General features: G+C 53.8%; 2 protein-coding genes across 4 annotated transcripts; one reads left to right on the top strand and one right to left on the bottom strand.

Annotated features, from left to right (window-relative positions):
• The first annotated feature begins 22,112 nt into the window (after positions 1–22,112).
• SPDEF (SAM pointed domain containing ETS transcription factor) lies at positions 22,113–43,976 on the top strand. The gene is made up of 6 exons (XM_003923170.3): positions 22,113–23,141; positions 35,360–35,824; positions 38,506–38,703; positions 40,410–40,457; positions 40,585–40,731; positions 43,306–43,976. The coding sequence occupies exons 2-6, from the start codon at positions 35,389–35,391 to the stop codon at positions 43,482–43,484; spliced, it is 1,008 nt and encodes a 335-aa protein (XP_003923219.1). The 5' UTR covers positions 22,113–23,141; positions 35,360–35,388; the 3' UTR covers positions 43,485–43,976.
• A 3,267-nt stretch (positions 43,977–47,243) lies between these two features.
• On the bottom strand, positions 47,244–119,938 carry PACSIN1 (protein kinase C and casein kinase substrate in neurons 1). 3 transcript variants are annotated; one of them, XM_003923169.4, is made up of 10 exons: positions 119,653–119,938; positions 56,315–56,440; positions 54,883–55,039; positions 53,531–53,766; positions 52,901–53,056; positions 52,616–52,791; positions 52,097–52,217; positions 51,872–51,999; positions 50,691–50,878; positions 47,244–49,993 (listed from the first exon to the last, which is right to left on the bottom strand). In XM_003923169.4, the coding sequence occupies exons 2-10, from the start codon at positions 56,375–56,377 to the stop codon at positions 49,884–49,886; spliced, it is 1,335 nt and encodes a 444-aa protein (XP_003923218.1). In that variant the 5' UTR covers positions 56,378–56,440; positions 119,653–119,938; the 3' UTR covers positions 47,244–49,883. The 3 variants fall into 3 exon arrangements, with proteins under 3 accessions (XP_003923218.1, XP_010332348.1, XP_010332347.1); XM_010334046.3 differs by lacking the exon at positions 119,653–119,938 and adding an exon at positions 113,841–113,864; XM_010334045.3 differs by lacking the exon at positions 119,653–119,938 and adding an exon at positions 68,072–68,283.
• Between the last annotated feature and the right edge of the window lie 5,745 nt (positions 119,939–125,683).

Genomic DNA, 125,683 nt, shown 5'->3' with positions numbered 1-125,683 from the left:
TGAGTTCATACGCATCATGCCCGTGACACATCATGCCCACAGGGTCACGTAATCTCACACCAACCACACAGAAGCTCACGCATTCACACATATTCACACATGCACACATTCACACTTTATAGTCCTTTTGAAACTGTTTTTCAAAATGACTATAACTGAATGTGTGCATAGTTTAGGCATAGTTTGTATTCTATTTTAGTTACCTTCTATTTAGTTACATAGTTACCGTCTTTCTGGTTTTCAGGCATAGTTTACATTCTTTCTATTCCATCTTCACAACCTCCAGAAATACGAACTAATTTTTCCTTGTTTTTGAGGTGTGATTTCGATACAGTAAAGAACACAGAACTTACAGGTTCAGCTTGATGACTTCTCTCCTATGCACACCTGCATAACCATTGCCCAGGTCAAGATCTAGAGCATGCTCAAAGCCCCAGCAGCTCCCAGGTGTGCCTTCCTGACCAACAGCTCACGTAAGAGGAGCTGTTATTCTGATAAGGTAAGTGCCACCGTTATTCCCATTTATTAGGCTAGAAAAACTGATGCTCAGCCCCGTGGTCACCCACTAAGTGGCCAGATTGAAGCTCTCTGACCTCAGACCACTACATAACATAAATATCCAGGAACATACATGTGCATACCTCACAATAATAGAGGGCCACGATCACAAAGGCTTGGAATAGCCGACTTTGTTTCTTCTACAAAGAAAAATACCAGGCGTGGTGGCTCACGCCTGTGATCCCAGCACTTTGGAAGGCTGAGGCGGGTGGATCATGAGGTCAGGAGTTCAAGACCAGCCTGGCCAATAAAGAAGTAGAAATTTAAGCTTTGTAGAGTGTTTCAAACCTTCGAATCAAAACAGAGGTTCCATTCTGTGATATGAAACAGCGCATCACAAAGCATTTTCACGCTTCTTTCTAGTTCTTAGAGCAGGATATTTGATTTTTCCTTATAGGCCTCACTCCTGAGCAGAGGTTTCTTGCTCGTTCCTCTCTAAGCAGGTTTTCTTTTAGAACTCATAGCTGCTTTTGAGTATTTGACAGTGAATAGACGCCTAACAGCAGCACCTATTTTTGAAGCACCTATTCTGTCAACCGTCCCCTTCTGAGGGTGCGTATTGGTTGATAAAGGATCCGCTCAGTCTGTGAGCTCAGGGGCTGCAGCTGCTGTCCTAGGGCAAGGGGTACAGGACACGACAGGCACACAGAGCACAGTGTGTCCACGGGGGTGGGTTCTGCGTTGAGAGACACTTCTGCACTACGAAAAGCCACTGAAGCATTTTCGTTGTGCCTCCATCTGTGGTAACACTGTTGGCGAAGGTTGATATTCATGTATTTGTTCTGATAATAAACATATATTAGCACTTAACCTACCTGGTGCCCAGCAGTGCCCTAGGTGCTGGGGATGCAGCAGTGAAACAGACAAGTACCCCCGCAGCATGGAGCTGACGTTCAGTAAAACATACAGTGAATCAGGTGATGGAAGGTGTTAGGGAGAAGCAATAGGAGGTAAGAAAAGGGGGTTGGGAGTGCAACTTTAATAATTTACCTTCTTAAAAAAATAGAGTCAGGCTGGTGGCAGCGGCTCATGCCTGTAATCTCAGCACTTTGGGAGGCTGAGGTGGGCAGATTCGTGAAAGAGCTGGCCAGCATGGTGAAACCCTGTCTCTACTAAAAATACAAAAACTAGCCCAGCATGACGGCAAGCACCTATAGTCCCAGCTACTCGGAAGGCAAGAGAATCGCTTGAACCCAGGAGGCGGAGGTTGCAGTGAGCCGATATCGTGCCACTGCACTCCAGCCTGGGCATTAGAGTGAGACTCCTTCTCAAAAAAATAATAAAATTTTTAAAATAAAAATAGAGTTGGGGGTCTCACCATGTTGGCCAGGTTGGTCTTGAACTCTTAGCCTCAAGCAGTCCTCCCACCTGGGCCTCCCAAAGTGCTGGGATTACAGGAGTGAGCCACCACATCGGGCTGGGAGTGCAACTTTAATTGAGAGGTCAGGGAGGTCCTCACTGAGAAGGTGAGGTGTAAGGTGGTGTGTGAAGCAGCGGAGGGGAGCCAGTCATTGTGGATATCTGGGAGAAGAGCATTTCAGGAAGAACAGCCAAAACAAAAAAGCAGGTGTCCATTGTATTCAGATGCCAACTGGATTTTGTACAGATTCTGGGCACCTGTCCTGCCCTTAGTGCTGTGTGACTTTGAAGGAGCCACTTACCCTCTCTGGGCTGTCTCTTCGCCCACATGATGTGGGGTTTAGATAAAGAGCTGCCCTGTCCACCTGAGTTCTCTCTGTCCTCCCAGGCCTGTCCTTACCAGCAGGGGAGCCTCTGTGGCCGTCCCTCCCCAGAGGTGGGGAGCCACAGACCACCTTTGTGGTGGGGTCACAGGGCCTGACTGTTCCACAGCAATACTTCTAACCTGGCCACCCTCCCTCCAGGGCCACCACAGCCTCAGTCCAGGACTCTAACCCCTCTCTCTGGTCAAGAGTGGCACTAGGGGCCAGGCACGGTGGCTCATGCCTGTAATCCTAGCACTTTGAGAGGCCAAGGCAGGTGAATCACCTGAGGTCAGGAGTTCAAGACCAGCCCAGCCAACATGTCTTAAAAAAAAAAAAAAAGTGGCGCTAGGGGAGGCTGTGGCATGGTTTATGGACATCTGAGCATTTTCTGTCTTTTTTTTTTTTTTTTTTTTTTTGTGACCCAGAGTCTTGCTCTGTAGCAGTGCAATGGCATGATCTTAGCTCACTGCAACCTCCAGGTTCAAGCAATTCTCCTGCCTCAGCCTCCCGAGTAGCTGGGATTACAGGCGTGCACCACCATGCCCAGCTACTTTTTGTATTTTTAGTAGAGATGGGATTTCACCATGTTGACCAAGATGGTCTCAAACTCCTGACCTCAAGTGATCCGCCCTTACCGACTTCCCAAACAGATACTGGGGAGGCAACTAGCACTCTCTTCCCAGCACATGCCCTGTACTCTCACCTCTGGCCTTAAAAACCTTACCCCAGCCGGGCGCGGTGGCTCAAGCCTGTAATCCCAGCACTTTGGGAGGCCGAGGCGAGTGGATCACAAGGTCAAGAGATCGAGACCATCCTGGTCAACATGGTGAAACCCCGTCTCTACTAAAAATACAAAAAAAATAGCTGGGCATGGTGGCGCGTGCCTGTAATCCCAGCTACTCAGGAGGCTGAGGCAGGAGAATTGCCTGAGCCCAGGAGGCGGAGGTTGCGGTGAGCCGAGATCGCGCCATTGCACTCCAGCCTGGGTAACAAGAGAGAAACTCCGTCTCAAAAAAAAAAAAAAAAAAAACCTTACCCCAGAGCTAAAAACCTACAGCTGTTTTCTCCACCTCTAGGGCCCTTTACCCTCAAGCCACCCCAGCTAGGTAAGGAGCCTGCAGCCCATTATCTAACCTGCTGGGGTTGCCAGTAACAGAAACTCCCCAGGATTGCTCAAGTGAAAGGAGGAGGGTGGCGAACACTGAACGCCAACCTATGGCATCCATCAGAGGGGGGGGGGTGGGGCTTGTCTCCGCCCCCACCCTCCTGCTCAGCAGGGACCTGGAGCAGGTGTGGATTCTCTAGGAAGCCGATTTGAGGGGCAGCACTGCCCACAGTGGAGACAACAGTGAACAAGCCAGGCCCAGTCCCTGCCCCCAAGGTGCTGACATTGACACAGACCAAACCCGAAGATCATTTCAGGCCCTTCTAAGTGCCAACAAGATGAACAGCGTCGCGTGGGAGAGATGAGGCAGGTGGCTAGGGACACCAGGCGCACAGTCAGCACTCGGGATGTGTGCCCTGAAGGTAGCCCTGAGGAAAGCGGCCCAGAAGCCCAGGGCTGTGGACCCTCAAGGAGCAGGGGAGGACCCCTCAGATCACAGTGCAGATGGATCACTCCAGATGTCAGGGGTGAGGTCCTCAGCCTGGGGCCCATCCCAGGCCTGGAGAAGGGAGGAGAGATCCCAGGGTGTCGGGGAGCCCTGCCCTACTACCAGGATTGCTCAGAAGACCTGCTGGGTCCAGGACTGGGGTCCCCTTCACGGTTTCCCTAGTGGCCTGGGCCACAGGCGTACAGATAAGTGGCAAACTCCAAGGTCTATGGGGGAGGCAGGCAGGGCCCCCCCGCCATGCAATTCCCGGGACAGGCCCTCCTGGCAGCTGTCTGGGCTTGGAGGAAAACCAGCCCTAAACCCAAACTGGCGATGTGGGAGGAGCAGACCTTTCACCCCTGGGGCACAGCCACTACGCTCTGAGCAGCCTTCTTGGTGGAGAAAGCCGCCCAGGGTGCTGAGAAAGGAATGACATGGGCTGGCTCCCCGAATTCTCTCCTTCTGCAAGTTCTGCTGCTCCTGACCTTGTCTCTGGACACAGTATCCCTGAGGGCTTTAGGAGGATGGAATGAACTCACTGAGGTGTCGGTGCTGTTATCACGTAATAATGCCTCACTTGCACATGGCATGTGTGTTCTAAGGAGGGGCTCCCCGGAGCTTCACACGGACAGTCTAGAGAGAATGCTCAACCCCACCTGCCCCTTGAGAAGACTGAGGCTCAGAGACGGGAGGTAACTTGCTCAAATCCCCAACCCCGCCCCGGAAGTTGGCTGTGGGGGTGGGGGGGGTGGGGTTAGATCTTGCAGCCACAGGTCGTGGATGTTGGGTGAGGACTTCACGGCAGCAGTGAGCACTGTGGGGATATCATGTACATCCCCAGGATAAAAAGCACCAGCCCCCCTCACACCCTGGGACTACTGTCTATCCCTCTGAGAGTGTGCACAAATATAATCTCAACTTTTCTCTCATCTGTCCAGAAGGTGTAATGGATTGTCCCCATTGTACAGTATAGGAAACTGAGTGCCAAGGAGGTTGAGACCCTGCTCCAGGTTTCAGGGTGTCTGGGCTAGGTCCTCTGCCCCAGACCCGCCCTTTGCCCCCAGCACCCGTGCTTGGCAGTGCTGAGAGGTAGGTAGGACCTAGGCTCTAATGTCACCTATTCCTAGCCTGAGTCGCAGTTTCACTGCTGGCCAGCTATGAACTTGGGTAGTTTACTGATCTGCTGGGCCTCAGTGTTTTCATCCATGAAATGGAGCTACTTCCTGCTTCACAGAGTCTTTGTCAGACTATGCTGGACTCAGGCTCACCTGAGACCCCCGTCCTCCACTGGGGGCCAAACAATAGTTGGGGGGACAGCTCCCCACTGTGCCCGGTGCCCCCTTCCCTGCCCTGACCCTGTGCCAGCGAGGCCCGCCCAGGCCTCATCTTCCAGATGGCACCATAAAGCCATCCCTGAACCTGGCCCCCCCCGGAACAAACAGCTCCTCCTCAGCCCCTCCCAGGAGGCCACACCCCACTGGAGACCACAGCAGCATGCTCCCCTTGAAGGACGCCTCGTGCCGGGGACAGGTGTGAGGGGCAGCAGTTGAGAGCGGGCTCCTCCTTTCTGGGAAGGGGGAGGAAAGCCAGTCTGGGCAGGGAGCTGGGAGGTGCTGAGACCTGGGCCACCCTCTTGCCTTTCTCTTCCTCATCCCCCTTCCTCTCTTCTTTCAGTTCTCTGGTCCTCCTCTTCTGGAAAGGCAAACTGACCCACTTTCAATCAGCTGTGTGACCTTGGCCAAGTCAGTCTCTCTGAGCTTGTTTTTTCCCTCTGAAATGGGGATTGAACGCGGCAGCCCCTTGCTGGGCTGTCTGTGAGGGCTGAAAGGATGCTTTGGGAGGCCCCAGCTGAAGGGCAGCCTTCTGTCCTCTCACCGCCTCCCACTACTGTGTGAGGGAGGAGGGCTGGTCCTTCCTGGGGTGGGCAGGGGCAGGAAGCCTGGGGGGCTGAGGTCCCAGGCCAGCAGGGCTGGTGTCCTCTCCTCTTGGCTCTCCAGGAACTCACTTGTCCCCTCAGCCAGATGCCTCTCACCCTTCTTTTCTGAGGACCCTGCAGGATGGAGTTTGGGCCTCAGTTTTCCCATCTGTGCAATGGGAACAACAGGGCTGGTGAGGGGGTTGGAGGTAGGCTGGGTACAGTGCCTGCCCCCTGTGCAGTGGGGACCCAGAGCAGATCAAAGCCTGTTCCAGGAGACCTGTGCCTCAGCCCTGACCACCCCTGCCCACACCTCAGTCACAGGGACTCGGGCTTTCTTCTCCCCTTGTGTTCTGCTTTTCTCCATCTGTCCTGTACATTTCACTCCTGTCTGCTGTTGTTTCCCTTTGTTCCGTGTGGGTTGGGAGAGAGTCAAGCACATGGTTCTCTACTCTGCTTTTGTGCTGTGCCACCCAAGAGGTAACAAAAACCTCCCCCTGCCTCAGTTTCCTCACCTGTAAAGTAGGGGAGCACCCACCACGTGGGATCAATGCGAGGTTGACGTTCACCTAGAGAGAACGGGGCCTCCCGGGCCTCCCAGAAGGCAGGGCTCATGTTCCCTGGAGGAGAGCAGGAAAGCTCACTCATGGACCAGTGCAGAGGAGACAGCAGCTGCAACTCAGGATACGCTAGCACAGCCCGTCGTGAGAAAAGGCTGACCCAGGGAGAGACGGCACGAGAGGCCCCAGACCTCAGCCAGGCGGAGCAGCTCTGGTGAGTGTGTGGGCAACTGGCAGGGTGAGAGGCGCCCCCTTCTGAAACCTCCCTCCCTCTGTGGGGGCTGAAAGACAAGCCAGCCATGGCCTCCACTAGGCCAGGGGACCGCCCACCCTGGGAGCCGGGGCATGGAGACTTTGGCTTCTCATTCTGGCCACTCACCTGCTCTCCGGGCGCCTTGGCTGTCCATTTGCCTTCTCTGGGTCTCAGTTTCCTCATCGGTAAGTGAGAAAGGGCATGTGCAAATGAAATGAGACAGTGTATGTGCAGAGCTGTCACGCCTGCCTGACGTGCCAGTGCACTGGGGACAGCGGTGGAGAGGAGACTGTGGGGGCCAGCGGGGCATTCCCACAGTGGGGTCGCCTGTGTGCATGTTGCAGGGGACGCCGACCAGGGACCTAGTGACAGACTGCCTAACACGACCTCTTGACCTTTAGAAGACCAGGCTGACCCCCAAGAGGAAAAGGAGCTTGAGGCTACACGGCAAGTTGCTAGAGCCGGGTTTTGACCCCTCTGGTGCAGGCTCTTGGGCCGCCTGCCATGAGGCTTGCCAAGGGAGGCCTCCAGCTTCTCCATCTCTGATCCCCAGGCTTCCCACCCACCCTGGTCCCAAATGCTCTAGGACACCTGGTGAAGCAGGCCAGTCAGTTCTGCTACTGCGTAGCCCCTGCCCTGCCTTCATTTTTCTATCTCTAAAATGGGTCCTTGTGAGGAGTCAACAGGCAATACAAGGCCTCCCCAGCCCTCTCGGCACTCACCATGTGTTCGCTGCTGTCCATGTGTTCCTGCAAAGGTTGGTCTTCCACCCAGAAGTCAGTACTGTTGTTGTCTCTGTGCCTGAGGAAACCAGGGCCCGGGGAGACGGCGGGTCTCACCTGAGGTCACAGTTGTCTGTCCACCCCGCCTCATTCATGTATGTGCCTCACAGGTGAGAAACGCTCAGCACGTGCCTGTTTCCTTCCCCGTCCTCACACCTCTCCAAGGCTTGGCTCCCAGCCTGCCTCTCTTCCCAGCCTCTCAGACCCCCACTATGGCCCCTCTTCCCGTTCCTGGAGTTCTTCCTGTCTGTCCCTATTTCCCTGACACTTGCCCATTGCCAGATGCTGTTCTCAGCTCCTTAGACCGTGACCTTCCGAGATCATCGTGGCTCACACCTGCTGTCCCAGCTACTTGGGAGCCTGATGCAGGAGTTAAAGACCAGCCTGGGCAACATAGCAAGACCCCATCTGCATGCACACGCACACACACACACACACACACACACACACACACACACAATATTATTTTTTTAACTAGCCAGGTGTGGCTGTGCATACCTATGGTCCTAGCTACTTGGGAGGCTGAGGTGGGATTGTGTGGTCACTTGAGTTGGAGGCCGCAGTGAGCTATGATTGCAACCCTGTGGTCCAGCCTGGGTGGCTGAATGAGACCCAGCTCAAAAAAAAAAAAAAAAAAGGAATAATGAATGACTGTGTGAGTGAGGGAGCGAGGGGGTGAGCGAGGAGGGCGGTGTGGTGTGTGAGGTTTCCTCACCTGCCGGGTAGTGACACCTGGGAGGTTTGTGAGTGACACCCGAGAAGCTGGGCGGGTCCTGCTTCCTGCAGCTGCTGCCAACTGCGTCCCAGACTGGGCGCGGGGATCCTAGCTTCTCTGACATGACGCAAAAGCCGTGTCAGGCGGGCAGAAGAGTTCAAGGGTCACCAGCCAGGGGTGGGGCCAGTAGCTTCTGGGGTCACGCAGGGCTCCTGGGTGCAGTGAAGGGCACAGATGGGGAGGGTTTCCAAAAGCGGAGAAAGGGGCTGCACAGAGCAACCTCCTGGGACCGACTGACCCTGGGACCCCTCATCCAAGTTGGCCCCTGTACGGGCAGGACAGAGTCATGGCCTGGCTGGCCTCAAGTCCTGGCTGTTTCTTACTAGCTGTGTGTCCCTAAGCAAGTTCGTGAACCTTTCTGGGCCTGTTTACTCATCTGCAGATGGAGGTGTGATACCTACCCTAGAGGGTTATTATGAGAATTAAGTAATCTGTAGAAAAGCGTGAGTCCACAGTGCCTGTACCACAGAAAGGGCTTGATAAATTCAAATAGTGATATTATTATACTTCTTATTAATAAAGACACAGGGATCATGAAGGACCAGATTGCAGGCACTCAGCAGGCAGAAGCCACGGTGAGACCAAGCCCTACCTGGTGCCTCCCGCTAGAGGCAACAAAGCCTGGGATTGTGCCCGGCGCTCTGGAGCCAGGCTGCCTGGTCTCCCAGACAGCTCTGCCCCACTCACAAGCTGTGTTACCTCAGGGAACCTCCTTAACCTCTCTGTGCCTCAGTATCCCCATCTGTAGAACAGGGATTATAGTCGTGCACCTACCTCATAGGGTTGCGGGGAGGATTCTGTGTAAATCACGTGGAAGACTGCCTTGTACACAGAAAACACTCCATAGGCTCAACAGACACAGTGCTGTGTGACTTTGAGCAAGCCTCTCTCCTCTCTGGGCCTCCACCACATCCCTATGAAATGAAGCATTACGCAGGTTCAGCCTGAGGCTCCTCTGGGCTCTGAGGTCTACAGTTCTGGGGAGGGGAGTCGCGCCTCTCCTACCGTCATGGTTCCCATGTGCCTGAGGACAGGGTCCCCCTGAACTCTCCGTCCTCCCTCTCCCTGCCCCCTTTCCCCTCCTTAAGGATGGCAGCTGAAGGAGTGAGGCGTCCCTGGTGGTGAAGTTGCTGGGGAAGCAGGGGTGTCGGTCGTAGGGCTGGGGCAGTGCGGGTAGGAGAGCTGATGGGTTCCCTCCCACCAGCCTTCTGTCCTGTTCCTGCTATACTAGTAACCCTCTGTCCTCACGCTGGGCAGCTGGGCTAGGCCCCTGCTCCTCTCCAACCGGGGTGGTGCCCTCACAGGCAGGCTTGGCTTGCCCCTTCCCTCAGAGAAGCCCTCCCCGTCCCTGGCCATGTAGAGCTGGGCAGGTGCTGCCCGGGAGTGAAAATATCAGTCTCTGAGTCAAGCCCTGCCCCTGCTGTGTGACTTCCGGCAGACCCCTGACTCTCTGAGCCTGTCTTGGCGTCTGCACAGGACGGGTCGTGTCTCAGCCCCTCCTGTGGAGCTAGTGATAGGAGTCACTACCCAGGGAGGTAAGGGCCTGACTGGGTGGTCTGCATTGCCCTCCTCCCCTTCACCCCTCCCACCCCACAAGGCTTGAGTCACTTCAGGGGAGTGGTGCCCCTGACTGGAACCCCAGGGTGGGGTGGAAGCAGTTAGAAACCCCGCACCAGGAAGCAAATCGTATTCTCCGTCACCGCTCCCCGATCCTCCTCCTTCCCACAAGCCTGTGGCCATTGTTGCCCAAGGCAATCAGATCTCACATGGGAACCGGGAGGAGAACCTAGCCCCCACCCTGTACCCTCCTTGGGGACATCTTCAGACCCACCGCAGCCCAGCCCCACTCACCTCCTGCTTCCCCATGGGTACCCCAGCCCCAGCAAAGTCCATCCATCCTGGTCATTCCTTCAGTCCATTCCAGCTATCTGCCAGGCACTGCACTGGGGTCCAAGGATGCCAGTCACATGAGACAGAACCCTCTCCCTGAGGGCTCCCAGACCAGGAGGCCATCAGACAAGAAGGACTGCTTAATAATGCCAGATATGGCCGGTGCGGAGGCTCACGCCTGTAACCCCAGCACTTTGGGAGGCTGAGGCGGGTGGATCACCTGAGGTCAGCAGTTTGAGACCAGCCTGACGAACATGGTGAAACCCCGTCTCAACTAAAAATACAGAATTAGGCGGGCATGGTAGCACATGCCAGTAATCCCAGCTACTTGGGGGGCTGAGGCAGGAGAATCACTTGAACTCGGGAAGCAGAGGTTGCGGTGAGCCGAGATTGCACCACTGCACTCCAGCCTGGGCGACAGAGTGAGACTCCGTCTCAAAAAAAAAAAAAAATGCCAGATATGTGCTGTGACCCCAGGGTCCCAAGTATGGCAGGATCAGGAAAGCCTTCTCAGAGATGATGCCCATGCTGGATTCTGAAGACGAGTACAAGGACGCGCAGAAAAGTCTGGAAGCAAGAGCCACTGTCAGCCTGTGACGGCAGAGTCTGTTTTGTTGATGGTTGTATCCCCAGTGCCTAGAACATCTCAGTCAATGTTAGAATAAGTCAATGTTTGGCAAGAGCTGCTGGCAGCCTCTAGGGCTGAACCAATGCACATGGCTGTAAAGTGAAGCAAATGGGTGACGGGGCAGGATCACACGGGCCTTCCGACCCCACAGACTCCTCATGCTTTCTAACGGGGCAGTGGGAGCCATGGGAGGTGGTGAGCAGAGGGGCAGCCCCCACCTCACCCTCCATTCCCTTCCCCTGACTCTGACTTGATCCAGTGCATGTTCCTCCCAGCTGTCCTTTCCTTCGTCCAACAAGTCGCTATCTGTTGATCTGTTGAAATAGGCACACAGTGAACACCTCCTGTGTGCCATTGTGCCGTGAGCTGGAGGAGTCCAGCAGTCCTGCCCATATGTCATCCACTGTCCAGAATGGGGACTGAAAGGGCTTCGACTGGGGGACAGTCTGTGAGCCCCTGGGAGTGTGTGTGTGTGTGTGTGTGAAATTCCATAACTTTTTTTTTTCTTTTTTCGAGACAGAGTCTGGCCCTTCTTGCCCAGGCTGGAGTGCAGTGGCACAATCTCGGCTCACTGCAACCTCTGCCTCCCAGGTCCAAGCAATTCTCCTGCCTCAGCCTCCTGAGTAGCTGGGATTACAGGCTCCCACCACCATGCCCAGCTAATTTTTTGTATTTTTAGTAGAGACAGTTTCACCATGTTGGCCAGGCTGGTCTCGAACTCCTAACCTCAGGTAATCCACCCGCCTCGGCCTCCCAAAGTGCTGGGATGACAGGTGTGAGCCACTGCGTCCAGCCCAGTTTTTAAGCAGATTCTGAAGTGACCAGCACCCACTCATGCAGGTCAAAACCCATATGTGGGGAAGAAGTTGCTTTCCCTGGCATGGCATGTGGACCCAAACCTGCCCCGTTCCCGGCAGCAGGCGAGGGCACCAAGCACTTCCTCATAGTGTGGTGCTGCTGCCCCACAGGAGTGTCCTGCCCAGCCCGGGCCCTGTGGGGCAGCTTGAGCTGTATCGGCTTAGGATGGTTCCAAGGAACTCTGGCTGTCGCTGTCTGAGAAGTTGCCATGGTGGTGTGGCAAGTCTCAGGCCAGGGACAGGGCAAGGGCGGTAGGATTAGCGGGTCAGGTCAACGCAGCCAAAGGGGCAGAGGCTCCCTGAGTCTGGCGGCTGACAGAGGGGCGTCTTTCAACACCGAATTCCACCTTCCTTCCCCGCCTCAGTGCTCAGAGCCACGTAGTGATTTTTTTTTTCTTTTTTCTTTTCTTTTTTTTTTTTGAGACGGAGTTTCACTCTTGTTACCCAGGCTGGAGTGCAATGGCGCGATCTCGGCTCACCGCAACCTCCACCTCCTGGGTTCAGGCAATTCTGCCTCAGCCTCCCGAGTAGCGGGGATTACAGGCACGCGCCACCATGCCCAGCTAACTTTTTGTATTTTTAGTAGAGACGGAGTTTCACCTTGTTGACCAGGATGGTCTTGATCTATTGACCTCGTGATCCACCCGCCTCGGCCTCCCAAAGTGCTGAGATTACAGGCGTGAGCCACCGCGCCCGGCCTTTTTTTTTCTTTTAATGTCCCTTTCCCACTTTCACCATCCTCATTCATTTGTTTGTTTATTTATTATTTGAGACAGGGTCTCATTCTGTCACCCAGGCTGGAGTGCAGTGGCACGATCTCGGCTCACTGCAGCCTCCGCCTCCCGGGTTCAAGCAATTTTCATGCCTCAGCCTCCCGAGTAGCTGAGATTACAGACGTGCACCACCATACCCGGCTAATTTTTGTATTTTTAGTAGAGACGGGGTTTCGCCACGTTGGCCAGGCTGGTCTGAAACTCCTGACCTCAAGTGACCCATCCGCCTCGGCCTCCCAAAGTGCTGGGATTACAGGTATAAGCCACTGTGCCTGGCTCATTTGTTCATTAATTTGATTTGTTTTGTTTCCCTCTCTCCCTCCCTCCCTCCCTTCTTTCCTTTCATTTTGTCTTTCTTTCTTTTTTGAGACAAGGGCTTGCTCTGTAGTGATCATAGCTCACTACAGCCTCAACCTCCTGGGCTCAAGTAATCCTCCCACCTCAGCCTCCAGAGTAGCTGGGACCCATGCCACCACATCTGGCTAATTTATTTTTTAATTTTATATAACGACGAGAGTCTCACAATGTTGCCCAAGCTGGTATCAAACTCTTGACCTCAAGCTGTCCCTCTGCCTCACCCTCCCAAAGTGCTGGGATTACAGGCGGGAGCCACCACACCTGGCCCTCATTTATTACTTTCATTTATTCTTGGACACCACCTAGAAGGAAGACATGAGAGTGTTAGGAGCACCAAGCTCTTGTGTCACTGAGCAGGGTTGGGAGGTCACTGGGGGGCCGAGAGGGGCCAGGGGAGGCCCAGGTGGGCTCCTCCCTGGGGCCCCCCACCCTACAGGTCAGGGCTGTGGAAGGTGGGGTCCTGCAGGGGGGAGGGGCTGGCTGGGATTTAAAGGGGCTTCAGAACATGGCAGGATGCAGTGGAGGTCATGTGATGACATCGTCCCTCAGGGTTCGGTCTGCCTGGAGCCCAGAGCAGGAGGAGTTGGAAAGAGTATGCCCAGCGCATCTCAGCATCGTCCAGCAGAGAAGACGCCCTGACCTCTCAATTTCCTCTTCTGTAAAATGGGAACAGTGTAGACCCAAAACTATAAGACCGTGGAGAAAAATAAGTCAGTTGTGATACACGTGACATTTCTGGTAATAAGCCTGATCTTGGGTTGCCAGTGGGTTCCCAGTATTCATTATATTATTAAAAATTAAGAGGTGGCCACTTGTGGACCCTGGGGAGTGTGTGTCATAAACCAAGGGTTATGGTTAATCTAGTTCATACCCGAGGTCGTGAAAAAAAGCCTCTGAGGCCAAGCGAGGTGGCTCAAGCCTGTAATCGCGAGGAAGATCATGAGGTCAGGAGTTCGAGACCAGCCTGACCAACATGGTGAAACCCCATCTCTACTAAAAATACAAAAATTAGTTGGCATGGTGGCGGGTGCCTGTAATCCCAGCTACTTGGGAGGCTGAGGCAAGAGAATTGCTTGAACCTAAGAGGTGAAGGTTGCAGCAAGCTAAGATTGCGCCACTGCACTCCAGCCTGGGTGAGACGTCGTCTCAACAACGACAAAAAAGCCTCTGAAGTGCTTGGCCCCTGCTGAGTGCCAGTCTGCATGGCCCTAAACTCTGGCAGTAATTGGGTGAGGGTGAGACGGAGGTCCCTGAGAGGAGGGAGCGCACTGTTGACAGAGTCCCGGCTGCACGTCAGGCGCTTTCCTCATCCCCTCCTCACAGGATCCCTTGGAAGGAGATCCTGGATCCTCTTTCACCAAGAAAGGAAACTAAGGCTCAGAGAAGAAGTGACTTGCCCGAGGACACTCAGCAGGAACACAGCAGAACTGGGATTCGAACTCAGCCTCCAGACTCAGAGCTCTTTCCCCAATCGCTTAACTACATTGGGCTTCCCCAACTCAACAGGAACATTGTCCTGAGGGTCTCTGGACAGGCCGCCTCCCCAGGGCCCAGAGGTGACAACACACACAGCAGCCCCCTTTAGCATCCACTTCTCATCCTTCTCCTTAAAGCTCATCCAGCAGGAGCCAGGCCCCCCGGGGAGTGTCCATGCATCCTGGCCCGTGACCCTACCCCCCCACCATGTCCAGGGCTGTTCCCTTTTCCCCTCCAGGCCACTCCCCGCTTCACAGGAGGCTGGCGGAATGCTAGGAGTGACAGGGTGGGAGACAGGAGGAAGGGGCCATACAAAGGGGCTTCTGGAAGAACGCACCCTCGAAGTCAGGCCACTGGTGGAGCGGAAGTGAGGGACACAGAGCACTGGCACCAGGCAGGGGCTGCTGAGACTCTGGGGGAGCTGGGTGGCTGAAGGCAGGCCTTCCGGCGTCGTGAAGCCATGCATGTGCACTCTGCAGCTCCAAACAAGGCCTGGCCACCCCGGTAGGCTGCAAAAGGCAGTCAAATAGCTGTGGACGTTTGCACCCCCAGGCTCAGTTCTCCCACCTCTCATCCCAAGGTAACCAGAACTGTCTTGCCCAGGGCCCTGGCACTGCCCCAGCCTGGGGGTAGCAGGAATAGGGGGAAGAGTCCTGGCTGTGGGCCACCCAGGTCCAGGGCTCTAACTCCGGCTCGGCTCTGCTGCCGTCATGCCATCTGGCCTCGGGCAGCTCACTGCACTCTCTGAACCTCAGTTAAAAAAAAAAAAGGAAGCTTGTTGGACTGGTGGATCTCTGTCTCTTGGCTCTTCCTGCCTGTGTGTGTGATTCTAACTCCAGAGTGGGAGAGGGCTAGACTCCTTTGGGTCTGGATTCAAATGTCACCGGAAGGCTGGGCACAGTGGCTTACGTCTATAATCCCAGCACTCTGGGAGGCAAGTGGATCACTTGAGGTCAGGAGTTTGAGACCAGCCTGGCTAACATGGTAAAACCCCATCTCTACTAAAAATACAAAAAAAAATTAGCTGGTTGTGGTGGGCACCTGTAATCCCAGCTACTTGGGATCCCGAGGCAGGAGAATCGCTTGAACCCGGGAGGCAGAGGCCGAGGTGAACCAAGATTGAGATGGCGCCACTCTACTCCAGCCTGGGCGACAGGGCAAGACTCTGTCTCAAAAAACCAAACCAAACAAAACAAACGTCACTCGCACGCCCCATGAAACACACTTAAAATTGCCCCAACACTTCCCATGCTCCTTTCCTGCTTCGTTCTGGCCCCATCACGGCAGTTCCCACCTCCCAACACTTGCTTGTGTTTATTTATCCTGGTTCCAGCAGTAGCACGTCAGCTCCACGGGAGAGCGAGATTGGTCTGTCCTGTTCACTGCCGTGCCTCTCATGCCTGGAGTGTAGTAGGTGCTCAATAAACATTTGCTGAGGGTGTGACAGGGGTCGGGGGGTGGGGGGGTGCCAGGATCAGGCCTGAGTTTCTGAGGAAACTTGGACAGGGGTGTGAGGAGGGGGAGGAAGCTGTGCTCACCGCTTGGCTAAGAGAAGGAGAGTTGGGGGTGCTGTAGGCTTAGGGTAAGTGTGCCAGTGTTCAGGAAAAGGAGGGACGGAGTGCCTGGGAAGTGCCCACCTGGCAGTGATGGGGCTGTCCAGGTCCATGTGTGTGAGTACAGGGGCTCCCCACCCCATCCACCCCACTGCCCTCCCTGCCTCCTCCTGTAGTTTCCTTGGTATCCTCTGGGCTGAGGCGGAAGGCAGCGGCTGGGCACAAAGGCATAACAGCCCTCCCTCCGAAAGCTGGAAAGCTCGCACCCTGATAAGGTGAGTAAATTTCAAAGGGGCTAATGGAGTAGCGGGGGCAGGCTACTGATAGCGGGGCCAGGGTGCTGCCAGCAGCCTCCCCGCCAACTTCCCACCACCCAGAGGGCCCAGCCACCGAGCTGGCCTGTGAGCGAAACAGGTTCCAATTGTGCTCTTATCTGGGCCTGTGGTTTTGTAAGGCCCAGCTGGCTCTGCATTAATGGGGGAAAGGCAGCGGTCAGCTCTAGGGTGTGAGCAGTGATGTGGGGCCCCTCCACCTCCCACGACGGGCCTGCTGGGCTGGGGGTGCCCCTGGTTCTCTGGGGTGGGGGCAGCTCAGGGAGGGCCAGCAGACACACACCAACCAGATCATAAGCAGTGGCGGCTGAGAGTGGAGCTCCGCGCCAGATCTTGGCTCTGACCTTCACTGTGCCAAGTGCTAAGCCCCCTGTGCCTCAGTTTCCTCCCTGGGGTTAAAATAGGGATGCTAATGATGGGTGCCACCTCAAAGGACCGTTAAGATAATGAAATGAGCTAACTGCTCTCAAGCAACCAGCGTGGTACCTCTCGGTGAGCGCGGAGAGCTGAGATGCTTGGTCAGAGGACCCTGGAAATGAGCCACCAGGGCTTCAAGGCCCCCTCAGTCTAACTCCACAGTGCCTGCTGACCTCCCCTCCCGCCACCCGGATGCACACAGAGGCCACCAGAGCTCACGCCCCGCCTCCTTCGTGCCTTGCTCAGATCCCACCTCCCCAAAGGGATCTGCCCTGACCACCAGCCAGCGCTGCTCTCACACCCCGCCCAGCGCTCCAGGCGGCCTGGCCCCTTCCTGTCAGGCACACACCACCTGCCACTGTACTGTGTAATCTACTCATTGCACCTTTCCTGTTGACGGCCCTTCTCTAGCATGTAATCCTGGCGAGGCTCTCTGCTGTATGCAATGCCCTGTGCCTGGCCCCCAGCAGGCCTCCGGTACGTGCCTGTGGAGGGAGGGCATGCCTGCGGGCAGGCCGCCCTGCTCCCATCACGGGGTGGAGGTGGTCAGGAGGATGCTGGCTGTGTGTCCTGTCTGTCCCCCAAGCTGGGGCTGCAGGGTTCTCAGGCTTGGCACCTAACTCTGGCAGGAGTCCTGCCTGGCTGGGTCCACACGGGAACTCTGAGGACCCCGAGGGCTGGACCCCTGGGATGGGATGGGGCCTCTTCAGATGACCTCCCAGATGTGAACCTGGCTACAGGGAGAAATGGTGCATTTGCTCAGGCCCCTGCAGGAGTTCGAGATCACGCTCTGAGGAGTGAGTCTGTGAAGGGGCAGGAGATGGCAGTGATGGAACCAGGCCTGAAGCCCGTCTACCTTTCGTTTCTCCCTAGAATGGAGAGGGTAACTCACGGTCACAGCATATAGTAGGTGTTCATGAAACTAGCAGGCCCGCAGATGGCTGCTCTTGGGAGTCATCACTGCCCTCTGAGGCAAGAAGACCCTGAGTGATTGTGGCCACCAGGCCTTGAACTATCCTCAAGGGCAGGCTGTGTCCAGCCACTGTGCCCGGCCACCCTGGTCCCAGGACCTGTATAGGGCCTGGCGGCACAGAGGAAGTGCAGGTCTGGGCAAAGCAACGTGTCATGGCCCAGGTGTGCCTGGGGGTGCCCTGGCCTGCTGCAGTTGCTGGAAGTGCCTAGCTGTATGGCCCTGAGAACACAGCCACCACCCACTGGGCTGCTTCCCAGCCCCACGCTCACCATCCAGCTGCAACATGGCGTCCTAGAAAGACGATTCCAACAGAGGCAGCCCGAATCCTTCCTCTGCCGTTATCTAGCCTTAACTTTGGGAATGTTAATGAGCCTCTTTCCCTGTCTTGTGAGTATGGGAGGCAGTGAACCCCTCTGGTGATGGACTTGCTAGGCTTAAATGAGGTAAAACATGCCATTTGGGAGCACAGACTGGGGTCTGCATTCAGATCCCAGCCCGCTGTGTGTCCTTAGGCCTGGTCCCTAGCCTCTCTGGTCCCACGGTCTTTGTGCCACGAGACGGCTGGGGGGTCTCTGGGATCCCACCAACCAAGTTTCCTGCCCATCCTGTCCCCTTTGGTCCTGTCTGGGTGACCAGCCCCAGGCTCTTCCCACCTCAACAGGGGGCACCCTCCCCCCAGCTGTCCAGCCTGGGTCTGGGGGTGGGGCCCTGTGTCAGTCAGGATCTGATAGGCAGCTGCATGTCCCCGTGGCTGGCTTGGGTCCCAGCCTTGTCTCTGCCTCCATCTCCAGTCTTAGCTGATCAGAGAGCAGGACACGGCAAGGATGGGGGTGCAGGGAGATGGAGGCAGAAAGAAGGCTAGGAAGGCAGGAATCCGACTGGCAGACTGATTTAGACGGACTACGCTTTCCAGAGCGCACCCACTTCCGTTGCCCGTGGACAGTCGTTCATCACAGCGCTCCACCCGCAGGGTCGGCAGGGCAAGTGTTGTTATCCCTATTCCCAGAGGAGGCGAGGGAGACCCAGGGTGCTTGAGACTCACTCGTGATCCCACTGCTTGTCGATGGTGGCACTGCACAGAAACTGAGCCCTGGGCCCTGAGCCCCACCCGGTGCTCTCCATACTCACCTCTGATGAGCCAGGGGCCAGAGAGGACCAGTGTAGGGAGGAAGCTCAGGCCAGTGGCTCCAGAAACTGGTGTGTTGGGTCTGATGCTGCCAGCTGCTCTAGATTCTCTCCACCAAAACAGGAGGAACTCAAGTCCATTTGAACGACAGGAAAAAGAAATCGGGGGTGCATCCAGGTGTCCCCTAGCGATGTCGGGAGCGGGGCTGGCTCCCGCTGGCTCCTCCTCCTCTGGGCTGTCCAAATTCTCCCTGGGGGTAGCAGCTCCTGACTTGACACGTCAAAGCTTGGAAACTCTAGTTGCAAGGGAGAATTTGTTATCTCAGTAGGTTGGAGAAAAGTTCCAGGACAGAGTCACAGTGGGCCAACTGGGGTTGTGTACTGGACCCCAGATCTGGAAGGAGAGGTTACGGAGCAGACATCGCCCCCAGCTGGTGAGTGGGGGGTCTGGATGGAGGGCAGGCAGGAGGGGCCCGTCTAACCTGATGAGAGCTGGCCAGAGGAGGATGAGACAGGAGTCCAGCCCAGGGAGCTGGAGGCAGGAAGTCTAGTGGACCCAGCGACCTACTCCAGGGACCTGAGACTTGACCCTGAGAGGGCGTGAGAGCAGCAACAGGGTCTTACTGGGCATGGGGCAGTCATGGAAATTAGGGATTTGAGTTTGAATCTGCTTCCCAGCTCTGACCTTGGGCATGACATTTTAAATGTACAAGCCTCAATTTCTTCCCTTGAAAAATGGGCATATGCCTGGCCCAGTGGCTCATACTTGTAATCCCAGCATTCTGGCAGCTGAGGCAGGCAGATAGCTTGAGGTCAGGAGTTCAAGACCAACCTGGTAAACATGGTGAAAGCCTGTCTCTACTAAAAATACAAAAATTAGCCAGGCGTTGGGGGAGTGCCTGTAGTCCCAGGTACTGGGGAGGCTGAGGCAGGAGAATTGCTTGAACCCGGGAGGCAGAGGTGACAGTGAGCCAAGAACCCGTCACTGCACTCCAGCCTGGGTGACAGAGTGAGACTGTCTTAAAAAAAAAGAAAAGAAAAATGAGCATAGCAACACCTACCTGGAAGTGTTGCTGTGAAGAGTAAGATGGCCTTTGTCAAACACGTGGCTGCAGCTGGTGGTCAGCGAGGCACTGGAACGGGGCAACCAGGTAGCTCTCAGGTAGCTCTCAGGGTTCCCTGGATATGGGAGGTGACTGTTCAGCAGGTTTCAGACACTTGCCCAAAGTCACAAAGCTGGAAAATGGCAGAACCAGGACATGTACTTGATCAAATCCCAAGCTGGTGCCAAGACACCATCCCAGTGGATCAGGGTATCAGGAGGACGTGCCTCACCCAGAAGTCCCTCATTGGAAGAGTTAGCCTTTTCTTCCCTGGAGTCCACCAGCATTGCCTTAGATGGGCACCTGGCCCCCCCGGGCACATCACTGATGTCCACCACAAGCAGCCTCTTGGAGGCGGGGCCTGTGTGAGCCCCACTGAGCAGATGGAGGAGCCGCCCTTTGCTCCCTCCTGGTGGACCTTTTCCATCTTCCAGAAGCAATATTTGTTTCCCTCCTACAAGTTTGAATGGGTAAAGACCCTGCCCACACCCGGTACAGCTTAGCTGGGCCCATCCATTCAGGAGACCTCTGTGAAGTGCTCCCTTGAGCCTTGAGTGAGGCCACACCCAGCGTTCAAGGGGCAGCCTTCCCAAGGTCAGGGTTTTCCATGGTATGACCATCCCCCTTCCCAATGCCACCTAGCAGTGAGGTATCTTCTCTGGCTGCAAGAATGCTGTGTCTTCATAGGTCTGTCCATATTCTTATCTATTTAAGGTAGGATTCGGATTGGCTTTGAATAATAAGAATTCCCACTTGACAGAAGTGAAACGTCCATTTCTCTCATAAAAGTCCTGAGGCAGGCAGTCTACAGCTGGTATGGAGGTTTTATACAATCCTGAGAGACCCGGGCTCCTTCTTTCGCTTCTACAGCAAGAGTAGAGCTCACTGCTCTACTCTCTTGTCCTCATGGCCTAAGATGGCAGCCAGAATGCCAGCTATCACAGCTGCATTCCACATAGCAAGATGGAGGAAGGATAAAGAAGAAGGGAGTTAATAGTACATGCCAGCTTTTAAGTAAGATTCCTAGAATCTTGGCACATGACACTTCTCCTTGGTCATAGAGTCACATCTAGCTGCAAGGGAAGCTGGAATCGTCTTAATTCTAGGTTGCCATATGCCCAGCTAAAAACCAGGCATTGACCAGGTACAGTGGCTCATGCTTATAATTCCAGCACTTTAGGAGGCACAGGTACAAGGATTGCTTGAGGCCAGGAGTTCAAGACCAGCCGCCGCAACGTAGGGAGACCCTGTCTCTACAAAAATAAATAAAATAAAAAATAAAAATCAAGCCTTGTTTACTGAGGAAAAGGGGAGAATGGACAGCTATCTCTGACACCTCACCCACTCAATAAACATTTTTTTTTTTTTGAGCTTCACTTTGTCACCCAGGCTGGAGTGCAGTGGCATGATCTCGGCTCACTGCAACCTCCACCTCCTGGGTTCAAGTGAGTCTCCTGCTTCAGCCTCCCAAGTAGCTGGAATTACAGGTGTCCGCCACCACGCCCAGGTAGTTTTTTTTTTTTTTGTACTTTAAGTAGAGATGGCGTTTCACCACGTTGGCCAAGCTGGTTTTGAACTCCTGACCTCAAGTGATCCGCCCGTCTTGGTCTCCCAAAGTGCTAGAATTACAGGCGTGAGCCACAGCACCCGGCCTCAATCAACATTCATTAGGTATTCCTTGTACTTACCCACATTACAGTACTTATAGTATGATTAATAGCTTAGCATCTCTCGAGCACTGGACAGTGCCTGGCATACAGGAGGTGCCTGTTAAGCAGTGGCCATTATTATTAATGCATCAGAATGCTGTGATATGAGTCAGGCTTCTGTGAGAGTGGGGAGCGGGGCCGGGCCGGCAGAGAAGCAGGCACAGAAACGCACTCTCGGGGAAGGAGGTCCACCTGGAAAAGTAGGGTGTCTTTCTTTACTGACCCTGGAGGGCTGGGCCACTGGCTTAGGAGTGGTCGGCTGGGTGTACCTTTTCAGGACCTTACCTCCCCTTCCTCCGCCCCTCCTACCTCTACCTTCTCTGGAGGATGACTGATAACTGATCCTCACCAACGCGCCAGTGACGAGAACAGCCAAGTGCAGGGCTCCCTGGGGTGCAGAGTGCAGCCTTACGTTGGAGCACGTGGGTATTGGTGAAGGTGAGGGGCGAGTTCTAAAGGCCTCGGGAGCCTCCTGCAGCTCCAGGATGCTTACACAATGACTTCTAAAACGAGGAGAATCAGCGTTATCTAGAACTTTCTCCCCTGATGGAACGGAGGTAGCAGGTACGTGAAGCCCTTCTGAGATGTTTTGGAGAAAGGAAGGCCCAGCCTCCAGGGACCACCCTCAGCCCACCTGGCAGGACAAAGAGGAAGCCAAAAGCTGGACTCTGTGGCCCCCGTGGGCTCATGGAGAGGCTGGGGCGGTGGGCGCTTGGTGATGGGTACCCTTGTTCTGTGTGATGTCCCTGCCGTCACCCTTTGGGGCTGTGGGAGGGCAAGTTGCTGCTGGCTGGTCCCCACTGCAGGCCTGGGAAAGCGAGTCCTTCCTCACCGCCACTGTGTGACAAGCCCGCACGAGGCCCCTGTGGGACACGAAGAACACTGTTCCCACCAGGTGGGGGTTGGCCCACAGGCCTCAGGACCTCTCCCCAGGATTCTCTGATGCACTCTCTATCCCTGGCCTGGGTATCCAGACAGCACCTCCTCCAGGAAGCCCTCACTGATTTCCCTGGCTGATGCCCACCCTCAGTGCCCCCACAGCCCTCCATCAGGGAATGGGTGGCTCTGGATCTCCACTGCTGCTCACTTGTCTGTCCCTGGCCTTCAGCTGATCCATCTTAGAACCCCAGCCCTGCTCCCACTGGATACATCTCCTCCGCCTTGCACGTAATGTGAGCTCAGTAGCTGTGCAGCAAGCAATGAATGAGTGAATGAGTGAGTGAATGAATGAGTCCCCTGGCTGTCAGGGCATGGATCCCCAAGCAAGTGGGGGAGGCCTGCAAGGGTTAACCGGGAGCCTGCCTGTGGTCTGAGGTAAGCAAGGAGTGTATTTGTTCAGGTAAATAAGGAAGGATTACTTATAATGGGAAATCGGGCCTTGGCCAGCTCTTCATCTCGTGGCTGTCTGACTTCCTCCCAGCACATTCCTGCACTCTGCCGCGTCCACACTGCCCCGCAGACCCAGTCCCCCAAGCCTGCTGCCACCCCCCTGCAAGCCCCTCAGGTTGGGCCTTGTCACGGTGCCAGCAGGTAGCCCTGGGCTGGGGGTAGGGGACTCCCTACAGGCACACAGCCCTGAGAACTCAGAGAGCCACCCCTTGAGGGTGGCCAGGCCCCCAGTAGCCAACGCGAGTGCTGCCTTTGCCACCAGGCCTGCTGGCCTCTGGTTCCGCTGGCCCCCCAGATGCCTGGCTGAGACAGGCCAGTGGCCCCAGCTGCCCACACCTCTTCCTGGACTCCGAAGTTGGTACTGCAGCAGACAGCTCCCTGGGCACCAGGCAGCTAACAGGTGAGTCTGATGGGAGGTGCAGGTACCCTGGCATGGGGACTTTCCCTGCCAGCAGTGGGGTGGGTGACTGCAGGCAGGACTTGGAGGGGGGCGCACTTTGCCAGCTCAGAGCTCACCTCCCAGTCATCAGTGACCCTGTCACCTGGGTCCCTTCACCCTCAGAATTCCCTGCCCCCCTCCTCATGCTGCCCAGACTGCCTCCCTGGGGCCAACTCCAGCTGCTGGCTGAGCCCCCTTGCCTGGCAAGGCCTGGGGTACCCCACACCGAGCCCAGCCTACCCAGCCTGAGGGAGGGGAGGCTGCTGTGCAGGTGCAGAGCCCCTGGCCCTGAGACCCGGCCAGTTCTGCTTGGCTAGCAAAACACAAGTGGCTGCAGCTGCTGCCAGCCCAGCTGCTCTGCCAGGGGACGGGTCTCCCTGGTGTCGGGTCACCAGAGGGCAGGGGCTCGCTGGAACCTCGTGGGTCAGGGCTGGAGCCAAGGCCAGGTCCAGGTCAGGGTAGGGGAGACAGGTCCAGAGCCCAGGAGCTGGGCTGGGCAGGGGTGGCCACAGGAGCCAGGGGTCTGTGGTCACCACCAAGCACACCCGCTGAGCCCCTGGACTCCGGGAGAAGCTAAGGGCCTTGGGTCCAGGTCTTGGCACACAAGGAAAGCAGCAGTAGTCATCCCTGGACGGCGCTCATTTCCAAGATTTGCCAGATTCCTGCAGTGGGGAGACAGGAAGTGGGGGTTGGGATGACAGGGTGGGAAGCTGAAGGACCCGGGTGACCGGGTGCCCCTGAAGCTGGCCACGGTGTGTGTGGTGTGTTCGTGTGCTGTGTGTGTGTGTGGGGTGTGTGTGTGTGTGTGTGTGTGGTGTGTATATGGTGTGTGCGTGTGGTGTGTGTGTGTGGGGGGTGTGTGTGGTGTGTGTGTGTGTGTGGTGTGTGCGTGTGGTGTGTGTGTGGTATGTGTGTGTGTGGTGTGTGTGTGTGGTGTGTGTGTGGTGTGTGCGTGTGGTGTGTGTGTGGTGTGTGCGTGTGGTGTGTGCGTGTGGTGTGTGTGTGTGTGTGGTATGTGGTGTGTGCGTGTGGTATGTGTGGTGTGTGTGTGGTGTGTGTGTGTGTGTGTGTGTGGTGTGTGTGTGTGTGTGTGTGGTGTGTGTGTGGTGTGTGTGCGTGTGGTATGTGTGGTGTGTGTGTGTGGTGTGTGTGTGTGGTGTGTGTGTGTGTGTGTGTGTTTGTTGGGGATAGACAGGCCCAGATCCCCCACCTCACCTATCATGATTCTGGGGCCACTCAGCAGCCCACACCCAGGCCCCGAGCCCCAAGTAGCCTGCGTCCTTTATGATGGCCATGGGCTTTCTCCTCCTCCTCGGTCAGGGCTGGGACTCGCCTCATTTCCTGCCCCAGCCTCCCCAATAAAGCTGCATCTCCCCCATCACCAGCTGCTCAGCTGAGTAACAAAGCAAACAGGTGCCCAGGCTGCCCCAGGCCCAAGCTGGGGGGCAGGGATTCAGAGGAGACGCCCCACCAGATAGGTAGGCTCCGGCCATGGCTCAGGCAGGCCAGTTGGGCTGAGCTTCCCCCCACCCACCTGCAAGAGGGGCCAGAGCCAAGGACCCCCAACTTGGAGTCCCACTACCCCAACACACAAACAAATGGTGGGGGGCATCCTCAGAGCTCCCAGGGAGTTGGGCTGTGTGGAGGATGTGGTCTTACTGGGTAGGGGACCACCCTCCGCTTTGAGAGCCTGAGCGTGCACGTACAAACATTTCCTCTGAGCGAGGCGGGCATCCAGAGCTGAAATCTACCAGATTTGTTAATTACACACTATCAGTTATAAAACACTTCAGTTTTCACAAGGACCTTCTGAATTAGACAGGGCTTCTCTGTCAACCAAGTCTGAGGGCATAGGCTGCACTCAGTAGGTGCTCCATCAATGCTGAGAAAGTGTGATGCTGGCAGAAGTGCCAAAACTGGGACCCACTTTTTACCACCGAGGTGGTTGCAAGTACAAAGTGAATAGCCCTGAAGCAATGAGAGCAGTTTTGTGCTAAGTGACTTGGTGCCGCAGAGTGTAACCTGGGGAAGTTAATTCAGGCTGACAGGGGGACTTCTAGGTGGAGGGCAAGAGGGAATGGGTGAGGTCTCGCTGTGTGGGACCGTGGCGGGTCACTTTTCCTCACTGCACTTGCAACATCTTGTCTGTGAGACGAGAAGGTTAGACAGGGCTGTTGTCTCTTAACGCAGGCTTCATGGAGGAGACGACCTGAGCAGGCTTTGAAGACTGTGGACTGTGTAGGAGTCGGATTCGCCAGCCTGTCTCCTGGGCTTGGGTGGAGGGAAGTGGGAGGGGCAGGAATTCTTGGTTCTGGCTCCTCCTAGAGGGCAGGGAGGGTGGGTGACGCCTGCAGCTGCCTGGACTGGGCTAGAGAGCAGGACAGGCCCCCGGCCTCCCTCACCGCCCTCGGCTCCCCCCAGACTCCACCCTCTGGCCCACGCCCGCTACCCGCCGTCACCACCTGCTTCTTCCTTTGCTCCCCCTGTTTCCTCACCCCATTCCCTCTCTCTTTTCTCTTCTCCAGCCGATCCCCTCACCGGCTCCCAGGGACCCCTCACCCAGGCACGCTCAGCCCATCACAATGCTTTCCATTCACCCTCCGTCTCAATCTCCACAGCCCTTTAAGACATGCTCTTGACAGCCCATTTAACAGACAGGACAGCTGAGGCTCAGAGGGGGCGGAGTCACTGGCCCCAGCCGCAGAGCTAGAGAGCAGAGTGTCAGGGATCAAACCTGGTCTGGGACCCTCCCCTGGTCCCCACCCCCACCCCATTCATGCCCCACCCTGTGCCCCCGGCCAAGCGAGTGGCCTGTCAGGTGGAACAGCTCTTCCCAAAGCAAACTTTGCACAAGCGGAGTTGCCCTGGGCTCTTCCTGACATTTAACGCCAGGCTCCTTCTCCTGGCTACTTTGTGTGTTTTCAGCCTGGGAGGCGCCCCCTGCCAGATTCTGCTCTCCCACCTCTCAGTGGCTGGGGTGGGGACATGGAGCGGGGCCTCCAGGCTTGGGGAGGGAGAGGCTCATCCTTCCTCCCCAACCGGAGACCTTAGTGTGACTCTGCTGGGGGTCAGACGGGACCAAGGCCTCCCCAGGATTATGACAGGCAGTGGGGTATCTCTGAGCACCACCAGGACCAAGGCCCCCCTCCTCCTCCCTCCAGCTCTGGCACAGGGGAGAGGTGGCTGGAGGGGCTGCCCAGGCTGGGGCTCCAGCACCTGAGACTGGCTGGGGGGCAAGGCCCAGGCCTCTCTGCTTCTGGGGTAGCCAGTTGCCCTGAGGGCTGCTGAGACCTAGCTCCTTCTGCCCAGCCCACCCTCTGTGCCAGGACAAAAGGGGGATGTGTCTCTGCTGACACTTCACAGGTGGGAACGGCCCTAATAACCCCCAATAACCCACTCTTGCACATCTCAACCTTGGGGGAAGCAATGTCTATTCTTAGCCTCTCAGGACAGATCTTTCTGAACTTTTCTCATCTGTGATGTTGGAGTCCTTCGCTTTGTTCTAACACCCTTTTCCTAGCCTGGAGGTGTGCTCCAGGGCCTGGGGTCAGGGCTCAGGTAGGATTTTCCCCTCAGCTCGTCAAGATTTGACAGATGAGCAACCAGGTGTGAGGGGAGCCTCTGCCTTCCTGGCCTGTGCTGGGTCTGGAGGGGGCCGCAGAAACAGATGGAGACAGCAGTAACCACGGTGGACACACACCTCTTGGGAGATGGGAGGGCTTTTCACATCGCTGTGCTGCCTGGTGACTTCAAAACCCAGAGGCACAGCTGTCTTTATGAGTCCCCATTTCACTGCTGAAGAGGCTGAGGCTGAGATTGGTCAGGGTGCCCTAGGCAGGAGGGGCAGCGCTCCGGGGATGTCCCTGTGTTCTCGTGCCCTCAGCAACTCAGTGGACTGGCTGGGCTGGGCCGAGGGGAGCAAGACACCCAGGAAACCTCACGGCCCCTGTGCTGTGGCAGGCTGGGAGGTGTGGTGTATACAGGGCTGGAGGAGAGCAGAGAAGAAGGAAGGTGCTGTGGCCGTCCTTCAAGGAGTGTACGTGCGACGTGGGCGTGAGGATGAGACTGTTCCAGAGGGGCAGCCGTGTGACCTGGGCCACATCACAAAGCTGGGATGTGTGTGCAGTTGGCGGGGCCATGGCAGCCTTGCTGGGGCAAAGAGGCCTGACTGGGGTGCTGAGAAGTGAAATATATTTACATACACATGGGCTCAACCAGGGCTGAGGGAAGATGTGAATGCCAGTTTCTGGAAAGTCCTGAAAGTTGAGAGGAATTGTACTTGCGATGGTAGGAAACTGGGTTCTGTCCCCGCCCCATCTGCGCAACTCACTGCAAGCCCCAAGCTTGTCTGGGGTGGGGTCCCTGCTGGCTGGAGGAGGCGGGGAGGTGCTGCTGCTGGAGAGGCAGCCAAGCCTGATGGGCAGCTCATGAGGTGCAGGACAGCCTGACGCCGGCTCTGCTTCTTTAGAAGGGTGGGCCGAGTCTTTCAGAGCCTCTAGATACCAACTCTAGGGACAGTGGGGGACACTCAGCCACACCCCTCATCCTGCCAAAAGTGTCAGCTGTGAATGGAATATGCCTCTGTTTACAAAGAAGCCCCAGGTGTCCCCTTCTGCGTCTCCATCATCCTTCTTTAAGTCCCCAAAGCCAGGCTGACAGCAAGATGAGGGTCCTGGGTCATAGAATCCAGACAGTGCCCGGGCTGGAAAAGTCCTCGGAGATGCCCTGGCCTACAGAGCAGGAGACTGAGGGGCAGGGCCTCATCCAGCGTCTCCTACGGAGGAACAGGCATCTCCCAAAGCTGAGGCCTCTTGTTCTGGCAGCCCATATCCCCCTTCAGAGCAAACGCAGCTACGATGGCCCGCCTGGGGCTGTGGTGGGCCTCTGTATCTCCAGGCTGTGGGCACCCATGCCACCCACACCCCACCGAGGTGACCGCTGTGGGGCGGGGTTGGCAGATGGCCTGAGAGGAGGCAAAAGGGGTGGTCAGCAGGGGCCACCTTAGGAGCTAGAGGGTTTGGCGTCTGCCAGCACCAGCAGAAAGGAGGGTGGAGCCTTGTCTTGAGTTCGAGTCCCTGCTCGCTCACCCACAGACGGGCGCTGTATAGCAGCAGGTCACAGTGCCCTTTTCTGTCAAGTGGGAATAATGGTGGCTGCCCCAGCTGGGAGAGCCTGGCAAAGCAGTTTATTCAGTTCGACCTTGCTCGTCCCAGAAAGCGCTGGAAGTAGTGTCAGTGAGTGTGTGTGTGGACACCCCGGCTGCCCAGGCAGCGGCGCACAGAGGAGACTTCGCTGATACGGACGTGTGCCTGCTGCCTGTGGGCACTGTGGGAAGAGCAAAACCCACTGAGTTCCCCTGACTTCCTGTGCCCCATCCTCCCGCGATGTGGCCCCGGCCCCAGCTTCACCCACCTTCCGCCCCACAAAACCACATCCCCTCCCCTGTACTTTCCCCACAGACCCCAGCTCCTGGGCACCAGTTGGCTCCCCGAGGTGAACCTCACACAGAGCGGCGCTCCTGCAGAAGTTAGGGAGACAGGTGGCCTGGACAGGTCTGTGCCGGAGGAGGTGGGGAAAGCCAGGGGGTCTAGAAGAAGCCCACCTCCTCCACTCTCATGCTGAGTCCAGAACAGGAAGGTCTCTCTCACTCTGCCACCTCGCTGCTCCCCTGAGTCTACCTCCCTTCTTCTGCCCTTGGACACCCTGGGGAACCAGGTGCTTGGAGATGGCCACCATGGGGTGCTTGGGAGAGCGCAGGAGCTGCCGACCCCAAGGTGGCAGCCTGGGCCCCCTTCCTGGGCAGCGGGGTGGTCTGTCTGGTGGGCAGAGGTGGTGCTCTGGGCAGTGAAGCGTGGGCCACCCGGAAGGGGTCTGGCGCTGCTTTTGGACCCAGCTAGTTTGAAGAGCAGTTTGACGGGCAAGGTTGCTGCGAAGCCCTCCCCATGGGAGGGTTGGAGGAGCAGAGAAGGGGTGAGAAAAATGGCAGGGGGAGAGGCTGGGCTCTGAGGGGATGGGGCAGGGCAGGGGTCCAGGGGTTCAGAGAAGCCGGACATGCTGCTGCTTCTGGGCCTGGTCAGGGGTCTTGGCTGGGGCTTCCTGCGGCCCCGGTAGCCCCGCTCTTCTCCAAGGTGCCGCCCACTCTGCACGGCTCCCAGCCGAGTCCTGGTCCCACCGCCACAGCCCCCTGACTTCAGCCCATTTAAGGGGGCCCAGGGGCTTGGATGGAGGGAGGGAGGAGCTGACAGCTCAGTAGGCCACGGTGCGGGTGCGGGTGGGGTGGCAGGGAAGCCAGGGGAGGTGTGTTCCCCATCACTCCTCCTGGAGTGAGGCCAGCAGGGGGCTGAGCAGCAGGGCCAGAGTGGCCATTTCTGTCACTCCCTCAGCGCTCTTCTCAATGGGGACTGAAGCCGGAGTCCTGGGCACTGGGAGGGCTGGGTCTCAGAACTGAGGTGGGGGTGAGGCGTCCACTCACCCCACGCCACCATCCCCCCGGGAGGTGGGGGCTGAGAGTCCCCACCAAGCAGGATGTGGAAGACAGGCTCCAACCCCACAGCGACCTGGGACCTTAGCAAAGGCCTCCAAGGCGACTCCGTTCCCAGAGACTGTAGTTCGGGAGCTGTCAGGGAGGGCATCTTTTGCTGGTGCCAGTTGGGGTGTGGGAGCGAAAACCTGGGAGGCAGGGGTTCCAGGGGCGCATTCCTGGCCCGAGAGGTGAGAGGAGGCGGGGTGGTGGCAGGAAACGCTGCGCCAGATCTCCAGTTTTGAATCCCTCTGCTCTCTCCTTAACCTTCCTTCCCGGGGGAATGGGAGGCACTGGGAGAAGGGGCCGCGGTGGCCAACCCCCCGGCTGCCACCCCACCAATCCGGTCCTGCCTCTGGGCCTTGGCCTCTACCAGCTGTTACCAAACTTTCTTTGTCTGGAGTGGGATCCGGGGCCTCTGGAGCAGGAGGGAGCCAGGACACGCCGAGCCTTAATCCAGACACGTGGCTTAATTCAGAAGAGATCAACTCGAGGTTTGGGAGCTGGAGGCATCGCTCAGGAGACGGCAGCCCCTGGGGCTGGCAGGCCAAGGCTGCAGGAATGCCAGGATCTGCCCTCTGAGAAACCTGGACATGGCAGACGCCTGGCTCATCCCAGGACTCTCGGCCTACCGAACAGTGGCCTGAGTGTCAGGAGGCCTCTCGTCTGGCCCTGGCGGTGCCGTGTGACTGTGAGCACCTCCCTGCCCCTCCTTGAGCCTCAGCTTTCCCAGTGCACATGTGTTCCCCCGGGCAAATGGTTACCTGTGGATTTCATCCTGGGCTGAATTGCACAGCACTGATGAGGAAAGCCTGGGAGCATAGGAGGGAGCTGTTAGGGAGGACTCCCTGGGGGAGGAGGGCTTTGGAATGAATTGTGATGAGGAGGAACGGGCATCCTGGAAAATAGCCATGTTGTGCCCACAGCACAGGGCGGGTATGAAGTGGCATTCTCATTAGAGCTTGGATTTGTGGTCACTGTGTCAATCCCTCGTTCGGGTCCAGATCCTGCCGCTAATATGCACATGAATCCCTTCCCCACTCATTGTTCCCATCTATGAAGCAATCACATAATATATGGCCCCTTCCAGCTCTGTTGATCTGGGCTAGGCAGGAGGTGGGCTCAGAGGTGGGCGCCATACATTGGGATGGGGCAGGGAAGGCAATGGGGAGCCATGGAAGATTCTCGGGCACAGAAATGAAAGGGTGCTGCAGGGAGATGAACAGTGAGGTGGAATGAACAGCCAAGAGGTGGGGACAGAGTTCAGAGCATCAGGGAGCCCGGTCAGGAGGTGGGCAGATCCCCTAGGAAGATGGGATTGGCCACAGCATGAGCCTCAGAGAGAATGTGGTCCCGTGAGCAGAGCCCGTGCCTGGCCAGGAAGAACCCCGGGCAGGCTGCATAGCCTCCCTGAGCCTCACTGTCCACATCTATGAAGCAGGGCTCTGGAGTCCGCGTCACCTGGCTGTGGGTAGGCGCTCAGGTGATGTGGGCGAAAGCCCTGGACGTGGCACTGGCGCTCCCTGCCAGGGCCTCATGGTGCTGTTCTCCCTTCTCCCCTCCCGAGGCCAGCCCTGAGCCTGGAGGAGATGCTGAGTTCCAGGTCGGGCACACCAGCCCTGGCTCCCTGGCCAGTAAGACAAGCCCCCCTACTCCAGACCTGGGCTGCCTTGGGGACGGAGCATTCCCTGCCGCCCCCCAATCTGCGGAGAGTCGAACCTTTCCTCCAGACACCCGGTTAACCATTAACTTATTTTTCATCAGGGAAGGGCTGGAGCTAGGACCCAGGCTTGGAGGGGAAGATTCCTTGGCATTTAGATAGAGGGCAAGGGCAAGCTGGCATGTGGGATGTAGGGGGAAGGAGCCTGAGCCAGGGATCAGAAGACCTGGGTTTGCAGATTTACCTCTTTACACCTTGACTTTCCCATTAGCAAAATAATGATGAGAATAAGACCCGGGCCTGGTGAGGTAGCTTGTGCCTGTAATCCCAGCACTTTGGGAGGCTGAGGTGGAGGGATCGCTTGAGCCCAGGAGCTTGAGACCAGCCTGGGCAACATAGTGAAACCATGTCTCTACAACAGATTAAAAAAATTAGCCAGTCATAGGCCGGGCGCGGTGGCTCACGCCTTTAATCCCAGCACTTTGGGAGGCCGAGGCGGGTGGATCACGAGGTCAAGAGATCGAGACCAGTCTGGTCAACATGGTGAAACCCCATCTCTACTAAAAATATAAAAATTAGCTGGGCATGGTGGTGCACGCCTGTAGTCCCAGCTACTCGGGAGACTGAGGCAGGTGAATTGCTTGAACCCAGGAGGTGGAGGTTGCCGTGAGCCAAGATCGCGTCATTGCACTCCAGCCTGGGTAACAAGAGCGAAACTCCGTCTCAAAAAAAAAAAAAAAAAAAAAAAAAAAAAAAAAAAAAATTAGCCAGTCATGATGGTGCACACCTGTAGCCCAGCTACTTGGGAGGCTGAAACAGGAGGATTACTTGAGCCCAGGAAGTCGAGGCTGCAGTGAACCATGATCGTGCCCCTGCACTCTAGCCTGGGCGACAGAGCGAGACCCTGTCTCAAAAAAAAAAAAAAAGAAGAAGGCCTGTCCTGCCTTTCTCCTGGCGAGGGGACGGATGAGGGCATCGCATGCACTCGGCAAATGTGTCAAGGATGTGTCATTATATCCCTTCCTGACAAATACTGCCACTGCCCATTCATCCCCATCGACCCCTCGAGAAACCAAGCCCTGAAACGCAGCAGCTGCCTCCCGTCCTACCTGTGGCTGAGGCCAAGCAAACAGGAGGGCCACAGGGAAGCGAGCTCTGCCTCTTGGAAAAGCTTCGGTTTCCCTGGCATTGTGCCCAGGGTGTTGGCAGAAACTATCCTAACGTGGCAGGCATGGGGGCTCTGGGGATGTGGATGGAGCAGGACGCAGGGAGGGGGTGATGGGGGGGACGGGGGCTGCAGGGGGGGTCCCCAGGGGTGGAGCCACCTAGCGGGTAGGGCATGGGCACTGGCCAGGGTGGGGCCCAGGGGCAGAGCGAGCTGTTGGCACTGCCTGAGTAAATAATGTGGGCCCACAGCACACACGAGTGTTTGCACAGAAGGACTTGAAATGATTCCAGGTCTGCCCTCTGTCCCCCACATCTCAGCCCCGCCTCGGTCTCTGCCTACCCCTCCCCACCCTGACCTTTCCTTCCTTGTCACTTAAAGGAGCCCTTGAATGGGAGAGTTGAATTGAAAGGGAACACTTTTCCCTCCTGCTGGCATTCTCCCCACCACAGTAAACTGCAGGGCTGCCATGTACTGCTGGGAAGCTTGGGCACTGCACAAGGAGGGTGGGCAGTGGGAGCGGAAATTCTACCTGGGCTCCATTCGTCAAGCTGCACTATCCAGGGGGAAGGGGTGCCATTTTCTGAGTTGTGTGAAGATGAATGGGCTAGTTGTGGCCCTGTCGATCTGGAGGTGTCTTCCAAACTGGGTTCTTTCCCTCGTCCCACCTGCAGAGGCATATGCCAGCTGCATACAGAGGCTGTGCGGGTTAGCCCCACAGGGTGACTGGAGTTGGACCAGGGAGCCCCCTTACCTGCCCGCTGTCCCAGTGGCACCATAAATGCCACCGTTAGAGAGGATTTCAGTGCTTAAAGCCTTCCCCGCACTGGCCGGTTGCCTGTAAAGCAGTGATCCTCAAATTTGAACATGCATGAGAATCACCCAAGAGGCCAGTTAAACCAGGCTGCCAGGCCTCCCCCAGAGCTGCTGATTCAGGGGCTCCGAAGTGCCTGAGAATCCCAGTTTCTCGCAGGCTCCCAGGAGGCGCGGGTTCTGCTGGCCAGGCACCACATTTTGAGAACCACTGCTTGAGAATCTAAATAGCCCCGAGAACTTACCATTAACAGGTTTATCTGCTCCTTTCCCCATCTCTAACTGGTTCTCTGTACTATTGGAAGCACATAACTGTTGGTAATCTTCTGCCTCTGTCTTTTTTTTTTATTGTTATTTTTGTTTAGATGCAGTCTCGCTCTGTCGCCTAGGCAGGAATGCAGCAGTGCAGTGGTGCAATCTCAGCTCACTGCAACCGCCTCCAGGGTTCAAGCAATTCTCCTGCCTCAGCCTCCTGCCCAGTGAATTTTTGTATTTTTAGTAGAGACCAGGTTTCACCGTGTTGGCCAGGCTGGTCTCAAACTCCTGACCTCAGGTGATCCACCCACCTCCGCCTCCCAAAGTGCTGGGATTACAGGTGTGAGCCACTGCACCTGGCCTGTCTTTATGTATTCTTAAGTTTCAGGCCTCTACATCACTGATATTCCAGAATATCCTGGGGTTTGGGGTCTTGTGCCCTCTCCAGCCCCCTCCTCACCCAAACTGTGCACTCTAATATGGGGTTCAGGGAAAAAGGCCTGGGCAAAACCCTGCTCCACGGGGAGCAGGGCCTCTGACTGCCTGTGTTGAGGCCAGATGGTTCCCCCTGGAGGCCCCTGGGGCAGAAGTGAGGAGCAGGTGTCTGAGTTGCTAAGGGTTTTTGATGTTCCCTGGAGCCCTGCCCCTTCTCACCACCACTCCTGCTTCCCCCTGGAAAGCCTGACCTGCCGCACTGCCTCCAAGACGCTGTGTGCTCCTCGAGGCATAGGGGAAAGTAGAGGGTGCCGGGAGCTGGGAGGGGCCCTGGGGGCAGCACCGTCCAAGGGAGGATAAGGGGAGGTGGGTACTATGCACCCGGCCCGGGGTGTGGGGAGACAAGCAAACCTGTGAGCTCTCGCTCAGTGGCTTAGATTCCCCAGAGAGCCCGTGGGAGGGCAAGGGCGGGCAAAATCCTCAGTATGTGACAGGGTCTCTACCCCATCACCCACCTTGTTCCTCTCTTTCCTCCCCTGCTGGTGAAGATGATGGCCACCTTTAGAGTGGTGGCCTCTGCCTGCCACCTCCGCTCCTATCCTTATCAAGGGCAGAAGAAAATCAAGCTTTGTGCCTGGCATGGTGGCGCGGGAGGCTGAGGTGGGAGGATCTCTTGAGCCCAGGAGTTCTGGGCTGTAGTGCGCTCTGCCGATCGGGTGTCTGCACTAAGTTCGGCATCAGTATGGTGACCTCCCGGGAGTGGGGGACCACCAGGTTGCCTCAGGAGGGGTCAACTGGCCCAGGTCGGAAACAGAGCAGGTCAAAACTCCTGTGCTGATCAGTAGTGGGATCGCGCCTGTGAATAGCCACTGCACTCCAGCCTGGGCAACATAGCGAGACCCTGTCTCTAAAAAAAAAAAAAGAAAAGAAAAGAAAAGAAAAACCAGATTTGCTACAGCAGAAAAGATTTGGACATTGAGGGCTCCTTGTCCCCGCCTCAGTTTGCTCATCCGCCAAATGGGGCCAATCATGCCTTCCATTGTGAGGGCTGAATGAGGTCAGGAACCTCAGAAGGCTGTTTGTTTGAACACATTCCATGTGTGGAGCTTTGCGGCCCCCACCCAGCCTGGCTTCCCACTCCACCTCACTGTCTTTCCCAGCCAGAAGGCCTGTCTGCCCAACCATGTCCTGGCTGCCCAATGACCCGGAAGACCCAGCTCTGTCCCAGGCCCAGCCCACTGTCCACAGGGCCCCTCATCCCCGTAACCAGCTTAGCGGCCCCCATGGGGATGGAGAAGCAGTCAGACCTGAGTCCTCTTTCATTTCTGTAGACGCAGCCGCCAGCCCGAACAGCAGCAGCATGGGCAGTGCCAGCCCGGGTCTGAGCAGCGTGTCCCCCAGCCACCTCCTGCTGCCCCCCGATTCGGTGTCTCGGACAGGCTTGGAGAAGGTGGCAGCGGGGGCAGTGGGTCTCGAGAGACAGGACTGGAGCCCCAGTCCACCTGCCACGCCCGAGCAGGGCCTGTCTGCCTTCTACCTCTCCTACTTTGACATGCTGTACCCTGAGGACAGCAGCTGGGCAGCCAAGGCCCCTGGGGCCAGCAGTCGGGAGAAGCCGCCCGAGGAGCCTGAGCAGTGCCCGGTCATTGACAGCCAAGCCCCAGGGGGCAGCCTGGACTTGGGGCCGGGCGGGCTGGCGCTGGAGGAGCACTCGCTGGAGCAGGTACAGTCCATGGTGGTGGGCGAGGTGCTCAAGGACATCGAGACGGCCTGCAAGCTGCTCAACATCACCGCAGGTGAGCCCTCTCCCCGTGCCCGCTTCCGTAAGAGGGGTCGCAGGCTGGGCTGAGGTCGCTGGGGTGGGTGGGTTGGGGCACTGCTGGATGGACTCTGCCCACCTCTGCCCCCACCTCGGGTGGCTTCGGGGTTGCTGGCGCTTCTCCACAGTCAACTGTGAGCCTGGGCTGGTAGGGTTTCCACCCATCTCTGTGCCCCAACCATGCCAGCCTACTGTCCCCACCGCTAGGTGCCGGATGATATGAATTCCAACTCCGCGTCCCCCACCTCCTCTTGGACTCCGCTCTCCTCTCATTCGCTCTGCTCCAGCCACACTGGCCTCTTTGTGGTTCCCACGACATTCACTAGGCTGCTGCTCCTTCAGCCTAAATATGTGGGTGGCTCACTTCCTTCAGGTCTTGGCTCAGATGGCACCATCTGCATGAGGCCTTCTCTGATCCCTCCATTAAAATTGATGCCCATGAGCACAGGACATGGTAAAGAAAAGAAACAAAAAATGAATTAAAAAAAGAAAGAAGAAACATTTCTGCCCACATCCCTACCTCCTGTTCCCACCTGCTTCCTCTCAGGATGTGCTGCACAGTATCTATTGACCTTGCTCACTCTCCGTGTCTGCCACTAGAGTGTATACCCCACGAGGGCAGGATTTTCATTTGTTTTGTTCATCACTCCATTTTCAGATCCTAGGATAGCACTTGAATATAACTGATGCGCAGTAAACAGTTGTTCAACAAGCATTTCTTTTTTCTTTTTGAGACAGGGTCTGGCTCTGTCACCCAGGCTGGAGTGCAACAGCATGATTTCAGCTCACTACAACCTCTGCCTTTGGGTTCAAGCAATTCTCCTGCCTCAGCCTCCTCAGTAGCTGGGATTACAAGTGCCCACCCCCACGCCTGGCTAATTTTTGTACTTTTGGTAGAGATGGGGTTTTGCCATGTTGGCCAGGCTGGTTTTGAGCTCCTGACCTCAGGTGATCCACCCGCCTCAGCCTCTCAAGTGCTGGGATTACAGGCATGAGCTACCTCTCCTGGCCAACAAGCGCTTCTTAATATGCCAAGCTTTACTCTAGGACTGGGGAATTGAGTGGTGAACACAACACAAAGTCCCTATGTTCATAGGGCTGACATTATAGTGAGTGAAACAGATCATAGATACATAGAGAAATGTGTCACTGGTCTGGTGACACATTTCTCTATTTATCTCTATTGATGACATATATCTCTATTTTTTTTTTTTTCTTTTTCTTTTTTAAAGATGGGGTTTCTCCATGGTGGCCAGGCTGGTCTTGAACTCCTGACCTCAGGTGATCCACCCACCTCGGCCTCCCAAAGTGCCGGGATTACAGGCATGCGCCCACCGCACCCGGCCTTAACATATCTCTATATATGAGGAGGGAATCTCCCAGGGCGGACGTACGTCTGTCTGTCAGTCAGACCTGGAAGGCGTGGTTACGGAGCCGATGCTGTGGGCAGTGAGGCTGCTGAGTCTCCAGCCCTCTGTCCTGCCATCACCTCTCCAGCTTCAGGCAGGCCTGACCCATGTCCCCTCGGTCTTTAGGCCCTGGCATTGCAGCACCCCCCTCTGTGCAGCTTTCTCTGGGAAGGAGGGGTCTTCACGCATCCCTCAGGCCCAGCCCCTGCCCCCAAAGCCTCCCGGTTGACATCTTTCGAAACTGCTCCTGCCGATGCCACAGTCCTCCGGCTCCGCAGTGCCCGTGCCAGCCGACTCCAGGAGTGCTCCCACAGACCTCCCCGCCCGCGGGGCTAGGGAGGGGAGGGCCCTGCTCCATGAACAATGGGAACAGAAACAAATGGCTTTGACCTCTGGGAGGAAAATGGGCTGATTAAGTGGGGGCGGCCCAGCCTGCAGGTCACCGAGCTGGGACACTGGCTGGACCACGGTGTTCACCGGGAGGCCCCATTGTGACCATGCCCACCAGCCTAGCCCCCACCTGTAGGCCTATCAGGCTTACCGCAGGGCAGCACCCCAGGAGACATCTAGGCCCCAGCCGGGGCTCCCCTCCTGGCCTCTGGGGCCTGTGCCTGCTCATGACCACCCTGTGCCCGCCCATGACCACCCATGCCCTGCCATTTACTTATTCAGCACGCACATGGGGCAGCTCCTGTGTGTCCAGGTCTTTATTCCATGGAGGGCAAGGGGATGGAGTGCCCTGTGCCTCGGTTTCTTCATCTGTAAGATACAGGAGCTGGAGGGAATGGTGGGGTTCTAAGACTAATTCCCAGGTAGGTGTGTCGCTGGTTCCTTGAGGGGTTTGGGAAAGACAAGAGGTACCTGAGGGAGAAGCCCAGGTGTTTCTGGTAAAATGTCACTGTCCCTCCAGGGCTGGGGCTCCCTCGAAAGGTCCTTTGGAGAGGTAGGGGAAATCTGGGAGGACCCAAGACCTGGGTGAGGCAGGCAGTACAGATGCACCAGGTTACCCTGCCCTGAACCAAGTTCATTTTTTAGGGACCTGGTTCCTTCCTGATGCCCCACTCTCTCCTGGGGTACCCACCTCCACAGGGGCCCTCACGGGCCTGTCCGGAGCTGGCCTGTCCCCATCCCAAGCAGCGCTTGGTCTCAGGCCACAGGTTCCTGTGGGTGCCCCATCACAGAGGGGTGCGCCATATTTGGGGTGGTGCCCTCAGGCTGCCCCTGAGCTGAGGGGGTGCCTCTTGCCCAGATCCCGTGGACTGGAGCCCCGGCAATGTGCAGAAGTGGCTCCTGTGGACAGAGCACCAGTACCGGCTGCCCCCCGTGGGCAAGGCCTTCCAGGAGCTGGCGGGCAAGGAGCTGTGCGCCATGTCTGAGGAGCAGTTCCGCCAGCGCTCGCCCCTGGGCGGGGATGTGCTGCACGCACACCTGGACATCTGGAAGTCAGGTAGGACGTGGCGTGGGTGGGAGCAGCCCCTCCCGGGCTCCAGTCGGGGACAGGATGCCGGCCAGGAGGTTGCCCTCTGCTGGGGCAGCAGCCCCTTGGCCCCCGCCTGGAGTCCACTCTGAATCTCAGCCCCAGTTGCCGCTGCCTCCTGGATCCTGACCCACTCCCCGCCCAGGTCAAGGCCCCAGAGCTTTGGGACAGCACCTGGGAGGTCAAAAGGCAGAAGTCGCCGGGCGCGTTGGCTCAAGCCTGTAATCCCAGCACTTTGGGAGGCCGAGGCGGGTGGATCACGAGGTCGAGAGATCGAGACCATCCTGGTCAACATGGTGACACCCCGTCTCTACTAAAAATACAAAAAATTAGCTGGGCATGGTGGCGCGTGCCTGTAATCCCAGCTACTCAGGAGGCTGAGGCAGGAGAATTGCCTGAACCCAGGAGGCGGAGGTTGCGGTGAGCCGAGATCGCGCCATTGCACTCCAGCCTGGGTAACAAGAGCGAAACTCCGTCTCAAAAAAAAAAAAAAAAAACAAGGCAGAAGTCAGACTATGAAGCTGCAGGATGTCAGAGTTGGGGGCAACCGTGGACACTAGCAAGGCCTTTCCTTTTAAAATTTTGTTTTTCTTTGTTTTTTATTAGAGAGGTAATAAATGTGCGTGTTATAAAACAGACCACAGTGAAAAGTAGTGTACCATGAATAGTTTCTCATTCCCACTCCTGACCCCCAGCTTCCAACCCCCGTCCTAGAGGCACCCAGTTACCAGTTTCTTGAGTATCTCTGCAGGGAAAGTCTATGAATATTCAAGCACATATACATACATGCAGTTCTTTTTTTTTTTTTTTTTTTTCGACACCAACAGTAGCAGAATATCACCTGCTCTGCGCGCCACAGCGTGTCTTGGCTATAGCACCTGTCAGTCTGTATGTGGCAGCCCTGTTTTAATTTCAGTTTTTGTTTTTTGAGACAGGGTCTCAGTCTGTTGCCCAGGCTGGAGGGCAGTGGCATGGTCACAGCTCACGGCAGCCTCGACTTCCCGGTTTCATGGGATCCTCCCACCCCAATCTCCCGAGTAAGCTGAGTCTGCAAGTGCAACACCACGCCCTGCTAAGTTTTGTCTTTTTTGGTAGAGATGGGGTTTCACCATGTTGGCCAGGCTGGTCTCCAACTCCCGGACTTGAGCAATTCCACCCGCCTTGGCCTCCCGAAGTGCTGGGACTACAGGCGTGAGCCTCCACGCCCGGCCTGCCCTGTATTTCGAATGGCTGCGTGTCAGCCCCTGAGTGTCTAAATCGTCTTGAGCTCATTGGGCACCACCGCCTGCTGTGTGCACAGGGCTGGGTGCTTTGGAGGAGGTGGTGCCTGCTCCATGAGCCAAGGAGTGAGACACAGGACCCCCTCATATGACCCTGCCAGAGACAGTGCCCTGCCCCAGCCTAGGCAAGCCCCCATGACAGATGTCCTCATCTGAACAAGGTGGTGCCCGCAAGGCCTCTACTACCCCTCCCAGCTCTGAAACCCTGAATTTTCTTCCAGGAAGCAGCTCCTTGTCACCAGCTTGCCTCCCCAGGTTGGCAGGAGGCAGGGAGCCACAGGGGTAACCCCCAGCCACAGAGGGGCTCCCAGAGCCCCACAGTCCCACCCAAGCGCCTCCCCTCCTCCACCCTCGGGGTCTCTCCTGGGTCCCCAACCGCCTCTCCTTGCCCTGCAGCGGCCTGGATGAAAGAGCGGACTTCACCTGGGGCGATTCACTACTTCGGTGAGCCAGGCCGGGGGGGAAGGGTGGGGATGGGGGCGGGGGCTCCGGTGGGGTGGAGGGGTGGCTGCCACTGAAGCAGGGGCTGGCCTCCCCTTCCCACTCACCGCCACTCTCCCCGGCCACCCAGCCTCGACCAGTGAGGAGAGCTGGGCCGACAGCGAGGTGGACTCGTCGTGCTCTGGGCAGCCCATCCACCTGTGGCAGTTCCTCAAGGAGCTGCTGCTCAAGCCCCACAGCTACGGCCGCTTCATCAGGTGGCTCAACAAGGAGAAGGGTGAGCGGGGGGCCCCAGGGGCGCGGCAGGAGCAGCGAGCATGGAGGCGGTGGGGGCTCCCGCCGGGCACCGTGCGTAAGGGTGGGGGAGGGGTGGAGAGGTGAAGCTGATTCCCACCTGACCCACCTGTCCTGGATGCCAAATATGCTGCTCTCACGGGACGGCCCTGGGGGTCTGTGTGCAATTTGTGTCCATATCTGTCTCCCGCCAGACTCTGTCTTGCTTAGGAGCTTTAGTATGGCACAGCGCCTGGAACGCAGGAGAGCCTAAAAGCTACTTGCTGGGAATGGGACAGTCTCTGCCCTCAAAACATCATAGCTTCACCGGGGGATGAATGATGTCCAGCAAGAAATAGAATTTGAGCCACGTTTGCTATACTAGGTTTTCTAGCTGGGCACAGTGGTTCACACTTTAGTCCTCACTACTCAGGAGGCTGAGGTGGGAGGATTGTGTGAGCCCTGGAGTTTGAAGCTGTATGGAGCTGTGATCTCCCCTCTGTATGCCAGCCTGGGTGACAGCGTGAGACCTTGTCTCTAAGAAAAAGAGTTGAGCCCGGTGGTGGCGCACGCCTGTAATCCCAGCACTTTGGGAGGCCAAGGTGGGTGGATCACCTGAGGTCAGGAGTTTGAGACCAGACTGACCAACATGGTGAAACCCCATCTCTAGTAAACACAAAAAGTTAGCCAGGTGTGGTGGCAGGTGCCTGTAATCCCAGCTACTTGGGAAGCTGAGGCAGGAGAATCACTTGAACCAGGGAGGCAGAGGTTGCAGTGAGCTGAGATTGAGCCATTGCACTCCAGCCTGGGCAATAAGAACAAACTCTGTCTCAAAAAAAAAAAAAAAAAAAAAAAAAAAAGAAAGAAAAGAAAAAGTTTAAAAGCAGGTGAACTTAATTTTAAGAATACATTTGCCGGGCGCGGTGGCTCAAGCCTGTAATCCCAGCACTTTGGGAGGCCGAGGCGGGTGGATCACGAGATCAAGAGATCGAGACCATCCTGGTCAACATGATGAAACCCCGTCTCTACTAAAAATACAAAAAAATTAGCTGGGCATGGTGGCGTGTGCCTGTAATCCCAGCTACTCAGGAGGCTGAGGCAGGAGAATTGCCTGAACCCAGGAGGCGGAGGTTGCGGTGAGCCGAGATCATGCCATTGCACTCCAGCCTGGGCAACAAGAGCGAAACTCCGTCTCAAAAAAAAAAAAAAAAAAAAAAGAATATATTTATTTAATCCAATATTATAAATTATTCAGACTTCAACATATAATTAATACAGAACTTATTAATGAGGTATCTTCCTAAGCCTTAGAAATTCTAGTGTGTATTTTACACTCCCAACACATTTCATTTCGAATTAAGCCACATTTCATGGCTTGAGAGCCGTATGTGGCTGGTGGCTATACCCCAGAGAGTGCAGGGCTTGAGGAGTGTGCGTGTGCAAGTATGCCTGTGTGTGGGTGCGTGCGTGTTTAGAGAGAGGCTCAGAGCCGAGAAACCTGCCACAGGTGCTGTGGGAGCCTGGCCCCCCACCGTCTCCCCTGTCGAGTGGACTGGATTCATCCATCCAGCAAACCTTCAGCCAGCAGCTGCTCTGGTCCCACACTTGCTCAGCAGACATTTATGGAGGGCTAGATCCAGGAGGACTCATGGAGGAGGAAGAGAAGGAGGAGTTAGTCAGATGGGGGTGGTGGCGAAGATGGACCTGTGCGCGGTGTGGTGGCCCTGGGTGTGTATTTGAGACAGTAGGAGCCAGTCTGGGCACAGTCCCACGGTGGAGTTTTAGGGAGGGGGTTCAGGGAGAACTGGTGGTCTGCGAAGTCTCCCTGGAGAAGGGATGCTGGCCTGGGCCTGGGCTGGAGGGTTTATGAACAGAAGGAAAGTTGAGGGTGTGAACAATGGAATAACTTGTCCCAAGTAAGCGCTTTCTGTAACAGCTCAATAACCCATGGTAGTCACGTAACTCCCTCTCTCAGACAGAAAAAGGAGCCTCAGGTTTTGAAGGTGGCCAATGGCAGAGCCAGGACTCAAGTCCAGTCGGCTGAGCTCCAAGTCCACTCGCTCTCCACCATCTCGTATGAATTAATCCTGCCAGAAAGGGCTGCGCAGGCCGAATTGCCTGAGAATAGCCAAGAGGTCATTTCAGGCTTGGGAACTACAGAGACACCTGTGTGAGGAGGGGTGCTTTTGCTCAGTGAGCCGTGGGCACTGCCAGGAGCCACACAGGACTCTGGATTAGGGCATGCAAACCCCACACAGAACGGGGGCTGGCAAGGGCCAGGCCCACAGGGCCTCAGGGAACCCATTAAGGTACACAGGCTCGCCTGTGCCGGGAGGTCCGTGACTCCAGAGTCCAGGCGCCTGCGGCACCTGCTTTGCACACGTCTCTTTAACCCCCACTGCAAATACACCATGCAAGTAGGCATTCCGGTCCCCACAGCCCGTCCCGCCCGAGCAGAGGGGTCCTCCGCACTGGGTCCCTTGGTTCGCCTCGAGGCTGACCTGGTGGTCTGCATCTTTTTCCTTCCTGCCACCTCACTCATACCACTGGCTCTCTTGGGGCCCTCCTGCTCTCCCAGGCATCTTCAAAATTGAGGACTCAGCCCAGGTGGCCCGGCTGTGGGGCATCCGCAAGAACCGTCCCGCCATGAACTACGACAAGCTGAGCCGCTCCATCCGCCAGTATTACAAGAAGGGCATCATCCGGAAACCAGACATCTCCCAGCGCCTCGTCTACCAGTTTGTGCACCCCATCTGAGTGCCTGGCCTAGCGGCTGGCCCAGGGCCTGAAACCCGCCCTTAGGGGCCTCCCTCCTGCCTGCCCTGCCCCAGCCAGGCCCTGCGCTGGGGGAAGATGGGCAGTCTGCTCTGCTGCTCCGACCTTCCAGAGCCCAAAGCAAGGGAGGGGCGCCCCACTGCTCTCTGGGGAAAAGTGGGCCCTCTGGGGTCTGCAGGACCCTGGGGCAGGGGTGCTACTCTCCTGGAGGACAGAGGAACCAGGGCTACTGTCAGTGTTCACTGCTCCCCAACAAATGACCCTCACCTGCCTCTGACCCCAGCATTCCCAGAGCAGAGGCGCAGAAGGGCAGGGACTCCACAAAGGCCACAGGCAGTTCAGGGCTCTCTCTGCTCCATCGCCCTGCCTCCCATTCTGCACCACGCCCGGCACGGTGCGGGGGGTGTTTGCACCCCTGAGCTGGGGAGGCAGGGGTGCCCCTGGCAATGGATAATAAAGATACTAGAGAACTGACGTGTCCCCAGTGTCTGTGCAGTGAATGGCACAGCCCCGCGGCCATCAATGGTCAAACGCGGTTGTGGTCACAGGGCCTGGAGTAGCCAAGGGAAGCTTTCTGGAGGAGGTGGCTGTGAACGGAGCCTAAAGGGAAAGGGATGATTGATTGGTAGATGCTTCTAGGAGAGGGATAGTGAGTCTTCAAAGGCAATGAGGGAAGGAGGGACTAGAACGGCCACCTTGTCTTGCGTATCCCATTCTGGGCTGAGAGGCGGGCAGCAGGGCCAGCGCTAAGGAGGGTCTGTGTGCAGGACCGGAGTGGGGACAGCATCTTCTGCATCCGTTTGCTGTGTTGTAGAGCAGGGCTTTGTGCCTGCGTGGGCCAGAGGCCCAGGGCCCTTGTCTCTGCTCAGCCATCTAAGGGAGCTGGAGCTGTGGGGAGGAGGTCACTTCAGTCCCTTCATGGGACACTGGCTTTGCAGCTAACAGGGTGGAAGAGCGGTTGCTCGGCTTCCATTTCTGTTTCCTCGAGGCCTCAGCAGTACCACCTGTGAAGCTGTGAGCTCCCGTGCGTGGGTGTGAGACCCCCCCGCCATGCGTGATGGGAAGAGGGGATGCATCGCTGTCTGTGGGCATGCTGGGAGTGACCAGGACCTACCACCCACTCTCCTGGGCAAAGCGACTCATTCAACTTCCTCATACTTCCCTCACATTTGTCACCCGGCTCAGTGTCCTGATGGTCTACTGTGTGCTAGGCGCTTTGTCATTCAGCTTCCCAACAAAACTGTGAGGTAGGGGCTACGCCCCATTTTGCAGATGATAAAACTGAGGCTCAGAGTGGCTAAGTGACTTGCTGATGGTCACACAGTTGATCAGCAGAATAACTCATGCCCATCTCTCCCCGAGGACAGGGCCCTCTGCTCCGCTGGCCTCCGGCTTCCTGACCAGTCAGCACCCTTGGTGCACCATCACCCTCACTGTCTGAGGCCTGGCTTGCAGGAACAGCAGGGGAGCCAGCACCATCCAGATCACCAAGGGTTAAATGCTACCCTGTGCTGCTGCCTTCTGCCCTCAGCAATTTTATTGTCTTCAGAAGAAAGTTTACTCCTGGCAGTGAGCAAATAGCACCTTGGCATCTGTCAGCTGGGATTGCACTGGGAGGAGGGGCCCTGCCCCAGGCCTGTGCCTCGCTGGGCCCCGGCTGTCTCTCACTCCCTTGGAGCGGGTAGTGTGTGGGGAGACTGGGACCCTGGCCAGAACCAGGCTCTGCTCTGCTGAACTGGTTTTGTCTCCAGCCAGTCCCCTGCTCCCAACTGAGTCCCTGGAGCCACTTGCCTGTATGTCCCCAGCTGGGCCTGGGCCTGGAAAGGCATCGAGTCTCAGGCAGGGGTTGGGCAGGAGGATGAGTAGGGGGAGTAAAGATAGGAGTGCAAAGCTGGAGCAGCTCCGGAAAGGGGAGATGTGGGGGTCCGGGTGAGGCAGCCCCTGCCCGTGAACGTTGGCAGGCACACGCCTATCCAGTCACACCTTGTGAGCTGGCAGCGATCTGCAGACTCCTCTCCCTCATCCAAACACCTCCCAGCAGAACCCCACCTGGCTGGGTATTCTCTGACCCCTCTCCATGGGGCCCCACCCTCAGGGCTCCCCATCACTAAATGGAACAGCCGTTTAGTGCAGATAAGACAATACAACAACCGTTTGTCTTTATTTGAAGATGCCTCTGTTTAGCTAAAACCAGGGATTGACATGGAGGTCAGTTTGGAGGAGTAAGGAAGGTGGGGTGGCAAATCAATTCAATCCCCATCTCAACCTTTCTCCCTGCCTGGCACACCCTGAGGCTGGGGGAACGCAGTGCTGGGGAGGGGGCTGAGGTAGATTTGCCATGAAAAATGGGCTTGTGTGACGGCCCTGCCAGGCTCCCGGGGCCAGAGGACCCTTAGAGAGACATCTCACCAGACTGGGGAAGCTGAGGCCCAGGTGAGGGTGGGAACACGGTGAGCTGATGGCGGAACTGGGGCTGGAGCTGGGACTCCCACTGCCCCAGAAGAGATCCCCTGGGGCTGGGGTGCGGGGTGCGGGGTCAGGGAGGTGGACCCAGGGCTGGCCTGGGGCTAGCAGAACAGCCAAGAGCCCAGAGCTCTGGCCCTGCCCATGCCCCTGAGAAATTCTCCCCAGGGAGCCTTCCCATGGGTCCCACACAGAAATGCCTTCAGAGCCAGGTGGGATGCAGGAGGGCATGGCATGGCCCAACGTCACCACACAGGGAGCTTGGTTGGCACTGTGGACAGCCGGGAACCGTGGGCCTCAGCAGTCACTTAGAATTCTGCTTTAAAAAGCAAAACCGCTGGGCAACGGTGGCTCACACCTGTAATCCCAGTACTTTGGGAGGCCTAGGTGGGTGGATCATGAGTCAGGAGTTTAAGACCAGTCTGGCCAACATGGTGAAACCTCATCTCTACTAAAAATACAAAAAGTTAGCTGGGCATGGTGGCGCAGGCCTGTAATCCCAGCTACTTGGGAGACTGAGGCAGGAGAATCCCTTGAACCCATGAGGTGGAGGTTACAGCAAGCCGAGATCATGCCACTGCACTCTAGCCTGGGCAACAGTGCGAGACTCCTTCTCAAAATAAATAAATAAATAAATAAAAATTTATAAAAAATAAAAAGCAAAACCTGTTTGAGGGTCTCATTCCTTCTTTTTTTTTGAATCTTGCTCAGTCATCAGGTGCCAGGCTGGAGTGCAGTAACGCAATCTCGGCTCACTGCAACCTCTGCCTCTCGGTTTCAAGCAATTCTCCTGCTTCAGCCTCCCAAGTAGCTAGGACAATAGGCGCGCACCACCACACCCAGCTAATCTTTTGTATTTTTAGTAGAGACGGAGTTTCACCATGTTGGCCAGGATGGTCTCGATCTCTTGACCTCGTGGTCTGCCTGCCTCGGCCTCCCAAAGTGCTGGGATTACAGGTGTGAGCCACTGTGCCCAGTCACCTCATTCCTTCTTGATCCATCAGGGCTTGTCACCAGGCACCCAGATCCTGAATGGGTCAGAGCTCCAGGAGCCTCCAGTATGCCCCTCCCAAGTCCAGACAAGACCCAGGCCCCTGCAGGGGGAAGGGACCAGCCCTCAGCAGCCCAGTCTGTGGATGATCAGCCAGGACAGCACCCGGTCCTGCTTGGACACCACCCCCGCTCCCCACATCCCAACACAAACAGCTCTCAGAGGGTTCAGCAACCCCCAGGGCTGGAGAAGGCACACAAGACTCAAGATGACAGTGCGCAGCCAGGTTGACACAATTCTGGATTTTATCCACAGTCATACAATCACAACAGATAGATATATATATTTGTATTTATATACCTTTAAATTACACAATCATGTACAAAACAGGGGCATTGCTGAGACCACAGCACTTCTCGGAGTTTCACAAGTGTCGGAACTAATGGAGTCAGGAAGCCTAGGGCGGCAGACGGCGGGCGGTGGGGCAGCGCCGGCTCCTCAGAACCAGGCCGCAGAATGGTGGTTAATTGGGGACAAAACACATCAGTCGCCGAGCCCTGCTGGGGTGGGCCCGTGCAGCATCGAGGGTGTGGGCAGGAGCTACAGGAGGAGGCCGTGGGCGTGGCAAGGGGCGTGGCCCCCACGTTCGGTGTAAAGTGCCCTGACACCCGCACTGGCAGGTAGGGCTGGGCCCCGGAGCTCACGAGGACTTCCAGGAAGGAGACCCTCCCACTCTGGGGCCCCGAGGAGCCTGGGGACGACTGAGAGAGAGTGGTCCCAAACAGGGCCCCCGAGGTGGCTGCTCAGGAGGGAGGGGGTTTCGAGTCCCTGCCCTGGAGTGGGCAGCTTAGCATGCTAAGAGGGACAGGCTGGAGTCCAGTGGGGCTGCAGCTCCTCCGCAGGGGCTGGGAAGCCGCGGGCACAGAGAGGGGGAGCCCAGGCCCCAAGATGCAGATGTGTCAGCTTCCCACCTTTCCAAGGTAAAGCGACGAGGGACAGAGGCCCCCAACCCCAACTCCTGCCTGGGGAAAGGCTGGAGAGGCTTCTGCGCTGGAGCTGGGAGGACTACAGGCTTCCAAAAGCTTGCTTCAGGCTCTGAGGAGCCCAGGACACATCTCAGGCTGCAGCTGAGGCCCAGAGACCAGACAGAGTGATAAGGAAGGGGGCGCTGGCAGCAGGAAGGAGGTCTGTCTGTCCCTGGGTGCCATCGTCCCTGGCCCTGAGGGAAGCCTGTCCCAGCTCAAGCCCCTACCAATGTCAGGATGCTCCACGCCCACGTGGAGAAGGTCAGAGCCTTGAGGCTGGGATCTACTACCTCCTAACAGTGGGCTGTTGGGAGAAGCAGCAGGAGCAAAGGAGGACTGAGGGGTGACAGGGCTGGGCTGGCTCGCTCGCTTTACCTGGAGGCCCAGGAGGCCAGGTGTGCAGGAGGGAGGAGGGCATCTGCAGTCCAGAGGCCTAGAAGTGGCATCCGTCGTAAACAAGTCTCACCTGGTGCTGCAGGACTTCTCAACTCCTTGCCCCAGAGGCCCCTAACAGCCTTTTCTTTCAGCTCTCCGACGTTGTGGGGTTTTGTTCAACCCAGTTCTGCTTCCCAAGCCCCCGGAACTCCTCTTGTGCGGGAGAGGCTGGTACCTAGCACTCCGGCACCACTGCTGTCGCCAACCAGCAGGTGGGCCCTTTGCTCCCACCCACCCTCAGAGGTGCTTTCATTCTGACCAGGCTTGGGGAGATGGAAGGGCTGCCAGCAGAGGGAATGTTGCTCTGGGGGCCATGGGGACAAGGAGGAGAGACATGTGACTATCTTCCGCCTGAGGGCCAGGGCTCCTCCTTCCTGCCAAACTCATGCTGGAGGCACCCATGGGGCCCTCAGGGGCTCCCCAGGCAGGCCAGAGAAGAGGAGAGAGGGATGGTTAGGACTTAGAGCCTTGCAGGTACAAGGCTTGGCTTCATGGAGGCTGATGTGGAACCCAGGGATTTTACAGTTTTTAGATGGACATGGAGGGAGGGTGGGGGGCCAGGGGGACAAATGGGAGGAGGCTGCTACTGTTGCTGGCTTTGCCATGGGTTTGGGGGTCCCCACCCTAGGCCAGGGGACTTATGAGAGGGAACAGGTCCTCTACGGATCTGCTGAAGAGCCAATGCTCAATGTGCTGACTGCTGGAAAGAAGGCCCTATGTAGCAGGGTCTTGGTCCCTCAGATGGGCCCGGGTCCGGAGGGGCTGGCACAGCCCGGGCTGAGGGTCTGCACACCCTTCATGCACCCTCCTATACCCCAGTGATATCATCACTTTCTCCAGCTCACCCCTCTTTCATGTCTGGGAAACCCCTGGAAACCTCCATGGGGAAGGAGGGTGACCATTACTCCTCCAGTCCCACCGATCCCAAGGGACGGGGCTAGGAGTCGAAGGGTGCTCCCCGGGGCAGAGTGGAAGACTAAAGATGGGGAAGCCTTCCTTCCTGGGGTCTGGAAAGGAGGCTTTTGAGAACAGTGTGGTGGAGGAGGGGAAGCAGGGCAAGGGAGGAAGAGGTTAGGAAACCAGGCCAGGGAACGGGGCAGGTGCCGGCAGCCTGGGGTGGAGCGGGATGGAGGGAGTGAGGCAGGGTGGAAGAGTCAGGAGACATCCCTCAGGGCTCAGGAGACTCTTTGGTGGTACCCGAAGAGCAGATGTTGTAACGTTGGGCTAAGTCCTAAGGCCCCAACCTACCCTGGGGCCATCACCCCAAGTCCCTGCACCCCAGCCTCCAGGTGGCCCTGCAAATGCTCTGTCTCTGTATACTTTGTTTTGTTCTGTTTTGACTTTTAAAAAAATAAAAGCTTGATCGGAAAATATGTCTGGAACTCTATGGCAAGGGAAAGGAGACAAGAGTGGGACGGGAGGGGAGGTGGTGCGGAGGAGTGAGGGGAGTGTGGAGGGAGCCGGCCTCTAGATAGCCTCCACGTAGTTGGCGGGGTAGAGGCCCAGCTGCCCGCTGTCCAGCCGCCCACGGCACCAGCCCTGCTCATCCTCTTCGCCCAGCTTGGTGAGTTCGTCTCCTGGTAAAGAGAACACAGGGAGGGGCTCAGAGAGAAGGCAGCCCCTCCCTCAACACACCCGCTGGTAGGGGAGCCCTCCAGTGCCCCCTCTTCATTACAGTACTGGGTCTTAGATTCTGGCCACGGGCCCCGCCCATGAAGACCAGTCCCAGACCCACGCCAATATTCACGTGTCACCCTTGGCATAGGGATCCTGGCCTATCTTATTCACCTAATCTGAGGGTCGGCTCCGCCCCTAAGCCCAGACCTCGCAGCCACCCTATTCTCAGGTTCTGACATTGCCCCTGGCACCAAATGGGCCCTATCCCCATTGCCTCATCTAAATCTTGCCCCAACTCCCATCTCGGGCCCAGGCCACGCCCACATCCAGGCCACGCCCCATTCAGTTCCCTGCAAATCCCTGCAACCCGTCTTCAAGCCCTACCTCCACCCGACCACACACCCAATCCAGGCCCAGGCCTCTCTCAGACACCGCCCCTGCCCCACCACACACCCAATCCAGGCCCAGGCCTCTCTCAGGCACCGCCCCTGCTCCACCACACACCGAATCCAGGCCCAGGCCTCTTTCAGGCACCGCCCCTGCTCCACCACACATCCAATCCAGGCCCAAGCCTCTCTCAGGCACCGCCCCTGCTCCACCACACACCGAATCCAGGCCCAGGCCTCTCTCAGGCACTGCCTCGCCCAGCCGCCCTACCGGCCTTAAAGCTGAGCTCGTCCTGCTCCTGGCCGTCGTAGTCGTAGAGCGCCCGCACGCGCACTCCCTTGGAGTCGTCTTCAAAGGGGTTGGCGCCCCCGTTGGCCTCATTGCCCCCAAAGGGGTTCCCGCTCTCGTCGTCCGACCATTCAGTGGCGTAAGGCTGGCCTCTGTCGTAGCTGCTAACACTGAGACGCAGAGGGAGGACCCAGCTTCGATGTCTCCCCGCACCGCACCCCATGGCTACTCATTCCTCCTAATGAGAGCTCCGACCTCGAATTCTACCAAGGCTAGAGCAAGGATTGTCTACATAGGACGGGGTGACCCTCATGAGCGCTTTAAACCGATGGTTACAAGCAGGACCATTTGCGTTATTATTCAGCCCTCTAGGGAGAGGGCACTGAAGGGGACCCCAGGGCACACATGGAGAGGAGGAGTACTGCCTAATGGCTAAGAGCAAGGATCCTGGAGTCAGACCTCCTGGGCATCCTATCTGGCTCTGAGGTTTGCTAACTTTCTATGTGACCTTCGGCAAGCCACTTAACCTCTCTGGATTTCGGTTGCTCCCGTAAAATAGGAATATTTATGGACTTGGGCTTGAATGAGTTAACACATGGAAAGTGCATAGAACCGTGCCACACACAGTAGGTTCTTTAGAACCATCCACTACCACTATTTTTTTAGAGAGGAGGCTTGGTTCCTATGTTCTAGACCAGGGGTCCCCAACCCTGGGGCTGCAGATAGTCTGTGGCCTGTTAGGAACCAGGCAGCACAGCAGGAGGTGAGTGACTAGTAAGCATGATCTCCGGAGCTCCACCTCCTGTAAGATCGGCGGTGTCATTGGATTCCCATAGGAGCGCAAATCCTACTGTGAACTTCGCATGGGAGGGATCCAGGTTGCACCCTCCTGATAAGAATCTAATGCCTGATGATGTGAGGTGGAACAGTTTCGTCCCAAAACCACCCCCGTCCCACCCCTGGAAAAATTATCTTCCACAAAACTGGCCCCCGGTGCCAAAAAGGTTGCGGACCTCTGCTCTAGAGTGATGAACTACCTCTCTCCTTTACAGAGGAGACACAGTTGCTATGAGCAAGACCATTATCGTCTCCTGAAGTAAAAAGCAGCTGCCCTGGTGTGTGGGTGCCTCTTGGCCTCAGGAAGCTCCTCGGGAGGCACTCACCTGCCGCGGTCCCCAGCCTGGGATGTGGACTCTACTGCCCCAGTGGCATTGGACAGTGCCGCTCCCTCTGCCTTCTTGGGCTGTTTCTCCTTCTTGGTGGTGGTGTGAGGGAGGTCTGGGTTCCATTCCTGGTGGGGCGGTGGAGCAGTCAGGCTTGGGGGGGCTACACCCTGAGGCACCTTTCAGCCTCTTCAGGCTCCCCTTCCCCTCCCCACATATCCTCACCTCAAACTGGGGCCAGTTCATGGGCATGCCGGGGCCACTGGTGCTGCGGAACCATCTGAGGTCTTCCTGGGCATCAGCCCCCCGGATGGCCTGCTCCAGCTCACGGTACACATGGATGTAGCTGTGCTCAGGGAGATGGGGGAGGTGGAGGGCACAGATTCACCGTGGCCCCTTCTCATCCTTGGTGAGGGGCCAGATCCCATTCAGGGGACCAGGGTGCTGGGCATGCTGCCCAGCCAGGAATCATGTGAGCTTTTCAAGCAGCAGCTCCGGGCATGCTCGGTGGACGCCCTTCTCCCTCCCACCTTGGCCATTCACCCATCATCCAGCATGTGTTTCTAGAGTACCCAGTGTCAGCTTGCACCCGACAGCCCCTCTGTTTGAAGCCTCATCTCTCTTGACCCCTGCAGCTCTGCCTCCCCTTCCCGTCACTGTGAGGTAGGGCTGGGAGGTCCTGCATGCCGGTCACACCATCTGCTGCCTGTACCTGTGCCCTCTGTGCCTGCCATGACCAGGTACCTGCTGTTCTCAGCCAGGTTGAGGTGCCGTTTGATGTCCAGCAGCACCTCCTTGAGGAAGACCAGCCGCTTTTCCTCGAATTGCTGGCACTGCTCAAACACCTGCTCCATGTTCTCCATGTACTGGGGTGTGGTCTTGCCCACATCTTCCAGCACTTTCTCGTACTTCTCCTGTGTCTGTGGGCACCAGAGTGGAGAGAGGGTGACACCTAGCCAGGCCTGCAGCTCCCAAGCACCACCTGCTGCCAGGGCCCCGGGCCCCTGCTCCCACCGCGCCCGCCAGCACCTTCTGCACATCCTGCTTGCACTTGTCCACTTTGTCCTGCAGCTTCTTTTGCTGCTCAGCTGTGACCGACTGCTCTGTCTTGCTGTTCATCTCCCGTGTCATGGCCATCTTCTCCTCTTTGCAAGCCAAATGGTAGGCCTTCTTGGCTGTCTCCAGCTGCGGGGAAGGTGCAAGAGGGAGTAGGGTCACTCATTAACTCCTCCCCTGCCCACTCCCCGGGAGCTGTGAGCCACACTCAAGAGGCAGAAGGGATGCAGGCCCTGGCTCCAGCAGCCCCCGTCCATCTGTGGCTGCTTCTCTGCTTGGCACTGCCTGCTCCCCTGCAGATACCCTCCTGTCAGGAAGTACAGTACCTGCCCCATCTGAGGACAAGAGACCAATGTGCCCTTCTGCCCCCGCTGGTATCTTTCCTGGGGACAGTGCCCCTTTTTGCCCATGGGTCTCTTAACCCAATGGGCACTGCCTGCTCATCTATGAATATTTCTTCCTGGAAGACAGTGCTGCTCCCCTGGGCACAATCCCGGAGGGCAGTGCCCAGCCCACCCTATCCATCGATGCCCTCCCTGGGATCAGCACCCTCTGATCAGACGAGCCCACCCCACCCCGCCCATAGCAGCACCCACTGAGCACCTCCTTCATCTTCTTGGCCCAGGGCTTCTGGGCCTTGCGGAAGCCATCTTCAGCCTCCTTGGTCTCCTTGAAGCCGCCCATAATCTGCTTGTGATAGGCGTCCTTCTGCCAGTTCTTCACCTTCTCCAGGTCCTCGTTCAGCAGGTTGTTCTTCACCTCCTGGTGCAGCTCACTCACCTTGTCGGCCTCCGTCATTATGGCACCCCAGGCCCGCTCCAGGCTGCCATACTGTGGGCCTGAGGGAATGGCAATAGGTCACAGGAACCTCATCGCCCTCTGCCCAGAGGCCCCCCTCACACCTCCTTCCTCTGAGGCGTTCTCCTTCCTCCCATGACAGCAGAAATGCCCTCCTCTGCTCTACGCGACCTCATCCTTTAGGTCCCCATCAGCCACCATCTCCAGGAAGCCTTCCCTGACTGCTCTGCCCTCACACTATGGCCTGCAGCCCTCCCTGCATTCTTCTCACAGTATCTGCGGCTGTATCTCCCTCCTTATCTCCCCCGTCAGCATGGGAGCCCCATGGAATGGAGTCGGAGGGGGAGGCCTGGACCCTGTGAGTTCTGACAAGCCCAGCACAGCTCCAGGCACACAGTAGGTGCTCCAGGAATGTTAGCTGAAGCTTGTGACAGAGGCCCGGAGGCCACTGGGGACCAGTCACTCCACATTGACTTGTTGTTTGTGTACTGGCACCGGCTCTGTGCGGGGCACTGTGCTAGGTGGTATAGGCCCAGCCCCTGCCTTCATGGGGTTTAGAGCATACTGCAAGAGAACAACGTGAACAAGTATTTGTAAACCGCAACTCGAAACTGTTCTAGATAAAAGGAACCTGGAGACACGACGCCTAGAGGCCACGTACGACCGCTCCGGATACTGGACTGGCAGGCACAATTGCTACTCGGTAAGTGTGTGCATGGGTCGTATTACATGTCCCAGATTTGACAGCTGAACTATGCTTACATGAGCAAATGCTCTTATTCGTGAGGAATTTAGGGGTGAACAGGGATAATGGCTCCAACTTACTCTCAAATGGTTCAGAAAACATGCATATCAATAAACAGTCAGTGAGAAAGCAAACGTGGGGCCCGTGAGTCTGGGGGAAGGCTATGCACGAATTCTTCGTACGACTGTTGCAACTTTCACACAATTTAAATTATTTCAAAATAAAAAGTCATTTTTTTTTTAACCCAACCTAAAGTTGTACAAAATAGAGATGAACAGTAGGCCTGGTTTGATCTAGGAGGGAAGAGCGCCTGAGAAGGTCCTGAGGCTGGTCGATGCGGGGCTCCCAGCACCCAGACTGGGGGGGCCGGCGACGGCCTGGGGGCGCGCACGGTGCGGGCCTGGGGGAGCACCTTTCTCGATGAGCTGGCGCCAACGCTTGGCCCAGTCGGTGAGCTGCTGCGCGTACGCCTTCTCGATCTTGGCGCGCTCCTGCACGCAGTTCATCAGGTCGTTGCACAGGCGGTGGCCGTCATCGATGCGCTTCACCGTCCGCTTGTAGTTCCCCACCTGGCGGCCAAGCAGCGAGCCCCACTCCCGCGGGTTCCCAGCGTCCCCGGCCCCGCCCGCCGCATCCGGAGCGGCCCCGCCCACGGTCTCCCGCCCACCGCCTCCGGCTCCGCCCACGTCCCCGCCCCCCTCCCCGCGGCCGGGCCTCAGTGTGTACCCTGGAAACCAACTTTTGGAGGCTCCAGCACCCTGCGTCAGACCCCACCGTCTACATGCACCCTCACCCCGCTTTAAACATGATTTTCTCGCTGCCACAAAATGCAGAAGGATTTTTAGAATTTGGACTTGGGGCCGGGCGCGGTGGCTCACGCCTGTAATCCCAGCACTTTGGGAGGCCGAGGTGCGCGGATCATGAGGTCAAGAGATCGAGACCATCCTGGTCAACATGGTGAAACCCCGTCTCTACTAAAAATACAAAAAACTAGCTGGGCGTGGTGGCGCGTGCCTGTAATCCCAGCTACTCAGGAGGCTGAGGCAGGAGAATTGCCTGAACCCAGGAGGCGGAGGTTGCGGTGAGCCGAGATCGCGCCATTGCACTCCAGCCTGGGTAACAAGAGCAAAACTCCGTCTCAAAAAAAAAAAAAAAAAAGAAAAGAAAAGAAAAAGAAAAAATTTGGACTTGGGCTGGAATGAATTATTCATTTTGTTTTTGTGAGCTAAATCTATTATATTTATATAGCCATATAAGCGTTGAGTTGAGCTGCAGCTTCTTGACATAATATTATGTTTTGTAGACATCGCATTAAACGCTTATTAATTTAGGTTTGGCAGTTTTCGTCTTGGGTTTCGGGAGCCAATAGCAATTTTTTTTTCCTCCAGGTCTCAAATATTTCTGAAGGCTCTGAAAATGCTGGCTTCTGGCCGCGCCTCCGCCCCGTAGGGCTCTAGGAGCTCACTCCCTCCTCTGTGTCCGGTGCTCCACCCCTGCCCACCTCAGAATGGGGGCCGAGAGAGGGAAATGAGAACAGCTGGGAAAGGCTGTGCTGCACCTGCCTGATGGAAGTGCCACAGAGTCACGAGGGCCTGTTCCCACATTGTGAAATGCCGCAGGCTCTCTCTGGGGGCAGCTGTGGGGAGAGAGGAGCTCCTGGCTCAGTGGGCAGGGCTCTTATGCCACTTCATGGCTACTGCTGCCTGTTGGATATCTAGGGCTTTGGAGGGGCCCCGGGGCCTGGGGAGTGCAGCCTGAGGTCAAGGGGTGAGTGATGAGGGAGCCTGGCCTCCAAATAGCCAGGCTGTCTGATCCCCAGGACCTGGGGCGCATCAGAGCCTCACCTCCCAGAAGCTGTCGGTGGTCTCCTCTGGAGCCAGTGAGGCCTCATCGTAGGAGCCAGACATGGTGTAGCCGCAGGGGGATGGACAGATGCGCAGCTGCAGTTAGCAGGCTCCGCTGCTCATGCACTGGGAAGGCAGGAGAGAGATCGATGGAGATGAGGGAAACGCCCTCTACCCTTTGCCCCAAGCCGACAGGATGGGGGGCTCCATGGGAGGAGGATTGCATTAGGATGCCGGCTTCCTGTCCAGAGACTAGCTCACCAGACCTAAGGTAACCCCAAAGTCACCCTATACTACCCTTATGCTCACCTCCCCATCCCTACTCCTTCCCCCTCCCTGGAATCCATCCTCTAGCTCCAGTATGATCACCTCCACTCAGAAGCCAGCCCCAGCCCTGCCGAGCCGGTTCTGTCTCCTGGACTGTTGCAGCCCAGGCTCAGCGCCTCCTCAGTTACCTGAGCCCTGGAACCTTGTAAATGCCCTTCCGGCTGCCCTTGCTCCCAACCTCGGCAGCCCCCATTAGCTCTGTACAAGTCTCCTGGGAGTCCCAAATGTGTGGCGTCCTGACCCACAGGTCACACCACCGTGATCTATGGGAGTGTCTGGGGTGGCTGTGTCTGCCCTGGATCTGCTGGCAGCCATCACGGTTGTCCAATCTAGGCCGTGCGCTGCCCCAGGGCCGAGGTGGGTACTCTCTTCCTCCCCTCCCCCAGCCAGGCCTCGATGTTACCTCAGGCAAGAACGGCTCAGTAGTCAAGAGCTAGGACTCAGAGGGCCAGGAGCCTGATTTTCAAAGAGGCAGCAGAGTGCAGGCCGGGCCTGGCCCCACTGCAAGCTGCCAGCCCCTGGCTGGATCTGGGCACCAGGGAACGCCTCCCTGCTTCTGCACTGCAGCCCCAGGACTGTGAACACTGACAGTGTGGATGCTCAGGGAGGGCTGGCCTCTGCAAGATTTAGCCCAACCTGGGGGTCCAGGGGACCCCCCCAGCCCTCACCAGCAGCTGGTTGTCAGGTTCAGGGCAGGGCTCACAACATGTGAGGATGGTTGGTGGAGGATATCCCTCCCGCTAGGGCTCCCCATCTGTCCAGGGCCTGGGGCTCTTTCCCAGTAATAGCCCAGCATTGCCTCTTGCACTCTCAGGCATCTAAACATACTTTGTTCCCTCCCTTTTAGCAGAACCACAGGCAGACTTTCCCACAAACTCACGCACAGTGGGGGTGGGCGAGAGGGAGGGCGGCTGGATTTCATCAAGGGACAAAGAAATGAGTCTGAAGTTTTCTTTCCTTAACTTGGCACTTTTCACTTATAAAGATGTACTTACTTCATAAGCAACATTTTAAATTTAGATACGGAGAAGCAGAAAGCAGGGATGCTTAAGGAAGCATGGTCAGCCAGACGAGACAGGAATCCCTGGGACCAGTCCCTTTTAGAACCCTTAATGTCACACAGAACTCTGCCCCTTGGGACTCCCCCATAATGCATAGCTGCCACAGGGGCCGGAGGGCGTGAGCAGGAGGTGGGTGGAGGGTAGAGCCATTCATTCCCTCGTGGGACCAAAGGGAGAACCCAAGCCATGTGTGTCTCACCCACGGTAATGGGAAAGTAACTTAATACCATACAATTGTCATCGATACAATTGTGGGCACGCACCCTTTACCCAGCACCACCACTTCTAGGAATTGCCTTCCAGCCAGTCAGTCAGATGATGCATAAGATCATTTACTACAGTACTGCTTGTGGACTTGAAAGACTGGAAACAGCCCAAATACCTCCACGGAGGGCTGGGTCCATACGTTACGGTGCAGACCTGTCATGGAAGCTCTGCTCCCAAATGGAACCTTCCCCCACATCGCATCACTAAAGCCAAGTGAGCAAGGTGCAGACCCGTGCGGCTGGGAAAATACAGACGCAGGGAGTGTTTGGGGAAGACGGCAAGAGAAACTGGATATGGCGACTATCTCTAGGGAATAGGGTGGCCAGGGGCCGAAGGGGGAGGGAGACTTTCTTCTGTAGGTCCTTTCGTACCCTTTTAATTTTGCCACATCTCCATGAATTGCAGATTTTTAATATTTATATTTGTATTTTTTGAGACAGAGTCTTGCTCTTGTTGCCCAGGCTGGAGTGTAATGGCGTGGTCTTAGCTCACCACATCCTTCGCTCCCGGGTTCAAGCAAATCTCCTGCCCTAGCCTCCCAAGTAGTGGGATTACAGGCATGCACCACCATGCCCGGCTAATTTTTGTGATTTTAGTAGAGACGGGGTTTCTCCATGTTGGTCAGGCTGGTCTCATACTCCCGACCTCAGGTGATCCGCCTGCCTCAGCCTCCCAAAGAGCTGGGATTATAGGTGTGAGCCACCGTGTCCAGCCAGAATTGCTTGTGTTGGGGGAGAGTTGAGGGAGCTAGGAACCAGGATGGAGGGTGCTGTGAGCATGGAGGGAGGGGACAATGCAGCTGAGTCCTGCCATGTCAGGCTAGAATGCCCGATGGCTGAGACCACTCTCCACCTTGTCCAGAAAAGGCCAGGCCCAGGGCTCCTGGAAGTCGCTGGGGTCCACGCTCGGTGTTACCAGGTAATGCGTCTCTCCAGCTCCCAGCTGAGGGAGGAAGCGTAGTGGAAACAGCTCCAACCTCAGGGTCCCTGCTCTGCTACGAACATGCTGTGTGACCATGGGCAATCTGCAGGCCTCTCTGGGCCTTGCTGGGAAATGGGGATGATATGGCTGACTTAAGGATTAGATGAGGTGGTGAATGTCCAGCCCATGGCAGACTCTAGGCCCTCCCAACTCCAGCCTCGGGTCTGATGCACACAGGGATGGGCTCAGGAGGAAGAGCCAGAAGGCAGCATGTGGACCCCCGTATCATGTGGCTAGACACACCGTCCCAGCCTGCCTCCGCCTCTTCCAAACTAGCCTCACACCCCCACCTGAGGGGCAGGCAGGAGGCTCAACTCTGGACAAATGCCATGTCCTTCCTGAAGGGCAGTTGGTACCTGCTGTCACTAAAAAGGCTTCATCTCTGACCATCAGAAAGGGATGTGGCTGGCACCTGGCACTCCCTGTGGGCCGTGCTCCTAGCGTTTCTCAACCCTTTAAAGGGGCACGAGGCTCATCTGCCTTCTCTCACCAGTGGCTGTGAGGCTATCTCAGCCCTGAAGATCCTTTAGTGTCTCGATAAATGACAGCCAGCATTAATTCACATGTCAAATCTACCTCCTCTAATCCTCGCCACGACCTGACCAGGCAGATTCTGCTGTCACCCCCACACTGTAGCTGAGAATCCAGGGGCCCAGGGACGTAACAGGGACAGAGCTTGTCCACATGCCATGGGGAGAAGCGAGCCCAGAGCATCACAGCATCCCTGCGTGGTCTTATTATTTAAGGCTATCACAGCATGACAGTGGCCAGCAGGCAGTGAGGGCCGAATGTCCCGCGCACGGTGCACAGGACTTCCTGTGGGAGCTCAGCAAATAGACAACGGCCATATGACATGGGAACTACTGTTACACTGTTTTATAAATGAGGAAACTGAGTCACAGAGCAGCGAAATAACCTGCCAAAGTTTGCCCAGTGTAATGGTTAATTTCAGGGGTCAACTTGACAGGACTAGGGGATACCCAGATAGTTGGTGAAGCGTTATTTCTGGCTATGCCTGTGAGGGTGTTTGGAAAGAGACTGGCATTGCAATCAGTGGACTGAGGAAGGAAGAGCTGCCCTCACCCAATGTGGGCGGGCACCACCCAATCAGCTGAGGGCCTAGAGAGAAGGAAAAGGCAGAGGAATGGTGAGTTCCTGCTCTCTTCTGGAGCTGACGTTCTCCTCCTGCCCCTGCACATCAGATCTGCAGGTCCTCAGGCGTTCGGCCGCACACTGAGTGACCCCACCGGCTCCGCTGGTTCTCAGGCCTTTGGACTTGAACTGAGCCATGATTCAGCAGCTCACAGCCAGCCTAACGTGGGACTTCTCCACAATCACGTGAGACCGCTCCCCTAATAAATCTCCTCTCATCCATCTTTTGCTACCTACCCATCTATCCATCTATCATCCACCCATCCATCCAATTGATCCTGTCTCTCCGGGGAGCCTAATACACCCAGGTAGGGAAACGTGCAACTGGGGTTTGAGCCCAGGGTCCGGATCCAGAGTGCACACTCCTGACCACTACACTCTCATGACAGAAAGCAGTGTTGACATTAACACTGGCTGTCACTAGCTACTGTTTACCTAGTGCCTACTGTGTGCTAGGTACTGCTCTGGATGCCTTATGTGTGGCTTATTTTTATTTACAGATGGGGAAACTGAGGCACGAAGTGGTTAAAATAGTGCAGGCATGGCCTTTGAGACAGTCAACAGCGGAGCTGGGATTCAATCTTGCTCCCGCCACAGTCCCGCCCCTGCTGCGTGGCCCCTGTTGAGCCTCATTCCCGGGACTCCTGAGGGAGAGCAGAAGCAACGCTTACTGAGCACTTTCTCGGGACAGGCCCTCACACCCAGCACCTCACTCATTCTCACAGCGATCCTCACAGCGAGGGGCTTCCTCTTTTTCTTCTTGCGGAGACCAAGACTCCGAGAGGTAAGCCAAGATCATGTGGCTACAGGGTGCCAGAGCGAGGACTGGACCCCGGAGCCCGTGCAGCACAGAGTAGGATTACAACCCAGACTCTGGAGCCAAATACTCTGGGTCCGAACCCTGGCTCTCTCATGAGCCGTGCGACCCTGCGTGGATCTCCTCCTCTTCCTGGGCCTCAGCGTCCTCATCTGTAAAATGGGCGACGCATGCGAGCTCTCCGCAGGTGTCGGCGCTCACTGTCCTTTCGTCACCACTGCTGCCGGTAGTGGGGCGACAGCTCCATCTCAGGGATGACCCTCTCTCTGTGGAGCCGGGAAGGGTCTTGCCTCTCTCATCCATGAGGACAACAGAGCCTGTGAAGTGCAGGACAGGGCTGCAGGGCTCTGGCCCCGGCTCCCCTAACCGCTACCAGTGAGATCTGGACCAAGTCTGTGATGGAGGCCTCAGTTCTCCAACTTGGACAATCGGCTTAGTGACAAAGAAGCCCGAGGACGAAACGCGTCTCTCCTCAGGCCCAGGCATCTCTTGAAAGGGCCTCCAGGAAACCCTGGAGGGCAGGGCCCCCAGCTGTGTTTCATCCACTCCTGGCTTGAAGAAGGGATAGAGGAATTAAGAACTCGAGCCTTGGCCAGGTACAGTGGCTCACGCCTGTAATCCCAGCACTTTAGGAGGCCGAGGCAGGCTGATCACCTGAGGTTGGGAGTTCAAGACTAGCCTGACCAACGTGGTGAAACCCCTTCTCTACTAAAAATACAAAACTATCCAGGCGTGGTAACACATGCCTGTAATCCCAGCTACTTGGGAGGCTGAGGCAGGAGAATCGCTTGAACCCGGGAGGCGGAGGTCACAGTGAGCTGAGATCACGCCATTGCATCCAGTGCAGCGCCAGCCACATAGTAAGTGCGCAGTGCACCTTTGTTATATAAATGAATGAATAATTGCCGAGGACCTTCTGGAATATTCACTCAATAAACAGCAGAAGTGATGAATTCTCTATCCCAGAGCCAGACGCAGTTACCTGTGCACAGTGGGCTCCCAGCCAATGCTGACGACGACGATGATGATACAACCAGAGCCAGGAGCCAGGAGCCACGAGGGGGTCCCGTGTCCCACCCACCCTCTGTCTCCAGTCCGGGCTTCTCCTGGAGAGCCCTTCCCTCCTCTAGGTCAGCCCTCAGGGCCGGGTTCCAGGGTCTCCTCTTCCTGTGGTCCCAGGACCATCCTGCCCTCAGCAGGGCACCCCCCACCAACTGTCCTCAGGGGTGCGGCAGCACACAGGCAGCATCAACGACACAACCCTCTTTGAGGGCCTACCGTGTGCCATTATAGCGCCTCCTCACATGCTTTCTCTCCAATTCTCACAGCCACTGAGATAGCTGTTGCCTCCCCTGTTCTACAGACAGCAGCGGAGACTCAGAGAAGTCAGATAACTTGTCCAAGGTCACACAGCAGGGAGGAGGCAGAGCCAGACTCGGACCCAGGGGTGGGTCCTTCCCCTGCCCCTGCTCCCAGCTCTCCGTGGGTGTCACTCCAGCCCTCCTGGCCTAAGGCCTTCTCCCCCAACAGGCTCGGCTCAGGGGCAGGGCCATGGGGAAACCAGAGCTTCCTGCCCCTCCTCCAGAGCCTCAGGTCCCACAAACATTCCCAGCGGTATCCCCCGCTGCCCCTCACCTCACCCAGAGACAGACCGACAGGCTGCGCCTGGCCTGGGGCCGGACAGGGACTCTGACCCGCCTCTGCTGGGGCTCCCAGCGCAGCAGGAAGGATTCGGGTCGGCCGGGACCACCACGTCCACTAGATCAGGCGGTCCCCAAACTATGGCCCGCGGGCCACATGCGGCCCCCTGAGGCCATTTATCCAGCCCCAGGAAGGGGCACCTCTTTCACTGGTGGTCAGTGAGAGGAGCACAGTGTGTGGCGGCCCTCCAACGGTCTGAGGGACAGTGAACTGGCCCCCTGTGTAAAAAGTCTGGGGACGCCTGCACTAGAGCCTCTGCCCCTTTGCTCACGCGGCCCCCCAACCAAGCCCAGGGCGCATGTGTCCTCCCTTCTGTCACCCACCCCTCCCCAAAAAACCTTGCTTCCCTTCAGGGGCCAGCTCCATCCCTGTCCCTCCAAGAAGGCTTCCCCAAATGCCCAGCCCTCGAAGCCTCCCCTCCCCTCATCTGACAGCGCTGACACGGGCCCTGTGGTGCATTCTTAGGCACGCCCTGCCCTAGGCACTCTTGCTGGTTCAGGAGTACCAACCTGCTGTCCCAAAGAGCCGATTAGCACAATAGCTAAGACACTGCCCCAGGGGCCAGACAGAATGTCTGGAGATGAGGTTCAAATCCCGGCTCTGCCACTGACCCTGGCAAGTTACTTAAACGCTCTGTGCCTCAGTTTCCTCATCGGAAAAATGGAGGTGATGATAGCGCCTACCCCATGGAATTGGCGTAGGAGGAAATGAGAACCCAGTGCACAGGAGGCCCAGAGTTCACCTGCAGTATTATGGGTATTAACAGGTACAGAGCCTTCATGACCTGAGCCTCATCTCTCTGAACCACCTGGCCCCCCCCATCCCTCCCCTCAGCTAATACGCCCAGAGCCCTTCCAGGGTTGGGCCTCACCTGGGACCCCCAGGTCTCCAGGTCACCCATGAAAGGAAGATCTCAGGCCAGGCTTCCTCTTTGGGTCTGAAAACCAGTCCCCTAGACCACCATCTCCTCTAACCTGGGGTGTTCCAGGCAGTCCCCAAGGGGCCTGCTCATTAGAAATGACGATCCCAAGGTGAGGAGGAAAGAGGAGAATGGAAACACAAATGGGGAGACTCAGGGAGGCAGAGCTCAAACCTCACTTGAGGCTGGAGGGCCCCAGAGAAGCCCAGGGCAGAGGGAACCAGGTGTGCTCATCCCAGCCAGGAAGGGGCCCAAGGCACCCCTTGGTGGCCCCCCTGTGAGAACAGGCAAGCCTCAGACACAGCCTCAGGCACCCCAGCCTCTGTGGCGGCCCCTCCTCCCTGGCCCACTCCTGGCCTGACCTTTCACCATCCCCCTGCTCTCTCTTCCTCCTCCAGAAAATCACCCCAAAAGGCCTACGTCCCTTCCTTACTCCCAAGCCAAGTAGACAAGGCAGCATTTTGCACAGCCCACATCGTTCGAGGGCCTCCAAGCCTGTTTCAGGTGGGGCAGGCTCAGCAGGGAGGAAGACCAGCTCTTCCCTCATGGAACTTATCCTCCAGCGCAGGCAAAAAGCCAAGAAGCAAATATAATAAATATCACCGCGTTAGGTGGTGACAACAGTTCAGAGGAAACTCAGGCAGCATAAGAGGGACAGGGTGAAGGGTGGTGGAGAGTCACGGGAAGGTGGTGTATACATACCCCAGCTCCCTCGCCCTCCTGGGCTGAGTCAAAGGTGTGTTCAAAACCCCTCCCAGTGGGAGTGAGGTGAATTGCCCGCAGTGGTAACTTGCTTGGTAAGGCATCCTTTTTGGGCTACCTGTCTCCCTGTCTCATTTCCCCACCCTCAGTGTTTCTGTGGGCCACCTCCTAAATGAATCATGTTCTTGTCTCAGGGTTGGCTTCTGGGAGAGCCCAGAGTAAGATGCCACAGATGGGGAGGCAGGGCAGGAGCTTTCTGGGAAGACCGGGCCCCCTCCTCTCTGCTCTGGGACATCCCTTTTCTCAAGACTAGTCAGCACACACTTGGCCCCTCTGCAGGGGTCTGTCTGTCTGTCCTGAGCCCATCACCTCTGTGTCACCTGGAGAGCAGGGACCAGGCTGCCCCCTCTGTGGGCAGCACTCCTGGTGGGAGCGCAGCATGTTTCTGCAACACAGGGAGCTCAGGGATGAGTTCTGACCAGGAAGAAGGGGTCGTGACCCTCCCGCGTCTGTGGCTTGGCGTGGGATACATGCAGCTCGCTCTCTTCCCGGGCCTGGCGAGGCAGAGCTGCTCTGGCTACGGCTGGAGTAGAGAAAAGGAAGGCACGTGGACCCAGTGTAGGCCCAGCGTCCTGTGTGACCCAGTGCCCCTGAGGCAACGGCCCAGGTAGGTGGGCATCACCCTCCCCTATGAGGACAGAATAATAGGCCCCCCACGACAGCACAGACACTGAGCCAGCCCCTGAGGGAGATACTCCTGGCTTTACACTGCAGCCCTGATTCTCAGGGTGCACAGCTGGGCTACAGCAGTGAACAAGACAGAAAACCCCCTCCCTTGTGGAGCTGACATTCTAGGGGGGCTGAGCAGGCAAGAAACGAGATAAATCAGTGGTAATCAAGGGTGTTAGAAGGTGACAAGGGCTGTGAAGGAAAAGCAAGGCAGGGGAGGGGACAGGGAGGGAGAGGAGTGGTGCTCCTTTATGCAGGATGTCAGAGAAGGTCATTCTGAGCAGGTGGCCTTGGAGCAAAGGCCTGAAGGAGGTGGGGAGGAAGCCAGGCAGAGCGCTCAGGCAGCCCCAACAGCCCGTGCAAAGGGCCTGGGGCAGAAGAGCAGCTGCCAGGGTTGAGGAGCAAGGGGGTCATGTGGCCTGCGCAGATGAGGGAAGGGGAGGGGGGAGGCTGGAGAGGTGGGGAGAGGAGGCTGGGGAGGGAAGAGGAGGGGTGAGGCTGGAGAGGTGGGGGAGGAGGCTGGGGAGGGAAGGGGAGGGGTGAGGCTGGAGAGGTTGTGGGGAGGAGGCTGGGGAGGGAAGGGGAGGGGTGAGGCTGGAGAGGTGGGGGAAGGGGGCTGGGGAGGGAAGGGGAGGGGTGGGGCTGGAGAGGTCAGGGGAGGGTGCTGGGGAGGGCCTTGTCGATCAGAGGGAGGCCTTTAGCTTTTTCTCAGAGTGAGATGGGAGCCATTGCAGGGTTTGGGAAGAGGCGGGCTGTGATCTGGCTTCTGTTTTAAAGGTTCTGTGGCCACTGGGGGAAGAGCAGACCGCAGCAGGGCAGAGTGGGCAGAGAAGCTCTAGGAGGCAGCGGCAGTCCCCCAGGTGAGGGAAGATGGGGCCTCAGAATGAGGAGGTAATGTCAGAAGGAGCAGGAAGAGGCTGGAGTCTGGAGATGCTGACATTCCAGCCACCAGAATCTGCCGATGGTCTGGATGTGATGGTGGCATGAGAAGTCAAGGATGGCTCCTGCTGGAGCAGCCGGCAGGCAGAGCTGCTGTCTGCGGAGCTGAGGATACCGAGGGAGGAACGGCGTGGTGGGGGACCGGAGCTCAGCTCTGCAGTCCTGAGATGCCCGTGGACAGCCAGCTGGAGACACCTCCTCACCCCGGCCAGCTCCTGCACGGGGTAGGGGCAGTGAGGAGGGGCCAGCCGGGAACCAGATGTTCCTGTGCCCCAGGCCCCAGCCCCTGCTGAGCTCCAGGCTTCTCAGTGCTCCTGGGGCCTCCCTCAAGCTCCCTTTCACATGAGGAGGTTGGCCGGGGGAGGTCAAGTCCCAATCTGGCTTCCAGGCGGGTGCCCTGGGCCATGGGTGCATGGTGTGCCACAAAGTGAGGCAGGGATGTGTGCCCCAGCAGCCCACCCTGGTGAGTTCACTGCCCCAGAGTCTGGTGGCAAGAATGTGGGAGAAAGACAGGCAGCACCAATCGGACCTGTGAAGCAAAAACCTGATGGGAGGGCCCGGGCCTAGAGGAGGCAGGCCAGGGGCAGGGGCAGGAGGTTGGGGCCAGGCCTGGAGGGCCTGCTGAGCACACAGACGCTCCTTCAGCTCTCACCCAAAGGCCCTGCCCTCCAGGGTTCACCAGCCACTGCTGCAGGGGAGACAGGGCCACTGCTGACCGACAACCGAGGCCAGCAGGCCCAGCTGCAGGAGGTGAGGCAGGGCAGATACCAGCTCCCACCCTGCCGGGGAAGAAGGAGAGTGGCAGGGTTTGGAGGAGCAGGGCAGGCAGTGCCAGTGTGCACATCGAATCTGCATCTGTTTCGGCCACCCCTGAGACCTGCCCTGCTCCCTCCCAGGCCCTTGATCCCAAAGTGGGAGCCCCTGTGTCCAGCACTCTGCAGATGTGCACCTAATGCCTGCAGAAACGAGCAGAGCCATGCCAGCTTCTCAGCGTGTATTCCCCCACCCAACATGCCACCCCTCCTCAGCCCCGGTACCAGGCCCTCTGACCCAAGCGCCCAGGGGAAGGGGACACCCCACACTGTGGTTCAGTGAAAGACCCAGCCGGACTGTCAGGGGACGCAGGAGAGAAGGCAGGGGGAGAAGGAGCGGGACCTTAAGCACACCCATAGTTGACACATCAACCCTCTGTCCCTCTCAGGCTGGCATCTCCTCCCCATGCCACTTAGGGTGGCTCAGCTCCATCTAGAGCAAACCTGGACCAGGTGCCCCCACCCATGCACTCCTGTGGGCCCCCTCCTTGCCCAGAGTGGGGGCTCCTCCCCTGCTCCCCACCCCGCCCCCTCCCGAGCAGCCAGCAGCGGCTTGGCTCCGTCCGCAGTGGCAGTGCCCGAGAGCTTCTCCAGCAGCAGTGAGTCTGTCCCCAGGAGCAATGCAGCAGAGGGATAGAGAGCACAGGAGAGAGGGTCACAGGCACTCCCACCCCATCAAGGGCCTGCTCCCTGGTGCCCCAACTTGGAGACCCTGGGCTTGCTGGGGGTGGCCACGGCTGTGCTTTGGGAGATCTGGGGTGGGGGAGAGTTCACTAGGTCTGCAGCGAGAATGAGGAAGGGGAAGGGCCCGAGCTCGGGGCAGGAGGTATATGCCTCTGACCTGACCTGGGGGCTCTTAGCCCAGTGTCTGAGCCCATCCAGGGCCAGCAGGGAGGCTCTGGCGTCATCGGGGGTGGGAGGTGAGTCTGCTTATCCCAAACGGCCAGAGCCCGGGCAGTGCCTTGAGTGGGGCGGGGGCATTCTCACTCCTCCCTGCCCTCTGCTGCCTACCCTGTCTAGCTTCAGACTGTGGGTCCCTGGAGGCTCCAGCCTCCCTCAACCCACTGCCCCAAGGAGGGACCATGGCTACAAAGTCAGGACCTGTTGGTGGCAGAGACAAGAGGTACAGAGGAGGAAAGGCAACAGGACAGTCCCCTGGTGAGGAGGATCAAGGTTCTGAGGAGGCCTCTCGGGATGCCGGCCGTGCCCCACACCCCACTCCCCAGCCGGGTCCCTGGCCCGGCCCCTCTGGCTGGCCTGTTTGGCTCCTACCAGGTGCAGTTGGTAGAAGGCAGGGCAGCCCGGTTCCCCACTCTCCACACAGCCTCCTCCAGCCATCGAAATGCCTACCTGGGCCCGTGTGGGCACCAAGCTGGGGGCAGGTAGGAGCTTACTGCCCTCGCTGGGCCAGGCCAGGGCCGGAGGGGCTGACTGTCCTCCTTCTCCTCCGTGGTGGCGGGCGGAGAGGGGGCCTGGTGCCGAGCTGGGGTCTGTCCTCTAGGGTTCCCTCCACCGCTCACTCTGGAAGGCAGCAGCGCCAGAACTGCAGGAGCCAGCTCCCCCCACCGCTGCCTCCTCCCCACTCCCCCCTCCCGACCCGCCTCCTTCTCCAGCCACCCACCTCCTTCTCTGGTTTCTATGGCAACTGGGCAATGCTCCGCACAGACAGCCTCCCTCCCATGTACAGCAGGGGACGCCCGCCTCCCGCACGGCGCGCCGCATCCATATGGACACGCACGCACACACTTCACGGGCACGGAGAGGCTGGTGGGCACACCGGCTGGGCTGCCGCCTTCCACTGGGGAGCCCTGCCCCATCCCCTTTCTTCCCTTCTCCCCAGGATCCTGCCTCCCAACTGTCCTTCCAGATAGCTGCACCTTGCTGCTCACTTCCTTCAGGTCCTTAAAATCTGAGTGCCTGGTGCTCTGTGAAGCATTTCTATTTGTTTAATCATTTATCCTCTTGCGTTTTTTCTAGCCAGGATGAGTGTGAGAGATGTTCAGGCACAACCTCGTGCCATGAGACTTCGTACCCATTTTACAGATTGGAAGCTGATGGGCCACAGCAGTAAAAGACTTTGAGCGCCCAAGGTTCCTGGGCTAGCTGTAGGCACTGAGGCCTTGTGATGCCAGTGGCGACACTTCTCCCGCGGGCCATGGCTGCCACACGCCACTCAGGCACACACACGGGTGGTGTCCAGGACGTGTGGATCCCAACAACACACTTAGAGATATAAACGCCCATTACACATATTTGCACACGTGCATTTCCACAAGTCTGTGTACCTTCCTACACACGCACCTATAACACACACAAAACTGTGACACTAATATCAGCATACACACATCTTTAAGACACATGCACACACATCGACATGGATTCAGAACCTGTGACACACAAACCTTTCCTGTACAAACTCACCGCGGCACACACAAGCCCTGATGCTAGCTAGCCCCATGGGCGGGGTTCAGTGATGGCAGTAGAAGTGTCAGGGCCAGGGGTTGCATGATGAGTGGCCTCCCAAAGGAGGATTTGCCTGTCTGCTCCACCCCGCCTGGGGACCAGGCACTAATCTGATCTCAGCAGCGTCTCAGCTCTGCTGCTGAGGCCCATCCTCCCTCACTCTCATTCTGAAAATCCACACTAGATCCCACCTAGGGCCCTCTCAGCCTAGGGGGTTCACACACATCCCTACCCTCCTCCTGGCTGCTGTCCAGTCCCAGGACTTGGGGTTATGACAGGACAGAGGAAAACGATTGTCCCCAAAGAGAAAATTCCAGGCTTCACACAGGCTTCTAGACTCCTGCCAACACCCAGGAGGGACAATGTGGGTGGCAGGTGGCAGGAGACAGGAGTGGGGACTGGGACCCAGGACACACAGCATGCCCCACAGATCATGCTGTTACCAGCCCAGCACCCCTGCAGGGCCTTGGGCAAGCATCACTGCAGCCCTTGTGCCCCTGGGCAATTATCAGGGATCCCACACTCCCCATCGAGGGCAGATACAACAGGAAGGAACCAGAAGCCACCACAAATGAAGCAAAAGGCCCTCTGGCGGGCCGGGGCAGTGGCTCACGCCTGTAATCCCAGCACTTTGGGAGGCCGAGGCAGGTGGATCAGCTGAGCTCAGTTCGAGACCAGTCTGACCAGTATGGTGAAACCCCGTCTCTTTAAAAAAAGAATTTTTTTTAAAAAAAGGCCCTCTGGTAATAATGATAGATCTTCTATATTCATGATTCCCCCTCTCAATCACAAGGCTGCTCCAGTGAAACTCAGACATGCCGTCAATTACACGAATCATCGCAATATTAGAGATGTCAAGTAATAAGAGAAAAATCATCTTGGAATAGAGAAATGGAGCATTTCATCCATTCAACAGGTACTGACTAGGCACCTACCATGTGCCACAAATGGTTCTAGACACTGAGATACAGCTGTTGGCAAAACAGAGTCCCTGCCCTTGAGATGACGAGCTAGTGGGTTCCCGGAAAGCCCGGGCCTGTCTCAGGGGCTGTCCCGCAGTCTTCAGCTGTCACAGGGCATGGTGTCTAGGAAACAGGCTCTGAGAGATGAGCAGCTTGTCCACAGTGACAAAGGCAGCCAGTGGCTGCCTGCAAAGCCTTTTTCAGTGTCTCATGTTGATTCCATTAAGAAAGATCTGGGCCAAGCGTGGTGGCCGAGGGGGGTGGATCACGAGGTCAAGAGATCGAGACCATCCTCGTCCACATGGTGAAACCCCGTCTCTACTAAAAATACAAAAAAAAATTAGCTGGGCATGGTGGCGCGTGCCTGTAATCCCAGCTACTCGGGAGGCGGAGGCAGGAGAATTGCCTGAACCCAGGAGGCGGAGGTTGCGGTGAGCCGAGATCGCGCCATTGCACTCCAGCCTGGGTAACAAGAGCGAAACTCTGTCTCAAAAAAGAAAAAAAAAAAAAAAGAAATATCTGATCAGGAAACACGGCATCAGCCACCCAGTTTCTAGAGGTTTCATAGCCAAGTTAGCTTCTATCCTTAGGCCAAAGGCAGGACGAGATCGTATTTGAAGTGCCAGTCAAGGGGTGGACACGAAGACCCCATAATCAACCTCAGAAGTGACTTCCAGCCTTGCCTTCCTTGGGCCAGAAGCTTGACATCAGCTGTCCCCAGGCCTGGAGGTCCTTGGCAGGGAGTTCAGGTCAAGGCCCAGCCCAGGAGGGTGGGGACTCCCGGCCCCAAGAGCAGAGGCTTCCTGGAGAGTGAGGAGGCCTCAGCTGGGGGACAGGGAGGGATTGAATTTCCAGGTGCTGTAAGCAGAGCCCCCCGGCCTACCTGCCGGCCCCCAGCCCAGGATCATCTTTCCCCTAAAGAGACGGGCTCCATCCAGGGATACCAAAGACAGCTGCCCTCCTACCCACCCCTCCGTCAGCCTGATCAGGCCCCATCTGCTGCCTGGCAGACCCCACGTCCTGTCCTCCCCGACTCACGGATTCCAGACAGGTCCTGTGGAAGAAACCGACCCCCTCTGTCTCCCCCTTCTTCCCCTGCCCAGAGATCATCCACCCCCACCCCATCCCACTGTCGGCCTAATCTGGCCCCATCTGCTGCTGGGAATGAAGGCCCTCTACTCTCCCACTTGCAGGTCCAGGGACACCCTCCTACACCATGTACACACACACACACACACACACACACACACACACGAACTCCATGCCCAATCTCAGCTCCTGTTCCTGGACCTTAGCCATGCTCCTGTCCCACAGGTGAGATCAGAAGAGGGTATCTGGCCTAGGCCACAGGGCGGCAGCCCTTCATGCTCCCAGGGAGAAGCCTGCTCCTTCTGTCATCCCTCGCCTTGCCTCCTTATCCACCTCCCCAAAAGCATTCATTGCCCCCTTCCTCCAGCTCAGCACAGTTATCCCACGTGTTCCCAGAGCCAGGGGAAATGCAATCAGTGCTCATTAGCTGCTGCTTTGCATCTCATCTGCATAACATTCCGATGACTGCCAAAATGCCAGAATCCTCCCCAACCCCAGCCCACAATAGGCAGGGCTGGCCAGCTCTGGAGAAAGAATATGGAAAAGGCTTTAGTGGGATTCTGTGTAGGTGGCTAAGCATGTGGGGTGGGTACTTGGGAGGGGGAAGATCAGAGGGAGAAAATGTCCAGTGGCCCCAGCAGGCACCTGGAGGAGGAGGAACAAATATTAATCCTCGCTGAGCCCCTGCTACATGTAGGCACTGTGCATGATGTTCTATATTGTATCCACTGTTTTTTGGTTTTTTTACAATGCGCCACTTTATAGGTGTGGAAACTGAGGTTCCAAGGAGTTAAGGCCTCACTTTCCAAGGCCCAGCAGCTTGGGGACCACCTAGAAGCTGCTCAGAAATGTGGAATTTTCAGGTCCCACCCCAAACTTCCCGCATCAGGATCTGCATTTTCACACAATCCCAGGTGATTGGGGTGTGAGACTCCGAAGTTAAGGGGCTAGCCCTATACTGCAATACACAGAATGGAAGATGATGCTGGTGTCAATATGAGGTGTCTGACTAAATCCTGTGCTAGTTTCTTTGTGCATTTAACGAGCATTTCCCGAATGCAACTCTGTGCAGCGCTGCTCTAGGGTGGACCGCAGCAGACAGACAGACAACATCCATGACCTCAGGGAGATTTCATGCCAAAGGGAGACACACGATAAATAAAATAAATATGTTCGGCCGCACATGGTGGCTCACACCTGTAATCCCAGCACTTTGGGAAGCCAAGGCGGGTGGATCACAAGTCAAGAGATCAAGACCATCCTGGCCAACATGGTGAAACCTCGTCTCTAATAAAAACACAAAAATTAGCTGGACATGGTGATGCGCACCTGTAGTCCCAGCTACTCGAGAGGCTGAGGCAGGAGAATCATTGGAAATGCGGAATTTCAGGTCCCACCCCGGACTTCCCGCATCGGAATCTGCATTTTCACATGATCCGGGAGGCGGAGGTTGCAGTGAGCCAAGATCACACCACTGCACTCCAGCCTAGCGACAGAGCAAGACTATATCTCAAAAAATAATAATAAAAGTTCAAACGATGACATGATGAGTGGTGCTATCAAGAAAAATAATGTGGGTTAAGAGAGTATGAGGCAGGAACATTTTATAATCTCCCTTTGAAGAGATGACATTTGAATAGAGACCTAAATAAAGGGAGAAAGGAAGGTAGGTAACGTGGTGATTTGAAGGAAGAGCGTTTCTGGCAGAGGGAACGGCAAGGGCAAATGTCTGGAGGTGGGAGTCAGCTGAGCACACTGAGAGCAGCCCACAGTTGAATGTGTAGATGGGTGGATGGGAGGGCGGATGAATGGATGGTAGGTAGAGCAAGCCAGACAGAGAGACGTGGCAAACAAGATAGTGATAAAGAAGAGGCAGGCAGGGGCTGGCTCATGGTGAGGACTCTGAACTTTATTCTAAATAGGAAGGGAAGCCATTGGTGTTTTTTTTTTTTTTTTTTTTTGAGACTGAGTTTCGCCCTTGTTACCCAGGCTGGAGTGCAATGGCGCGATCTCGGCTCACCGCAACCTCCGCCTCCCGGGTTCAGGCAATTCTCCTGCCTCAGCCTCCTGAGTCGCTGGGATTACAGGCACGCGCCACCATGCCCAGCTAATTTTTGTATTTTTAGTAGAGACGGGGTTTCACCATGTTGACCAGGATGGTCTCGATCTCTCGACCTCGTGATCCACCCGCCTCGGCCTCCCAAAGTGCTGGGATTACAGGCTTGAGCCACTGCGCCCGGCCGCCATTGGTGTTTTTGAGCAAGGGGAGAAAAGTATCCAAATTATGTTTTCAGAAGATCACAGTGGTTTTTACATGGAGAAGTGATTAGAAGGAGACAAAGGCTGAGGCAAGGAGACAAGTTAAGAAGTTTTGCGGCCTGGTGCAGTGGCTCATGCCTGTAATCCCAGCACTTTGGGAGGCTGAGGTGGGTGGATCATCTGAGGTCAGGAGTTCGAGACCAGCCCGATCAAGATGGAGAAACACCATCTCTACTAAAAATACAAAATTAGCCGGGTGTGGTGGCAAGCAGCTGTAATCCCAGCTACTCAGGAGGCTGAGGTAGGAGAATCATTTGAACCCAGGGGGCGGAGGTTGCGGGTGAGCTGAGATTGCGCAATTACACTCTAGCCTGGGCAACAAGAGCGAAACTCCATCTTAAAACAAAACAAAACAAAACAAAAAAAACCTTTTCCAATATTTAGTGCTAATAGCCACAAAAACGCATGTCCAAGAATGTTCATAGAAGCTTCATTCTTAGTATTTCCAAATTGGAAGCAACCCAAATGCCCACCCACAGAGGGGCTGACAAACAAACTGTGCATATTACTGCATGTAGTAAAGGTAGTTTGCTGTGTAGGATTGCATTGTATAAATTCTACAATGTGGTATGTTCATATAGTGGAATACTACATAGCAATGAAAAAAATCCCACTACACACAATCACATGGATAAATTTCAAGACATCATGCTGATTCTCTACACTAATAACAAACAAAACACTCTGAGAAATTCTGAAAGTTTTCTGAAATTTCTGAATTTCTGGAAAAAATTTAAGAAAATTCTATTTATAATAACATCAAAAAGAATAAAATACTTAGGAACAAAGCTAACTTAGGAGATGAAATACTTGTAAACTGAAAACTATAAAATATTGATGAAAGAAATTAAAGAAGATACAAATAAGTAAAAACATCCCATGTTCATGGATTGGAAGACTTAATACTCCTAAAATATCCATACTACCCAAAGCAATCTACAGATTCAATGTAATCCCTCTTAAGATCTCATTGGAAGAATCCTAAAATCATAGGAACCACAAAGGTCCCTAAAATAGCCAAAAAAGTCTTGAGAAGAACAAAGCTGGAGGCCATACTTTTGATTTCAAAATATATTACTAAGCTACAATAATTAAAAGAGTATGGTGCTGTCATAAAAGCAGACATATATGCATATTATGGTTACCAGCAATAAATAAATAAGTAAAGACATACAGACCAATGGAACAGAATGAAGAGCCCAGAAACAAACCCACGCATATATGGTCAACAGATCTTCAGTGAGGGTGCCAAGAAGACACAATGGGGAAATGATAGGATGAACAGTTCTTCAACAAATGGTGATGGAAAAACTGCTTTCTATACGCAAAAGAATAAAATTGGATCCTTATCTTTCACCACAGACAAAAAATCAGCTCAAAGTGCATTAAAAACTTAAACATAAAACCAGAAACCGTAAAATTCCTAGAAGAAAACAGAGGGAAAAACTTCAGAATATTGGCCTTGGCAATGATTTCTCAGCTCTGACACCAAAAGCACAGGCAACAAAAACAAAAATAGACAAATGAGACTACATCAAACTAAGAAGCCTAAGCACTGCAAAGGAAACAGTTAGCAGACTGAAAAGATAACCCCCCGAATGGAAAAAAAAAAATTGCAAACTACCTATCTAACAAGGGATTAGTATTCAAAATATGTAAGAAACTCCTATAACTGGATAACTAAAAAATAATTAATTAATTAGGCCGGACGCAGTGGCTCACACCTGTAATCCCAGCACTTTGGGAGGCCGAGGCAGGTGGATCACCTGAGGTCAGGTGTTCGAGACCAGCCTGACCAACATAGAGAAACCCCATCTCTACTAAAAATACAAAAATTAGCTGGGCATGGTAGCACATGCTTGGAATCCCAGCTACTCAGGAGTCTGAGGCAGGAGAGTCACTTGAACCCAGGAGATGGGAGGTTGAGATGAGCCAAGATTGTGCCATTGCACTCCAGCCTGGGCAACAAGGGCAAAACTCCATCTCAAAAAAAAAATTAATTAAATATTAAGCAAAGGGCTTGAACGGACATTTCTCCAAAGAAGGCATACAAATGACCCACTGGAATATTTAAAAATGCTCAACATCACTAATCATTGCAGAAAGGCAAATCAAAACCACAGCGAGATATCACCTCATACCTGTCAGGATGGCCATTATTTTGGAAGTAATAATAATAGAATAACAAGTGTTGGCAAGGATGAGGAGAAATTTGAACGCTTGTGCACTGTTGGTTGGAATGTGTAATGGTGCAGCTACTATAAAAAACAGTATGAAAGTTTTTCAAAAACTTAAAAATAGGCTGGGCACGATGACTCATGCGTCTAATCCCAGCACTTTGGATGGCCAAGGTAAGAGGATTGCTTGAGCTCAAAAGTTCAAGATCAGCCTGGGTAACATAGCAAGACCTAGTCTCTACTAAATATAAATTAAAAAAAAAAAAAAAAAAAAGAAAATTAAAAAAAAAAAAAGAACTACTGCCAGGCACAGTGGCTCACGCTTGTAATCCCAGCACTTTGGGATGCTGAGGTGGGTTGATCACCTGAGGTCAGGAGTTCAAGACTAGCCTGACCAACATGGTGAAACCCCATCTCTACTAAAAATACAAAAAATTACCCGGGCATGGTGGCACATGCCTGTAATCTCAGCTACTCAGGAAGCTGAGGCAGGAGAATTGCCTGATCCCAGGAAGTGGAAGTTTCAGTGAGCTGAGATCATGCCATAGCATTCTAGCTTGGGCAACAAGAGTGAAACTCTTTCTCAAAAAAAAAAAAAAAAAAGAACGACCATATGATCCATCAATACCACTATACCACTACTCTGGGTATGTATCCAAAAGAATTGAAATCAGGGTCTCAAAGACAAATTTGTACTCCTATGTTCATTGCAGCATTACAGTAGCCAAGATGTGGAAACCACCTAAATGTCCATCACTGGATGAATGGATAAAGAAAATGTGGTATATACATACAGTGGAATAGTATTTAGTCTTAAAAAAGGAAATCCTATCACATGCCACAACATGAGTGAACCTTGAGGATATTATGCTAACTTAAATAAGCCAGTCATTGAAGGACAAATGCTGCATTATTCCACTTTATGAAGTATCTAAAGTAGTCAAACCCATAGAAGCAGGAAGGAGAATGGTGGTTGCCAGGGGCCAAGGGGAGGAAGAAATGGCGAGTTGCTACTTAATGGGTATAAAGCTTCATTTTTGCAAGATGAAAAAGTTCTAGAGACCTGCTAGAACAACACTGGGCCTCTAGTTAATACTGTACATTTAAGATTTTGTTAGAAGGGTAGATCTCATGTTATGTGGGCTTTTTTTTTTTTTTTTTTTAACCACAATAAAAGTTTTTTGGAAAAGACATCATGCCGAGCAAGAGAAGCCAAACTTAAAAGAGCACACACAGTAGATTCTATTTATGTGAAGTTCAAGAATAGACGAATCTGGACTTCTGATTCTGAACAAGACGGAGTAGACGCACTTCTCCCCAGCCCTCTGCTAAAACCCCCTGGACACTATATATAAAACAAACATCAGAAGACTCTAAAAGGTAGAGAGAAGAAGGCAGATTGACTAGAGACCTCAGGACCAAAGAATGACAGAGCAGTGAGTTCCCTGGGTTTTCTTTTTGCCCAGTATATGCCAGATTTGGAGCTGGAAGAAGTCAGCAACCCAGAAATACCAACAAACATAGACAAAAACAGCCCCAAGAAAAACCTGCTCTCTGCTCCTACTAATGGGTCTAAAACATAATTTTGAGAGAGAGAGAGAGAGAGAGAGAGAGAGAGAGAGAGAGAAACCTGCTCTCTTTAGCCAAAGGCCCAGCAGAGATCTAGCCTAGCAAAACAAAAATCTGTAAAACAGTGACCTCCCTACTCTAGCCAAACACCACGGAAGAAATTACAGCCCCAGACCCATGCTCCCCTTTGAGCAAAAGCCGGGTAGGGAGCCTTGCCTGGCCATAACTAGAAGCCCCATCCGCCATGGCCAGGGTGATAACAGTGAAGAACAAGGGAGAGTTAAGATTTCCACTCCACCCAACAACAAAAAGGTGCCCTTCCCCCTCCATGCTGGGTTGGTGTCAGGACTTTCAACCCCACTCAAGAGTAATTAGGTCAGTGGAGACCACATAGGAGCGGTAACAAGGCACCCTCCCTTCCCATGCTGGGAGGGAACACTGGAGCCAGAACTCCCCCCACTGCCCGGAAGTAAGAAGGCATCCCTGACCCCCCCACCAGGGTGTCAACCAAGGTCAAGTGGGGGACCTGGATTTCTACCCCCACCTTGCATTAATAAGGCCCAGGGTTAAAGGAGGCCTGCTGAAACAGATTTCAAGAAGATCCGGCATCTCATAACATAACCCCATATATCCAGGATATAATGCAAAAATAATCTGTGGCCATGAGCAGTAGCTCACACCTGCAATTCTAGCAATTTAGGAGACCAAGGTAGGAGGCTCACTTGAGGCCAGGAGTTTGAGACCAGCCTGGGCAACATAGTGAGACCCAAAATGAAAAAATGAGCCTGGCCTGGTGGTGCATGCCTGCAGTCCCAGATACTTGAAGGCTTAGGTGGGGTTGCTTGAGTCCAGTAGGTCAAGGCTGCAATGAACTGGGATTATGCCATTGCACTCCAGCCTGGGCGACAGAGCGAGACCCTGTCTCAAAAACATTAAGAAGGAAAATATTTTGTCACACCAAGAACCAAGAAAATCTCAACTTTAATGAGAAAAGACAACAACAGATGCCAACAGCAAGACATAAATACGGGAATTATCTGACAAGGATTTTAAAGCTGCCATCTTAAAACTGCTACAGCAAGCGATTGTGAACACGTTTGAAACGAATGAAAAACAGAAAGCCTAAGCAAACAGAAATTACAAAGAAGAACCAAATTGATAGAATTTTAGAAAGCTCACTGGATGAGCTCAGCATCCAGTGAGCTTTCTAAACAGAATGGAAGCCGGTTGTGGTGGCTCACACCTGTAATCCCGGCACTTTGGGAGTCCGAGGTGGGCAGATTGCTTGAGGCCAGGAGTTCAAGACCAGCCTGGGCAACATGGTGAAACCCCATCTCTACTGAAAGTAATCCCAGCTACCAAGGAGGCTGAGGTACAAACATCACTTGAACCAAGGAGGCAGAGGTTGCAGTGAGCCGAGATCGTGCCACTGTACTCCAGCCTGGGTAACAGAGAGAAACTCCCTTTCAAAAAACAAACAAAAAAAATAGAATGGAGGTAAGAGAGAAAAACGTTACGGAACTTGAAGATAGAACAATAGAAATTACCCAGCCTGGGCCAGGCTCATGTCTGTAATCCCAGCACTTTGGGAGGCCAAGGTGGGTGGATCACAAGTTCAGACATTCAAGACCGGCCTGGTCAACAAGGTGAAACTCCATGTCTACTAAAAATATCAAAAAATTACCTGGGCATGGTGGTGTATGCCTGTAATCATAGCTACTCAGGAGGCTGAGGCAGGAGAATTGCTTGAACCCGGGAGACGGAAGTTGCAGTGAGCTGAGATCATACCACTGCACTCCAGCCTGGCACTCCGTCTCAAAAAAAAAAAAAAAAAAAAAAAAAAAAAAAAAAATTACCCAGTCTGAACAACAGAGAGAAAATGGACTGAAAAAAAGAAAATAAAAGAACTTCAGGAATCTGTGGGTCTAAAATAGAAGCTCTAACATTCATGTTTTTAGAGTCCAAGAGGAGGGGGAGAAAGAGTGGAGTTTGAAAAAATATTCAAAGAAATAGCAGCTGAAAAAATTCTGAACTTGGCAAAAGACAAACAATGGATTTAAGAAGGTGAGTGAACTCCAAACAGATAAAACCCCAAGAAATCCACTCCAAAGCACATCACGGTCAAACCTGAAAACTAAAGACAATGAAAAATCTTGAAAACGGAGAGAGAGAAATCACACTTTATTTAAAAGGGAAAAACAGGCCAGGCAACATAGCAAGACCCTATTTCACCAAAAAAAAAAAAAAAAAAAAAAAAAAATTAAAAATCAGCTGGGGGTATCGGCTGGGCTGGCGCTGAGGATCCGGACAGCCATCACATCCTTGCTGAGCCCCCCTCCGGCCACAGCTCTTGCTGTCAGATATGCTTCCAAGAAGATGGGTGGTAGCTCCAAAAAGCTCGGTGGAAAGTCATCAGGCAGACACCTAGGCATTAAGAACATGGAAGAATACTATGTTCATGCTGGGAACATCCTTGGGACACAACGCTGTTTCCGCTGGCACCCAGGTGCCCATGTGGGTCTTGGGAAGAATAAATATCTGTATGCCCTGGAAGAGGGGATAGTCCACTATGCTAAGGATGTCTACCTGCCTCATCCCAGAAACACGGAGGCTGTGGATCTCATCACCAGGCTGCCCCAGGGTGCTGTGCTCTACAAGAGTTTTGTCCACGTGGTTCCTAGCAAGCCTGAGGGCACCTTCAAACTGGTAGTATGCTTTGAAGTCCTGTTTGAGGTCATTGGACAGAGACTGGAGCCCAGGTGACCGGAGATGGTGATACCAGAAGTCAAGGATTGGGGCGACGACATGCCTCCTGAGGAAGATGTCTGCTTGATGGTGACTCTGCAGGAGACTCGGAAATGACTGCTGGGAAACCCTTTGGGAGACCTGAGCTGGGGCCAAAAATAAAGTGAGCCAGAGTCATGAATGTAAAAAAAAAAAAAAAAATTAGCTGGGTGTGGTGGTGTGCAGCCGTAGTTCTGACTACTCAGGAGGCTGAGGCCTCCTGGGCCCAAGGATTACTTGAGCCCAGGAGTTCAAGGCTGCAGTGAACTATGATTGTTCTATGACACTCCATCCTGGGCAACAAAGTAAGACCTCATCCCTAAAAGAAAATCTAAAAATTAAAAAAAAAGAGGGGGGGGAACAAATTACAGCAGATTTTTTTAAAATCAGAAACCACAGAAGCCAGAAAGAAGGGGCAAAGCGTTTTTCAAATGCTGAAATAAAGGAACTGCCAGCCCAGAACCATATATCCAGAGAAAATATATTTCAGAAATGAAGGGATATCAAGGTATTCTCAGATAAAGGAAAACTAAGAGAATTTTTTGTTAGCAGACCTACCCTAAAAGAATAAAGGAAGTTCTTGAAACTGAAAGGAAAGGTAAAAGAAGGAATCCTCCTGGAACATTGGGGAGGAGGAGAGAATAATGGAAAGAGTAAAAATACAGGTAAATATGATGGACTTTCCTTCTCTTAAGCTTTCTAAATTACGTTTGAGGGTTGAAGCAAAAATTATAACACTGTGGCCAGGCACAGTGGCTCACACCTGTAATCTCAACACTTTGGGAGGCCAAGGCAGGTGGATCACTTGAGGTCAGGGGTTGAGACCAGCCAAGCCAATGTGGCAAAACCCCATCTCTGCTAAAAATACAAAAATTAGCTGGGCACAGTGGTGGGCACCTGTAATCCCAGCTACTCGAGGCTGAGGTAGGAGAATTGCTTGAACTCAGATTGCGCCACTGCACTCCAGCCTGGGTGACAAGAGCGAAACTCCGTTTCAAAACGCACGCACACACACACACACACACACACACACACACACGTGTATATATATAACATTATCTGATATGCTTCTTAAAGCATGCAGAGGAAAAATTGATGACAATTAGATTATAAAGGGGAGGGTAAAGGAATTTTAGGAGAAGTAAGTTTTCTGCAATTCACTTGAACTGGTAAAACATGGACACCAGCAGACTGTGAATGGATGGATGGATGGTAGATAGACATAAATATAGACAAATAGATATAGGTATGTAGATATATATGGCAATGCCTAGAGCAACTACAAAAAATCTATACAAAGAAATACACTCAAAAACACTACAGATAAATTCAGAACAGGCAAATCTAATTCACAGAGATTGAGGTCAGAACAGCAATTGCTTCTGGGAGATGTCAACAGGCGGGATCATGCCTTTGGGGCACTGGAAATATTTTCTATTCTGATTCGAATGGCGGTTTTCACAGGTGTACAGTTTATTGGATTGCACAGCTAAAATATGTTAGACTTCAATTTTAAAAATATAACATTATAAGTTACACTTCAATTAAAAATGTTAAGAAAATAAAGAAAAATAAAAAGATATTAAAAAATTAAGAAAAAGAATAAAAAAAGAACAACCAAAAAAAAATTAAGAAAATAAAACACCCTTATTGCTAACAGGAAGAAGGTCTTAGTAGTCTAAATAGAAGATGAAAACAGACACAACCATCCCTTAAGCCAAAGCCTAATCCAAGACTCCAACTCTTTTCAGTTCTATGAAGTCTGAGAGATGTGAGGAAGCTGCAGAAGAAAAGGTAGAAGCTAGCAGAGGCTGGTTCATGAGGCTTAAGGAAAGAAACCATTTCCGTAACAGCAAAGTGCACAGTGAAACAGCAAGTGCTGATGCAGAAGCTGCAGCAAGTTATGCAGAGATCTAGTTAAGATCACTGAGGAAGGCGGCTACACTGAACAACAGATTTTTCCATGCCCATGAAACAGCCTTCTATTGGAAGAAGATGCCATTTTGGACTTTCATAGCTAGAGAGAAGTCAATGCCTGGCTTCACTGCTTCAAAGGACAGGCTGACTCTCTTGTTAGGAGCTAATGCAGCTGGTGATTTTAAGTTGAGGCCAGTGCTCATTTACCATTCCTGGAATTCTAAGGCCTTTGAGAATTATGCTAAATCCACTCTGCCTCTGTCTAGAAATGGAACAACAAAGCCTGGAAGCCTGGATGACAGCACATCCAGGTTTACAGCACAGTTTACTGAATATTTTAAGCCTACTGTTGAGACCTACTGCTCAGAAGAAAGATTTCTTTCAAAATATTGCTGCTTATTGAATGCACCTGGTCACCTAAGAGTTTTGATGGAGATGTTTACAGAGATGAATGTTGTTTTCACATCTGCTAACACAACATCCATTCTGCAGCCCATGGATCAGGGAGTCATTTCAACTTTTCAGTCTTTTTATTTAAGAAATATATTTCACACAGCTATAGCTGCCATAGATAGTAATTCCCCTGATGGATCTGGGCAAAGTAAGTTGAAAACCTTCTGAAAAGGACTAATCGTTCTAGATGCCATTAAAAACATTTGCGATTCACAGAAGAAGATCAAAATATCGACATTAATAAGAGTTTGAAAGAAACTCCTTCCAACCCTCATAGATGACCTTGAGGGGCTCAAGACTTTAGTGGAGGAAGAAATCACAGATGTGGTAGAAATAGCAAGAGACCTAGAGTTAGAATAGAGCCTGAAGATGTGACTGAATTGCTGATAACACCTGAATGGATGAGGCGTGACTTCTTATGGATGGGCAAAGAAAGTGATTTCTTGATATGGGATCTACCTCTGGTGAAGACGGCGTGAAGCATTGTTGAAATGACAACAGATTTAGAATATGACATAAACTTAGTTGAGAAAGCAGCAGCAAGGTTTGAGAGGACTCACTCCAATTTGGAAAGAAGGTCTACTGTGGGTAAAACGCTATCAAACTGCATCAGGTGCTACTGAGAAATCTTTTATGAAAGGAAGAGCTAACTGACGCAGCAAACTTCACTGTTGCCATAAAGTTTTTTAATTGCCATAGCCACTCCAGCCTTCAGCAACCTCCATCCCGATCAGTCAGCAGCCATAAACACTGAGGCAAGAAACTCCACCAATAATATGATGAGGACTCACTGAAGGCTCAGATGATCATATGTTTCTTAGCAACAAAAGATTTTTTGAAGAGGATATGTACTTTTTTTTTTTTTTTTTTTTTTTTGAGACGGAGTCTCACTCTGTTACCCAGGCTGGAGTGCAATGGTGCAATCTCAGCTCACCGAAACCTCCACCTCCTGGGTTTAAGCAATTCTCCTGCCTTAGCCTCCCAAGTAGCTGGCATTACAGGCACCTGCCATCATGCCTGGCTAATTTTTTTTTTTTTTTTTTTTTTTTGAGACGGAGTTTCGCTCTTGTTGCCCAGGCTGGAGTGCAATGGCGCGATCTCGGCTCACCGCAACCTCCGCCTCCTGGGTTCAGGCAATTCTCCTGCCTCAGCCTCCTGAGTAGCTGGGATTACAGGCACGTGCCACCATGCCCAGCTAATTTTCAGTATTTTTAGTAGAGACGGGGTTTCACCATGTTGACCAGGATGGTCTCGATCTCTTGACCTCATGATCCACCCGCCTCGGCCTCCCAAAGTGCTGGGATTACAGGCTTGAGCCATCGCGCCCGGCAATTTTTGTATTTTTAACAGAGACAGGATTTTGCCATGTTGGCCAGGCCATCTCCAACTCCTGACCTCAGGTGATCTGCCCACCTCAGCCTCCCAAAGTGCTGGGATTACAGGTGTGAGCCACCGCACCCGGCCAGGTATGTACATTTTTTTAGACACGATGCTATTGCACACTTAATAGACTATTATAGTATAGTGTAAACATAACTTTTATATACATTAGGAAATCAAAAAATTCATGCTATGCAATATTCACTTTGTTGCAGTGGTCTGGACCCAAACCCACAGTCTTTCCAACATTTGCCTGTACCTAGAAGTAGAATTGCTGGATCATATGGTAATTCTATGATTAGCTTTTTAATGAATCACCAAACTGTTTTCCACAGCGGCTATACCAGTTTACATTCCCACCAGCAATGTATGAGTGTTTCCATTTCTATACTTCCCTGCAACACTCATTTTATTTTATTTTATTTTATTTTATTGAGGACTTCAGGCAGCCTCCCAAACCAGAGTAGGCTCAGAGACTCCCAACACTAGTTATTTTCTGTTTTAATAATGACCATCATAATGGGTGTGAAGTGGCATCTCATTGCGTTTTTTATTTGCATTTCCCTAAGGATCAGCGATGTTGGATATCTCTTTATGTGCTTACTGACCAACTGTTTATCTTCTTGGGAGAAAAGTCCTTTACCTGTTTTTTAACTGGGTTGTCTTTTCTGCTATTGAGTTGTAGAAGTTCTTTATATAGTCTGGCTATTAACCCCTCATCAGATATATGATTTGTAAATATTTTCTCCCATTTTGTCGGCTGCTTTTGATGATGTCCTTTGTCCTTTTGTACACCAAAGGACTCTTTTGATAGTGTCCTTTGATGTACAGAAGCTTTAAATTTTAATGAATTTATTTTTTTCCTTTCAATCCCTGTGCTTTTGGTGTCATATCCAAGAAACTATTGCCAAATCCAATGTCATAAAGATTCTTCCCTATATTTTCTTTTTTTTTGAGATAGTCTTACTGTGTTGCCCAGGCTGGAGTGCAGTGGCGCCATCTCAGCTCCTGCAGCCTCCACCTCCCAGGTTCAAGCAATTCTCCTACCTCAGCCTCCTGAGGACCTGGGAACTACAGGTTCCCGTTAACATGCCCAGCGACTTTTTTTGAATTTTCAGCGGCCGGGGTTTCACCGTGTTGGCCAGGCTGATCTCAAACTCCTGACCTCAAGTGATCCATCCACCTTGGCCTCCCAAAATGCTGGGATTACAGGTATGAGCCACTGCGTCAGGCCCTTCCCTATATTTCTTCCAAGAATTTAAAACATTTAGTTCTCATATTTATGTCTGATTCATTTTGAGTTAATTTTTGTATATGGTATAATAGGAGTCCCCAACCCCCAGGCCACAGATTGCTACAGTCTGTGGCCTGTTAGAAACTGAGCTGCACAGCAGGTGAGTGGTGAGCAGGGAAGCTTGCATTTAGCCACACCCCCCCCACTCACATTACTGCCTGAGCTCCGCCTCCTGTCTGGCAGCATTAGATTCTGCAAACCCTATTGTGAACTGTGAATGCAAGGGATCTAGGTTGCACGCCCCTTATGAGAATCTAATGCCTGATGATCTGTCACTGTCTCCCATCACCCACAGACGGGACTGTCTAGTTGCAGGAAAAGCTCAGGGTTCCCACTGATTTTATATTATGGCCAGTTGTATAATTATTTCATTGTATATTACAATGTAATAATAATGGAAATAAAGTGCTCAATAAATGTAATGTGCTTGAATTATCCCCAAATCACCCCCCAACCCTGGTCTGTGGAAAAACTGTCTTCCAGGAAACCAGTCCCTGGGGCCAAAAAGGTTGGGGACCTGTGTGGTACAAGGTACGGATACAACTTCATTCTTTCGCATGTGGATATCCGGTTTTCTTTCTTGGGGCACTTTTTTTTTTTGAGACAAAGACAGGCTGGAGTGCATTGGTGCAATCACAGCTCACTGCAGCCATGACCTCCCCAGGCTCAGGTGATCCTCCCACCTCAGCCTCCAGAGTAGCTGGGACTACAGGTGTGTGCCATCATACTCAACTAATTTTTTTGTATTTTTAGTCAAGACAAAGTTTTGCCATGTTGCCCAGACTGGTCTTAAACTCCTGGACTCAAACAGTCCATCCACCTCAGCCTCCCAAAGTGTTACAGGTGTGAGCCACTGTGCCCAGCTGGGACACTTTTTAAACTCCTCAAGAACAGGCTGCTGCATGGGAAAAAGTATTTGTAAATTACATATCTGATGAGGAATTAGTATTTAGAATATATGCAGAACTTCTACAACTCAATAACAAAATACCAAACAACCCAGTTAAAAAAAAAAACAGGAAAAAGGGGCCGGCACAGTGGCTCACACCTGTAATCCCAGCACTTTGGGAGGCCAAGGCAGGTAGATCACCTGAGGTCATGAGTTCAAGACCAGCCTGGCCAATATGGTGAAACCCCATCTCTACTAAAAATACAATAATTAGCTGGGCATGGTAGCATGTGCCTGTAGTCCCAGCTACTTGGGAGGCTGAGGCAGAAAAACTGCTTGAACCCGGAAGGTGGAGGTTGCAGTGAGCCAAGATCACGCCACTTCACTCCAGCCTGGGCAACAGAGAGAGACTCTGTCTCAAAAAAACAAACAAAAACAGGCAAAGGACTTTTCTGCACCCCCAAATATCTGTGGTGTGGCACAGGCATCAGAACTCAGGGTTCCCCAGGTAACTCCCATGGGCAGCCTTGGCTGAAACCATTGTCTACGGCACTGAAATCTTAGGCCCAAGGTCATTTTGCACGGGTCTCTGTATTCTCAGTTTCTAGAATGAGGCGTAGCCCATGGACACATAGAATAAGGTGTACACTGGACCCAGTGGGGACTTTGGGAGATTCTAGCCCTGGAACTTCTCAAATAAATGGATCCCCCTGGCACCATGCCATGGCCACTGCTTTGCCAGGAGCATTCAAGAAGATGAACAAGAACCGACCATGGGTTCAGCCCCACCAGAGCGTGGGAGGGATTGAGAGAGACCACAGAGTCAGGTGGCAACAGAGTTAGGGACAGTGTGGGGCAGGCTGTCCATTCACAGAATCAGAGAGGTATGGCTGCCTGGGGACGGGGCTGGCACATCCTTGGAAGGATTCCAAGAAGGAGGAAGAGCTTGAGGTGAGCCTGTGAGGAGCCTTATTGGAGAGGCTTCCCAGGAGGAAGGAAGGGGCAATTACTGCAGCAGCTGACTTCTGCGGGAAGCCTGTCTATCCATGCTTTCCACAGTGCCACCTCCTCTTTAACCAGGGATAGCAGCACCTGCCTCACAGGGCGCCTGTGAAGATATCTGGAGTAAGGCATGAAAAGCACCTGGAACGGGGCCTGACACACAGGAAACACTCAATAATGTCAGTTACATGCCGGGCACAGTGGCTCACACCTGTAATCTCAGCCCTTTGGGAGGCCGAGGCAGAGGATCACGAGTTCGAGACCAGCCTGACCAACATGGTGAAACCCCCATCTCTGCTAAAAATACAAAAATTAATTGGGTGTGTTGGCAGGCACCTGTAATATCCCAGCTACTCAGGAGACTGAAGCAGGAGAATCGCTCTAACCCAGGAAGCGAAGTTGGCAGTGAGCTGAGATCATGCCACTGCACTCCAGCCTAGAGGATAAAGCAAGACTCCTTCTCAGATGATAATAATAATAATAATGTCAGTTATATATTCCACCATTATCTCCTTTAATCTCAACAGCTCTAAGAGATGCATAACCTTGCCTGAGCGCAGGGCTCAGCCTGTAATCCCAGCCCTTTGGGAGGCCGAGGTGGGTGGACCACCTGAGCTCAGGAGCTCGAAACCAGCCTGGGCAACATTGTGAAACCCTGTCTCTACTAAAAATACAAAAATTAGCCTGGCGTGGTGGTGAAGTGCCTGTATTTCCAGCTACTCAGGAGGCTAGCAATAGGAATCACTTGAACCTGGGAGGCGGAGATTGCAGTGAGCCAAGATTGTGCCATGGCACTCCAGCCTGGGCAACAGAGCAAGACGACTCCGTTGAGAGAGAGAGAGAGAGAGAGAGAGAGAGAGAGAGAGAGAGAGAGAGAAATGCCTACCATTATCTGTTTGTTTGTTTTTTTTTTGTTTTTTTGTTTTTTTTTTTAGTTGAAACTGGGGCTCAGAGAGGTAAAGTCAGTTGCCCAATGTCACACAGCAGGAATGAGTCAGGATTCAGACTATATTGTATCCAGCTCCAAAGCCCATGCACAAATCTTCCACAAAACTTGGGGACCAGAGGCTGGAGTCCTGGAATCCAGGAATCCATAGCTGGAAGGGGCCTCGCAAAGCCATTTAGTCTGATCTAACCATTTCATTTGTAGAGAAAGATGACCAGAGAAGAGAGCATGTCAGATTGAGAGGGTATAGATCTGAGGCTTCTAGACAGACTGACAGGCAAGACAAGCCACCGTCCTGGTCTCAGCGTCAGTCTCCCCACGAGTCAGCACGCTCTGCCTCTCCCACCTCCAGCCAGCACAGCTGAAGGTGCACTAAGGAGCTGGGGTACCATCCAGGAGGAGGAGGCCGAGCAGCCTCTGCACCAAGAGCTCACCCATCTGCCTCCCCCCTCAGGCTGGCAGAGATCACCCCAGAAGCCCCCACCTCCCACCCCCCCCCAACCTGGGCCTGCAGCCCAGAGACCCTCTGACAGGTCTCCACCACAGCCTCCTCCCTGCTGTGGAGAGGAAGTCAAGCGATTACAGATGACCTTTGGAGGACAGCAGAATGTAAACTAGAATCCATTTGCCTGTGCAATCTTCATAATTACCGCGGCAATTATCCCCAATGAGCCACTGTGGCCACGGCTGCATTCGGCCCAGGTGCTGCGCCCCTCTAGCCAGGTTTCCGTCCCTCACCCTCCCCATCATAGCTGCCCTTTGTCCTGTGGCACAATCACCTGCATCTGCACGACTTGCTGCCTCTCTGTTCTCCAGCCACAACCACACAGGTGAGCGGCAGGCAGCTGGCTTCATCCCTGTTGTAGGGATGTGGAAACTGAGGCTCAGCCTCACCAAGGATAAGGAACCTGTAACCAGTCAAGTTCTGGCAGGGGTTAGACCTTAACCCCTCACCTAGGCCCCATTTCTTCCCACTCTACATTCTCCTGGGCCTGGGGGAGACAGAGGGACACTGAGGAATCTCTCCTTTAGAAACGGGGGAGATGGAAACGCAACTAGAACCCATAGTACGATTTAGGAAAGTAGTTTCTAAACCTGGATGTGCAACAAAATCTCCTTTAAAAAATGTACGTTCCAGGCCGGGCGCGGTGGCTCAAGCCTGTAATCCCAGCACTTTGGGAGGCCGAGGCGGGTGGATCACGAGGTCGAGAGATCGAGACCATCCTGGTCAACATGGTGAAACCCCGTCTCTACTAAAAATACAAAAATTAGCTGGGCATGGTGGTGCATGCCTGTAATCCCAGCTACTCAGGAGGCTGAGGCAGGAGAATTGCCTGAACCCAGGAGGCAGAGGTTGCGGTGAGCCGAGATCGCGCCATTGCACTCCAGCCTGGGTAACAAGAGCGAAACTCCGTCTCAAAAAAAAAAAAAAAAAAAAAAAGTACGTTCCTGGCCGGGCATGGTGGCTCACACCTGTAATCCCAGCACTTTGGGAGGCCGAGGTGGGCGGATCACCTGAGGTCAGGAGTTTGAGACCAGCCTGACCAACATGGTGAAACCCCGTCTGTACTAAAAATACAAAAATTAGCCCCGTGTTGTGGTGCGTGCCTGTAATCCCAGCTGCTCGGGAGGCTCAGGCAGGAGAATTGCCTGCACCCAGGAGGTGGAGGTTGCAGCGAGCCAAGATCATGCCACTGCACTCTAGCCTGGGTGACAGAGTGAGACTCTGTCTGAAAAAAAAAAAAACGATAATAATAATATTCCTGATACCCACGTTGGAGATTCTGATTCTGCTGATCTAGGGTAAAATCCAAGTGTCCCTGTTTTGGTTTTCACCTGTAAAATTCCTTCATGTGATTTCAATCATCAGCCCATATATGGGAAATGTTAGGTGGTATAGGAAAGGATTTCTGAATGTTTCTTGTTCTCTCCCTCACTGTCACTAGTTCCAACAACCAAAAGCTCCTTTTGCACATCTAAATAACCACTGAGAGAGTCAAGGGAAGATATGTGAGTCATTCACACTTTAGTATAAATAATCTCACTCAGCTAGCTTTTTGCCTAATGCCTAACTGAGATCCTGCCCACTTTGGGGGAGGAGAGGGTAGGAATTAGGAGTGTTGACGGAGGAGGAAAGAGAAGCTAGCCGGAAGAGGGAGGGAATAAAGGTGCTTCTGAGAGGTGTTAAGAGTGAGGCGCCGTGAACTGAGCCAAACGACTTGAATGGTAAATACCATGATGGGAAAACCAGAGAGAGGCCTGGACTTAGAGTAACTAGCACCGTGCCAGAGTTCAGACAGCGACTAACCCGTTTTTGCCTGAGCTCTGCAGCAGAGGATGGGCACAGTATAAAGATCGCCTATGCAGCCAAAGGTGGGGAGTGGTCTAAAACCTCGATACTCAAAGTGTGGTCCAAGGACCAGCAGCGCTGGCATCACCTGGGAGTTTTTCTTTTTCTTTTTTTTTTTTTTTCTTTTTCTTTTTTTTTTGAGACGGAGTTTTTGCTCTTGTTACCCAGGCTGGAGTGCAATGGCACGATCTCGGCTCACCGCAACCTCCGCCTCCTGGGTTCAGGCAATTCTCCTGCCTCAGCCTCCTGAGTAGCTGGGATTACAGGCACGCACCACCATGCCCAGCTAATTTTTTTGTATTTTTAGTAGAGACGGGGTTTCACCATGTTGACCAGGATGGTCTTGATCTCTCGACCTCGTGATCCACCAGCCTCAGCCTCCCAAAGTGCTGGGATTACAGGCGTGAGCCACCGCGCCCGGCCACCTGGGAGTTTGTTAGAAATGCAGGCTCTGGCTGGGCGCGGTGGCTCACACCTGTAATCCTAGCACTTTGGGAGGCCAAGGCAGGAGGATTGCTTGAGCCCAGGAGTCCAAGAGCAGCCTGTGTAACACAGCCAAACACGATCTCTACAAAAAAAAATGTAAAAGTTAGCCAGGCATGGTGATGCACACCTGTGGTCCCAGCTACTTGGGAGGCTGAGGTGAGAGGATTGCTTGAGCCCAAGAGGTTGAGGCTGCAGTGAGCTATGAATGGGCCACTGCACTCAGGCCTGGGCAACACAGCAAGGCTCTGTCTCAAAAAAGAACAGAGAAAAGAAATGCAGGCTCTTAGGTCCACCAGACCTACTGAATCGGAATCTTTTTTAAAGACCCCAGGGGATACCTGTGTACATTAAGGTTGGAGACACTCTGGTCTGACTAACATTTAAGCACAGAGAGCTCTGGGAATGGCCTGCTTCTAAGAGGACATTGATGAGCAAGAGGTAGGGATTACCATGAGACAAAGAATGGGGGCGGGCCCTGGGGAACTGGGCAGAGCGGATTCACTCTACCAAGGAGCCAGCCTGAGATGCTTTCTAAAGGAAGGTAAGGTAGGCCAATAAAACCAGCAAGTAGGTAAATTTTGTGTCCTGGACTTGGAATCTACAGCTTGGTTTCAGGCTCACTTTTACTGAGATCTGTGTGACTTTGCCCAATAACAGGCCTGGGTTTTGTCTTCTGTCAGATAGAGCTGATATTCTGTGCTCTTGCTGCCTTTAGTGCTATTGTGAGAAGCAAAGGAGCTGAGCTGAGAAGGTGCACTGGAGGCCATGAAACGCTGGCCAGGGCAAGTCAATGTGGCTGCTTCCCAGTGTCCACAGAAGCCTGGCCTCCCAGGCAGCAAAGCTCACCCCTGCTCCCTTCCCACACCTGATGGCTGGAATCCCGTGTTGAAAGGAGCTGGACAGGCCCGGGCACTTGAGGATGCTACGACCTGACAATACTTTAATGTGTCTGCCAGGATGTGCTTTTGAAGACCCTTGGAATTAGAATCAGGTAGTCAGGCAGGGGTGGTCCAAGGGCTTCCCACACCTCACATCCTCCTACCTATTAGGGAGCATTGGTTCCCCACCAGGTTGCACAACAGAATCAGTGATGTCTGGACTATCAGGATGGCTAAAATGAAAAGACAGATAATACCAAGTGTTGACAAGGATGCAGAGTAATCAGAACTCTCAAACACTGCTGGTGGGATTGCAAAATGGGATCAGCCACTTTGAAAACTATGCAGCAATCTCTACTGAAGTTCAGCACGCACATCCCTTAGACCACCACATCCACTCTTGAGTTTACATGCAGTGGAAATGAGTGCCCAGGCCACCAAAAGACATGCATATGAATGCTCACAGCAGCCACATTCATAGCAGCCCCCAAACAACCCACATGCCCACCAATAGTTGAAAAACTAAGCAAATAAACTGTGTACAATGTTATGCCCCGTGTGGCCCTGAAGCCCAGGGTCAGGGTGAAGACACGCCATCCCCCAGCTGCAGGGGCTATTCACTGCTGACAACTCTGAGGGTTCTTTACCAGGAATTGCCCTCCTCTTGCTGGGCCCCACCCAGGGGCAACTCATATCCAACCAGCAGTTGACCCAGGCCTGGATCCCTTGCTTGATTTGGGACAACTCTGAAGTGCCCTCTCAGCCCCAGTGCTCCATATGGGATCAACTGAGGCCTGTGTTAAAAGACACCTCAGGGCCAGGCACGGTGGTTCACGCCTGTAATCCCAGCACTTTGGGAGGCTTAGGCAGGTGGATCACGAGGTCAGGAGATCGAGACCATCCTGGCTAACATGGTGAAACCCCATCTCTACTAATGGTGCAAAAAATCAGCTGCATGTGGTGGCATGTGCCTGTAATCCCAGCTACTCAGGAGGCTGAGGCAGGAGAATCACTTGAATCCAGGAGGCGGAGGTTGCAGTGAGCCGAGATCGCACCACTGCACTCCAGCCTGGGCGACAGAACAAGACTCCATCTCAAAAAAACAAAAACAAAACAAAACAAAAAAACCAGGGTCACCTTAGCTCACCCTCTCCCACTCTCTGCCCTGTCCCACTTCCCTATCTTCTTTTTTCATGTGTGTGTTTTTCTTATTTTCTGTCTTTTGTTTTAGATACAGGAGTCCATGTGCAGGTTTGTTACATGGGTATATATTGGACCCAGGTAGTGAGCATAGTACCCAACAGGTATTTTCATGACTCACAGCTCCCTCCTTCCCGCCTCTAGAAGTCCATGGTGTCCACTATTCCCACGTTTATATCTTTGGGTGCTCAATGCTTAGCTCCCACTTATAAGTGAGAGCGTGCACTATTTGGTTTTCTGTTTGTGCATTAATTCACTTAGAATTCTGGCCTCCGGGCCCGCTGCAGTGGCTCACACCTGTAATCCCAGCACTTTGAGAGGCAGAGGTAAATGGATCACTTGAAGTCAGGAGTTTTGAGACCAGCCTGACAAACATGGCGAAACACCATCTCTACAAAAATACAAAATTAGCCGGGCATCGTGGTGTGTGCCTGTAATCCCAGCTACTCAGGAGGCTGAGGCAGGAGAATCGCTTGAACCCAGGAGGCGGAGGTTGCAGTGAGCCGAGATCACGCCACTGCACTCCAGCCTGGGCAACAAGAGAGAAACCCTGCCTCAAAAAAATAAAATAAATAAAAATTAACCAGGCATGGTGGTGCATGCCTGCAGTTCCGGCTACCTGGGAGGCTAAGGCAGGAGAATTGCTTGAAAGTGGGAGGTGTTCAAGCATTAATTCCCTTAGAATTATGCCTCCAGGTGGAGGTGGAGGTTGCGGTGAGCTGAAATGTCACCATACTGCACTCCAGCCTGGGTGACAGAGACTGTCTCTCAAAAAAAAAAAAAAAAAAAAGAATTATGGCCTCCAGCTCCATCCATGTTGCTTCAAAGGACGTAATTTTATTGTTTTTTAAGGTTGCACAGTGTTCCACAGTGAGATACCATGTCACACCAGTCAGAATGGCCATTACAAAGGTCAGAAAAGAGCAGATGCAGGCAAGGCTGGGGAGAAAAGGGCACACATACACACTGTTGGCGGGAAGTAAATGAATTCAGCCACTGTGGAGAGCAGTTTGGAGATTTCTCAAAGAACTTAAAACAGAATTACCGTTTGACTCGCAATCCCATTACTGGGTATATACCCAGAGAAAAACAGATCATTCTGCCAAAAATAACACGTGCTTGCACGTTCACACTAGTCACAATATCAAAAACAGGGAATCAACACGGTGAAGTAAAGAAAATGTGCGTTGGGCGTGGTGGCTCACACCTGTAATTGCAGCACTTTGGGAGGCCGAGGCAGGCAGATCATGAGGTCAAGAGATCGGGACCAGCCTGGGCAACATGGTGAAACCCTCTCTCTACTAAAAATACAAAAATTAGCTGGGAGTGGTGGCGTGCGCCTGTAGTCCCAGCTTCTCAGGAGGCTGAGGCAGGAGAATCGCTTGAACTTGGGAGGTGGAAGTTGCAGTGAGCTGAGATCGTGCCACTGCACTCCAGCCTGGGTGACACGGTGAGACTGTCTCAAATAAATAAGTAAATAAATAAATAAAATGTGGTGCATTTACACTATGGCGCACACAGCCTTCTCCTCTTATCCGTGGGGTTCCAAGGAGCACTTCCCAGCAACCCTCCTGCACACAAGTCTCCAAGTCAGGAACTAACGTACCCCAGTTGGTGTCAGGACTGATTTTAGAAAGCAGCCTCTGAATACTGGGACCCAGAGCTGGGTCACCCACTGTTGCTAGTGCTAGGAGAGCTGGCACCTGGCAGGTAGCAGGGAGGGGAGGACGCTGCAGGGGCAAGAGCTCCCAAATTGGAGAGGCCGGGGGAGTGGTAATTAATTACAAAGATTCAAAGGGGACAGCTGTGCTGGGCCCCAGTGCACTAGAGAAAGACGACGCAAGGCTGGGTGTGACTATCACTAATTTAAGGCCAATCGAGAAAGCCAAGGGTCTCCTTAGCAGCAAATAAATCCTCCTCTCCTGCAGCTGGAGGAGAGGAAAAAGCTGAGGAGCAGGCCCAGGGCGTAGTTATGAGTGGAGCGGAAAACAGAAGAAGTTGAATGCTCAGCCCACGATGAGTTGGCTGCCTCAAGGTCAGACCCTGCCCGGGAAAGAGTGAGGTGTAGAAATGACCCCCAGCGAGTGCTCCCCCTGCTTCAAGACTATACAGAGGATCAGGAGCTGGCCCAAGGGTGGCGGAGGGACATCAAGTAAGATAAAGGAGAGCCAATCCCATAATATGAGAATTAACACCCTGGCAAGAGGGCCTTAACACGCTGCTTGGAGAAAACGAAAGCCCACGGTAGGAGAAGTAGAGACACCAGGGCTGCCATGTGAGGCAGCGGAAGAACGGAGCCAAAGGCCTGGAGGAGGGGGCGGGCTTGGGTCTCTCCCATGTCCGGCCAGAAAGCCACTCATTGTCTGTCTTTTGCAGGGAGGCTGGGCAGGCACCTCGTTTAGTAAGGCCAATGGGAAAACCATAAGAAGCCCAGGCGAATGGCCTCTGAACCCCTGCTAGTTGGAGGTGCAGTTACAGAACTGGGCGCCCTGACTGCAGTGGGGATGACAGGATCCGAAGGAAGAGGCCAGGTGGTGGCGCTCGGCGACCGGTCATCAGAAGCACAGGCTCAGGAGTCATCAGGTGGGGGCACTGGCCACCGTCAGCGGCCAGGTCAGAGCTGACGGATGTGCCAGGCCGTGGAAATGGCTCATGGACGCCATGTCCCAGGGCAAGCCGATGGACAGCCAACAAGGACACTGCCCACTCGATGCAATCAAAAGAGTCCAGGGGCTGGGCGTGGTGGAGGACACCTGTAATCCCAGCACTTTGGGAGGCCTAAGCGGGAGGATCCTCTGAGCCTAGGAGTTTGAGACCAGCCTGTGGAAGGGGAAGGGCAACATAGGGAGACCCTGTCTCTATGAAAAAAATTTTTTTGAGACAAAGTTCACTCTGTTGCGCAAGCTGAAGTGCAGTGGCACAATCTTGGCTTACTGCAACCTCCACCTCCCGGGTTCAAGTGATTTTGCTGCCTCAGCCTCCCGAGTAGCTGGGACTACAGGCCCAAGCCACTATGCCTGGCTAATTTTTGTATTTTTAGTAGGGATGGGGTTTAACTATGTTGGCCAGGCTGGTCTTGAACTCCTGACCTCATGATCTGCCTGCCTGGCCTCGAAAAGTGCTAGGATTACAGTCATGAGCCGCACCCAGTCCTCCCGAATTTTTTTTTTTAATTAGCCAGGTGTGGTGGTACATGCCTGTGGTCCCAGCTACCCAGGAGGCTGGGGCTTGAGGCTCACTTGAACGCAGGAGGTCAAGGCTGCCACCAGTGAGCCCTGATCACACTACTGCACTCCAGCCCGGGTGACAGAGTGAGACCCTGTCTCCTAAAAAGAGAGAGAGAGAGAGAGAAAGAGAGAGAGAGAGAGAGAGAGAGAACATCCCAGGCTTGATGATGGGGGCTGGGGGCAGCAACCCAATGAAAAGTCCTGATCCTTTGACAAGTTTCCAGAGCCGAGTAAGCTTTCAAATCCAACTGAGTGAAGGAGAGACCAGGTCCCCAGAAGGAAGAACCCTGCAACCCCAGAACCAGCACATGTGATGACGATTCCATCAGTCTCTCCCAAGAAGGACTTACACGCATTTTACGTGAGTGGCCATGTGTGGGAGAAAGAGAAATGCCCAGGTATTTCAAAGACTGTCAGACACAAGAACCATGGGCATTGGTCTGGGGACCCGAAGAGGCATCATGGCCCCCTGTTCGGCGGGGAGCATATAGGGGTAGGTGATAAGTGGAGTCCTGGCCCAGCTTCGGCTCACAGGGGGTCCACTGGATCCACAGGACGTCCAGGGGTGGTCTCACGGGTCCCTGAGTATATAACTGGTAGACACACATTGCGGAACCCCCACACTGGGGCTTTGGGCTGTGGAGCTATGATAGCTCTTGGAAGCCTCTGAAACGGTCTGCCTTTGAAAATACCTGCCATGGAAGGAGGTGTGGCTGTGGGTTTTCAAAGTGGGACCTGCTGATCTCACCACACACCGCACCACCCAGCACTGCAGCCAGATGGGGTGATGTGGCAGACTTTTGGATGCAGCTGACCAAGAGCTTTACTGTACAGCATGGGGGCTGTTGTCCATGACAATGTGCTGTATTGTTGAGCATTGCTACAGGAATAGATTTTAAGTGTTCTCACCACAAAAGTATGTGAGGTCATGCATATGTTAATTAGCTTGATTTAGCCATTCCGCAATTTCAAAACATTATGCTGCGCACCATAAAAATATACTTTTTTTTCGAGACAGAGTCTCACTCTGTCACCCAGGCTGGAGTGCAGTCGCGCCCTCTCAGCTCACTGCAACCTCCGCCTCCTAGTCGCAAGCGATCCTCCTGCCTTAGCCCCCCAAATAGCTGGGACTACAGGTGCATGCCACCACGCCTGGCCAATTTTTGTATTTTTAGTAAAAGCAGGGTTTCACCATGTTGCCCAGAGAGGTCTTGAACTTCTGAGCTCAAACGATCTGCCTGCCTCAGCCTCCCAAAGTGTCAGGATTACAGGCGTGAGCCATGGCTTGTAGTCAATATAGACAATTTTTATTTGTCACTTTAAAAAATAATAGGCCAAGTAAGGTGGCTCATGCCTATAATCCCAGCACTTTGGGAGGCCAAGGCTAGAGGGATTGCTTGAGCCCAGGAGCTCAAGACCAGCCTGGGCAACAAATCAGTCAGTCGATCAAATAATAATAAAAATATGCAGATGAGGTGCCAGCTTGGAGTGGATCCCCTGCAAAGACGGAGAACTGTCTTCTGGAACATGGCATACACTCTAATGACCACCGTATGGTGCTGGGTCCCCAGTGGGACCAGAGTAGATGCATCCAAGAACTACAGGGTAGAAGTAGAAGCAGCCCCACTCACCACCACACCCAGGGACAACTCTGGCCACTGCATGTTTAGAAATCCTGGTTCCCATGGGTTCCACCAAGAGACAGCAAGAGTCAGAAGAAGCTTTCAGCCACAACTGCCACCACTGCCTTTCAGGTCCCTTGTGGCAAGAAACCAGCAGGGAAAACACTACCACCACCCCAGAGTCATCCTCCTGGCAGGAATAGCTGGCCCTGCACAGGGGCCTGCCGTGAAAGCTTCCCACTGTCGGTACAGCAAGGGCAGGGAAGAATAAGAGCCTTGGCAGCCAGGCAATTCCCTGGGGCATCTCTTGGTGCTCCCTTGCCTGGTATTGATGGAAAATGGGCAAGGGCAGTGGTCACAGTCTGAGAAGAGCAGGAAGGAGAGACTCAGACCCCCTGAGACATGAGGGACCGGGTCACATCACCAGGTAAGCCAGCTAGATCAGCAGAGGTGCTAGCCAAGGTCAGGGTTGTTGACGAGGGAGACTGCAAGTGTCTGCTGTGGCCCAGAGTCCTGCTGCAGCATGGGGACTGTGGCTCATCTCACTGTCCCCCTTGTAAGCTTCCCATGAAAAGAAGCCAGCCAGGACCTTGAAGAAGCTGTTCCCAGGTGGCATGAATTATTATAGGGCTCAGATTTCCAAGTAGCACGAGGAGCAAGCTGCAGTGGGTGCTGTGTGCGGTGCCCAGGTTTGCAACCCCCGCAGGGTGAGGTCACTTTCAGCCCCAGCTGTTGGGAGTGTTGCCTGCTGATAGCCCACGCCTGAGTCCCTCCCTGGGCATGGCCATTGGCTTAAGGGAGCCTCCTCATCCAAGGTTATGCCTCCTGCCCGGAGACACCTTCTCGCTGTCTGGCCTTGGAATGTCACCTCCCCTATCTGGACCCCAGTGTCCTCTCTGCTGATGCACCACTGGACTGGGCTGGGAGGTGGGAGGGGCAGGGTGGAGTCGAATCCCAGTTCCACACCCTGTGCCCTCTAGACCCTGTTCAAATCTCATCCTGCCCTAACTGTCAACTTACCTGGCCCCCTTCCTGTTTTCTCATCTGCAAAGCGGGGGTGATGGCACCGACTTCACCCAGCAGCTGTGAGAACCTCATTGGAGACGAATATTTCACAGCACCTCCTCCTCCCTCCCTCTCAGCTGACAGCTGTGCTGCTTATTTCTCGGAGGAAAAAGGGAGGCACCTAGAGACACTGCACCCCACACCAGCCTCACCTGGCCCCTAATCCCTGCCTTCCTCCCCTTGGGCCCCAGGTCCCCTGCCCCTACTCCCCGACCCCTTGTCTGGCAACCCTGCTGCCAGGCTGGGATGTGCTCTCCCCTCTCCTGCGTGATCGGTTTTCCCTCACGTGAGAATCTTTCCCATCCAGAGAGAATCATGCTGTTGTTTCTCTCATTTAAGAGAAAGTCAAGGTCAGTCGCGCTGGCTCACGTCTGCAATCCCAACACTTTGGGAGGCCGAGGTGGGTGGATCACCTGAGGTCAGGAGTTTGAGACCAGCCTGGCCAACATGGTGACACTCCATCTCTACTAAAAATACAAAAATGAGCCAGGCATGGTGGTGGGTGCCTGTAATCCCAGCCACTCAGGAGGCTGAGGCAGGAGAATTGCTTGAACCCAGGAGGTGGAGGTTGCAGTGAGCTGAGATCGCACCACTGCATTCCAGTCTGAGTGACAGGAAGACTCTGACTCAAAAAAAAAAAAAAAAAAAAAAAAAGAGAGAGAGAGAAAGTCAAAAGGACTCCCTAGAGTGTCCAGTGCCCCCACCTCCAACCCCGCTGCCATGGCGGGCCCATGTGTCTCCTCCCTGGGGTGGCAGAGGACACTCCTGAAAGGCCTGTCCATCCCCAGCTCCACACCTGCCGAAGCCTTTCCAGTCAGCCTCTGGCCCTCTCCAGCCACCGCTGACCCCCATGGGCAGTCCCCAGTCCTCCTCCTCTGTGTACCCTGTCCCATGCCTCCAGCTCCTCAGACACCACACTCCCACTCTGTCACACCTCTGTCTCCCTGGGCGGGCCCTCGCATGCCCAGGGCTCAGGCCTGGAGTCTTTGCTCTTCTCCACTCACGCCCCTCGCTCTGGGATCTCATCTGGGCAGTGGCCTTAGATCCCCCTGAACTCCAGCCTCACAAATCCACCCACCTCCTCAACGGCACCACTTGGAAGTAGGACAGGCCAACTTAACATGTCCCCAGATGACTGCCCCCAAGCCTGCTCCAACCCCGGCCTTTGCCATCTCAGGTTACAACGCCACTGTTCACCCAAGAACTCAGGAATCTGCCTCACCCCACACCCCACTGATTCTCCCTTCAAACTATACCTGGAATGCAGCCACCTCTCACTCCTCGGCCACAGATGCCAGGGTCTGCACAGCCCCTCTCCCACCCGGAGGGCGATGTGGCCTCCCAAGGGGTCCCCCGGCTTCCACCCTCGCCCCCTACTGTCTATCTGCCAGATGGCAGCTGCAGTCATCTTTTTAAAACATAAATAGTGTCACTAAGGTTGATACACAACCCTCTACTGCTAAATTTGACTGCCTTTTTTTTTTTAATTGAAAAGTAAAAACATAAATATAACTATGATGCATCACACCCCTGCCGAAACCCTCCAGCGAGTGATTCACCAATCTGAGAACCAGGTCCCTGAACCTCTGGGCCCAACCTGTTGACTCATCCTCACCTCGGACCGCTCCCCACGCCTCACTCCACTCCAGACCTCCTGTGCTTCCCCGCCTTGGGGCTAGCACCTGCCGCTTCCTGTCCCGAGACGTTCCTCCCTCAATATCCGCAGGGCGCATTTCCTTGCTTTAAGTCTCTGATTCATGATGCCGACCCCCTGGTCACCCCATCCAGAACAGCCAGCCCATGCCCCTCACCCCTCACTTGAATCTTCACCCTGCTTTATTTTTCCTCTGTAACACTTATGACTCCCTAACAAATATGTGTGTGTGTACACGTACATCTTTTTTTAATTGATAGATTTTATTTTTTAGAAAAGTTTTTGGCTCATAAAATTGATCAGAAAGTACACAGAGTTCCCGTGTACCCCCTCCCAGCCACGCAGTAGCCATACCCTGCATCCGTGTGGTACTTTTGTTAGCACTGATGAACCGACACTGACACATCATTATCACCTGAGTCCATAGTTTACATTAGCATTCACTCTGTTTTGTTTCGTTTTGAGATGGAGTCTTCCTCTTGTCACCCAGGCTGGAGTGCAATGGCACCATCTCGGCTCACTGCAACCTCTGCCTCCAGGGTTCAAGTGATTCTCCTGCCTCAGCCCGCCGAGTAGCTGGGATTACAGGCGCCTGCCATCCCACCTGGCTAATTTTTGTATTTTTAGTAGAGATGGGGTTTCACCATGTTGGCCAGTCTGGTCTCGAACTCCTGACCTCGTGATTACAGGTGTGCGCCACCGTGCCTGCCCTAGGGTTCACTCTTGGTTGTGTATGTTCTATAGGTTCTGACTCATGTTGATGACATGTATCTACCATTGTAGTATCACACAGAAAAGTTGCCCTGCCCTAAAAAATCCTCTGTGCTTTCTACCTATTTGCCTCCCCCTGCCCCACCACAATCTCTGGTAACCACTGATCTTTTCACTATCTCCATAGATTTTCCTTTTCCAGAATGTTATCTAGTTGGAATCATACAGTATGTGGGGTTTTCCTATTGGCTTCTTTCACTTAGTAAACTGCATTTAAGGTTCCTCTATGTCTTCATGGCTTGATAGCTCATTTATTTGGACCACTGAATAATATTCCATTGCCTGGATGTGCTACAGTTTCTATAGCCATTCACCTCCTGAAGGACATCTTGATTGCTTCTAAATGCTGACGATTAAATGTCTTGACATTCACAATACACAGCAGCATGTTAAAGGCCTGATGAGGCACACGCTAAAGAACACCCTTTACCTGGGTTGAACCCAAAGGTAAATTTCCGAAATCTGACCACGGACAATGTGTCCAGGTGCCACCTGCCATCTCCGGGGTGCCATGGGAGCTCCGGCTAGGAGGGCAAGTCCCCTCTCTCAGCTGGGGCAGCCCACAAAGTCCTTGAAGGAGAGAGGCTGGGAGCCACAGAGCAGGGCGCTGGAACCAGATAAAGGGAGCGGTGGAGTTTGGAGGTTTGGAGGACATGTGCCCAGCTGGGGTGAGGACCCCTAGAAGAGCAGCAGGAACCAGACTGACCCCCAGCTCTGGTGCCCACAGGCTGCGTAGCCCTGCAAAAGCTGCCCCCTCTTCTGTCCCACAGCCTTACCGTAAGATGAAAGGACGGGGCAACGTTGGTGCTACAGCCCAAGGCCCTTCGTCCAGAGCTTCAGAGGCCATTGGAAGGAACCTTAGGGTGATTTCTAGAATTCAAAAAGTCTGGGCCGGGCACGGTGGCTCAGGTGTGAAATCCCAGCACTTTAGGAGGCCGAGGTGGGCAGATCACTTGAACCCAGGAGTTCGAGATCAACCTGGGTAGCATGGCAAAACTCCATTTCTACTAAAAATACAGAAATTTAGCTGGGCATGGTTGCTCACACCTGTAGTCCCAGCTACGTGGGAGTCTGGGGTGAGAGGATCACTTGAGCCCAGGAAGTCAAGGCTACAGTGAGCCATGATTGTGCCACTGCACTCCAGCCTGGGCAACAAGAGTGAGACCCTGTTTCAAAAAAAAAAAAAAAAAAGGTTAAGCATAGAGTTGACTGGGAGTGGTAGCTCACACCTGTAATTCCAGCACTTTGAGAGGCTAAGGTGGGCAGACCACCTGAGGTCAGGAGTTCAAGACCAGCCTGGCCAACATGGCAAAACCCTGTCCCTTTAAAAAATACAAAAATTAGCCTGGCGTGGTGGCGGGCACCTGTAATCCCCGCTACTCAGGAAGCTGATGCAGGGAAAATTGCTTGAACCTGGGAGGTGGAGAAGGTTGCAGTGAGCCAAGATCATGCCATTGCATTCCAGCCTGGGTGACAGACCAAGACTCCGTCTCAAAAGAAACAAAACAAAACAGAGTTACCATAGGACCCAGCAATTCTACTCCTAGGTATATATCCAAGAGAAATGAAAACATATGCTTCACAAAAACGTGCACATAAATGCTCTTAGAAGCGTTATGCATAATAAAAAGTGGAACTCAAATGTCCATCAATGGATGAGTGAATAAACAAAATGTGGTATGTTTGTGCAATGGCATATGATTGAGCCCTAAAAAGGAATGCAGTAGCTACATGCTACAAAGTGGATGAAACTTTAAAACATTATACTAAGTGAAAAAAAGCCAAGGCCGGGTGCTATGGCTTACGCTTGTAATCCCAGCACTTTGGGGGACCAAGGCAGGTGGCTCACCTGAGATCAGGAGTTCAAGACCAGTCTGCCCAACATGGTAAAACCCGTCTCCACTAAAAATACAAAAATTAGGGCCGGGCGCGGTGGCTCAAGCCTGTAATCCCAGCACTTTGGGAGGCTGAGGCTGGTGGATCACGAGGTCGAGAGATCGAGACCATCCTGGTCAACATGGTGAAACCCCGTCTCTACTAAAAATACAAAAAACTAGCTGGGCATGGTGGCGCGTGCCTGTAATCCCAGCTACTCAGGAGGCTGAGGCAGGAGAATTGCCTGAGCCCAGGAGGCGGAGGTTGTGATGAGCCGAGATTGTGCCATTGCACTCCAGCCTGGGTAACAAGAGCGAAACTCCATCTCAAAAAAAAAACAAAAATTAGCTGGGCGTGGTAGTGCACATCTGAAGTCCCAGCTACTGGGGAGGCTGAAGCAGAAGGATCGCTTGAACCCGGGAGGTGGAGGTTGCAGTGAGCAGCTGAGATGGCGCCACTGCACTCCAGCCAGGCCAACAGAGGGAGACTCCGTCTCAAAAGAACAAAAACAAAACAAACAAAAAAAAGAAGCCGGTGACAAAAGGCTTATATGATTCAATTTATATGAATCTTCCAGAATGAGCAAATTTAGAGACAGAAAGTTGTTTGGTGATTTCCAGAGCTGAGCGAGGGGGAATTTGGAAGTGGCTGCTAATGGATATGGAGTTTCTTTTTGGAGTTATGGAATTAGATAGTGGTTACCCAACTTTGTAAATATACTAAAAACCACTGAAGTGTACATTTGAAAAGGGTAAATATTATGGTATATGAATTGTATTTCAATAAAAAATGTGTTTCTATGAAAGATCTGCAGGTCCTTAGAGAGCTAGCTGAGTCCAGCCATGAGGAACGTGAAGCATCTTCACACCAGAAAGCAAGGGCATTTTCAAAGACCAGTGTGACTGCAGGAAAAGGATATCAGAGGCCGGGCGCAGTGGCTCGTGCCTGTAATCCCAGCACTTTAGGAGGCCAAGGCAGCTGGATCACTTGAGATCAGGAGTTTGAGACCAGCCTGGCCAACATGGTGAAATCCCATCTCTGCTAAAGATACAAAAATTAGCTGGGCATGGTGGCACACGCCTGCAGTCCCAGCTACACGGGAGGCTGAGGCAGAAGAATCTCTTGAACCCAGGGAGGTGCAGGTGTCAGTGAGCCAAGATCATGCCACTGCACTCCAGCCTGGGCAACAGAGCCAGACCTTGTCTAAGGAAGAAAAAAAAAAGAAAAGAAAAGAAGATGTCAGAGTCCATTTGAAGAAGTTCCTACTGGCCAAAGATGAGACAATTTGAGCATTACTGAGAATAATGACTGCACGTGCTGAAACACATGAAATTCATAAAAATGCGTCATGATAATGAAAACCGAAATCTAAAAAATGGAAAAAAAAAGTCTGCTAATAACCACATATCTGCAAGAATGTGGGCCACTGGGATTCTGCAACACTGCTTTGTGAATTGGTACAAGCACTCTGGAAAACAGCTTCACATTTTCTCTAAGGCTGAAGATCACATGCCTATGACCTAGTGATTCCATTCCTTTGCATCAACCCTGGAGAAATGCATGCATTTGTTCACCTGGGGAATGTTCAGAGCAGAACTTTTTTTAAAAGTACTTTAAATCTTATCCCTTCATGGAAGCCAGCAGAACTGTTCATAGTAGACATAAATCAGGAAAAAACCCTGATGTCTATAAACAGACTAGACAAATATATCATGGTTTATTCACATATTAGAAACTAGTACACATAATGAAAAATGAGGTGCCAGGTACAGTGGCTCATGCCTGTAATCCCAGCACTTTGGGAGGCTCAAGCGGGCAGATTGCTTGAGCCTAGGAGTTCAAGACCAGCCTGGGCAACATAGGGAGGCCCCCCCTCCATCTCTACAAAATATTTAAAAATTAGCTGAGTGTAGTGGTGCACACCTGTGGTCCCAGTCACCTGGGAGGCTGAGGTGGGAGGATCATTTGAGCCCAGGAAGCAGAGGTTACACTGAGCCGTGATGGTGCCACTGCACTCCAGCCTGGGTGACAGAGGGAGATCCTGTCTCAAAAGAAAAGAAAAGAAAATGAAGGACAGCTGCTACACCTAACAACCCGGATATGGTAAAAAATGAAATGTTAGTTTAAAAAAGAACAAACTTTAGATGCCAGGAGCAGTGGCTCACACCTGTAATCCCAGCATTGTGGGAGGCCAAGGCAGGTGATCACCTGAGGTCAGGAGTTCAAGACCAGTCTGGCCAACACGGCAAAACCTATCTCCATCAAAAATCCAAAACTTAGCCGGGCGTGGTGGCACACACCTGTGGTCCCAGCTACTAGGCAGGCTGAGACAGGAGAATTGCTTGAATCTGGGAGGTGGAGGTTGCAGTGAGCTGAGACTGCACCACTGCACTCCAGCCTGGGTGACAGAGCAAGACTCTGTCTCAAAAAAAAAAAAAAAAAAAAAAAAAAAAAGGTGGGGTGTGGTGGCTCATGCCTGTAATCCCAGCACTTTGGGGAGGCCGAGGCAGACGGATCAGGAGGTCAGGAGTTCAAGACCAGCCTGGCCAAGATGGTGAAACCCTGTCTCTGCTAAAACTACAAAAATTAGCCAGGTGCAGTAGCAGGCTCCTGTAATGCCATCTACTCGGGACGCTGAGGCAGGATAATCGCTTGAACCCAGGAGGCAGAAGTTGCAGTGAGCCAAGATCGAGTCACTGCACTCCAACCTGGGCAGCACAGTGAGACTCCATCTCAAAAAAAAAAAAACAAAAATGTTGCTATGGTTTGAGTATGTCCCCTCTCAAAACACATGTTGAAATTTGATTCCCAATGTGACTATGTTGGGAGGCAGGGCCTAGCGAGAGGTGTTTGGACTATGGGGACACCGCCCTCATGACTAGATTAATGTCACCTGGCAGGAGTGAGTGAATTCTCGATGTGGGAACAAGTTAGTTCCCATGAGAGCGGATTGTTATAAAGTGAGCCCAGCCTCTCGTCTGTGTATCTTTTGCATTTGCCCACTTGTCATTCTGGCACTTGCTCCTGCCGTATCACAATGCAGCCAGGTGGTCCTCACCAGAAGCCAAGCACACCTGGCGCCATGCTGCTTGGACTTCTTGGCCTCCAGAATTGTGAGCCAAATAAGCTCCTTGTCCTTTTAAATTACCAGGGACCACGAATTCTGTTACAGCAACACAAAAAAGACTAAAACGGCCAGGCGCGGTGGCTCACGCCTATAATCCCAGCACTTTGGGAGGCCGAGGCGGGCGGATCACGAGGTCAAGAGATCCAGGCCATCCTGATCAACAAGGTGAAACCCCGTCTCTACTAAAAATACAAAAATTAGCTGGGCATGGTGGTGCGTGCCTGTAGTCCCAGCTACTCAGGAGGCTGAGGCAGGAGAATTGCCTGAACCCAGGAGGCGGAGGTTGCGGTGAGCCGAGACCGTGCCATTGCACTCCAGCCTGGGTAACAAGAGCGAAACTCTGTCTCAAAAAAAAAAAAAAGACTAAAACAAATGTACAACCTATTTTATATACATTTGGAAAAAATATTCACTGGTCACCACTGGAGGTTGCTACAGCACCAACTCATTTCTTTAAAAATGGACAAATAGGCTAGGGGAGGTGGCTCACCCCTGTCATCCCAGCACTTTGGGAGGCCAAGGCATGTGGATCACAAGGTCAAGAGTTCGAGACCAGACTGGCCAAAATAGTAAAACCCCATCTCTACTAAAAATACAAAAAATTAGCCGGGCATGGTGGCAGACACTCAGGAGGCCGAGGCAGGAGAATCACTGGAACCCAAGAGACAGAGGTTGCGGTGAGCCAAGATCATGTCACTGTGCTCCAGCATGAGACTCTGTCTCTAAAAAGAAATTAAAAATAAAAAAAAAAATAAAAGGATAAAGGGGCTGGGCATGGTGGCTCATGTCTGTAATCCCAATACTTTGGGAGGCTGAGGTGGGAGGATTACTTGAGTCCAGGAGGTCAAGACCAGCCTGGGTAACATGGGGAGACCCTGTCTCTACAAAAAAAAAAAAAAAAAAAAAATTAGCCAGGCGCAATGACACACAGCTGTAGTCTCAGCTACTAGGGAGGCTGTGGTGTGTGGATCGCTTGAGCCTAGGAGGTTGAGGCTGCGATGTACCAAGATAGTGCCACTGCACCCCAGCCTGGGCAGCAGAGTGAGGCTCTGTCTCAAAAAGTAAACAAACATGAAAAGGATAAATACAGGGAAAGAATGGAGCCTTTATCCTCCGTATGCACCATGTTTCAGAACAACAAAATAGGTGAACAGGAATTGTTCTTTGTAGAAGTCTAACTGATAAATGCAAACAAAATGATCAAATTAGAAAAAAATCACCATCTGGAGAGGAGAAAATATGATGGAAATCAGACTTGAGGTTGCAGTAAAGATGAGATAGCCAGAACCCTCAGGGCTCCTCGTCTTTCTGTGCCCCGGTCCCCCAGCTGCTGCAGGGAGTGCCTATTTCCTGCAGACCACAGCACCCCAGCAGGCCACGCCCACAGTAAGACAGACATGCTTTTTTTCTCTCTCTTTATTTCTTTCTTTTTCTTTTTCTTTTTTTTATTTTATTTTATTTTATTTTTCCGAGACGGAGTTTCGCTCTTGTTACCCAGGTTGGAGTGCAATGGCGCGATCTCGGCTCACCGCAACCTCCGCCTCCTGGGTTCAGGCAATTCTCCTGCCTCAGCCTCCTGAGTAGCTGGGATTACAGGCACGCACCACCATGCCCAGCTAATTTTTTGTATTTTTAGTAGAGACGGGGTTTCACCATGTTGACCAAGGATGGTCTCCATCTCTCGACCTTGTGATCCACCCGCCTCGGCCTCCCAAAGTGCTGGGATTACAGGCTTGAGCCACCGCGCCCGGCCTTCTTTTTTTTTAAATAGAAACAGCATCTACCTCTGTTGCCCAGGCTGGTCTTGAGCTCCTGATTCAAGCAATCCTCCTGCTTTGGCCTCCCAGAGTGTTGGGATTACAGGCATGAGCCACCATGCCCAGCCTGGACATGCTTATTTGCATATATTTCACATACTATTTCATGTCCAAAATTCACACAAAGATTCCTGAAGTTCTGCCAAGAGAGGGACAGTCCCTCCTCAGTACAGCCCGTGGAGGAAGCCCTCAGGGCTGAGGTTTGGAACAGAGAACCAGCCTCCTCCGCCACAGCCCAAATGAGCAATGGTCAGAGAGGCCTGAGGGCCAGGGAACAAGGGGGTCCTAGGGAGGAAAGGCGGCTTGGGGCTGACGCCTGGAATGCCCACCCCCGAGCTACTGCCTCATAGACTCCCGTTACCAAGGCCGTCCTGGGGGGTACCCTCGCCACCCTTACAACCCTTAGTGGCAATTTTGTGACTTCGTTACTCCCTGTCAGGCTTGTCTTGGTCCTGTTTGGCAGGGAGGAAGTCCCCTGTGATTTGCCACCCGCCCCCGGCCCCATCCTGGGGCCCCCAAGCTGAGCCAAGCCAGCTTTGCGGCTTACCAGGCCAGCTGGTGCAAGGGGGAGGGGCCCCCAACACCCAGGCCACGCTGGAGCTGGCAGAAGGGCCCACCCAGCTGTCAGGGCCAATGACAAGGGCTGGCAAGGGGGCAGAGGCAGGGATCCTGGGACCTGTCAGAGGTGCCCCATCTGGGGCACGGCCAAGTGGGGCAGGTGAGATGGTGGCCAGTCACCCAATACTCGGAGAGCAGGCAGCAGTGGCAGCCCAGTGTCCGATGGAGCTGCTGATAGAGGTGACACCAGATATCCTGCTGTGGGGGAGGGCGGGGTCTGGGGAAGGAGCCGCAGGAAGGGGGAGAGCCACATTCAGCCCTGTGCTTTTGAATCCTAGCTTTACACACACTCGTTGAGAGACCTCGGCCGGGAGCTCTGAGTCCCTCTGCAGCCTCAGCTTACTCATCTGAAGATGAGGTGCTGTGAAGGCGAAGGGAGCCTGGCACAGTGCTAGGGCATAGTTCATGTCCAACAGACATTGTGTTGTCATTATGGAAGCTGGAGCTGCTGGGGGCTCAGCAGGGGTAACCACGAGGGTGGTGGCTACATACTGGGCAGACCCACCAACTGGCAACTCCAGGGACAAGGACAAAGTGTGTGTCAGTCCCTGCTGAATGGCCCGGCGTCTCGTTGAGCACCCAGCACACCACACGCAATACATATTCATTTAACATTCGTAAGTATGAATGCACGAGAGTAAAACTTCAAACCCGCAGCCACTAAGACGATTTGGCAGCTAATCAGAGGATCCCGAGTAAGAATCTGAGCTTAAATCTAACCCCTTCCTGGCCGTGCACCCTCCAGCAAGTCATTTCACCCTAAGAACCTCAGCTTCCTCCTCTAAGAAATGGGAATAATCATCATTAAGAAATACCATCCTCACAGGCTTGTGGCAAGGCTCAAAGCAGAAATGGATATGGAAGTAGAGGGGGTGCTGCTAGGGTCCGTTTATCAGGTGGGGGACCCATCTCCCAGCAGCTGTAGGTGCTAGCTGCTAACAGCTCACAGCTGCCCCCTTTCCCTGAGAGCTGCCCTCGCCTTACAGGAGCGGCCTCACCTGGAGATGTGGGGGAGGTCAGGCCCTCCCGAGGAGCAGCTTGCCGACAACGACCACCTACTAAGGGGCTCCAAAGGCCTGGCCCGTTGCCTGGAGGAAGGATAACCCTGTGAGACTCCCTGATCATAATCTAGAGCTCCCCGGGGGATCGGCTAGAGCCAGGCTTCAGCTGTAAGCACATCTTTTTCCACCCTAATGTCAGCATGCCTGCAATAAATCATTTGCCCAGGAATTCCTGCCTCAGCTCTGCTTCTAGAAGACCCGACCTAAGACAGGAAGTATTTTGTAAACTATGACACCCTAGGCACAAATGTGTGAGTTAAAATAATTTTTTTTTTTATTTTAGAAAATATTGAGGCCGGGCGCGGTGGCTCAAGCCTGTAATCCCAGCACATTGGGAGGCCGAGGCGGGTGGATCACGAGGTCGAGAGATCGAGACCATCCTGGTCAACATGGTGAAACCCCATCTCTGCTAAAAGTGCAAAAAATTAGCTGGGCATGGTGGCACGTGCCTGTAATCCCAGCTACTCAGGAGGCTGAGGCAGGAGAATTGCCTGAGCCCAGGAGGCGGAGGTTGCGGTGAGCCGAGATCGCGCCATTGCACTCCAGCCTGGGTAACAAGGGCGAAACTCCGTCTCAAAAAAAAAAAAAAAAAAAAAAAAAAAAAAAAGAAAATATTGAAAGGAGAGGCACTAGCAATGTGAGAGGAGGAGGCGATCAGCTCTGTGGGCAGCGCCGAGGGGCAGGGAAAGGGAAAGGGCTGTCATGCTGCTCTGCCCCCACCCAAACCCTGCCATCATGGAACTCTCGGGCAGGTAGGGGAGACAGACAAGATATCAACAAGAGCATAATGTCAGGCATAAGTGCTATGAAGATGACAGAGCAGGGCCAGGGGCGGGGGACAGCAAGGGCTGTTTTGGATGAGGTGGTCCGGGAGGGCTCTCTGAGGGGGCCATGTGGGTGGAGATGTGAACATCGTGAGCCATGCAGACCTCTGGGGAAGAGAATTCCAGGCAGAGGGAATAGGAGTGCAAAGGCCCTGGGGCAGGGTGTTTGATGGGTCTAAGAAATGATCTGGGGCTCAGTGAGGCTAGGATGTATGAGATGAGGTCTGAGGCATTGGGCAGCCAGATCACATAGGACCTTGTAGGTAGGACATTTTTTTTTTTTTTTTTTTTTTTTTTTGAGACAGAGTTTCACTCTTGCTGCCCAGGCTGGAGTGCAATAGTGTGACCTTGGCTCACTGCACCTCCGCCTCCCAGGTTCAAGTCATTCTCCTGCCTCAGCCTCCCAAGTAGCTGGGATTACAGGTGTGCACCACCATGCCCAGCTGATTTTTTTGTATTTTTAGTAGAGACAGGGTTTCTCCATGCTGGTCAGGCTAGTCTTGGACTGCCCACCTTAGGCTATCCACCCACCTCAGCCTCCCAAAGTGCTGGGGTTACAGGCGTGAACCACTGCATCCAGCCTAGGGATTTTTTTTTTTTTTTTTTTTTTTTTTAGAGACAGTCTTGCTCTGTCACCCAGGCTGGAGTGCAGCGGTACAATCTCAGCCCACAGCAACCTCTGCCTCTCGGATTCAAGGGATTCTCCTGCCTCAGGCTCCTGAGTAGCTGGGACTGCAGGTGTGTGGTGCCAACATGCCTGGCTAATTTTTGTAATTTTAGTGGAGATGGGGTTTCATCATGTTGGCCAGGCTGGTCTCAAACTCCTGATCTTGTGAACCACCTGCCTTGGCCTCCCAATGTGCTGGAATTGCAGGTGTGAGCCACTGCACCAAGCCAGCCAGAATTTTGCATTTTGATCAAGTCTAATTTATTATTTTTTATATTTTTAGTAGAGACAGGATTTCTCCACATTGGTCAGGCTGGTCTCAATCTCCTGACCTCAGGTGATCCACCCACCTCAGCCTCCCAAAGTGCTGGGATTACAGTCGTGAGCCACTGTGCCTGGCCTGTTATATGACTTTAGGCTTTATTCTGAATGGGAGGGGAGTCATTGAAGAGCTTTAACAGAGAAAGGATGTGATCTGATTTAGGTTTTAAAAGACCTTTGGCTGGTGAGGCAAGGATGAGGCAGGAAGACCAGGTAGAGGCTGCTGCACACATCTAGGAGAGGATAGTGAAGGCTGAGAAGGGAACGTAGCAATGGAAGTGACAAGAAGTGAGTAGATTCTGGGTGTTTTGAATATAGAGTTGGATTTACTGATGACTAGATGAAGTGTCAGAGACAGACAAACGCAACTCCCAGTTTACAGAGAGGACAGAAGAACACTCTAAACAACACCACAGGATGCAATCAACAAAATGCAGTCTGCAGGAAACACACAGGACAAACCACCTGCTTTCTCCCATAGATAAACCGCAAAAGAATAAGAAAAGATGTAGAGGAGAACTATGGATTGAAAGAGACTAAGATATATCGACCAATCACCATGTGTGAACCTTACCTGGAACTTGATTTAAACAAAGGATTTAAATAACAAGAAGACACGTCTGAGACAACAGGGAATGTGAATACTAAGTGGATAACTGACTATACATAGGAATTATTACTTCTTAGGTATAACAATGGTATGGTGATTACGTTACAAAAAGTCCTTATCTTTTAGAGACATATCTCGATGGAGATGAGACTGGCCATGTGTTAGCATCTGTTGGTGCTAAGCCATGAGTCTATGACTGTTATATAATATTTTCTCTACTTCCGTAAATGCTTATAATGTTTCATAATAAAAAGTTTGCAAAAAACCAAGAGGAAACAGAATCCAAGAGAGCGTGTTGAGTGATGGCTCAGTGGTGGCTCAGTGAGTCAGTGTCAGGACAGGGACCTCAGCCTGGACCCCCAACCCCCAGCCCTCCAGCCGTGCCTCGGCTGCCTCTCTTGTCCTCAGTGTCTGGTCAAGGCTAGACCCCAGGAACCCAGGGATGAGGAACCCAGGAACCTCAGGGGAGGCCCAGGTTGGGCAGAGTGGGGCTGAGGGATGCAGGGTTTTTGCCAGGCCCTGCAAGGCGGAGCAGAGAGAGCCCTGGACCACCTGTCCCAAAAGGTCCTATGAGGCGGATCATTTAAAATGCCCAGCAGCAGCAGTCCAGGCTGGGTGCCCCACCAGCCTCCCGGCCCATGTCCTCCCTCGTGTTCCCGTGCTGACTTCCTCCCCAGCCCCTGAGCCCAGCACTCACATTTCAGCCTTTGCGTCTTTGTCCCTGCCGTTACTCTGCCTGAATGCCCACCCTTGCCCGCCCCCGACCATCTCTGGATCTGACCATTCTTTCCTTCCAGGTCTGCCTTCTGCAGAAGACAACCCTCCTTCAGTCTTCCAGAACACCCCTGCCTCCAGTCTCTGACACAAGAGATCATCCCCACTCCTTGACAAGAGGTGCTGAGGCACAAAGGTTCACAAGCACAGCCTCTGCAGCCAGACTGCAGGCTGTGATTCTGGCTCAGCCACATATTCAACGTGTGACCTCAGGCAAGGCACTTAACCTCAGTTGCCCCATCTGTAAAATGGGGATAACCCCATGAGGTTACTGAGGACTAAGTGATGTAATAAATATGGATAAACAGAAGAGTGCCTGGCACATGTCAGGGATCCCTGGCCCCTCCTTTGTGCCCCTACAGGACACCCCAGTGCTACGTAGCCACCACTTTCCCAGATGCCCCACTTCTGCCATGCTCCTAATAGCCAGCCTGCTGATACCCAGATGTGACTTTACCCCCGTTCCCATCCCGCCAGATTTCATGCACCACAGGTCTGGGAGGAGGGAGAGGAGAAATAAGCCCATAAGAGGACCAGTTAGGAACCAGCCACATATAAAAACTCTCCAAACACAATGGTAGCTCGTGACTCAACTGCATTCCCGTCAGATTAAGGGGAATGCAGTTTACATGCTCATTTTTTTTAGCTTTCTAAGAAAAAAAAAAAAATATTCCCAGTACCATCAAGTGCAGTTTCAATTTTTTTCTTCATGAGTAATGATATTTGTTTGTAAAATGCAAACAGCACAGGGTGGCTGAAACAGTGAGGACACATTCTCCCTCTGTCCCGGCAATCGGCCTCCCCCCAAAGGTAAGCTCTAATCACAATCAGGTTTGCAGCCTTCTACGCATGTTATGTAGAAATGAACAGAGAGGAACAGATGGACATGTACCTCATACTACACACATTGTTCCACAAAGCCACTTACTTTGACTTCTCAGTATGTTGTGACCATCTTTCCACACTGGTAATAAGCTCCGCCCCGTCTGGTCTCAATGTCCCCAAGCACCTAAAGTGGCCTGGCACAAAACACATTCAGAGATCCACTGACTGAATCCCGGAACCAACAACTGCCTAAAATCACAGCCTACGAAGAAGTCTTGACTCTGTCACTTGTCTTCCTGAGGGACATCTAGCTTTGCTACACTGACTGTCTGCCCAGCTAATCTTTGCACGCTGCTCAGAGTGTACCTGTGGGATAAGTCCCAAAAAGTGGAATTGCCGAATCAAAACTGTGACTGCTGTTGCCAAAAACACAGTGCTAACGTACGCTCCCCCACTGACGCGGGAGCTCCAGTTTCCCACGCCCTCTGCCAGATGAGCACTTTCTTAGGATGAGGACTTTTATTTCTTAAATGGATTAACCCTATTTAGGGATTCCACCCTTGATCACCACATCGCCCTTTGCTCCACCTGAATAAATGAGGGAACTATTGTTTTATTATTTCTCAGCAGCACTAAGGAGCCAAAATCCACAAATAAGGGGCTACTCTCTAGCCAGTATAGAAAGTTAACAGATGGGAAATTTGGAACATCTCACCTGTTTCTAAAAATGGAGGTGTTAATGTTTTAAAACTGTCAACTTCAAACAAGTATCTATTGATTCTTCTCCCACACTCAAGAAGAGAAAATTCTCACCCTCTCTCTTCACTCCTCCCTATCCCAGCCTACAGTGGCCACATTTAGTCAGTAACAATTCAGAGCCAGGCGAGGAGGCTCACGCCTGTGATCCCAGCATTTTGGAGGTGAAACAGGCGGATCACTTGAGGTCAGGAGTTCAAGACCAGCCTGGCCAACGTGGCAAAACCCCATCTCTACTAAAAATACAAAAATTAGCTGGGCTCAGTGGCGGGCACCTATAATCCCAGCTACTCAAGAGGCTGAGGCAGGAGAATTGTTTGAACCTAGGAGGCGGAGGTTGCAGTGAGCTGAGATGGCGCCACTGCACTCAAGCCTGGGCAACAGGAGCGAAACTTCATTTGAGAAATAAAAATCAATCAATCAATACATATAAAAATAAAATAAAAATTCAAGACACCTAGTTAAATCTGAATTTCAGGTAAATGACAAATACAGTTTTTAGTAAAAATATGTCCTATGCAATGTTTGGGACACACTTAGACTAAAAAACAACAAAAACACATTTGTCGTTTTTCTGAAATTTAAGATTACCTGAGTATCCTGCATTTTATATGGAAAGCCTACCCCAGCCCCTACCCAGCATTTTAATATCAAGTGATTTTTTAGCCTGGGCAACACAGTAAGACCCCATCTCTACAGCAAAATCGAAAAATTAGCCAGGCATGGCAGCCTGCCACGTGCAGCCCCAGCTACTCGGGAGGCTGAGGTGGGAGAATCCCTTGAGCCCGGGAGGTGGAGGCTGCACTCCAGGCTAGGTGACAGAGCAAGACCCTCTCTCTAAAAAGAAAATAATAATAATAATATTGAGTGATTTTTAAGTAGGAGCCAAGGCCTCCTCCGCCATTCTAGTCTTCAGGTATCCTGCAGCCCCTCACACCCAAGCCCGAGGTCTTCAGAGTGACCACCCAGGGAAGGGTGGAGGAGAGGCCCGCAGCCCAGTCCCCAGCCCAACCCTCCCCTCCAGGTCACCCTGCCCTGGCTGGAAACCAGCCACAAAGTGCCCATGGCAGTTGGGTCTGAAGTGGCTAATGGGTTTCCTTCATTTGGCTTTCTAGTACATTCTAAATTGCTCCCCACAGACACGCTCCCTTCCTGGAAATGGCACCAACAACTTCCCTGGCATTAGAGTCCTGTCTCCCCAGAGCCAGCGAAGGCCAGGTTCAGTTGATCTTGTCCCTCTGGCCCACCTCTGGCTTCCTCCCTACCCATCCTTCCTGGTGGCGAACACTATCTGTTGCACCAGGGGGTTGGTGCTGTCTGCAGGGGACCTCCGTGGACAGACGCTTCAAGGACTGCTACTACAGAGCCACCTGCCAGAAGGCCGCCCACATCCAGTGCCTGATGGGTGCAGATGCTGGGGTCTAGGGCCCAATTCTCCCAAGCAAATGCGCACGACCTGAAAGGCCACTCTAGCCCCAGGGCACCCCGTCGCCTGTTGGGACTGCATGAGTCCACTTCCCTCATCCAATCCCACTTCCTTCCCTGCTTTCCACAGGGGAGCTCCGGGACCCTTCCCCTACCTGCCTGCCAATCCTCACGGCTACTTCCTGGGACCCTGACCTGCCCCTCAAGCCCCCAGCCCAGCCCTCCCCTCCAGTCCACCCTGCCCCTGGCTGGAAGCCAGCTGTGAAGTGCCCACGGTGGGTGGGTCTGATATGGCTAATGGGTTTCCTTCATTTGGCTTTCCACAATATTCTAAATTGCCCACAGTTTTTTTTTTTTTTTTTTTTTTTTTTTTTTTTTTTTTTTGAGACGGAGTTTCGCTCTTGTTACCCAGGCCGGAGTGCAATGGTGCGATCTCGGCTCACCGCAACCTCCGCCTCCTGGGTTCAGGCAATTCTCCTGCCTCAGCCTCCTGAGTAGCTGGGATTACAGGCACACGCCACCACGCCCAGCTAGTTTTTTGTATTTTTAGTAGAGACGGGGTTTCACCATGTTGACCAGGATGGTCTTGATCTCTCGACCTCGTGATCCGCCCGCCTCGGCCTCCCAAAGTGCTGGGATTACAGGCTTGAGCCACCGCGCCCGGCCAGCAAACCCATATTATTTTGGCAATAAGAAAAATAATAAAAGCTATTTTTCTTTAAGAAACATGCAAATCCAGAAAAAAAAAAGAAGAAGAAATATGCAAAACCAAATCAAGTAGCCTCCTTCCTATCTAGTATACCCACTCCTATCCCAACCCCTCACCTGGTTCCCCAGGGAGGCCCCCCACATCAGTGTATGACCCCACCCCTAAGGTCCTTTCCTGTCCCTCTGTCCTTCCAGACCTGTAGCCAGTTTGACTTCTCCAGGGAAGGCTTTCTACCACCAATTCATTCTTGCTGGGGGGAAACCTGCAAACTCCTAATGGGTGAAGAATGCAAAATGTGTCCTGATATTGACAAGGAGAGAAAGTAGATGACCAGACCAATAGCCACTCACTCACTCCACAAGCCAGAGCTGGGGCTCCTCTGTGCCACGCCAGGGGCCACCGGAAACAGCACACAGACTCCACACCCACAGACCCCACAGCCCAGCAGGGAGGGGTGATCAGAAGCCTGAGAGGACACTGTGTGATGGGAGGGTTGCCAGGGGAGGCAGCCAGGCTGCGGGAAGGGGATTCATGGGTGAGGCTCCCAACCCAAGCTGGGGAAGCTTCTGGAAGGAAGAGGAGTCTCAGTGGACTCACGAGGGTGAAAGATTTGGGTGGGAAGGAGGAGGGAGAAGGGGAGGCAGGGACAGCCTGTGCAAAGCCTGCAGGTGACAGAAGCCCCATTTGCTTGAGGAACTGAAAGCAGCTCAGGGCAGCTGAAGGGCAGAGTGAGAGCAAGAAGGGAGAGTCGGAGGCCGGGGGTGGCGGCTCACGCCTGTAATCCCAGCACTTTGGGAGGCTGAGGTGGGTGGATCATGAGGTCAAGAGTTCGAGACCAGCCTGGCCAGGATGGTGAAACCCCATCTCTACTAAAAATATGAATTAGCCAGGTGTGGTGGCCCATGCCTATAATCCCAGCTATTTGGGAAGCTGAGGCAGGAGAATCACTTGAACCCAGGAGCTGGAGGTTGCAGTGAGCCGAGATTGCACCACTGCACTCCAGCCTGGGCAACAAGAGTGAAACTCTGTCTCAAAAAAAAAAAAAAAAGAAGGGAGAGTTGGACTGGACATGGGGACGGTGGCAGAGCCACGTCAGGAAGACTACATGGCTGTCAAATAGCAACACGGGCCTTTGTGGAATGAATGAATGATTGAATGACTGTGAACTCTGGGAAATAGCTGGCAGCCTGAGGGAGGGTGTTAGGTCCCTCTTGGGCTTTCCCTCTATTCCCCACAACCAAATAGCCACCCAAACCAGACAGTTCTCTCTAGGCCCCTCCTAAGCCTGGAGGTGCTGCCACCCTTCATGGACACAGGCCCGTGGCTGGGCCAGAACCCTTGGTAGCAGCCTCTTCCTCCAAACTGGGTTTGCTCCTCCACACCCGAGGCTCATGAGACCCCTGAGAGCCTGCTATGAACACCCCAGACGCTGAGAACCGCCTGGCTTGGGCCTTCCCAGCTTCCCTGTTGTTGACCTGGATTTTCCTCCCAAGGGCTGGGACCGAGGCAGAGACCCTAGTTCTAAGCTTGGCACCCCAGGAAGAAAGTGCTAACCCAGCAGCCAGAGGAGAGCCAGATCTTCACATGAGACCTTGCCCAGAGCCAGGACCAGGCCTGGACACTCAAACCAGGGGCCCATAAGACCCTCTGGAGCCAGCAGGTTGCAACGGTATCTCCAAAAGCCATAGATGCCCATCAACTCCAGACTTAGGAGGAGCCTAAAGAGAACTGTCTGGTTTGGGTGGCTCTTTGGTCCCGGGGGATAGAGGGAAAGCCCAAGGGTGGGCTCAACCCCCTCCCCCGGGTTGCCAACTATTTCCCAGCGTTCACATTCAGTCACTCAATGCACAAATTATTGCAGTCACTCATTCCACATTCAGTCACTCATTCCGCAAATTATCCACTTGGTGCCAAAGCTGCTCCAGTGCAAGGGCAATGACAGATGAACCAGACAGATTCCCAGCCCGAAGATACCTCTGCTCTAGAAGGAGACAAACGAGACAAATAACCCAGCCACGGCAGTCCAGGAGCACAGGGGAGGGGCATGGGTCTCACCTGGGGTATCAGGGAAGCTGCCTGGAAGGGCGGCTGGAGAACACTGACTTGGACATGGAACGGAAAGGCCACGGTGAAGGATGGAATGAAAATCACCGACAGACAGTCTCGTTTGCACCCCAGCTATGCCTGGGGCTGGGGCAATGTGGGTTATTTATGGTTGTGCCTAGAAAAAAGCGGCCATATATGTCACTGCCTATGTGGTACAGAGGTGGGCTGTTGCGGGCAGGGGCAGCTGAGGCTTGAAGCTGGGTCTAGCCAAGCTCCCAGGTTTGCCACCGTGTCCCCTACACCCTGATGACCCTTCAACCTTTTCATAGCCTCTTGTAAGGTGAAAATAAGGGGCAGAGACAGCTCCAAAGGCAGCCAGTGGCCTGGGGCTTGCAGGGGAGGGCAGTGCCCAGCAGCCCGTGGCTTCTGTATCTGCGGGCCTTTTAGCATCATCACCTCCTTCTTGCCTCCTTCCCCCTCCCATCCCAGCTGTGGGGGAAGGGGTGGGGGGGCAGAAGGAAATACCTTTAACCATAAGCCAGACAGGCATCAGCTGCTGTGTTTCTCCCCAGCCCACTCTGATCCATAAATAGCCTACGCACCAAGCTGGCACCAGCCCACCCACCCCTTCTGGTAGCAGTCCAGAGACCCGGACCAGCAGGGCCCAGGCCCCAGCTTCCCCAGGAACCTATTTCCGGCGCTTTTCCGGGGGTAAAGGCCTCCGTTGCCGGCTCCCCGCCCCCCCACCAAGGGACACAACGCAGGGGCATCTTAATACTGCCTGGGTGATGCCCGCGAACTCCGTCCCCTACAAAGCATCCCCGGGCGCGCACCCACTTCTCTCCAGGCAGCTGCCCAACCTGCCCCGGGCTCTGGCCCAAGGAGATGCCAGTCTCGGCGCCCACTTCCAACACGCACTCCCAAACTGTACGCCCCCCGCACAACCCCCCACGCTCTATTCAAGGGCCAGACATCCTACCTGGGGGCAGGAGCGCGGGGCACCATTGGCGGCGCCTCGGGGCGAAGCCGAATGTCTGGGGCCCGGCCTCAAGCCCGGCCGACTTCCCGGGGGAGGAGGGGCTGGCGCTGCCGCCGCCACCGCGTCTCTCTGGGATCTCGCCTGGGCTGCGGGAAGGAGGAAGGTCAGAGCCGAGGCGGAGCGGGGGGGGGGGAGGATGAGGAGGAGGCGTGCACAGAGCCGCGCAGATTAGAGAGGCATTTTTAGCTAGCCAATGGCAGCGCGGGCAGGGCGGCGCGGTGGCTGCGCAGGTGGACGCGCCGCGGCTGCCGGGGAGGCAGCCACCAGTTTGGCAGGCGCCGGGGGGGTGGCAGGAGGGGTCCGGCTCCCCCCTGCTTCAGCCGCCCTCTGCCCCAGCCGTCCTGCCCGACTCCCTCCTCCGGGGGCTGCCCGCGGCCCCCGCGCGTGCCAGGAGCCCTCCCGTGCGCGCTCCTTCCCAGCCCTCCCAGCTGGCGCGCTCGGAGCCCGGGGGGTTGCTCCCCGCCTCTCTCCCCATCTCCCCACCGCCTTGGCCTTTCCTCTGCTCCGGAGCCTCGGCGTCCCCTGGCGCGTGCGGGTGCCTGTGTGATGGGCATGCTGAAGACGTGCGTGGGAGCCTGCCCCACCGCCCCACTGATGCCCACCCCCGTCCGCAGCCTCTGCCCTGTGACCCCATGGGGCAGAGTCGCTAACCCTCATGTCCTAGTTGCAGCAGGACCGGCTGTCGCCAAAACAAACTCAAAGCTCCCGTCTCCTTGGGGCTCTCTGGGGGAATTGGGGCCTAACAAGTCCTCAACGGCCTTCACTCTTCCCGACTTGAGTCCTGAATGCTGCTTGGAGCCCGGAAGCTGCAGGGAGGAGCGGGGCACATACCTCCCGAAGGCCTGTTCTGTGCCAGCCACTGAGGAAGGGGCTGGGCTGCAGCAGAGGACAGAGCAAAACTCTGCCGTCTCGTAGTTCACCTGTGTGAGGGAAGACACATTCCGTTTCGGTAGCTCAGAGTGTGTTTTCTTTTTCTTCTTTTTTTCTTTTTTCTTTTTTTTTGAGACGGACTTTCGCTCTTGTTACCCAGGCTGGAGTGCAATGGCGCGATCTCGGCTCACCGCAACCTCCGCCTCCTGGGTTCAGGCAATTCTCCTGCCTCAGCCTCCTGAGTAGCTGGGATTACAGGCACGTGCCACCATGCCCAGCTAATGTTTTGTATTTTTAGTAGAGACGGGGTTTCACCAAGTTGACCAGGATGGCCTCGATCTCTTGACCTCGTGATCCACCCGCCTCGGCCTCCCAAAGTGCTGGGATTACAGGCTTGAGCCACCGCGCCCGGCCCAGAGTGTGTTTTCAAGTGGTATGCACAGAGTAGAAAAATAAAGCCGGAGGAAGGGAAAGGAAGTGAAATTGCTCAGAACCAGACTGGGTCCCTGCCCTTTACGTGTGTAGGGACTCGGGGGTGGGGGTGGTGACTGATTTTGACTGTGAGCCCCTCAGGTGGGCACGAAGACTCTGGTTTGCCGCAGACCTCACTACTCACTATTGCATGAGCCTGGAATAATCACGTTTATAGCTCCTTACCTGTCTCTCCACAGGCTTCATCAGAGGCACTGAAATTCATGCCCCTGTGACCCCGTGGAATGCCTGAATGCTCTATGTACTCATGCACTAAGAATTCTCTGAGCACCTGCATCTTAGGTGTTGGAGCCTCGGGGAACTCAACACCTAGCTGTGGAGGCCAGATGGTAGTATGTCCCTCAAGCCTGAATAGGATGGCCAAGTGAGTGAACAATGTTCTGGAGATTCTGGAGGAGGTCGGAACACTCTGGTTTAGGGCCATCCGGGAAGGCTTCTTGGAGGAGGCAGCATTCCAACAGGGTGCCAAAGGTTAACTGGGATTCTGATGAGCCCGACAGGGCAGGAGGCAGGGATGGGTTGCTGGGAAAGGCCAGCAAAGCCAGGGGACGTTTGGCAGGTGGCTAGGGCTGGGTCGTGAAGCGCTGCTGGACACCGTCTGAGCAAGGGGTACTCTCTTTGTCTCGGGCTGGTGAAGCCCCACCCCCAACTCCCACTCCAGCAGTTCCTGGTCCTAGCTGTCCTCACCCCAACCTAGAATTTCCCAGTAGCCCCAGAAGGAGGTGTGATGAGGATGTAGGGCAGAGGCAGGGGGACATCAACTTCACTCAGTTTCTTGCTTGCCGGGTGAACATGGACAAGTAATTCAACCCCTTGAGATTCAGCCTTTTCATCTTAATAGCTGTGTGGCGAGTTGCTTAATTGATCTGTTCCTTGGTTCCCAGGCTTGGAAAATGGGCATGGCAACAGTGCCCACCGCACAAGACAATCTAGGTGAACTGCTTAGCACATAAGTACTCAGTTATTTTTGTTGTATTTATGATCATGATAATGTTAATTCCACTTGCCTCATAGGGTTATTGGAATTAGACAAAGAACGTAAGTCACCTAGCATAGCGCCTGGTACCTAGTAGATGTGCCAAAATGATGATATTATTATTATTACCATCAACTACATGCACCCCAAAATTTCTCCCTTTCTGGTCTATCACAGTGCTGTGAAATACCCATCTTTAGAATGAATTTTTTTTTCAGACAGGGTCTTGCTGTTTCGCCCAGGCTGGAATAAAGTGTTGCAATCACAGCTCACTGCAGCCTCAACCTCCTGGGCTCAAGCAATCCTCTTCCACCCATCTCAGTTTCCCTAGTAGCTGGGACTACAGGCTCATGCCACCACACCTGGCTAATTTTTTAAAATTATTTGTAGAGACAGGGTCTCCCTACGTTGCCCAAGCTGATCTCGAACTCCTGGGCTCACACGAGCCTCCCACCTCAGCGTCCCAAAGTGCTGGGCTTTCAGGAGTGAGCCATCGTGATTGGCCTACCAGGACTTTCTTAATGTAAAGAAGCTAATTCCCCAAGAGGCTCTTAAAGGACAATCTAGGATGGATAGACTAACAATCGGCCCCGCCCCTTCTAATACATTAGCCTGGCTCAGTGTGTCATCAGGAGCTTTGATGTAGATGGAATGGAGCCCAGGCCTGGAAGGTTTTGAAAAGGCAGCAAAGTCCAGAGCGCAGGACGCTGACTGCGAGAGGACACTCGACGTCCCTCAGCAGCGGCATTCGGTGAAGAATGGCAAGAGCAGGAAGAGGACATTCACAGGGGACAGGTGTGATGCAGAGGGCACAGGGAGGACTCTGCCTTCACAGGGGTGGAGCCACTTGGGGACAGTGTGGAAGGGCAGTGGCTAAGCAGACCTGATTGGGCAGAGGTGGGGAGAGGGAGGAGGTGGGCGGGGAGAGGGGTGAGGGAGAAGACTGAAGACTGAGCTGGGCTGACTCCTTTAGAAGATGAGGCTTCCCTGGAGCCGAATTCAGACCTTAGCAGCCCCAAGCCTGAAAAAACAGAGGGGAACACACACATACAGACACACACACACACACACACACACACACACACACACACACACCTGTCCTGTGTAGTCTAAAATAAACTGTTATTTTAGGAATTGACACAACGTCCATGCTTCCTAAAATTAAACTAGCTTCCTTCTAGATTTTCTGTCTGCAAAAGTTATATGCATCAAAGATAAACTTTCTCTCTCCCTCTCTCTCTCCTCTCTGTCTAATTGTTTTGTGCCGCTGCTCAGAGAATAAGACTTTCTCCCTTTTGCACAGCACTTTTCACTCTTCAAAGTGCTTTTCACATCCTTTGTCTCCTCGACACACTTTTTTTTTCTTTCTTTTTTCTGAGACAAAGTCTTGCTCTGTTGCCCAGGCTGGAGAGCAGTGGCGCAATCTCAGCTAATAGCAACCTCCACCTCCCAGGTTCACGCAATTCTGCCTCAGCCTCTGGAGTAGCTGGGATTCCAGACACGTGCCTCCATGGTTGGCTAACTTTTGTATTTTTAGTACAGACAGGGTTTCACCATGTTGGCCAGACTGGTCTTGAATGCCTGACCTCATGATCCACCCACCCTGGCCTCCCAAAGTGCTGGGATTACAGGTGTGAGCCACCACACCCAGCCTCAGAGCACTTTTCTCAGTCCCATTAAGATCTGACCAGCCTCAGTTTCCATGGGACGTTCCTTTCCACTGAGAGCTTTGAGCCCTCCCTCCATCAGAAGCCTCCTCCGTTAGGCGGTCTGTCCCATAGAGGGCAACCAGGCAGACCTGATTGGGCAGAGGTGGGGAGAGGGAGGAGGTGGGCAGGGAGAGGGGTGAGGGAGAAGACTGAAGACTGAGCTGGGCTCCACAGAGGAGTTTTCACATGCAGACATAACATGTGGAAAGAACAGAACAGCACTGGACAAGCCTGTGAAATCAATCAATCAATAAATGAATAATGGATGTTAATTAATATTGCATGTTTAGCACAGGAGAGCAGGAGGGTGGTGGAGATGCCATGGGTTCCCTTTTGTTCCATCCAACATGAAAGGTTTCAAGGATAAGGTGGGGTTTTGAGGAGTTTCTCTATTCTTACCACATCTCTGCTTAAAAAGAAAAGACACTGATTTTTTCCCCCAAATATTGGCAGAGCAGGACTCTGAAGCCCAGAGAGGCAAAGTGATTCATTCAAGGTCACACAGCACATCCGTGACAGAGCTGTGGCTAAAAACAGATCTCCTGACTTCTGGTCAGGTGCTGTCTTTACCACAGGATTCCTCCCCCGCAAACCTGCATAGAGGTGGGCAGGTCAGAGCTTGGAAAGCAATTGGCCCAGTTGCCCGGTGGGGTGTTTTATTTTCTGAGCTGCCTTTCAGTCCCTGCTCATGCAGGGACGTGAGCAGGACAGCCCTGAGGCACAAAAGTTCTTTAAAAACAGTCTCCCAGCCGGGCGCGGTGGCTCAAGCCTGTAATCCCAGCACTTTGGGAGGCTGAGGCGGGTGGCGGGTGGATCACAAGGTCAAGAGATCGAGACCATCTTGGTCAACAAGGTGAAACCCCGTCTCTACTAAAAATACAAAACATTAGCTGGGCATGGTGGCGCGTGCCTGTAATCCCAGCTGCTCAGGAGGCTGAGGCAGGAGAATTGCCTGAACCCAGGAGGCGGAGGTTGCGGTGAGCCGAGACTGCGCCATTGCACTCCAGCCTGGGTAACAAGAGCAAAACTCCATCTCAAAAAAAAAATTAGCTGGGCATGGTGGTGCGTGCCTGTAATCCCAGCTACTCAGGAGGCTGAGACAGGAGAATTGCCTGAACCTAGGAGGCAGAGGTTGCGGTGAGCCGAGGTCGTGACATTGCACTCCAGCCTGGGTAACAACAGCGAAACTCCGTCTCAAAAACAAAAAAACAAAACAAAAAAAAAACAGTCTCCCAGCTCCTTCTGCCCTCGCCTTATCCTCCCACCAGCTGGCTTCACACTTGCAAATTGAGTGCCATAACCTGCCTGGTGGATGGAGGCTGTTGCCAGCTGTGTCCTGAATCCAGAGACCAGGATGCCAGGAGCCTCAGATCTGTGGCTTCCTCAGTCCATGACTCATGCCCAGGGGCTTAAAAACTCCCTGAAGACGCCAGGCGCGGTGGCTCAAGCCTGTAATCCCAGCACTTTGGGAGGCCAAGGCGGGTGGATCACGAGGTCGAGAGATCGAGACCATCCTGGTCAACATGGTGAAACCCCTTCTCTACTAAAAATACAAAAAATTAGCTGGGCATGGTGGCACGTGCCTGTAATCCCAGCTACTCAGGAGGCTGAGGCAGGAGAATTGCCTGAACCCAGGAGGCGGAGGTTGCGGTGAGCCGAGATCGCGCCATTGCACTCCAGCCTGGGTAACAAGAGCGAAACTCCATCTCAAAAAAAAAAAAAAAAAACCTCCCTGAAGACATCTCACCTTCGCAAGGCCTTCGGTCTCGGGAGGCGCCCAGAGTTAAGACACAGACCCAGCCTACTCACCCAGGACATGCCGACCCTGTGGCAGACACAGCCCTTTTCCTGGAGCGGGCACTTTCTAGTTTTTTATTTTATTTTATTATCATTATTTCTTTGAGATGGAGTCTTGCTCTGTCGC

Source organism: Saimiri boliviensis, chromosome 4, assembly GCF_048565385.1.
Source record: "Saimiri boliviensis isolate mSaiBol1 chromosome 4, mSaiBol1.pri, whole genome shotgun sequence".
NCBI classification, from domain to species: Eukaryota; Metazoa; Chordata; class Mammalia; order Primates; family Cebidae; genus Saimiri; species Saimiri boliviensis.
The sequence above is the reverse complement of the archived record's forward strand: the minus strand, read 5'-3'. Positions and strand labels throughout refer to the sequence as shown.

Bases quoted from the DNA above. Each gene is read 5' to 3' on its own strand.
- SPDEF (XM_003923170.3), top strand. From the start codon at position 35,389: ATGGGCAGTGCCAGCCCGGGTCTGAGCAGCGTGTCCCCCAGCCACCTC. The intron at 40,458-40,584 runs GTGAGCCAGGCC...CCGGCCACCCAG, and splicing joins TGGGGCGATTCACTACTTCG to CCTCGACCAGTGAGGAGAGC. The intron at 40,732-43,305 runs GTGAGCGGGGGG...CTGCTCTCCCAG, and splicing joins GTGGCTCAACAAGGAGAAGG to GCATCTTCAAAATTGAGGAC.
- PACSIN1 (XM_003923169.4), bottom strand. From the start codon at position 56,377: ATGTCTGGCTCCTACGATGAGGCCTCACTGGCTCCAGAGGAGACCACC. The intron at 55,040-56,314 runs GTGAGGCTCTGA...CTTGGCCGCCAG, and splicing joins CCACCGACAGCTTCTGGGAG to GTGGGGAACTACAAGCGGAC. The intron at 53,767-54,882 runs GTGCTCCCCCAG...CCATTCCCTCAG, and splicing joins GCGCCAGCTCATCGAGAAAG to GCCCACAGTATGGCAGCCTG.